General features: G+C 40.7%; 1 protein-coding gene and 1 non-coding gene across 8 annotated transcripts; both read left to right on the top strand.

Moving 5' to 3' along the window:
* The first annotated feature begins 41486 nt into the window (after positions 1–41486).
* On the top strand, positions 41487–139603 carry TASP1 (taspase 1). 7 transcript variants are annotated; one of them, XR_013543409.1, is made up of 15 exons: positions 41841–42253; positions 43463–43676; positions 46204–46271; positions 49180–49248; positions 58083–58203; positions 67249–67333; positions 68796–68875; positions 76820–76926; positions 80254–80373; positions 82036–82114; positions 105323–105433; positions 124534–124644; positions 127701–127749; positions 131970–132043; positions 138534–139603. XR_013543409.1 is itself a non-coding variant. In XM_020801256.3 (14 exons), exons 2-14 carry the CDS (start codon positions 43532–43534, stop codon positions 138624–138626), a joined length of 1263 nt encoding a protein of 420 aa, XP_020656915.1. In that variant the 5' UTR covers positions 41487–41621; positions 43463–43531; the 3' UTR covers positions 138627–139603. The 7 variants fall into 7 exon arrangements, 6 of the variants coding, with proteins under 6 accessions (XP_020656915.1, XP_072859455.1, XP_020656914.1 ...); XM_020801256.3 differs by lacking the exons at positions 41841–42253; positions 127701–127749 and adding an exon at positions 41487–41621; XM_073003354.2 differs by lacking the exon at positions 127701–127749 and having other exon boundaries at positions 131973–132043.
* Positions 100933–101103, top strand: LOC144586185 (U1 spliceosomal RNA). Its single transcript, XR_013540931.1, has one exon. It is a non-coding gene; the product is annotated as a U1 spliceosomal RNA (small nuclear RNA).
* Positions 139604–144179: the final 4576 nt, after the last annotated feature.

Genomic DNA, 144179 nt, shown 5'->3' with positions numbered 1-144179 from the left:
TCTCCCGACAACTTCAATGGTGGACCTACGCCCCTCATTTGCAAGTAGGTCGCCCCTTTCGGCCTCTCAAATTGACTGTTCAAGTCACCTCGGATGCGAGCCCCACAGGGTGGGGAGCCCATTGCGGCCGTCATTCTGTTCATGCTCTATGGTCGCACCAGGAGCGTCTGTTCCACATCAACCTACTAGAAGTACTAGCGATCATCAAAGCCTTGAGAGCCTTCTTTCCACTAGTACATGGCCGTGGTGTTCAGGTTGTCACAGACAACACGACGGCCATGTACTACCTCAACAAACAAGGGGGTACCCGCTCTCACTCCCTGCTGTTTCTAACAGTAACTCTCTGGGAATGGTGTTATCGTCACCACATTTTTCTTCGAGCCATTCATGTGTCCACAGAAGACAACTCGCGGGCGGACGAGCTCAGCCGTCGCAGCAGTCAGATGCACGAATGGGAACTCAACCCTTCAGTGTTCCTTCATCTATGCCATTGTTGGGGTACTCCGGTCTTGGATGTTTTTGCGACGGAGCGCAACAAGAAGTGCCCTCGTTACGCCTCCAAAGCGGGACGGGGTCTGCACTCGGAAGGGGATGCTTTCATGATCTCTTGGAGAATGGGCCTTCTTTACCTTTTCCCCCCATTCCCGTTGTTCACAGGACAATAGTGAAGCTTTCTCACGATCCTGTCCCTGCGATTCTCATAGCGCCCTTCTGGCCACGCCAGCCGTGGTTTCCCACTCTGCTCACACTCTCATCGGACTACATCAAGCTCCCCTCTCTTCCAGACCTCCTTTCTCAGGATGCGGGGAAGATTCTCCACCCCGATATCGACACAATTCATCTCACAGCGTGGAGAATATGCCCGAAATCAAAGAGATTTTAGATAAGTCAAGAAAGGACTCTACTTCCTTGTTATATGGCTACAAATGGAAGAGCTTCCTGAAATTCACTTCCGAAAGGGGTCTACCTTCATCGCCTACCTCCCTTTCGGCTCTGTTGCAATTTTTGCGTTACCTGTTCGACTTTCACTTATCTGTGTCCACTCTCAAAGTTTATGTTGCTGCCATCGTGTCCTTTCAACCCACGGGATCTTCGGCATCTCGTCTGTTTTCGCACCCCACTGTCAAAACTTTCCTTAAAGGGGTTGCACACGCCAGGCCTCCAGTCAAACGGCCAGTCCCACAATGGTCTCTCCACTTGGTCCTTCAAGCTCTGATGCGGCCACCTTTCGAGCCACTTGCTACCTGTGATCTGAAGATGTTATCCTTCAAAGTGTTGTTTTTGGTCGCGATTACTTCGGCTAGGAGGGCCAGTGAGCTTGCCGCACTTAGAGCTGATCAACCTTTTCTACAGTTCTATCATGACAAGGTCATCCTTCATACAGATGTCTCCTTTCTGCCTAAGGTGGTTTCTGACTTTCATGTAAATCAGCCACTCATTCTGCCAACTTTGTTCTCTTCACCATCTAATGACACTGAGCGCATGCTCCACTCTCTGGATGTCAGGCGTGCTCTTTCTTTCTATGTTTCTCGGACCGAGGACTTTCGTCTATCACCCAAACTCTTTTTGTGTTTCTACGGTCAAAAGAAGGGTCTTCCAGCTTCCTCCTCTTCGCTCTCTAGATGGTTGGTTTCGGTTATCTCCTTGGCCTACGACCTTCAACATCGAACACCTCCAGATGGTCTCCGGGCTCACTCCACGAGAGCTGTGTCTTCTTCAGCGGCTTTGCTTCGTGGTGTGGACTTGTCAGATATATGCAGGACTGCTACATGGTCCCGAGTATCCACGTTTATCTCACATTATCGTCTGGATCTCAGGGCCAAACAGGAAACGAGATTTGGGAGAGCTGTGCTGTCATCTGCCCTTCAGTGACGGCCCTCCCTCCGGTAAGATAGCTTGCTAGTCACCCTTTATGTGTGTATTCACAGAAGACCACGCTGAAGAAAGACGGGTTACTTACCTGTAACCATGGTTCTTCAAGTGGTCATTCTGTGAATTCACACAACCCACCCGACCTCCCCGCTATCCGTCACTGCTTTTGCGAGCATTGATTACTTATCTGTGGCGGATAAACGGAACTGAGGCTTGGGTGGGCGGAGCATGCGCAGTATAGGCAGCCCTAACTATGTTTCTTTTTCAGAGCTCTGGAACATTCCGAAGAGACCTACGCTGGCGCTGGTTAACCCTTTATGTGTGAATTCACAGAATGACCACTTGAAGAACCATGGTTACAGGTAAGTAACCCGTCTTTTTCTATGGAATAAGCCGCAACTTTAGATCTACAGGTAATGGTAAATATGAAAGCCAAAACCACCCTCTGCTGTTTAGACAAAAAGTGTCTCCAGTCTTTTCATACTTACTAACCAGCATTAAATGTTTATAAATAAATTTTAAATGTTTCTCTTTTTTGTACTGATTTAATAAGTATATGAAAAATCAGGGCAGATGCCAATTATTTAAAGTTGAATAAGTCAGACCATCTGTGATTTTTTTTTTTTGGCTTAAAATTCAGCACTATTCAGACTTTTTTCTAGCTTTTTGAATGTTAATACCGATTGGTAAAAGTACAGTGTGATAAAATAAATATACCTACTCATAGCCATGTTCCTGAATTGCTGCACAACTGTGCCCACAAAGAGAGTTCTTCTATATGCATAGACATAACAATCTCTGTGGCTCACTGACATACATATTACGTAGGTAGAGTATATTATAAGCATGCCATTCTGCAAGGATGGGTTAATGGCTCGTGATGCAATATGAAATCAGGTAGATGCAAAAGAAACTAAATACCTTCTCCAAATTTAGCCAGTTACGGTATTTTTCTCTTTGTGGGGATTTGCCAGGTGCTTGTCTCCACTGAAGGGACCTGATTGTTCTGCAACCTTTAATTGGCAATTGAATCCACCGAACAAGTTGGCAGCCAACCAAAAGATACAGGCCATACCATCCTTCTGCCTATTTGGTTTGCTCCTTCTACCTCCTCAGCTAATGGGAAGCAGGTATTATTTTCATATCCTAACAAAACAGGTATGGCTTACTGCTTGTAGTGATCTCTCTTCCCATACCACAAAGTCATAATCAAAGAAGGCACTTAGAACTGGGGTACACAAGGCTGAAATTTCTAGGGTGTTTTTGCTAGGTTTTTCATGTGTTATTCCTTCTCAAACCACACATGAGGGTTGAGTTTTCTGTGATTTAGGGCCAAATGTGGTGCATACCATATCTTCAAGAATCATATTGAGATTTTAAAACAGCTTACTAGTCCATGCAGGGGGGGCTTAATCTTCCTTGCCTGTAGGGAATAAAGATTTAGCCCTTTTCTCCTTTACCATGCTATTCCTTTTTGGGGTTGAGCGTATTGGGGGTAGGGAGCACAGCAGACAGGAAAGAAAGTCTAAATTTCCTTTTCTGTGCACTTACAACCCTGATGAAAATCTCCATTTTCTGGCAACAATTTATTTATTCATTCATTTTAACAAATACAGTGGTGCCCCGCATAGCAACGTTAATCCGTTTCAGGATTAATGTCGCTATTCGGAAACATCGCTATGCGGGGGGGGGGGAACCCCATAGGAACGCATTAAACTCTGTTTAATGTGTTCCTATGGGGACAAAACTCACCTTTATGCAAAAATCCTCCATATGGCCACCATTTTCGCTGCCCGGTAAGCGAGGAATCAGGGCAGAAACACAGCAGGCAGCCATTTTGCCGTCTTCTCCGCTCTAGCCCCTCCCTCTCCCTGCCTTACAGCTGATCCGCGCCGCTCTTAGAAGCTTGCCCAGCAGGTAAATAGGCAGTGGAAATGCACTGGGGAAGCCTCTGAAAGCGGCACTTTGCCTGGGTGGGGGTGTGGCAGGGGCAGGCCCGCCACCCCAAGTGCCCCCCTGCAGCAAAGCGGGGCTTTCAGAGGTGCATTTTCACTGCTGAAAAAGCCCCAGGAGGCTTCTGAAAGCGGCGCTTTGCCGGGGTGGGGGTGGGTGGCAGGCCCGCCCCCCAGAGCCCCCCTCACGCCGCTTTCAGACGTCTCCTGGGGCTTTTTCAGCAGTGAAAATGCACCTCTGAAAGCCCCACTTTGCCACGGGGGCGCGGGGGTGGCGGGCCTGCCCTTGCCACACCCCCACCCACCCCCACCCTAGCAAAGCGCTGCTTTCAGAGGCTTCCCCAGTGCATTTCCACTGCCTATTTACCTGCTGGGCAAGCTTCTAAGAGCAGCGCGGATCAGCTGTAAGGCGGGGAGGGGGAGGTGCTGGAGCGGAGAAGATGGCTCCTGGCTCTTTTCTGGGACGATCGCTTCCCCCCTCATCGCAAATGCCCCGTTTTCGCACAGCTGATGGGGGGCCTTTGCTAAGATCCCTGGCCCCGCCGATCAGCTGTGCAAAAATGGGGTGTTTGGGATGATGGGGGGGAAGCCATCATTGCAAAGCGATTTTTCCCTATAGGGAACATCGCTTTTGCGATCGCAAAATCCACATCGCTATGCAGATTCGTCGTTAAACGCGGCACCCGTTAAGCGAGGCACCACTGTATATTAAGATTGCTAAAAACATGCTTTGTACAACCATGCCCAAAATCTTGTTAGCATAGTAAATTGCATTAGAATAGGCTCATTGAATCGATGGGCAATGAACTCATCATAAGTTCCATTGATTCAAATGGACCCATGTTAGAGTGCCCTCCCCGAGGTTGCTAAGCCACATTGTTGTTGTAGTGAGGGCATACTCTCCTAGCAAGATGCGGCTGCTTCTGAAAGGCGTGGCTACACATTCTTCCTCTTTCTCATATTTTATTTTATTTATTTATTCTATTTATATCCCATCTAACTTCAAAGCCTTTATTTGAGCCAATCATAATGGCATGATGTAACCATTGTCCTATCTGACCTCTGTCAACTATCTGTGAGGTTGTAAGGTTAATAAAAGAGAGTCCTCCTGGGGGTGTGAAAGATCTACTCGCCCATCAGGAGCACTGCTTTCAGACATCCTTGTGTGCGTGTGGCTGACTTCTTTAACTTCTAAGACTATTTGCTATCCTAGTTATCTGTTGATCACCTAGCCTATCAGCCTTCTCATTTTGTGACCCTACAGACCCACTCTGTGACTTACTAAGCTAAAGTAAGTTGTAGTTAGAGAGGCCTAATGGGGAGTCACCACATCCCTGTTGATTCAGTGGGCCTACGCTAATGTGGTTTTTTACACTAAGCAGCAAGAATTTTGGCTATTGATTTGGCCTTTAATGACAGAACATGATAGCCTGGAGCCAGATATAGTTATTCTTAGAGTAGTCCGATTGAAGTTAAGGGAACAAAGTGGCTTGATTTTTATACGGCTGTGATTACATCTGAATCCAACCTACTGGGTTCTTCTGCTCTCAAAATTAATTTTTGTTGCTTGACAAATTACAGTACATTCCTTTTAGCATACCGTGTGCATTTAAGCAACGTCATGCCAGAACAGGCCAGATAAATGCCATCCACAAAGTTGCTAACTGGGTATACTTAACCCTCCTGTGCAGAACATTCTGCCTTTCTTGGGCTTTAACTAAATTCAGGGCTCTGTTAGGCTTCAGTATTTTGCCCAGCTTTTCCCAAATATCTGCTACATGCCAACTTCCTCAAAAGTGGGACCTGGATTTGATTACAGTGGTATCTCCCATTGTTGAATCCATTCCTTGGGTGCCCTTATTGTCTGGAATATATTTAATGAATATTGGTGGGCTAGCATACTTAAAGGTATTCAGTGTGGTGTAATGGATAGAGTGATGGACTAGTATTCTGGAGACCCGTGTTTGGATCCCCTACTCATCCATGGATACAGACTGGAGGAGTGGAATTGGTAAAACCACTCCTAAAATATCTCACTTTCCTTGAAACCCCCTATTAGGATCACTATAAATTAGTTCCAGCTTGATAGCACATAGCACACTAACTAGCGTACTCAAACACTTTTGCTCTAAGGAACACATTACTTTGAGATCAGAACATTTCAGATATGGTCAAAGAATCAAACTTAATCAGGTCTCTTGCAGAACAGTATCCTTAGGCAGGAAGGAAATCAAAGGGAAATAGGACGGAGCAGAGTTTTATGTGCTTCCAACCAGCTGTTTAACAGGAAAATAGCCCAAACTGAATATAAAAAATGGTAAAGGCACAGGTTCATTTTACAGTTTAACTATTGTATGAGCTCTTAATTGCCTTCCACTAGGGATACTTCCAGGAGAATAGCCCTCCCTAATTATATCCACACTTTCTAGCAGAGGGCCAAATTATATTTTGGATAATGCTGAGCCCTTATCACTGAATGATCGCCAAGTGGCTTCCACCCACAATTCCTTTGCTACCTAGTTTCATTTTCCACCATTGCTTGGTTGGGCATTTGAACAAGAGGAGTCTTCTGTCCATGGTGTATTTGTTTTGGCATACAGTGAGAAATAAGGAACAGGATAGATGGGGATATGGCAAGTGACTGTAGGATATAATTTGGTTTCAGGTGTGCTCTGAAATCGCACCTTTTATAGCACACAGCTGACTGCTCAAGATTCTGTTTTAAAAGCATTGGTTGATGGAAACTCCTGGGCAAGATTTAATCATTTCTATCTGAAATATGAGCTTGTTGGAACAACCACAGATATTTGGGCTTGGCTAACTCTGAATTCATTTGGAACATTTTCATGGCAGTGCTTCAGGAAGAAACTTCATTTTGAGGAAATGCATAAAACACACTTGATTTACATTCCATGTACCATTTAAAAAAGTCCTTGTGGGCATTTGAAGTTACCGTTCTCACAGACCTTATATTATTGGTTTCTGGTATTTCTGCCCACTTTCCTTGATCAAAAACATAACCAAAGTACTAAGCAGACAGCAATTAACAGTGAACAATCATTCAAATAATCGACAACTTTTTACAGCCAGGTTAAAAGCAGTAGCAGCTGTAAAACTCTTCAGGAGAATGTTCCTTAAAGACTTAATTAAACAAACTTATTGCTGCTTGTCTAAAGTCAAAGAGCCAGATATTCCTCTCAGGGAAAGTCATATCAGGCTCTGAATTGTGACTTAATAGGCACTATCTAGAGCCACTCGCAACCAATGAGAGGAAGGTACAGGCAGCAGCCCCAGAGACCCACGTAATTTTTCAGGAGGTAGCTTCTGAAATACTTTACTGTACTTCCGATCTGTTTGGGGCTTTAGGGGCAGGGTAGCCACATATGAATCTCCAATACAGAAAAATTCTGCTGGTATGAGGAGGTTAATTTTTCCATAATACGTGCATGGATGGGCATCTGTAATTATTCTATTGATTATAGAAATCAAGAGTACAGTGACTAGGATAACAAAGGCAGGAAACTGGGAGTAGATCTGGTTGAATGCAGGGAATAGCGCCTCATCCTGAGTCCCCCACTACTTCCAGTGCTGTGGTGGCTCTGGGAAGAAAGAAATCAGGCTTCTTTGCTAGCATTGTGTCTGCTCAGAGTTGTCAAGTGCGTTTTCCAACTGTTTCACAAGCTTTTAATGCCTTGGCTCGCAGGAGGAGAATTGAGACCACAGTCAACAATTTACACAGCACTTTGCAGATTTAAAAAAAAATCATTTAGAGCTCTTCTGACCTATATGCTGTAGTTGGCATAGTCCCCATGGATATAACTTTCCCGTGACAGGGGACAGGCTCCAGCTTGCGCAGCTTGCTGTTATGGAAAGGATCCTTGCAGAGATGAGAGCTGCCCACATCCACTGGCCTTCCTGGCTCATTGAAGCAACCTGGGGGAGTAGGCTGGTCAAGGGAGTAAGGGGAATGGTGGCTCCTCTTCAAGAAGGCAAGGTTCCAACATGCCTAAAAAGAGGCAGTGGTAAGAGTGCTGTTGAAGAACGTCTCCCTGAACCCCCACCATTCTGTACTGGATTGTTATTGGCCAGCCTCCAATATTCTGTTCTTCGGCAAAGCACGGCAAGTCTGATTACATCTCAGTCCTGAGCATTCTTGGATAAGACAGGAATTATCAGACAGCAGATGTCTCATGCTGGTACATATTCAGAATCCTTCATGCACTCTGCATGATGGCTTGCAAAATTAAAGTGCTGGTAAGCTACATGGCAGTAACAGTGTATGTTCACTTGTGTGCCAAATTCTGTATGGGCCCAATCCAGTGGTGGCTCCTCTAGCATTTGAATCCATAGATGGACCACCAAGGCAGACATCTGACTGTACCTGTGGATGTGACCAATAGGGCGTGCATTTTTGTGTTTTTGGACTGCAATTCCCAGAATTTCCCTAGCAAAATTCTGGGATCGTCAGCCCACAAGCACACATCTACAGATACCTACAATGCGCTGACTTGGAGTAGGACTTACTTCAGAGACTGGTCTTCTCTGGCCTTGCTTCCCGTTAATGTAAAAAAGAAAAGGGAAGTTGCCATGTTATTTAACAATTTAATTTATTGTGGTTATATTTTTGCAAGCAGATAAGGTGGGTTTCGCTGCTACTGGTTCCAAAATAACACAACTGATATAGGTATTGTGCTGGCTGGACAGTTCAGTGGTTTAGGTATCTGACTGTGGAGCCAAAGGTTGGGAGTTCAATTCCCCACTGTGTCTCCTGAGAGAAGAGCCCGTCTAAGTGGCCTTGGGCATGCTGCACAATCTCAGGGGGCCCCCAGAAGAAGGCAATGGCAAACAACTTCTACATGGAAAACCCTGAAAAGTCAGAATCGACTTGACGACACATGATTATAATTAAGAATACACCCTGACTGCAAAGTGGAAGAGGAATAGAGTTGCAATCTGCTATTTTACTTCTGGCTGCAAACCATTTCGCTCTGTTCCTAACCTGTTTTCTGGAATATATGTATTCAGAAATTTGAAACGAGTACACTGTTCGAATTGGTTGACCTTTTCCTCATCAGAGTCATACATTTGAATCAAGATAAATGAAGGAGACAATAGAACACTGCTGGCCCAGACCTCCTCTCTTTGTCAATTTTGACTGTCTCTCTTCGGCTAGATCAGGAGCCAGGCTCTCAGTTATGTTTGCATGTTCATTCGGGGTCCAGTTTCATTCACATGTAGGCCAAACGAGACGTTAGAGTCAGTTAGGTTTTATCACTTTGAGCTGCCTTTGGCCTTCTGGCTTCAGGTTTGGTTCAATTGCCTATTTTAAAGACTATCTGCATCATATAGTAAATACATTAGCTAGATTTGGAACAGAAATGTATTGCAGAAACAACCGGACACTTGGTTTCATGTTTGCCCTGATGTTATGTTAATCTGGTGTGCAGATGTTTCTCCTTATAGAAAGTTGATACAGGAAAGGGAATGGCTAGAGCTTTAAAATATCTAATGTTGGGAGGATAAAAGTTGGATGGTACACAATTTACTACCTTTCCTACCCCTTAAACCCCCCGCCCCATATTTCCAGTGGGGCTGATAATTCAACATGAAGACTTTTGTTAATAATTTTTGCATTAGCTGTTTTCCATACCAAATTTTGGCAAACTTTCTTGCTTCTGCTGAGCTTATTCTATATGGGCAGCTTATATGTGTCATTTCAGGTCCTACTTCTGGAGCTACATAACAACAAGCTTGCTCCATCTTCCATGTGACACCTTTTCAAACATTTGAAGATGGGTATTACCGTATTTTTCGCTCCATAAGACACACCTTTCCATAAGACGCACCAATTTTTTAGGAGAAGAAAACAGGAAAATATAATCCGTTTTCTTCGCTCCATAAGATGCGCAGACTTTCCGCCCCCCTGTTTTGTGGGGGGAAAGTGTGTCTTATGGTGCGAAAAATACGGTATATTGTTTCTTATCGATTCCTGTGATCGGGTTGTTTGTCAAAGTCTGACAGTTCCTTGTTTTTGGCGGGAAACGACAAGAGAGGAGATTCTTTGAACAAACTTTTATTAACAAAGTCATCAGGTTTTTCAATAACAACTTCTACAGGATCCGTAGGTTCATTATTAATTGGTAAGTCAGCCCACAACAAGGGCAACGTCTTTTCGTAAGTGTCTCTTTTTACCAGAAGGACTGACCAAAACGCTCCTGATCTGTCAGTCTTCTCAGACATCCACTCCTTACTGCACAGGTTGTCCCACAGCAAGGATGATGTGAACACTCTCCCTCGGGGGGTTTCTCGTGAGGTTGGACTGGCCCCGGACGAATCACCCTCTTCCAGGAACCTCGTCCTCATGGGTATACCAAGACTGTCCATTCTTCTGGTCCCAGTCCCTCAATTATCGGTTTCCCTTCTTTCAACTTCTTCTCAGTCTCTTTCAAGTCTCGACTTTCAGCACCTATCCCTTTCTGTGGGATTTGGAATACTCACAGTTCTTCTTCATGGTCTCTGTAAATGCACACTAATAGGTTTAATCTGCACTTGCGCAGAGGTCTCCGGAATGTTCTAAAGCTTCTATGCTACGTTCGTGAAGGACCGTCCCCCTAGCCCACGAGGTCCGCCTGCCCTCACATTTACCTCAGTTCCTTTTTGTCGCCACCACATGAGGTCTCTCTCCAATCGAGATGCTGCGTTCGTCTTAGCTTCTATAGAAGAACATTAGGACCATTTTATTTTTGTATTTCCTTTACATTTATCAAAGATAAGTACATTATTTGGACTCCCCCCCCTTTCCCCCTTTTTCTTTTACCTCCCGCCATTTATGGCAACCCATCCCACCTTCAAAAAGTGCACAAAACCCGTCCCACCTTCAAAAAGTGCACAAAATTCCGCTTACAGACGGACACAATATCTGCCTTTTCTGTTTAGGGGAATCTCACCAAACAGCATCTTGCCAGTTTTGTAAAAAATTTACAAAACAAGCTCTGAAACTCAGACAACAGAGACTCAAATCCTTTCTCTGGAAAAAAAAATCCCTCAAACCTCAGATTATGGCCTCGCCTCACGGAGGACAACCTACCATCCAATCACCAGCACCTTCGACAGTTTCTTCTAATACCAAATCTAAGACTACTCAAAAATCAAATTCAAAACCACTGAATCGAAACATCTCGGTACCTACACCTAAAACACCCTTGGTATCAAAAACCTCTGAATCAAAAAAGCACAAAAAAGCAGATAAGACCTTTCCTCAAGAGTCGTCTCTACAAGACCTGACTACTGTTTATTGTGTCCTCTGACAATGTTCTAATACCACCATCCTTTCCCAATTTTGAACCAATCAGTTGTTCCATTTCAAGTTCTAACTGTTGCTTCCTGTCCCACATATAGATTTCCCAGGAGATAGATAAGGTGGTCAGGCACTCCCATTTCTTTAAGAACTTGCCATAGTTTGTTGGGGTCCACACAGTTGTCAATGAAGCAGAAGTAGATGTTGTTCTGGAACTCTCAGGCTTTCTCCATAATCCAGTGCATGTTAGCAATTTGGTCTCTAGCTCCTCTGCCCCTTCAAAACCCAGCTTGTACTTCTGGGAGTTCTCGGTCCACATACTGCTGAAGCCTACCTTGTAGAATTTTGAGCATAACCTTGCTAGCGTGTGAAATGAGTGCAATTATACAGTAGGAGCATTCTTTGGCACTGCCCTTCTTTGGGATTGGGATATAGACTGATCTTTTCCAATCCTCTGGCCACTGCTGAGTTTTCCATTGATGATGATAAAAAAATAGCGCACTGGTCCTTTGATGTTGGGCTGTGGCACCCGGGTGGGTGACATGACTTTTAGCCTGGTTTGTTCATTTTTGCACACCACACACAGAATGATTAAAGTGGTAGGAAAAGCCCACCCCCCCAACTCTGCCTTGGCTGTCTCTAGCAAGCACGTCATTGCTAGCACCACATTGGCAGCCATTGATGATGATTAAATCCTCTGAGAGCTAGCAAAAATTTAATGCAACTTGTTAGGCACGTTGGACACCTTACTACTCCCTATACCACTCCATGGCTGGTGTGCAATGTGTTCCAGCAAAAATAGTGTACATCTTTATTAAATTTGGTGCGTCCTGCTAGTTCAGTATATAGCCTGGCAGCCATTGATACTGATGATATATCCTGCTAGTTCGGTACACAGCCTGTGTAGATTCAATAAGATTTTGAATTCAAATAATGTATGATTTCTTTCTTTTCAAATCAAGGGAGTAATGTTGGCATATATAAATTTTGGGGGGGGGGGGGGTAAAAGGTAAAAAAGTTCCCTGACCCCTGCACTAAACAGACATGGTTAAAACCATCCTCAGCATCACAAATGTCCAAAAGACTAGGCAATCTTTACAGGACACATGGCGACAATACCACGTTTCTATTTAAGCATCCACCTTCAAATTCACTAATTGACGCCGCTCAGAGCAAGACACGCAAGCAATCCAGCATGACACCAAATAACAAAGAAGGCAGGAAACTCGACATAGCAGGATGTACAATCTATTCCCTAGCTTCCTTTGTCCTCCGAGCTACAAATTATATCACAGCTATGGGAGCGTACCACCGCTACTTGTGGAACAATTCCATCTCTACAATCTGCCACGGGCGAATACAAAGCAAGAGGCCTTGCCTTTCACCAAGAAACAATGGCCCTCGCTCGTCAAGAGAGTCTTACAGCAAGACACATCATTGAAGCTTCTTCCAACAGTTGGTGTCTGCAGTGGCATTAAAAAGGTATGCATGGCTGAGATCTACCCACATTCCAGAGAACATCAAAATAAGAATAGAGGACTTACCCTTTGATGGCTCTGGTCTCTTTGACCAAAAGACAGACAGAATTCTGAAAAATCTACAAAAATTAAAGAAAACAGCCAAATCATTTAACTACCAACAGTCATATAAATTTAACAACCATTCCAGCAACCGCAGTGGCGTCGTCCATACAGTTACCAACAATACAAGGCATATTATGATACAAATACTCAAATCAACTAACTTTCCCACCTCAGTCTTGGCAAACATCACCAAGACCAGTGGTTCTTAACCTTTGTTACTTGGATGTTTTTGAACTGCAACTCCCAGAAACCCCAGCCAGCACAGTTGGTGGTGAAGGCTTCTGGGAGTTGCAGTCCAAAACTCCTGAGTAACCCAAGGTTAAGAACCAGTGACCAAGACCACATGCAAAACAGTCTTCCAGGTACAGTGGTGCCCCGCATGATGATGACCCCGCAGAACGATGAAACCACAGGACGATGCCTTTTTGTGATCGCTATAGCGATTCGCAAAACAGGCATTTCAATGGGGGAATTCCACTTGACGAGACTTGGTCCGTGCTTCGTGGGCCGTTTAATCGCAAAACGACGATCTTTACAGCTGATCGTCGGCTTCACAAAATGGCCTCCCGCTGTTTTCTGGACCCCTGCTTCGGAAGACAGCAATTAAAAACATCTGATCGGTGCTTGCAAAATGGCTGCCCTATGGAGGATCTTCACTGGATGACGAGGCAATTTCCCTATTGGAACGCATTAACGTGCTTTCAATGCATTTCAGTGGGGAAACTCTTTTCACATGACGACGATTTCGCTGTACAGCAATTTTAACAGAACAGATTATCATCATCATGCGGGGCACCACTATACTTGGAAACAAAGCAAAAACACAACAAATCCCTTGTACTCAACCATCTCCTCCTTCAATCAACACTGATATTCTACTTACCTTTCATTTCATCAATAATCATCATCAAATCACATATACCTAAAGAAAAGGAGAGAAGATTAATCCTGATTACATTATTCACATATGTATATTCTCTTTACCCCTCAAACAAGAACTACGTCTTTCATCCTAAACACAATATGATTCCTGGAGTACTTCCCAGTACACCGACTAAAGACACTAGACATATAACATTTAATGAATCTTACAAAAAAGGTCACTATACTACACTTTATTCAAAATTGAATAATTACTGTTCACTCCGCGATCTCAATTTTGTCAACTACTGAATGATCTTTCATCATTCCTCAAATTCCACTACGCTGACAGAATACATTATAATTCTATCACAACCGCTTATGCGGCTTATCTTCTACAGCGTATGCAAATCGCCTGGTACACCATTGCAACCTGATGAGATATGGATCCAGGAAAATTAAGACATCGCCTACGTTGTCTTAAGACACTGATGTCTTAAGACATCGCCTACGTAACTAACAATCAAGACATTTTAAGATCCAGGTCTATTACCATCACATCATTGCCTAAATCCTAATGAGTAGCACTTCTTCCCCTATGCTATCCATAATTGGGAAGAGCTTATTCCTTCTTAAGGAATTTTCAAACCGACAACCAAGCAAAACACAACTCCACTGTTCTATGCCGTCATCCAAAGATGACCCTTTCTATGAAACAGTTCCTGCCCACATTAAGCATAGCCCATCATGTCAACATGGATTGATGGTTCTACAAGAAATGTTATCATCAAGCCTCATCACACCATATGCCAGGTCCGGCTATTCTAGCTACTTCTATGCCTCATTACTTCAGTTTAACAAATTTGCAGAATTGAAAGAGGGAGAGAGAGAGAGAGAAATCCTTTCAATTGGCTCTTTGATGCAGCCTTCTTCTCTAACCTTCCCTACCAAACACTATACCATACCCCAAAGACATATGACGTCCAACCGGGTATGGTTTCAGAAACTATCAATCCCTCATTAGCAGCCACCACGAAGGCCAATATAAAGATGAAATTCCCATCTATTAACCTACATGCTTAATGTTCTTCCGCCATGCCCAACTATTAATTAATAAGATCATGCCACATTTTAAGAAGGACACATTTTATGGACTCGATTTACGATGAGGCATAACTCAATCTTCTAGTGGATTATTTACTGCTGTCATTTGGTATTCCGACATAACAGGCAACTCATCTTTTGGTACTGATTTCTGTTTGACAATGGACACAGCTTCATCAGCAGTGTACATACACAAACTCCTGTCCATGGCTATTTCAAACTGCCATTTGCCTAATACCTGATGTGTTATTCCAGGACACAAACCTAGGCTTTGAACCAAATATGATGATATCTCGCCTAGAGGTTTTAAGCCAGAGATGATGACACCTCTCTTATAGATTTTGAGCCGGAGATGATGACACCTCTCCTAGATGTTTTGAGCCAGGGATGATGATACCTCTGCTGGAGCTGGACTTTCTTCATTTCTTCCGTGACAGACCTCCACCTTTAAGGTAAGCTGGTCAATCACCCATTAGTGTGCATTCACAGAGACCACGAAGAAGAAAGAGAGGTTACCTGCAACTCTGGTTCTTTGAGTAGTCATCTGTGAATTCACACTTCCCGCCTGTCCTCCCCTCTGTCCATCACTCCTGTATCCTTTGATGCAGCAGCGGACAAACCTTGGAACTGAGGTAAATGTGAGGGTGGGTGGACCTTGTGGGCTAGGGGGGCGGTCTTTCACGAATGTAGCATAGAAGCTTTAGAACATTCCAGAGACCTCTGTGCAAGCACAGATTAAACCCACTAGTGTGAATTCACAGATGACCACTTGAATAACCAGAGTTACAGGTAAGTAGCTTCTCTTTCTCCTTCCCCTTCTATCCATTCTTCTTCCAATACCACTACGTTTCTTGTTTCCCCTGAGCCCTCTTCTTCCTCTGAGGTCAGGAAAACATCTACCTCCTTTTAAACTCACTTTTTTGGCTCCTCCTCCTCCTTTCCCAAACCCTTTCATCTTTGTTTTTTTAATTTTTTAAAAAAAAATTATCTAAAACATACACATAAAAAATAAAATACACAAATCAAAATACAATATAACTGTGTTCCCCACGACCGTAGGGGAATCTTCTTCTTCCATCTATATTCTTCCTCTTCTTTTATTGTTCTCTTCTCCAGAACTGCATTGATTCTTGATTTGGAGCTTTCCCCTTTCCTTTTGTTAATACATATTCCAAGAATCTGTCCCATATTTCATAAAAACTATTCTTTTTCAACTCTCCACCCTTTCATCTTTGTTATGATTTCTTCTATCTCTTCCAACTTCTCTATTTTTTCCCTCCTCTAAAGATATTTGAGGGGGGGGTCACTCTTACTCTTCCCATGTCTTACATCTTGCCCACAATTCCACATCTGCATTAAAATGAACAGAATAAAATAACTCTCTCTCTCTCTCTCTCTCTCTCTCTCTCTCTCTCTCTCTCTCTCTCTCTCTCTCTCTCTCTCTCTCTCACACACACACACACACACACACACACACACATATACTGATCCACTTCCAAATTAATCTACATGTGCACGTACCTTGTATAAATGCCCAAATTTAAATTGGTGCAAAACCATGCTAAACAGTTTAAATAGGGTTTTGTTTGTTTGTTTGTTTGTTTGTTTTTTGGTAGTGGGACAGGGCACTCTCAAGTCTTCTTTTCTCAAAGCAAAACATACAAATCCCCCCAGTTTTTCCTCATAGGACTTAGTCTTCAGATCTTTTACCAGCCTGGACTCTCCTCCCTGTAGGACAATCCTTGCATGGTATTGTGATGTAACCATATTGTGAGGTAAGAAACTCTTGTTTTACTGGCATTGAGAGCATGTAATAGTTCTGATAAAAAGTAGTCCTCCAGGCTATTTGGACCCAAGAATGGTTGTCTTTCACAGATGGGAGTTTTCCTGTTCCCCTGTAAGATCTGTTTACAGCCCTGCGACACCAAAATTCCACGAAAGCCTGTTTGGCTGAGTTGTGCTACTAGCTTGAGAAGATGTTCAGCAATGGTAGGTAACGTTTTGTAGAAAATAAAAAAAAATTGAAAGAACGACACAAACCTTAACTTTCAGTCTTGAGGAAGTGGATAAATTAAGGGGCGAAAGGAGGAGGTGGAGAAAAATAGCCACTATACAACCCTATTAATAAATGTTAAAAATTCAGTAGATGGTCAGCCTATGGGCAAGGGGAGGCGTGTGCACATGCACGGATCTAAAAGGCGATTTGGATCAGGCTGTTTCCCTTCAAAGCTGGCAGCCGCTGTGTCCATTACCAAATGTGTAAGTCAGGCACTTAAAGATCTTATGTTACAGGTTGGAACCACAAGAGGTTTTGATTTATTTAATAATACAAAGAAAAAGATCAGACGAGCAGAGATAAACAGGCATGCATGTTTTTGGTTATTTCTGCCCTCCAGAATTAAATTTATTATTTCCAATCAATGGCGACAGTTGGTTTTTATTCCCTTTCATACTTCTGCAGCCTCCAAAAATAACATAGCTAAGCCATGCTGACACATAGTTTAAATAAACAGTGCTATTGAAGAATATTTTTAAAGCATCCCCACACACGAGCTGCTAAAATTTTTACAGTACCCAGCAACCTGCCTTTTATATCAGTTATAATTTTTCTTCAAATTACTAGCATTGTCTTTTATTTCCTTTCCATGTTCACACTTCATTTTTAAAAACAATTCATATTTGTTATTGCTCATCTAACCATCATTATAAGGGTGGCTAGATAGAACAAGAGGATTGTATTTGAACCATTTGTTATTCTCAGAAGTTGCACTTACATTTCACCTACTCTATGGTTGTTGACAAAAACTATGTGCTCATGTTTTCCTGTGGACTATGATGGTCCGATGCCATAGAAGGCAGAGCTCCTCCAGCTTTAAGGGCCATGGAGAAAAGGGAATCTCCAGGATGTACCTGTAGGCAGGTAAAAGTCACACCTGCAGAAATGTACTTGTCTGCACAAATGTGAGAAACGCTCCTGGCCATCCCACTGGGGATCGCCTCCACCCACCAATTCACTCTTCCACTCCACTAGCAAAGGTACGGGAGCCTTGTCATCTTCTGCAACAGGCCACTGTACTGTTGAGCCATCAGGATGCAGGAGATGAATGTATTAACAGATAAATATCTTTTGCTTGGGTTGCTAGTTCTCAAGGTACCATCTTAGGGAATTGCTGGTATTTTCTGGAATTCCAGGCGAGGAGACAAATCTCAGGGCAAGCAGCACTGGAAGATGAAGAAGTTTAATATTTGTGTGTGTTGTGGGATGTCATACCCAGCAGGACCAATGACGCTCCAGTTGCTACAATTCCTGGGTACATGTTACCACCACCTGCTCAACCATGAAAACATATTTTTGCGATCTTGGTTCTGGGTTGCCATATTATTACCTCACCAGCTGATTCTAGGCACATTTCCTTGTGTTCCCTCCCATGCCTATTAGTGAGTGCAACCAGCTGGCCCAGAAACATTTCCACTCTTCCTCCCAATGCTTGCTTCTGACTTCACAAGGACCCTTCCCTTTGACATCACAAGTATCCACACCTCATCCTCTCAGGTGTTAGAGCTATCAGACTCAGGAAATGGGATGCCCCTCCATGTTTGCCATGTGCATTTTGAGCAAAAAAAGGGAGAATGTACCATTTATATAAAGGTTTTCCACACTCTGTGTTACCTAGAAGGCACAAAGCCTGTATTCCTTTGGCATATTTTTATTCTGTCTTTCTCAAACGGCCCCACCACAGAGGTATTACGTCATTTGCCTGCCCAGGATAATTGTTTGAGGTGGTTCCAAATATGCCATTTCTATTTTTCCTCAGTCATTCTCAAGGCAAAGAACTATCACTAGGAAGTGATAAGAATCTGAGAATAGCTAGCCGAACATGTATGTAAATGGACCTAAGCAGAAATCCTATGCTAGCTATGACTCTCATCAAGAGAAATGACTTTCCCAGGAGTGTTTTTCGCAAATGTGTCTGAAGAAGTGGACTTTAATCTACAAAAGCCCATACTGAAATAAATCTGCTGGTCTTTAAGGTGCTATCATGCTTTTGTTTTTCTTGAGAATCTTGAGAATGAACATAGTAGCAATGAAAACTGGGTACGGGATGTTGGACGGTCAGAAGTTCAGCTGCTAAAAGTTTTATGTTTCCAGCTATTCATGCAAATACCAGTGGGAGGAAATAAAGGAGAACTCCAGCCTCTAGCATTCTGATCTTTTAGGGGCTTGGCCCATGAACTAGAGCTAGAACTGTGAAAGCTAAGAGAGCATAAGGCCACATTTTACTTGAAACTCATTTCTGTGCTATGGTTCATGCACTGGAAAGAATAGCGAGTGGGTGTTAAACTATTGGGAGTTATAAAACATGCTGTTTAGGCTGATTCGGGGAAGCGTTTTGGTCATGTCAAGAAGGTGATTAGCTGACAAAAACATTTCGCACTGGCAGAATATCAGGAAAGGGGACTCTTTCATGTCGACCAGGAAGGAACAACTCGGAACAGACATGCCCTCTGGGCTTTTAAAAGCTGCTGGAAAAGATCAAGTTTTGCTTTTGGTAACCAGTGGGAGCCTCCAAACATCCCTCTCCCCCACGCACAACCACAATTTGTGTTCCTCTCTCTCTCCTTTTCATGGTATTTTTAGCCTGCCTCAATTCAGGTGAGCTTCAACTGGAAATAAACAAGCCGAAGCATCTCCAAATTAGACCAAAACCTCTGTTCAAAACCACTCACAATGTATCCTACTCTGGCCAGAGTACAGCCACACCAACACTCATTGCCGTTTTGTCTCATTGTTCGTTCTCTTAAAACTGTGGCTCCCAACTTTTTCAACTCATGGTTCCCTTGACTTACTGGTCATGGCTCCGCCAATATGATACTTTGGGTGGGTGAGGGGGGAGAAGGGAATGGGGAAGCCTGGCCTGGCCAACGCTTCAGGGGATTCCATGGTGCCTCTGGCTCGGTTTGGTGGTGCTCTGGGGGCACTGTGGTGCACAGTTTGTGAACCAATGTCTCAAAGCTCTTGCCTGCATCTCTCTTGCACTTGTGTAATGTTGTAGTTAACCCATATCTCGGCTATTGCATTTCAGAATGAAGGAATAGGGGTGCAGCTTACATAGCTCGATACTTCTCCGTACTCACCCATGCCCAAGATACTTTTATGGAGTCATACACAAAAACATTAGCATAGCTAGGAAAAAGGCAAGACTATATTTCTTCTCCTGTCATTAAAACATACATTTTTCTACGTAGGGACATATACATCTAGTCAAGTGCAATATTCCAGGATAGAACATGCAATATTTGAGAAGTAGAAGATCTTGTTAATCAGTCTTCCTTTGAGATGTTTTCCAATACACCACTGAGATTTGAAAACATATAGCTCTTTTCTCTGTGTGCTCTGGACTATAATAGTAGTCCCCAAGAGTTGAACTGCAGGGGCTGGATGTGAACCTAATATTCGCATCTTGAGGAAAGTGCATGCTTTCCAGTCCTTGGCAGACTGACGCTGGCCCCCAATGTACTTGGGTTACAGAAGTTACACTCTTCAGGTAACTCATTGGCCAAGGCGTCCAAAGCTGCTCCCCCAGGTTTGGGGTCAGACTGAAATGAGATAATTCATAATGATTCCCAAGCCAAATTCAGAATTACTGTGGATTTAAATAGAGATTTGGGGTCTAGTATATAATATTACCAGTCAAATGAGATATAGCTTACAAATGGGAGCAGTCAAGATGGTCTATAGGATATCCTCTTGTGCTCATTACTAGAGGGGCATGAACCCTGGTTCAGAGATTCTTTCCAGTTCATCGATGTTCCCTTCCACCACCACCACCACTATCTGGCTCCTCCACTCACCAGCTGGCTGCTCTTCTCCTTCTCTTTGTGCGATTGTCACAGCAGGAGCACGGACTTCCATTCTCCACCTCCTCCAGCAGCTGCCTACTCAAAGACAGTGCAGCAGGAATCCCTGCCTTGCCTCTTCATCTGAGTGGGCAGTTGCCAGAGAGTAGGGAAAGAAGGGAAGTCTGTGCTTCCGCTGTGACTGGACAATTGTGCGAAGAGGAGAAGAGCAGTGTGTGCTGGCTGGTGAGTGGGGGAAGAAAATGACAAACTGCCATGAACCTTCAAACTGAGATTCATGCCCAGCTCTACTTATTACCACTCACAAAGTGACACCACACAAGGGAAAACCACAGAGGCTAACTCCCTTTTTCATCAGTTAACCACTTCTCACTCAAACACAAAGCAATTGTCAGAGCTGTTTTTACAAGTGTGACTGGTAGCTCACTCATTCATGATCAGGGTCACCACTGCAGCGACATATTTCAGATTTCCAACTGCCCACATTAAGTCTCATCATCAGCCAGGGGTGACAACTCGCAAATAATTCTCTGCTTCTTGCTCTCCAGCTCATGCTAAGACAGTGTAGAGCTACAGGAACAGTATTGTGCATTGGGTCAGATTACTGTATATGCTGCATAAATAGGATGGGGGCCCCATTCAGACTTACAAGAGTCATCACCATCATCATATTTTTATTACAGTCCTTAGAGCAATTAAACAAAAACAATTACATTCTAGCATAAAAAACATTAAAAAATTACAACTTAGTTTAAAATCCATTTAAAATCTTACAATTTAAATCTATTTAAAACCCACAATTTAAAGCCATTTAAAATCTGCACCTCTGAAATTTATCTACACATTGATTTCTGGAATCTTAAGTATCACCATGCAGAAACTTGCAATAAGAGTTACTGTTTTTTTGTTTTTGTTTTTTGCTAGATCACCAAGGAATGAGATGGAAGGCTGTTTTACTGATGCTGCGCGGAGAAGTGGCCGGGTGGGGATTTCCCCATATTCTGATCGTTCACCTAGGATAGAACAACCTGGGTGAGAGGAAAGGCTTCAATATCTTGTATGCAGCAAAAGCAGTTTTTGCACAAGCTGAATAGACAGTTTCTCCAGATTGTAATCTCCTGGTTGGATTGGCTTGAAAGAGGCAATGGTGGTGGTGGTGGTGGTGGTGGTGGTGGTGGTGGTGGTGGGGTGTGTGTGTGTGTGTGTGTGTGTGTGTGTGTGTGTGTGTGTGTGTGTGTGTGTGTGTGTGTGTGTGTGTGTGTGTGTGTGTGTGTGTGTGTGTGTGGTGTGTGCGCTTAAGACCTTGGGAAGACATAGTCACGTTTTTCTGCCAGGATAGGATGAACGTATTGGTCTGGGTAGCTTGACATACATGCTGTGCTATGTGAGCAGTTGCAACTGTGTTAGTCTGGTGAGAGGTGTTGCCGCAGTGGTAGTTTTGGGCAGGAGGAGAGATCCCCAGGGAATAAGGTGGAGCTCCCATTAAGGTAGTAGGATGGAGTCCAGCTGCACAGTACACACCCAGCTTAATAGTATTGTGTATTTCTCCCTACCCCCCAACAATGGGGGTCCACACAGTGGTGCACACCTGTGAGATTGAATTGTGTTATCTGGTTTATTATCAGCTGGCAGGAGGGTTGACTGTCTGTCCTCCCTGCTTGCACTGGGCGTGTGTATTTGGCAGCTACAACCCATGAAGCTGTGGTCAGTTTTGTTCTAAATAATGTGGAGTCTGTATGATTTGTTACATTTGTCTCTTCTCCCTCCTTGACCAACAGGAGCCATTACGCTCAAATGACAAACACTATTAGCTCGCTTTGGGGGTTGTTGTAAAAGGCAACCACCTATTTACTCACTATGAAAAACTTAAACTCCTGTTTGCTTTCTAAAACTCAAACTAGACTTAGCTGTAACATACATGGCCACTCGCTTGAACATACTGATTTCTGGAAATACCCGGATATTCATTTTCATACACCTTGCAAGTGGGCAATACATAGAAAGTTCACGACAGCAAGAGCTGGATGCTGTGCAAAAGTAGTACCATGCTTTTTTCTGACCTTACAGGGTGGGTTTGTTCCTGCTGCAATTGAGTATTTAAAGCCAAATAAACCTCCCAGTTTTTAGATGGAGTAGCAGTATAGGTTGCCAACCTACGTCCCTCAATTGGAAGGGTTCATTGCTCATTTTTGAGATCTGTTCTGGGTAGTCCTAATTGTGTATCTGGCTCAGTTCTTAATCTGGAAGTGGGCTTATATTCACTAGTAAGTCAGGCCTGGAACCATGCCCTTTGTTAATGTAATTGCCTATTCCACTGGGAAGGCATGGGCTTCCATGTTTATTTGGCACTGAATGACCCAGTCATTTCCTCTTGGAAAATAACGTTTTGGTTAAAAAGATTTCTTAATTTTTCCTCTGTTCCAAAGAGCTATACAGACACACATGCCAGATATTTGATCAAGCAGAAGATCCAGGAAACTGATAGGCAGAATATGATAACCATGTCCAAACCAAACCTGCAGTATTAGATTAAGCACTACTCCTAGTGATAAATATGCTCTCTCACTATGTTAACAACAGGAAAACTTTTTTCCCTACCAAGGTCAAAATATTATGCCCTTTATGAAGATGAAAGGGTGCTTTCAAGGCATACTGTGAACCCAGAATATTTCAAGGTGGTACTTGAACTAATTTATCCACTCATATTGTACTTTCTGTGTATGTGCAAGAGACAGACATTGCACCCCATTCTGGAACCATTTCCTGGCAGATCTGATGAATGTTTAAATGGGAAATGTCTGAAGAAGTGGACTTGTCCACGAAAGCTCACATCAAAAGTATAGCAGTTAGTCTTTAAAGTGCCATGTTTTTGTCTTCTTTGTTTTTTATTTTTCTCTTGTTTTTGCCTGAATGGGAACAGTCCTTTTGTCAACAGTGCTGTAAAAATTCTAAACATTGTGACTGATACCAAAAGGATGGAAGGTTTTACTGCTTACAGAACATCTGGCCTTGTAATGGCAGTTTGGTCCACCACCACCCCATTAGAGTCAATGGATCATTAATACTGGATTTTTTTTTTTAAGGGATGAGGATTAAACTTTTCTTTCCCAAATAAGTTCCTGGGAAATTTTTGCCTGAAAATAATTTGGCAGTATGGTGCTTGAAAAGGCACGTTGCTGCATCTACTCATGAAACTGTGTCTGTAGTTAGACACAAAAGCTAGATGATTCAAGTAATACATTGCCATGCTCTTTGTGACTGACTGACTTGAGTTGGACATCACAGTGTGCTGCACAATGTCCGTCCAACATGCAGAAGATGACTGAGTAAAGTTTTTGTAACTTTAAAGGAATATTCTTGCTTAATTGTATTAAATATCCCATCCTTTCTGTAAAGAAACCCAGAAACTGCAGCACACCTCACAAGCGGATTGTATTGTTATGAAGAGGATGTTCCATCATCGGAACCTTTTTCTCTTTCACACACCTTAATTCTTACAACCACTTCCAGTCTCACAGAGTAACAGCTGCTGTAATTTATTTCAGAAAACGGAGTGGGTCCTCGTCATTTCCTTCCATGAGGACTACCACTTACCTGTGTAGCTCTTCAGAACAGAGGCCAAATAAAGAAATCTTTTCAACCAAAACCTATTTCCCAAAAGGAAATGACTGGGTCACTCAGTATCAAATAAACATGGAAGCCCATGCCTTTGAGAATAGGGGATTCCATGAACAAAGGGCATGGTTTGAAAGAAGACCATAGTGGGTGGCTTTAGACCCTGGGAAGACTGAGGGAAGATCACAGAGAAGCTGGGGCAGTTTGTTTTGGAGTTTGGTGGGCAGGTCAAGGTGCATCTTGGACTGTCTTTTTCCATTGTCACATTTTTCTGCCAAGATAGGATGAATGTATTGGTCTGGGCCCAGGATGTTTGGTTGTTTGACATACATGATATGCTGTGTGAGCAGTTGCGGCTGTGTTAGTCTGGGGAGAGGTGTTCCTCAGTGGCGGTTTTGGGCAGGAAGATAAATCCCCAGGGAATAAGGAAGGCCCCCAGGGGTGGGGCCTCATCTTCAGGTGGAGTTTTTCTGCCAGGGTGAGATGCATTTATTGGACTGGGGTAGAGTGGAGCCCAGCTGCACACTCAGCCGGGAAGTGTTGCCCGCTTCTCCTCTTCCTCGGTGACAAAGGTGTCTACACAGTGGTACACGCCCATGTGTTTTACTCCAGTTTATCATCACCTGGCTGGTGGGTTGACTGATGTGTAATCTGTCCTCCAAGCTAGCACCAGGGCTATTATTAGGAAAGAGTACAAAAAGATGGGTATGAAAACTGGAAAGTAAAGAAAGCTGACAGGAAAAGAACTGATTTGTTTCAGATGTTGTGCTATAGAGAGCGTTGTGGATACGTGGACTGCCAGAAAGACAAACAAGTGGGTCTTGGATCAAATCAAGCCTGAACTTTCTCTGGAGGCAAAAATGATGAACCTGAGGCTGTCCGACTTTGGGCATATCATGAGAAGGCAGGATTTTCTGGAAATGACAATGATGCTGGGAAAGATAGAAGGCAGCAGGAAAAGAGGAAGACCAAATATGAGATGGACTGACTCCCTAAGGAAATTACAGGCTTGGGTTTGAAAGAGCTGAGTAGGGCTGTTGACAACAGGACATTGTGGACATCACTCATTCACGGGTTGCCATAAGTTGGGGTGACTTGACAGCACATAACAACATGAATGAGTAACCTCCAAAACTTTCTATCATTAACAGCTCTGCTCAGCTACTGCAAACTGAAGACCATGGGTTCTTTTACTGAATACTATACATATTCTACAACTGACCTTTGAGAACAACATACTGGGTAGCTAAAAAATGGCAGAAGCCAAAATGTTCTGTTGTAATATATCTAGCTTTGTATTTTTTTTCTTCTGCAAAGATACAGGCTCTCCAAACTCAGACAGAAATAGTTCCCAGCAACCCTGAGATGACAGAAGTCAATCTGGGGTGATTCAACACAAATATTTGGGCCACCATACAACTAAGTAATAGTGGAGTATCACAAAGGTGGCCAGGCAGGGTTTGAGTTTTAGAGGAAAGTGTATATGAACTAGAAATCATTCAAATCAGTGTGACTTGCTCCTCAGGGCAGGAGGTGGACAGCATGTTTTTTTCTTCTTGATGATCACATTACTTTTCAGGTAATCTGTCAAGAGTTGGGAATGGGGCCAGAAGCAAACCTGTGCGTTCTGGTCAAAACCATTGTTCAGTGTAGTATGTCCTGCTTGGTTCTGTGTTGCGCTGGGAGACAAAGTGTGTGACCTCCACTTACATTTAGAAGTGCCACTTCTGGAACCAAAAACTTCAAAAAGTGTGTCTTGGACTCTCCTGTGGCTGTAGAGAGGCTGCAACAGCCGGTTCTCTTTTGGGAGAGAACCAGCTGTGCACAGCAACTATTTGGCCTTGAAGCAAAATGAAAAAGGTTCTCTTCCCTTAGAGCAAGTTGCCCTTGATGCTCAGCAGATGGTGCTGATAAGATGGAGCAGCTGGGTCTGTGGGTGCAAAGATCAAGCTGTGCTTTAGCTCACAGACACTAACCCCGTTACCTTGGTTCTCAACAGCTGCCACCTCAAACAACGGAATATTTCAGAAAAGTGGCGGTGAAGCTAGCTTGACAGTAATTGGCGTCACAGATTTATGACAGGTTTTTCTGATTAATTCTTTTTCTCCTCAGCCATCTTCCCTGATGTTCTCTCTCTGTCTTGCAGGCAGTTCGATAGTTTGATGGTTAAAATCTGGAGTTTTGCTGATCATCCTTTTCTCTATGGCTAAGGGGCTGACTTTGTTCTGTGACAGTACTGTGCATGAAATTCTTGATCCTCTTTAAAACTGAAAATCTCTGCTCTCCTTCCTTCTGCTGCTGACACCGAGGATTCTTAATATTGTCACCATGTGCTCTGAAGTTATTTCCAGGTCATTCTCTAGAAGGTAGTGCAGAAGTGTTTAAGCATTGTTGCAAGGACTGAATCCTATCATCTTGTACAGGACAGAAAGCTAAAACCAGCAGTCCTCTGAAAAATTCTCTGTCTTATCTGAGTGTCAGTTCAGAGGCTCGGCAAAAATGTATACAATTGATGATCTCTGAAAGGATATTATTAGTTGTTCCTCATTTCTTAATTATCTTTACTTACTGACACATGTTAACTTTCATCTACTTGCTATGTGAAATTTGCTTGGCCCAATACTGGTAACTCCAGACAGTTGTTGGTGTGATCCTTAGAGGCCTCATTTCTCTTGTACTTCTGCATGAGATACTTCAGGCCTCTGATTCCTGTCTCTTTCCATACCTTCTCAATGCTGAGAGGCAAGCAAGGGGGCGCATAACGGAGCATTGTTGATTCTGCAGCCACAAAGCCATTTCTTTATGCAGAACTAGGAGGTGCTGAGCTTCTGGGTGTATTCTTTGTAATCAGAAACTTGGTGGAAGACTAGATCAAGTCTGTCTGGTCCCATCTGTTTGATTGCAGCTTGTCTGCTATAGGTTCAGATCTTGTTTGTTTAACTTTACATGGTGGATGCTAATGCTGATGTCATCAGTCCCAGCTGCTAAAAATTACTTAAACTTAATGAAATACTTCCTGCCCTCCACCCCACTCCTGTTTAAAGTTCTGTGCTCTCTTGGGTTCCCTTTTGTGCTGGAGAAGTCTTTGGGAGCCTCAGGATTGGGGGCAAGCATTAGTTGCCAAAAATTGCTGCTGTCATCAGTTTCTATTGTGCAAAATTATGCAATCATCTTCTCTCAGTCCGCTACCTTCACAGGTGTGTCTGATGGGGACACAAGAGACAGCCTTCTCTCTTGCTGCTCCCAGACTTTGGAACTCCCTCCCACATGAGGTCAGACTGGCCCCATCTTTGCTATTCTTCCACAAGGAAGTAAAGAACTTTCTCTTCAGGCAAGCCATCCCTCCGTAACCAGCTACCATCTGTGATTTTTAGATAGATTGCTATGCATTACTGCTTTGACTGGATTTTTAGTACTACTTCTGTTTTCCTTACAGAGTGACATTTTAAAAATGGTATGCTTTTTGTTATATATTTTTATTGTATTTTTTCTACTTTTTAATCTGTTGCAACCAGAGTGATGTATTACAATATATTCCATTCGTTTAATCTTATCTTATACTCTCTAACATAGTATTGATCTAATCTGTTCTACTTAAGTTGATGTAGATTTCATCCAGGTGTAAAGAGGTTCCCATTTATTATTATCCTGTTTGTCATTTAATATATCTGTCAAAATATCCATTTCTGCTAGTTCAAAAAAATTTCATTAAATTCCTTCTTTGTTGGGATCTCTGTCATCTTCCACTTACTGGTACTGTATATACAATTCTAGCTGCCATTATCAGGTATAAGGTCAAATGTGTTTTGTTTTTTTCGAGCATAGGTGGCAATATATTCAGTAAGAAACTTTCTGGTGTCAAAGCAATTTTAACCCCTAAAATTTTCTCTATCATTTCATGAATCATTTTCCAAAATTCCTTGGACTTATTGCACATCCACCACATGTGATAGAAGCTCCCTACATTCTTTTCACATTTCCAGCACTTGTTAGAAACATTTTTATACATTTTTGTTAATTTCTCTGGTGTTACATACCATCTATAAAACATTTTGTAAATATTTTCTTTTAGATTTATAGATTTAGTCATTTTAATATTTCGTTCCCAAAGACCAGGCACTCAATTCTATATTATGTCCTATATTTTGAGCCTACTTTACCATGCAGTCCTTCACAATTTCATCTTCCATTTTTTGCTCCATTAAAGTATTATATAAGCCTTTAATCATTTTTTCCTCTGAATGCAGCAACCTCTTATCCAAAGGTATTTTGTCTTTCTGAAACCCTATAGCTTTATCTTCAAAATATCTTGATTTCAATAAGTTTATCGACCACCAGTCTAGGATAATACCTTGTTCTGCCAGTCCATCTTTGTTTTTTAGATTAAAACCTCTAATATCTCGACATATCTCCCGTTTATCCCTTGAGGTGTTCTTGCTGGATCAGAGAACGGTTCTAATGGAGCTACCCATAATGATATCTTTCTGTAATGTTGTACCTTAACTGTCTTCCAGACCCATAATAAAGCCCTCCTGATCAGATGTAAATTAAATGTTTTGCATTGCCTGTCATCTTGGTACCATAGGTATGCATGCCAGTCCAGTCTTAAATCATGCCCCTCAATTTTTAAGAGTCTCGGATTCTGTAGAATAATCCATTCTCTCACCCAGGACAAAGCTGCTGCTCTGTAATAATTCATCCAATCTTCTTTTTGGTATACTTTTTGATCTTTGCCTTAATATTGCTTGTTAATTGATATAAGATGCCTCCTTACTCATTGTTCTTGTGTGATTTTCAGATAGTTATTCATTACTGCTTTGACTTGTGTTTTCCTTTTATAGTGATATTTAAAAATTTTTGTACACTTATTGATCTTTGGCTTAATATTGCCTGTTAATTGATGTAACAAGCCTATTTATTCATTGTTCATAATGTTTAAATTATCACTTTTTAATTATGTTAACCACCATTATATAATTGTTTTCAACTTTAAATATTGTCTTTCATTGTTGTACGCCACCTTGAGTCCTTTTCAAGGAGAAAGGCGGGGTAAAAATATTTTAAATAAAAAATAGAATTTGGGCCACTGAGAGACGGGAGAAAGGGTTTTGCTGCGAAGTTGTCACAGTGTTTATGATGATTTCCAATGTAATGTGATTTAACCTGGAATGAGAATTTCCTAGTATCCACTTACCAGTGTGAAGATGGAGTTGGTCCCACGCTAAGAAATATACAAAATCAAAGGTCTGCAATACGAGACATTTGTTCTGGATTCTTGGGATCCTAGTGCCAAAGTGATTTGGGGAGGTGATGGGGATGGCGGTGGCACAAAATCAAACATTTGTAAGTGGAAGGAACCAGAAACCAGCTTCAGGATTCAGGGTAACATCACCCTTTAGCAAAAAGGTATCAGATCCCAGTACCAAAAGGTATCAGATCCCAGTGGATCAGGATGAAAAAGCAACCAGAAGAGAAACTCTGCAAGTGATTTAAACTCCATATTAAAGAGTTTCAGCAACATGGGGAAGGAGTGGAGATCAGGGAACCGAACCAAAAATGGTCTTCTTGCTTTTATTCAACCTCACACACAACATTCTCTCTTTCTTGGATGGTGAGAACAGATGAGGGCAGGAAGTCAAACGCTGAGTAAATATTCTGCTGCTACTGCTGCTCTCCCCCCATATTGTAGACGGGAACGTGTGTGGTTCGGGTGCGTCTTTATCTCTTCTTTGCAGAGTACAGCAGAGTACGGCGCAGATAAACGACCACAATGCTGCTTTTTCTCGGTGGTGTATTTACAAATAATTTACAGTATTTACAGGACATACATACAGCTTTGTATCATCAACAGCATCAGCATACAGTGTTCAAACCGACAGAGTGACACGCAGAAATTGAGTAATAGAGGAGAGAGTGAACAGTGTTCTCTGACTACTTTTATACATAAGTCCAGCCTGGTCTGTCCAATCATAAAGTGGTGATCTCATCTACTCAGGTGTGTTCATCAAGTATTGCAGTGCAGTTGCATCAGCCAGGTCTAGAGGAAGTGATGTCATCTGTCTTGTTCTGTGCACACACACACACATATATATCAATTTTCAGGCAATGAAAAATATACCTTAACACTCCCCCTATTTTGAATTGCATGAATCCGTTACTTATTAAACATTACACATTCCCATTGCATCTATGCACATTTCATGTTTCTGAGCACATAATGGTTTTGTTAAAATGTCTGCCACATTCTCTTCAGTGCTACAATACTGTAACTCAATTAACTTTTCTCTAATAGCTTCCCTCACATTATGATATTTTATATCAACATGCTTACTTCTGCTCTTTATTCTATCAGAATTAGCCATGTGTATGCATGTTGTATTATCCTCCATTACCTTTATCGTGTCATCAGTTTTGCATTGCAGATCTTTTATTAATTGTTTATACCACATCAATTCTGAACATAATTCAGACAAAGCTGCAAATTCTGCCTCTGAAGTTGAGGTAGCCACGGACCCTTGTTTCCTTGACTTCCAACCAATTATGCTGTTTCCAAGTCTGACGACAAACCCAGTCATTGATTTCCTGTCAGTTTCATCGTTGGCCCAATCGCTATCTACATAGGCTGACAACTTTAAACTCTTTGATGCCTTCAATATTAAGTGGTAATTACACGTTCCCTTTAAATATCTAAATATTCTTTTCACACCTTGCCAGTGTTTTTCTTTTGGATTTGCCACATATCTACTAAGGATGTTTACTGACGCTGCAATGTCGGGACGCGTCCAATTGGCCAAGTACATTAAACTGCCAATTGCAGAGTGGTATAACTCTTGGTCCTCAAATTCTTTGCTTATTTCATCTTCTTTCTGAAAATCTACTACCATAGGGGTATTTACACATTTGCACTCTTCCATGTTATACTTTTCTAGCATTTGTTTTATTTTTAGTTCTTGGCTTAACTCAAACCCCTTTTCTGTTTTCTTTATTTGTACGCCTAGGTAATTTTGTATGGGGCCCAGACTTTTAAATTCAAATTTCTTTTTTAATTGTCTTTCAAATAGCTCTACTTGACTGTGGTCTTTGGTTATGAAACATAGGTCATCTACATAAGCAAGCAGTACATTCAACTCATTACCTACTTTCTTGGTGTACATGCAAGGATCCGCCAGACTGTTTTTGTAACCTAAATTTACCAATACATGATGTAAACAGTCATTCCAGTTTCTGGCGGATTGTTTGAGGCCATAAATGGATTTATTTAATCTGTATACTAATTCTGGTTTGTCACCTTGGAAACCTGGTGCTTTCGCCATGTACAATTCTTCTTTTAAATCTGCATTCAAGTAAGCAGTAGTAATATCGTAATGGTGAATCACATAATTTTTGGCGGCAGCAAATGTGAGTGCAGCTCTTAGTGTTTCAGACCTAACTGCTGGCGAAAATACCTGGTCATAATGTTCAAATCTTTTCTGTGTGAAACCTTGTGCCACTAACCTTGCTTTATATCTGAAATTTCCATCATTTTGTAACTTCCTTTTAAACACCCACTTACATCCTATTACCTTGTTTTTTGCTGGCAGTTTGGTCTCAGAGAATACATTGTGTTTCTTCATGGACTTCATTTCCTCATCCATGGCCTCCATCCATTTCTTCTTTTCTAAATCAGGTAGCTTTAAGACATCTTTATAATTTTTAGGCTCAACATACACATTACATACTGTAACGCCACCCAAACCATATCTTTGTGGTGGAACCCCTTTGTTAGCCCTCTGAGACCTTCTGGGACTATGTGTCTGATTCTCTGACTGCCTACTTGTGTGAGCTTCATGTTCTTCATCTTCTTTTCCTTCATCATCTGTAGCAGGCCCTTCTTCTTCTGCAGTAGCTTCTTTTTCTTCATCGACATCTGCCTCGTTATCTGTGGCATCTTCATCATAGGGTTCCTCATCTCGCATCTGTGTTCCTGCCTTTCTAATTTGGTTTCTTCTTGAGTGCAGAGGAATGTATAATTGTGAATTGGCATGTACTTGGTCCCAGTTCTCACCCTCATTGAAACTAGCAGACCTTGATATGATCACGCCCCTGTTGCCATCAAAAAACCTGTAAGCTTTGCTGTTTGGTTCATAACCCACAAAAATTAATTTTCTCGTTTTACTTTTACCTTTTCTTCGTAGCTGTCTTGGTATGTGCACAAAAGCCGTGCACCCAAACACGCGTAAGTACTTCATACATGGCTTCTTACCGTATAATAGAAAGTATGGCGTTTCATCTATGGCAGAAGAATAGATTCTGTTAACAATAAAATTACTTGTGAGTATTGCTTCACTCCAAAGCCCATGTGGCAGTTTAGCATCTGCAAGCATTGAGTCTTTCATCTCCTGCAATACTCTGTTCCTTCTTTCTGCAACCCCATTTTGAAAGGGACTATAAGGGCTTGTCAACCTGTGTCTAATGCCTAGACTCTCCAACCACCTCTGAAACCTGTGGTTTGTAAACTCTGTGCCCCTGTCTGTTTGTAGCTGAGCTACCTTGAGGCCAAATTTTCTCTCTGTTGCAACCAACCATTTTCTGAATGTGTCAAAAACTTCTGTCTTAGACTTTAACGTATAACAAAAAGAATATCTCGAAAAATCATCAGTAATTACCATACAAAATCTCGCTCCCCCTAGCGATGGTGGGAATGGTCCCATTAAATCAGTATGCACTAATTCAAAAGGTCTAGTAGTAATTCTATCAGTTTTCTTTCCTTTTGGAGCTATACATGTTTTACTTGCTTTGCAAACTGCACAGTCCAGGTAATTATGACATTTCTTCAAACTTACATCCCTGGCTAAGTGCTCCATCTTTTGTATTGTTCTAAAATTTGCATGACCCAACCTCCTATGCAACAAGTGTATGCAATTATCATGTTGTGGTCTGTTCACTTGCAATGTGTTTGCACCTTCATGTGCCTGGCTCTGTAAGAAATACAATTTATTTTCTTGCCTCACTTTTGCAATTAAAGTGCCCTCTTTCTTTATCACACACTCCTGTTTTTCAAAACTTACAGCAAACTTCTGATCTACCAAAGACGCAATAGAAATAATGTTAAATTCTAAACCTGGAGTGTAATAGACTTCCCTTATCTCAGTTTTCAATGCAGAGACGTACACAGTTCCTTTGCCTTTGACCGCCACCTGCTGGCCGTTCGCCATCGTCACATGCCGTAGATCAGATTTACCTATAAAAGAAAACATTTCTAAAGAATTAGACAAATTTTCTGCAGCTCCAGAATCTAACAGCCATCTAATCATCTCTGTTTTGTTGCTGCTTCTTGTGTCATTCGTTACTGAAGAGATTTGTCCCACGTTGTCTCTTCTTTGAAATCTCCTGGAGCCCTTTTTTCTGTAGACTCTATGGTCCGGAGGACTTCCGGTCACATCTCTATGATTTGGAGGACTTCCTGTTGTACCTCTATGGTTTGGAGGACTTCTTGTTGCATCACAGTCTTTCCGGAGATGATTGGTGGAACCGCACAAGAAGCAAGCTTTTGTCATCAGGACTCGCCCCTTTTGTTCTTCCGCGGCACGTCTGCTGGCTTCCGGATATCCATCCCGTCCAGCCTCCACGTGGCTTTGGCGTTTATTCATTTTTCTTTCCTGTAAATGCTGTTCCTCCTGCAAAATTCTACTCGAAACATATTCCAAAGTTAGCTGAGCATCTGTTAACGATTCCAAGCTTGTTATCAGCATAGAATAAGAGTCATTTAACGAGCTAAGAAGTATATAAACCTGCTGCTCTTGGGGAAATACAACGTTCATGAGTTGAAGCTGATTGAACATGTCTTTCATATTTTTTAAGTGCTCCGATGCACTCTGCCCCGGCTGCATTCTGCACTGGAACAATTTTCTGGTAAGTGCTATTTTTGTTCCAGTTGTTTCTCGCTGATAAATCCCTTTTAGTCTATTCCAGACCTCCCGGGCTGTTGTTAGTCCCTGTATATGAACTAAAATGGTATCTTCAAGGGACAACACTAAAGTTGCTAGAGCTTTCTCACTCTGCTCCAATTCCTCATCATCGGGCTGCGCTGGGGGGTTAATAATGTAGCGCCATAATGACTCTTTTCTTAGCAGCATCTCGGATTTTACTGCCCACGTTTTATAGTTCTGCTCATTTAGCCTGTTTATAGCCAGAGCACCAACTCCTGAGCTGTATGTTGCCATTGTCCTGTCTCTCTGAAGCCTTTCTGTTCTCTGTACCTTCCCCACAGACGAACTAGCTTCTGTCTCGCTGTCACTGCTCTCCTCCTCCTTTTTCATTTATTTATTCTTCCCACGTTGCACAACGTTTACTCACCACCTTTTATCTTGCGCAGCGGGAGCGTGCTGGGCCCATAACCTCTGTAGACGGGAACGTGTGTGGTTCGGGTGCGTCTTTATCTCTTCTTTGCAGAGTACAGCAGAGTACGGCGCAGATAAACGACCACAATGCTGCTTTTTCTCGGTGGTGTATTTACAAATAATTTACAGTATTTACAGGACATACATACAGCTTTGTATCATCAACAGCATCAGCATACAGTGTTCAAACCGACAGAGTGACACGCAGAAATTGAGTAATAGAGGAGAGAGTGAACAGTGTTCTCTGACTACTTTTATACATAAGTCCAGCCTGGTCTGTCCAATCATAAAGTGGTGATCTCATCTACTCAGGTGTGTTCATCAAGTATTGCAGTGCAGTTGCATCAGCCAGGTCTAGAGGAAGTGATGTCATCTGTCTTGTTCTGTGCACACACACACACATATATATCAATTTTCAGGCAATGAAAAATATACCTTAACACTCCCCCTATTTTGAATTGCATGAATCCGTTACTTATTAAACATTACACATTCCCATTGCATCTATGCACATTTCATGTTTCTGAGCACATAATGGTTTTGTTAAAATGTCTGCCACATTCTCTTCAGTGCTACAATACTGTAACTCAATTAACTTTTCTCTAATAGCTTCCCTCACATTATGATATTTTATATCAACATGCTTACTTCTGCTCTTTATTCTATCAGAATTAGCCATGTGTATGCATGTTGTATTATCCTCCATTACCTTTATCGTGTCATCAGTTTTGCATTGCAGATCTTTTATTAATTGTTTATACCACATCAATTCTGAACATAATTCAGACAAAGCTGCAAATTCTGCCTCTGAAGTTGAGGTAGCCACGGACCCTTGTTTCCTTGACTTCCAACCAATTATGCTGTTTCCAAGTCTGACGACAAACCCAGTCATTGATTTCCTGTCAGTTTCATCGTTGGCCCAATCGCTATCTACATAGGCTGACAACTTTAAACTCTTTGATGCCTTCAATATTAAGTGGTAATTACACGTTCCCTTTAAATATCTAAATATTCTTTTCACACCTTGCCAGTGTTTTTCTTTTGGATTTGCCACATATCTACTAAGGATGTTTACTGACGCTGCAATGTCGGGACGCGTCCAATTGGCCAAGTACATTAAACTGCCAATTGCAGAGTGGTATAACTCTTGGTCCTCAAATTCTTTGCTTATTTCATCTTCTTTCTGAAAATCTACTACCATAGGGGTATTTACACATTTGCACTCTTCCATGTTATACTTTTCTAGCATTTGTTTTATTTTTAGTTCTTGGCTTAACTCAAACCCCTTTTCTGTTTTCTTTATTTGTACGCCTAGGTAATTTTGTATGGGGCCCAGACTTTTAAATTCAAATTTCTTTTTTAATTGTCTTTCAAATAGCTCTACTTGACTGTGGTCTTTGGTTATGAAACATAGGTCATCTACATAAGCAAGCAGTACATTCAACTCATTACCTACTTTCTTGGTGTACATGCAAGGATCCGCCAGACTGTTTTTGTAACCTAAATTTACCAATACATGATGTAAACAGTCATTCCAGTTTCTGGCGGATTGTTTGAGGCCATAAATGGATTTATTTAATCTGTATACTAATTCTGGTTTGTCACCTTGGAAACCTGGTGCTTTCGCCATGTACAATTCTTCTTTTAAATCTGCATTCAAGTAAGCAGTAGTAATATCGTAATGGTGAATCACATAATTTTTGGCGGCAGCAAATGTGAGTGCAGCTCTTAGTGTTTCAGACCTAACTGCTGGCGAAAATACCTGGTCATAATGTTCAAATCTTTTCTGTGTGAAACCTTGTGCCACTAACCTTGCTTTATATCTGAAATTTCCATCATTTTGTAACTTCCTTTTAAACACCCACTTACATCCTATTACCTTGTTTTTTGCTGGCAGTTTGGTCTCAGAGAATACATTGTGTTTCTTCATGGACTTCATTTCCTCATCCATGGCCTCCATCCATTTCTTCTTTTCTAAATCAGGTAGCTTTAAGACATCTTTATAATTTTTAGGCTCAACATACACATTACATACTGTAACGCCACCCAAACCATATCTTTGTGGTGGAACCCCTTTGTTAGCCCTCTGAGACCTTCTGGGACTATGTGTCTGATTCTCTGACTGCCTACTTGTGTGAGCTTCATGTTCTTCATCTTCTTTTCCTTCATCATCTGTAGCAGGCCCTTCTTCTTCTGCAGTAGCTTCTTTTTCTTCATCGACATCTGCCTCGTTATCTGTGGCATCTTCATCATAGGGTTCCTCATCTCGCATCTGTGTTCCTGCCTTTCTAATTTGGTTTCTTCTTGAGTGCAGAGGAATGTATAATTGTGAATTGGCATGTACTTGGTCCCAGTTCTCACCCTCATTGAAACTAGCAGACCTTGATATGATCACGCCCCTGTTGCCATCAAAAAACCTGTAAGCTTTGCTGTTTGGTTCATAACCCACAAAAATTAATTTTCTCGTTTTACTTTTACCTTTTCTTCGTAGCTGTCTTGGTATGTGCACAAAAGCCGTGCACCCAAACACGCGTAAGTACTTCATACATGGCTTCTTACCGTATAATAGAAAGTATGGCGTTTCATCTATGGCAGAAGAATAGATTCTGTTAACAATAAAATTACTTGTGAGTATTGCTTCACTCCAAAGCCCATGTGGCAGTTTAGCATCTGCAAGCATTGAGTCTTTCATCTCCTGCAATACTCTGTTCCTTCTTTCTGCAACCCCATTTTGAAAGGGACTATAAGGGCTTGTCAACCTGTGTCTAATGCCTAGACTCTCCAACCACCTCTGAAACCTGTGGTTTGTAAACTCTGTGCCCCTGTCTGTTTGTAGCTGAGCTACCTTGAGGCCAAATTTTCTCTCTGTTGCAACCAACCATTTTCTGAATGTGTCAAAAACTTCTGTCTTAGACTTTAACGTATAACAAAAAGAATATCTCGAAAAATCATCAGTAATTACCATACAAAATCTCGCTCCCCCTAGCGATGGTGGGAATGGTCCCATTAAATCAGTATGCACTAATTCAAAAGGTCTAGTAGTAATTCTATCAGTTTTCTTTCCTTTTGGAGCTATACATGTTTTACTTGCTTTGCAAACTGCACAGTCCAGGTAATTATGACATTTCTTCAAACTTACATCCCTGGCTAAGTGCTCCATCTTTTGTATTGTTCTAAAATTTGCATGACCCAACCTCCTATGCAACAAGTGTATGCAATTATCATGTTGTGGTCTGTTCACTTGCAATGTGTTTGCACCTTCATGTGCCTGGCTCTGTAAGAAATACAATTTATTTTCTTGCCTCACTTTTGCAATTAAAGTGCCCTCTTTCTTTATCACACACTCCTGTTTTTCAAAACTTACAGCAAACTTCTGATCTACCAAAGACGCAATAGAAATAATGTTAAATTCTAAACCTGGAGTGTAATAGACTTCCCTTATCTCAGTTTTCAATGCAGAGACGTACACAGTTCCTTTGCCTTTGACCGCCACCTGCTGGCCGTTCGCCATCGTCACATGCCGTAGATCAGATTTACCTATAAAAGAAAACATTTCTAAAGAATTAGACAAATTTTCTGCAGCTCCAGAATCTAACAGCCATCTAATCATCTCTGTTTTGTTGCTGCTTCTTGTGTCATTCGTTACTGAAGAGATTTGTCCCACGTTGTCTCTTCTTTGAAATCTCCTGGAGCCCTTTTTTCTGTAGACTCTATGGTCCGGAGGACTTCCGGTCACATCTCTATGATTTGGAGGACTTCCTGTTGTACCTCTATGGTTTGGAGGACTTCTTGTTGCATCACAGTCTTTCCGGAGATGATTGGTGGAACCGCACAAGAAGCAAGCTTTTGTCATCAGGACTCGCCCCTTTTGTTCTTCCGCGGCACGTCTGCTGGCTTCCGGATATCCATCCCGTCCAGCCTCCACGTGGCTTTGGCGTTTATTCATTTTTCTTTCCTGTAAATGCTGTTCCTCCTGCAAAATTCTACTCGAAACATATTCCAAAGTTAGCTGAGCATCTGTTAACGATTCCAAGCTTGTTATCAGCATAGAATAAGAGTCATTTAACGAGCTAAGAAGTATATAAACCTGCTGCTCTTGGGGAAATACAACGTTCATGAGTTGAAGCTGATTGAACATGTCTTTCATATTTTTTAAGTGCTCCGATGCACTCTGCCCCGGCTGCATTCTGCACTGGAACAATTTTCTGGTAAGTGCTATTTTTGTTCCAGTTGTTTCTCGCTGATAAATCCCTTTTAGTCTATTCCAGACCTCCCGGGCTGTTGTTAGTCCCTGTATATGAACTAAAATGGTATCTTCAAGGGACAACACTAAAGTTGCTAGAGCTTTCTCACTCTGCTCCAATTCCTCATCATCGGGCTGCGCTGGGGGGTTAATAATGTAGCGCCATAATGACTCTTTTCTTAGCAGCATCTCGGATTTTACTGCCCACGTTTTATAGTTCTGCTCATTTAGCCTGTTTATAGCCAGAGCACCAACTCCTGAGCTGTATGTTGCCATTGTCCTGTCTCTCTGAAGCCTTTCTGTTCTCTGTACCTTCCCCACAGACGAACTAGCTTCTGTCTCGCTGTCACTGCTCTCCTCCTCCTTTTTCATTTATTTATTCTTCCCACGTTGCACAACGTTTACTCACCACCTTTTATCTTGCGCAGCGGGAGCGTGCTGGGCCCATAACCTCTGTAGACGGGAACGTGTGTGGTTCGGGTGCGTCTTTATCTCTTCTTTGCAGAGTACAGCAGAGTACGGCGCAGATAAACGACCACAATGCTGCTTTTTCTCGGTGGTGTATTTACAAATAATTTACAGTATTTACAGGACATACATACAGCTTTGTATCATCAACAGCATCAGCATACAGTGTTCAAACCGACAGAGTGACACGCAGAAATTGAGTAATAGAGGAGAGAGTGAACAGTGTTCTCTGACTACTTTTATACATAAGTCCAGCCTGGTCTGTCCAATCATAAAGTGGTGATCTCATCTACTCAGGTGTGTTCATCAAGTATTGCAGTGCAGTTGCATCAGCCAGGTCTAGAGGAAGTGATGTCATCTGTCTTGTTCTGTGCACACACACACACATATATATCAATTTTCAGGCAATGAAAAATATACCTTAACACATATTATAAAGGGGAGAGACAAAGGAAAAGCAATTATGGAAACTAATTTAGTGATCAGGGAAGCTTTTTGTTTGAGTGGGAGATTTAAAAAAAAACCAGAACCCATTAGCTCCAGTAACTTGTATTTTGAATCAGTTATTAACTATGATCTCAGATCCCTAACAACTCATAATAGGCCACCAATGCATCTTTATTTCCTCATTTTCTTTTTGCCCCTCACTCACTCATATGCAATATGAAACTGAGAGTTCAGCAGAAGGGGAACACAGCCAGGACTCCGACCGTCTGTCTCTGATAAGCAGGTAGGTATGGAGGCATACACTGGATGGCTCTGAGCCTGTAGTGGGACAGTGATCACTCTCTGGGGTATGCAATTTGCCCTGTATACTCAATTTCATTCCCTCTAAGGTAAACCTTAAGAGGCTTTCCTGAGAAACCACAAATGACCAGTTATTTCCAGTTTTTAAAAAAACTTCTAAAGCCTAAACAGATCTTCAGATGTACTGTGTGCAAGACCAACATTTTTATTTTGTTTCTCGTGATACAACTGGCATTTTGGGGGCTAAGCTCATCTTTCATTTTGAGTGGGTGGGTGGGTGCGAGGAAGGTCCTGGAGAGGCTGAGTGGCCTATATGTCACATCAAGGTCCATGAGGGACCCAGCGTAGCCTACAGGTCTCACTTTATCCATTCTTGATCCATATGACACAGTTCAAACAGTATGCTAACACTAACTGCCAGGGCTACTCCACCATATGGACTGTTGGGATTTGTAGATCAGTGAAGAATTACTCTGCAAATTAAGAGGAATGTTTTAGATGATTCTAACCCCCCCCCAAAAAAAACCCCAAGGGTGGGTGACACTTTTATTAAAGCACAAAAATATCAGAGAAGCTAGCCTTTGACTCCTACAGAAATCTTCATTAGGCATAGTAATGTCTAAGTGCCTCTGGAAACTACAAATCCCAGGATGTATACTGTATATGCATTTCTTTTTGGTCATTCTCCTCCATATTCAATTACTGTATATATTTTTCTCATTTCATTCTCCTTAAGTACAGTAAGTGATATGATTCGTTACAGCAGTCTTCCGGAGAATGCCTCGGAAGAGGCAGGGGATGCTCATCGCAACCCCCTCCCCGCCCCTCCGCAAAGCACACGGTTTTCCTCGCAACTTTTTATTTAAAAATCAAGCAAACCGAGCGTGGGTTCCCCGTCGGTGCAACCCAACGCAGGTCAACTTGGAAGTAATTCCGGCTGTGTTTCAGGGTGTTTTGTTGTTGTTCAGTCGTGACCCCATGGACCACAGCACGCCAGGCTCTGTCTGTGTAAGCCCGTCAGGGTGTTTTACATTAATTGATCATTTTATTTTATCGCATTGAATTTTAATTGTTGTAAGCCGCCCAGAGACCTTTGGGTAGAGTGGGCGGCATATAAATTAAATAAATAAATAAATAAATAAATAAATAATTCAATGCAGAATTTCAACCTAAATATAAATTTTTCGATATCTGCTCTTTTGTTTTTCTTCAAACTTTACCGCCAGTCCTCCGACGATGCCCCCTTCAAGTACAAGCCACCCCCACCCTCTCCCCTCCGCCATTCCCGAGAGAGGAAGCGCCTCAACCCTCGTTCCCCCCCCCCGAAGAAATGCTTATTATGTCAAAGCAGTCAAAATTAAGAACTGCCACTGTCGCCGCCGCAGCCTATTAGTATTTTCCAAGTCGTTGAGGGAGCCCTGCGTTACTTCCGCCAGTCTCAGCTCCGCACATGCGGGAGACGTTCTCATAAGAACCGGAAGTGATGGTGGCGCGGGAGGTGGGGGGGCCCGACTGCGTTTTTCACCTCTTTATAGTTCCTTTCTCACTGGGGCGCCCCGCGGACGACAGCCATGTGGAGGCGCGCGCCCGCGCCGTGAATGGCGCAAGCGTGCTAACGCACCACCTGATCAGAGCCGGCGGGTGAGTGAGTGAGCGCGCGCAGGGGCGCGCGAGTAGCCCCCGGCCGCTGCTGAGGAGGACTGAAATGAATAAATAAAAACGAAAAACGCCCTCGTGTTTGCTTTCTCCCCCGCCTCGCTGCGTGAGCGTCCGGCTGCTGTGACGTCACGCCCCGAAGGCGAGGGGCGCGTTTGTGACGCCACGAGAAGGCGACTTTGTCACATTGGTCACCCCGGCGCTGTCCCTTTGGCCGGGCGGCAGCGAGAGATTGCTTGAGGCTCCGACCCGGCTGGCTGTGTGGGTGGAGCCTGGCGGGTCGGGTCGGGTCAAGGCAGGGGACTCTGCCTGGCTAGTCAGGGAGAAGTGCCTGGCTATGAGGGAAGAAGCTGGGTGGGAAAGGCGGGGAACCTGGTGGCATACCAAAAAGAGCGTTGCTTTAACTGGCTTCCCTCTGGCTCCACTCCCAGAGGAAGCCAAACCCCCGGTGAGGCCTCGGGTCGCCCCTTGATGTCTGGCAGTGGGGCGTAGTTGGGTCCCAAACCCCAGTCCACGGACTGGGGATTCTCTCGCCCCAGTTGTTGCTGCTTTCCTTAGGGATGGGCACGTGGGCCCTTCCTCGTCTCACTCAAAGCCCTCTCCCTTTCCCTGTGATGGTTGGTATTTTTTCTTTTCTCCACGTGCCTGAGATACCTTTATTTTATTACCTTTTTAAGATGGTGGTGACTAATATGGGGGGGGGGGGTATCCAATATCTTAGTCAGAGCTCTTTGATCAGAATTCTGCTTCACCTCCAAGTCTGACTTTTAAGAGGATTTACTGATCTGCATAATTATCTTGTTTGTTGTTGTGTTGCCCTAACTTAGTTGTTGGAAACTGACCACCTTTATTTGGTCTGTAGCGCAGAATTTTCTGTCAAGTAAAATTGCATGCAGTTTTAGCCTTAATTGGGCAGGTAATATTGCCACAGTAAGATAAAATAAGTTGTAGGTGATGTGCTGCTGCACTTCAGTTGTGATTGGGTTGCTCCAAATTCTCCAAGCTTGAAGATCTTAACAACAACAACAACAAAAATCTGTTGATCATTGGGTGTATCTAGATTGTCAACAAAACTAGCAGTTGAAAGGCATTTTGCAACAATTTGTTTTTTCTTAACTGATTTTATATGATAAGGGGGAAAAGTGCTGGGAAAACAAAGAAAGTTACAGATTATTACCATGGTGTTTTGTAAATGTCTGTGTTTTTGGAAATGTATCCACAGTAAAGTACTGTTACTGCAGTAGAAGTGAAAATAAAAAAGGACCTGCAAATAATTGTTGTATTATATCTACAGTCCCTGTTTAAGCTTCCAGCCTACTTTAAACAGCACCTTGCCAGGCCTTTTGTGAGATACATATTTCTGCAGCAGGAAGAGAAAAAGGAGTCTTTAAAAAATAATGACTTCATTTTATTTTCAAGCTAATTGATGTTCAGGCACCAGTGATATTAGAGAGAATAAGGATGCTTCAGCTGTGCATTCATACATTTCATAACAACTGTTGTAAGATATTCCTTGGGCTTTTTGGTGGAGAATTTTGAAAAATGAGCTGTTCTCTATTGCTTCTTAAAAATTTTAGCTCATTAAAGGCAGCAAAACGCCAGTTATATATTTTATGGGGGGTGCCCTACACTTGAAAGTTATGTGTATCTTCCTCCTGGTATTTTTGGTATTGTGAAAATAATGCTGCATCACAGTACTGTCATTAATAAATGATTTATTATAACATCTGAGTAGAGCAGTTATGCTGGTATTTTAATGAAATTATGTCTGAAATGTCACTTAGATTTTAGAAAAAAATAGTATATCCATTTGATTTTGCTTTCAGGAGGAGTCTTCTGAATTTTCTCTTGAATGGGGGCATGCTCCCTCCCACAGAAGATGGTCACCTTGAAGTATGATCATGGAAAAGGGAGTAAGCACAGGAGAAGTTCTTCCCTCCAAATCTTCTCATTCTACAGCAGTAAGAGTGATGGTGAAAGAACATGAAACAGAGCAAGCTCAGAAAGTGAGACAAGTAGGATTTGTACTTGTACATGCAGGTACAGATACAACATCTTTATTGAAAGGAGGTGGGATGGACCTTAGTAAATTAGTATATGATGCTCTGTGGGTGAGACATGAGATGTGGAATATATGTTAGTAAAGATGGATGAGCAAAGAATTGTGCATTTTATATGCAGTCCCTGTCCAGGCCTCCAGCCAATCAGGAACAGTAGCTTGTGCACAATTTGTGATATATAAAATGTTTAAAACAACATTGAGGTATATTTTCTCAGTAAAGTTGCAGTGGGCTGTGGATTTGAATTGTAACCTCCTTCATTGTTGATTGGAATAAACTCTACTGTAAATAAGATAATTGGAATGAAATGAGTTTATTCCAATCAACAATGAAGGAGGTTACAATTCAAATCCACAGCCTGCTGCAACTTTACTGAGAAAATATACCTTGACATTCTATTTACAGTAGAAAGGTATCTTTCAGCAAAAGATACCTGATTTTTCAGGCGAATATCCTTTTTCCCTGCTTTGAAAACTAATTTGAAAAATAAATTACTGCCTTTATCTTTATGTTGGTTTGATTGACTGTAATCTTAAGAATCAAGATATACTAAGTAAAATGTAAGCGACAAACCCCACTTCTGTCAAGACCCACATTCCCTTTAGGATATATAACGGAAGGGCCATTTGTGCATTTATAGGCATACAGTACTAAAGTCAAAAATAGTATTGCTTTTCTTTTTCCTGCTTTTTCTTACCTATTTCTTTTTCGTCTTTCTCCCTGCCTTGCAGGATTTGGGGGAGTGTCAGATTGTTCTTTCTAGAAGGCTTTTAAAAGTGTATGTAAAATGAGAGCCATAGGTTGCTCATCCTTGGATTTAGGCTTTGGCTAAGGTCTTCTTGGCATAAATGCAAGCTCAGTAAGCATGTTCAGCAAATTTTGGAGGTTGTTTTCATGTTCAATTAACTTCACTAAATCTAAGCATGTAGATTATTCAGGGCTAAGTTTTGTTTCATGATCTGCTTTAGGTTTTAGATCTAACTAGTTCTGATTTGATAGTTTCTTGATTTTTAATTAGGACTTTTGCCAGAAAGTTAACCATAGAGTCTACTTTAGTTGAAACTACCAACTGGATGTAGGTTCATACAGTTATGAAAATCCATTTGGCAATTTCAGTGCCATGAAAAGATAGTTTTTAATTGCTGCTTAGTGCTGATAATTGGAGTGTTCATGACTTACAGTTAGATTGAACTACAGTGGTGCCCCGCTAGACGATTACCCCGCTTGATGATGAATCTGCTTAATGTTGAAGTTTTTGTGATTGCAAAACGATGTTTAGATGGGGGAATTTCGCTTAACGTTGATCGGTTCCCTGCTTTGGGAACCGATTTTTCGCTTTACGACGATGAGCAAACAGCTGATCATTGGGTTTCAAAATGGCCACCGGCTGTAGAAATGGCTCCCCGCTGTGTTAGGGACATATTCCTCGCATTACAGGCACCAGAAAATGGCCACTGTATGGCGGCTCTTCGCTGAACGAGCAGGTATTTCGCCCATTGGAACGCATTGAACAGTTTTCAATGCGTTTCAATGGGTTTTAAAATTTCGCTTGACGACGATTTCGCTCTACAGCGATTTCGCTGGAACAAATTAACGTCGTCAAGAGAGGCACCACTGTATGTAATATGTTGCATGATTAGTAAAGAATGTATGTACACATAAGTGAAATTCCACCATTTTATAGAGCGTGTATTTTTCCCCCTAAAGAATAACACAGTGTGGAACACAAAAACAAATTTCAAATTCTACCTATGTTTTTCTTTTTTCTCTTTCTCCTCCTATGTAACAAAAATGAGCTCTTTGGGCAACTGGATAAAGAAAATAGATTAAAATTAAAATCCGGGAAGCGGAGATGGGATGAAACCACTTTCTTTGTTTAAAAAATATCTGATACAGATATCTGTCAGCTCTTTGATAGCTGCTTATCTGCAGTCATCGAAGAAGAAGAATATAGTGTGGACCCATGCCCCCCAAAAAGGACAGGGATGGTTTTCATAAAAGTTCTTTTCCTTCTTTTACAGTCAATGCTGCGTCAAGCCCCTTTTGTTTACTATATTTTTGTATCCCACCTTTCTCCAAAGGTGATTTGCAGAAAAGAGAAATAGGTACAAATATTGTAATATTCAAAAAGTAGTGAAACATATAATTATACTAAAGAAAAGACTGATAGCTGGAAGAAAATTAAAAACAAAGTTAAATCAAAGACTTTGCTGAAAAGAGTAGCATACCTCATTAAAATTGAGTGTGTATTGAGCAATATATAGAATTATTCCCATGCATATTCCTCCAGTGTAGAATTGTACCATATGCATCTTACACTAATGGTAGCAGTCAGTGCACATGGTGCTCCCACATTGATAAGCCAGTGAAGGGGATAGATTTTTTTAAAAAATGGAATGCAGTTGACTTGTATTTGGAGGAGAAATATTAATTGTATTAATTTTGTAAAAAGCTTGCTCTGTGTGCTTGACCAGCTTTCACCCCCATCTCAATCTGCCTGATATTAGGTGCAGGGTATCATTCTGAATCGAAAGCCAAAGAATACAAGCATGTGTGCAAAAGAGCCTGTCGGAAGGTAAGAGTTTATCTTTTAGCTGAAAATGTTTCAGATTTATTTGCAGCCCTCAGAAATTCTTAAAGTAAGCCTATTTGGTGTCTTTTTTTGTGGGCGGGGGAAGAGATGGTTTTTCTACTTTAAGAAGTGTTAAATATTTGATGATTTGAGACCTAGTTTTTAAAGGAAGTACAAATGTTGATATTCATAGCTGGATGAATATAAAATAGGAACAATCACTGTGTTCCTTGTGTAAAATGCAGAAACTTGTCATTGGTATGGCAACAGATCTGAACACATTTAAATTAAATTCTAAAATTTGATATTGGTGGCCATGTAAATCAGGAGATTGTTTCAGCAAAACTGGCAGAGAGCCATGTGGCAGGTTAAAGACTAACAGGTTTTAGTTAATTGTAGCCCAGCTATTCAAATGCACAGAACATTAGACAGATATTTATAGGCACATGAGGAGGTTGGGAATGTAAAATGTAGTACCAATACATAAGGTTCAGCATTGTGATGGTTAAGACATCCTACCTACTTGTGTGTAGATCTGTCTGCTGAGGCTATACAGTGGTGCCTCGCATAACGAGTGCACCGTTTAATGATGAATCCGCATAGCAATCTATTTTTTTTAGATCGCTAATGCGATCGCATTGCGATGTTTTAATGGGCAAAACATCGCATTGCGATGATCGGTAAGCGTTTTGCTTACCGATCTTTGCATTGCGATGTTCCTAAAACAGCTGATCGGCGGTTCCAAAATGGCCACTGGGTGCCCAAAATGGCCGCCGCAACCATTTTCGCGCGGTTTCCTCACTTACCGAGGGCGCAAAAATGGCGGCGCTATGGAGGAACTTCGCTGAACAATGAGTTTGGGCCTCATAGGAACGCATTAAACAAAGTTTAATGCGTTCCTATGGGTTTTTCCGTTCCGTTTAGCAATATTTCCACATAGCGACGATTAATCCGGAACGGATTAACGTCGCTATGCGGAGCACCACTGTATTTCATAAATCTGAAGAAGGTGGCTGCAGTCTATGAAAGCTTATGCCAAATGAAACTTATTGTTAAGCTCATGTTACTGTAAGTTTTGATGACATGTACTGAACAAATTTCTCGGGAAGCATTTTTATACCTGTTGAATAACTTGCTATGCCACTTGGTTCAGTTTGGTGGCATTCTAGAAAATGATTATGTTAAGTCTTTTAATCTAATTTCTTCAATACTTAGAAATGCATTGATATTTCTATTGTTTATTTTTCCATTTCTTATAAATATGGATAAATTGAATGTTTCCATAGTATTTATTTATATAGCTGTGCTTAAGCTGTAATCCTACATACTGTTACCCAGAGGTAAGTCCTGCTGAACCCTGGGTAGACTTACACTTAATTATATACACATAGGATTGCATGGTTAATCAAGTTCTTCCATATGTTTGAGCTAAATAGGAGCTTAGCTAGACTTCTTTTGTCTTGATGTTAGAGCTTCAGCTTATCAGTTGTCAAATCCCATTTTTGATGTGTTTATGATGCCTTGTTGCTGGTGTCTTTTTATATGCACAAGGCCTGTTGTTTTTAACAGGGCAATCTCTGGTTTGTATAATGGAAAGCCAGAGATTGTTAGAGCAGTCTTGGTGCATTGGTCCTCAATTGCTAATAGGATTCTGGCTATTATGTAATCTGTTTTAAATTTCTCATCAGCCCATATCTCAATGGTTAGGACGGGAGTAGGGATGTCCTAGGTCTCCCAGTGTTGCCGGATTCCAGTTCCAAGCGGCATAGCCTGTTAGGAAAAATGATGAGAATAGTCCAACAGCATCTGGAGGGCCGCAGGAGTCCGGTCCAAGATTAGAGCCCGCTTTAATCTAGCTGTAACAATGCTTCCTTAAACTGAGTAAACTTCGTACTTTGCTTCTGGTTTGATCTTTTATGAAGCTCTTAGAGAAAGGAGGTCAAGGCAGTTGTTAAGAACAGTGGTATAGAATGTTCCCACTGCCAGCTTCCATCTTGTGAGGCACCTCAGTTTTAGCTTCTTTGCTTGGAATTTCCCTCAGCTGCCTGTTCAAAGCATAGCACAAGCAAATGTTGAAACCATGGCCAAGCCATATAATACTTTTTCTGCTGGTTTGTGATGATAGGTTGGTTTTGTGTGTTTACTGAGGAAATGTATTTTGGGAACAGAAGTATACTTTCTTTAAAATATCCCTACTGTAGTGTGGTGTAGTGAATAGAGTGACAGACTGGGACTCAGGAAGCCTGAGTTCAAATTGCTGTTCAGCCATGGAAACTCACTGGGGGTGTGGAACGGGTAGACCTCTTACTTAAATATTTCACTTTAGAAGCCCTATTAGGGTTGCTATATGCCAGTTCTGACTTGCCAGTACATAACAACTTAATCAATGAGAAAATAATTTTCTACTTTGCTTCCTTTTTGATGTAATGAAGTGAAAATATTTTCAATTGTCTCTCTGTGTATGGTAATTTAGGTTCCTTTTTGTCTCTTGAGTTGTTTTATTATGTAAAGTATTAGATTGTGCCCATTTGTTAGATTATAAATAGTGAAATAGATTCACAGTTTCTTTATCAGTTTCTTAGTGTAGTCCCTACATATTTCTAGAAAGATCTTTGAATGCTATCTTGATTTAAGGATCAAGTTACTCATTGGACTTTATTGCATGGAAGATTTCTCTGTGTTGTTCTGCTCTAAAGTTGGAACTGACTTATAGCAACCCTAACAGGGCTTTCAAGGTAAGTGAGATACTGAAGAAGTGGTTTTACTAGTTCCAACCCCCCCCCATGAGTTTCCATGGCCAAGTTGGGATTTGAACCTCCACAGTACAAGTGAGTCACTATCCACTGCGCAGAAGATTTAGTATGCAAAAATTAAGAGACAAAACCTTATACCTAAACATTCTATCTTCTAGGCGATTGAAAAGCTACAGGCTGGGGCTCTTGTAACAGATGCAGTGACTGCAGCGCTAGTTGAACTAGAGGTACTTAACATTTATTCAGGCATTTATTCATTTTATTGTAGTTTGTTGACCACATTTTTCTTTTCCTATATTAAATGAATCTGCTGAGAAATATGCTGGGAATCTTTTACTATGTAAAAGGACATAGTTTAATAAAACTCCAGGGCTCTGTGTATTCTTTCCACTTTTTAGTGTTCCATATTTGTGCAGGCTTACTCCTTCCCCTGCAGGATTAGTCCATTATACTAGAGTCTTTCAGCTTTTTAATTTTCCTCTTTGGCAAGATATATGCCTTAATCCTAATTGGGGAGCCAGTGTTACTAGTGGTCTTGAGTGTGGTTTTTGGAAAGCCATACATTTATTTTAATGAGCTTGAGGGACCACAGTATAGCAAAACACAGTACTGACCTCTAAGGCAACACTTGCAAAAATTAACTGCTCTTGTTACTTTAGAAAAAGGTATAATGTTCAAGAAAGAGAAAAGGTGATATTAACAATGCAGTAGAATGTTGTTCCCATTCTTAGTCCCTTTCAAGTCATTCAGCAATACCTATAAATAACAGGAGTAAAACTGCTAGTATCAAATTGCTTAGTGTATTGCAATTGAAAGTGAAAATGAAGTATCCTTGTAGTATTTTGTCATTTAACTCTACAGGAATTGTAAGTATTTCTCACATTCTTAAATAAATATTGTGTTCGATATTAAATATAGAACATTTCATAGTTGGTCATTAACAAATTCTCATTAAGTGGTTGGCTGGAACGTGTATGAAAATAATATTGTGCATGAGGTAGACAGTTTTTAAATAGACTAGTGAGTGCCAGACACAGATTCCTTTCTGAGTCAGCCTTGCTTGCTGTTCTTTTCCTTGGCCCATCCTTACATCCTTGACCCCTCATGTCTAGGGAATTTAGCCTATTTCCTTATTTCTTCTGCTGTGTCTATTCACATATAGCTCATTTCCTTGTCTTTGTCTGTGGGGCAGAAGCAGCTACTGTTGATGACACAATCAGGTTGATTTTTGTACAGTATGGCATGCCTGTTGATTAGAAGACATAGAGAAGTAGGATTGCCCCACAATTATTTCCCTCAGTGATTCTGTTAAATTGGCCCCTTTTTAGTGAGGTAGGTCCTTTATGCGTCGTAGAGTGAAGTGTGAGGGCTGTAATCTCTTGAAATGTGCACCGTGGTCCAATTTATTGTTTCCCTAGTTTGAACTTTCAAGCAATTTAATATGGGAAAAGGTACAAGAAGAGGATTGGTTGTAGATCGCTAATTTCACCACTCTGTGCTTAATTATGTCTCTGGAACTCTCATGCAGTTCCTATGTGGCTCATTCCTATGTGGTAAGTTCCCAGAAGACTGCCTCTAGCTTTCGTGTACCTCTCAGGTTTTCTCAGTTTTCTTTTTGTTCTTGTGCAGTTCATACCTTCAGTGAAAAAGTCTTTTATTCTGTTCACTGCACTGTTCACTTACAGTAAAGTCATAGTAAACCCAGAGTGTAGTCTGAAGATATGTGGTGAGACAGTCTTGCTGAAATTCAGCTAAGAAGCTCTGAGTTTGGTTGATGGTTCGATGGGATATCAGTAGGGAGTTCTGTTTACTCTGTCTTCAGTTCCACCTCTGAAGGAAGATGGGATAGAATGAAAGATGATAAAAGTGATATAATAAACACTTCTGTTTTTCAGTCTGATTTAAAGAGGAAACGGAGGTAGTTGCTTAAGAAGCATACGAGACTGAAATCCTGTTGCTTAGTATAGTAAGTTGTAACTAGAGTAGCTTCTCTTAATCAATGGTGATTTGGTGACTTATCTCTCCCTTAAGTTCCATTGATTTAGAATACCTACTTAAGCTGAGATTTACTGCATTAAGCAACAGAATTTCAGCCATAGAATCATAGTCCAAAGGGTGTGTGTGTGGGGGGGGGGACATGGCCAAAATGAGGAGTTAAAAAGGGTGGGGTAGGATGAGGGATACCAAGTCCAATCTGAAGAGCCACATGTTTTTCATATCTTAATTAGGTATTGAGTTCTCTAAGCACTTAAGTATATAGTCTTTTTAGGTATAAATATAAATATAGACACGAAGGGGAAACAGCTATAGCACTTTGACATCACATTTTTTAAATCTTGGAGACAGACATTTTTGTTACATTAAAGGCATAGCACCTTTAATATACAACATGTTGCATCTGGCGAAATTGGGCCAATTTCTTTAAAGTACCTGGTGGAGATTTCTCAAACGAGAACAGTGGGAAACAAAAATCTGTTACTGAATCAAATGGATAAGAGAACTGTTAATATAATCAGGATCTGCTTCATATGTATGTCCATTTATTGTGACTGAAGCCGTAATTGGTTTGAAAATCCTTGTGTGATTGATAATCCCATACATTGACACGGCAGAGTAGAAGATTAATATTTTAGATTGCGAAAAGTAACAGATCACAGATATAATTCAAAGTATATTTCAGGCCAGAAAAAAGCATGTTCTGAAAATCTGGAAGGCTGCATAAAAAACTAGATACATAATATCAGGATCTGAAAGAAAAAGCTTTATGGCTGATGAATGGAAAGATTTCTTCTCATTTTGTCTGAAGCTATACTGGTTGACCTCTTTGAAGAATTGTTTCAGGAATAAACTTTCTCTGGGAAGAAGCGAGTCAAGGCCTTTCTCTCAGAGAAGGTATCTGTGACATTTACCACAAAACCCCTGATTGTTTCCCCAAACAAAGGGCTCACGCTATGTCTTCTCACCAGCATATAACAATTGGGACGTTCTCCTTTTTTCTCACTGCCACCAGTGGATTTCCTTTATCCACAATAAATAATGAACTTTAGTCAGACACTTGTCAGGTTGCTGCCAACAGAACTTATTTATTGAATTGTATTAACTTCAATGAGAATCACAGATGTTATATATTCATTGCATATAATCAAATCATTCAAATATCGTATATCTTGCCACATTCACCACTTGCTCTATTTATCTTGACCAGCTTATTTCTGTTATTATTTCTTCTCACTGTCTCCCTGACTATCTCTCTCTGCTTCTTTCTCTCTTCTGCCAAACCTCCTTATATCCGTTGACTCTGCCCCTCCACTCCTCTCATAGGCTCATGCAAATGAGAACCAGACTGTGGGTGACAGGAATGACGTGGGGCAACCATCACTTATCTCCCCCCTTGGAAAAGTTTGTTTCGTGGGGGAAACCTTATAGTTTACCCTTATGAACAGCGACTTTGCAGGGAACAATTCATCCAAACCATTATTACAATAATTCGTTAACTATTAAATCACATACCATATGTTACTCTTTGACACAATATATTTACCTTATACAGTACTTCTACATAAATTCTTTTGGATTTTCTCTCACTGTATTTAGCAGTTCAGACTTATTACTTTAAGCATTTAGAACACTCAATACAATTATAACCATTTGCATTAATTATATTATTACAACTCACATTACTTTTACATTTATACCTTTACTTACTATTTTTTTCCAACAAGACATTGCAGTTTAATTATTTCTCAAAACTAGTGTCCAAACGGAACATTTCTTACAACATTACGCTTTTCCCCATTCATCCGTTAGTCCTCTGGTCTTCGAGACAACGCGTCAGCCACCACGTTCTGGGTTCCCTTCACGTTGTGAATTTCAAAATTGAAGTCCTGCAAGAGTAGGGCCCACCTCATCAGTTTCTTGTTATTGGCCCGAATAGTCCTTAGCCATAAATGTGGGGAATAGTCAGTGCATAGTACAAAATGTCTTCCCCAGATATATGGTCTCAGTTTCTGCAATGCCCAGACTACGGCTAGGCACTCCCACTCAGTCGTAGATAAATGCCTGTCACCTGCCTGTGGTTTCTTGCTGAGGTAGGTTACAGGATGATGGTTTCCGTTGTCGTCAGCTTGGCTCAGCACGGCTCCCACCCTGACGTTAAATGCATCCATGAAGACTATAAACTCGCGCTAGAAATCTGGAGCTCTCAGGACTGGACTGGTAGTAAATGCTGTCTTCAATTTGTTAAAGGCTTCCTCACAGTCAGCCGTCATTGGGTTTTCTCAGCTTGTCGTTTGTGGGTTAGATTAGACAGAGGGGTGGCTATCTTGCTAAAGTTCGGCACAAAGCAACAATAGTAGCCGGCTAACCCTAGAAAAGCTCTTATTTTTTTCTTGGATGTTGGCTTGCGCCAATTGTTAATAGCCTCTATTTTTGATTCAAGGGGTTTGATTATGCCTCCCCCTACTACATGGGCTAAATATTTTAATTCTGAGCTCCCCAGTTGGCGTTTACTTGCTTTAACTGTTAACCTAGCCTCCTGTAGTCTGTGTAGCACTGTTTCAAGGTGGATTTTGTGCTCTTCCCAAGTTTGGCTATAAATCCCGATATCGTCCATGTACGCTACCATGAACTCTCTAAGCCCCTGTAAAGTTTTGTCCATGAGTCTTTGAAAGGTCACTGGAGCATTTCTTAATTAGAAACTCATGACCCGTAATTTGAAAAAGCCTAGGGGGCTACAAATGGGATCTCAGCAATATCATTCTTTCTTCCTCTTTCACATTAAAATCCCAGCATGCACGTTCAAAGGAAATGAGGAAGGATTCTGGGCAATCACCTTTTCTATATTGGGGAAATTTCTTTAGATCTATTTTTGAAAGATTTCCCTCAGCATTGTTGTTATTGTTATTTTGAGATGCCAATTCCAATTGTCTCATTTGTAATTGAAACTAACTTTTTACTTCTTTTAGGTGGCATACTTATGTGTTTTTCTTTAGATAAGAGCTGGTTTATATTGCAGAGAGATAGTCAGGCCTCTTTTTAAAATACAGTGGTGCCTCGCGTTACGATGTTAATTCGTTCCAGTGAAATCGCTGTAGAACGAAAACATCATAAAGCAAAATTTAAAAGCCCATAGAAACGCATTAAAACCTGTTTAATGTGTTCCTATGGGCTTGAAACTCACCGTCCATAGCACGGCCATTTTCGCTGCTCGTGCAGCGAGGAATCCGTCCCATAAAAAAGCGGGGGCCATTTTGTTTACCCGGCGGCCATTTTGAAACAGCCAATCAACTGTTTTAAAATCGTCGTTTTGCGAGAATCGGTTCCCGAAGCAGGGAACCGATCATCGCAAAGCGAAATTTCCCTATAGGAAACATCGCTTTTGCGATCGCAAAAAGATCGTCGTAATGCGGTTTCGTCGTTAAACAGGGCGCCCGTCTTGCGAGGCACCAGTGTACTTTTTCTTTCTAAGATACTATGTAGCTCTTCCTTGGCAGCTAAGGATGGCACCTCACCAGCCATGCTGTTCCTTGGTCTGAGACACCTCTTGCCTCCAGACACCAAACAAATTCTGATTTTTTTCAAGCCTCTGCTTGTTCCTGTCACCTCAGACCTGTTTTTGACCCTGGCTTCCACTTTTTCTCCATAAGTGCTCTCTTAACTCTTGGAGCCTTGGATTCTAAGTCAGCCCACTGGGTCTGTCCAAATCCTGAGGTAACCTTAAACAGATTGTTTTCTTTCAGAGTTGCTCCCTATCTTTAGTCCCCCCAAGATCTGCATTCAGGGGCCCCGCTACTAAGCTTTTCCACAAAAGCTCTAGCAAGTCAACCACTCCTTCATGACAGACCTCTGACTAACAGACACTCTTGACTCAGAAAAATTCTCTTTAAACTTTGGCTTTACTGGAATCTATTCATATCCCGCCGCTGGACACCACTTGTGACGTTTACCACAAAACCCCTGCTTGTTTCCCCAAAGAAAGGGCTCTCGCTATGTCTTCTCACCAGCAGATAAAAATTGGGATGTTCCCCTTTTTTCTTGACTGCCACCAGTGGATTTCCTTTATCCACAATAAATAATAAACTTTAGTCAGACACTTGTCAGGTTGCTGCCAACAGAACTTACTTATTGAATTGTATTAACTTTAATGAGAATCAAAGATGTTATATATTCATTGCATATAATCAAATCATTCATATATCGTATATCTTGCTATATTCACCACTGGCTCTATCTATTTATCCTGACCAGCTTAAGGGAAAAGAGAGCTAGACTGGGAGACTGAGGTATAAAAGCAGGAGGAGAAAAAGAAAGGAAAGTAGGTGAAGGAAGAAGATATTTCTCTAGGAAGGGGTTTCTTAGAAATGGAAGAACTCTGGACAGGAGAGCGTGTTAAAATGAAACTGCCCCTAGAGGAAATAGAAAGGAAACAGCAATATTGCAACGTGAGACCTGAGGGGAGTAAAATAGGAAAAGAGAGCTGAAAAAGCAAAGAAAGGAAGGTTTGGCAGTGCCACTGGGGGAAGCAGAGCCAGTGGAAATGGACAGTATATATCTATTCCAAAAACGAAGATCAGTGGAAGAAGGGGGGCAAACTGGTGGTGATGTTGCATCCAGAAATGCCCAGAGAAGGAGAGTGGGCTTTCACACCTGTTGCGGCACCTTATGTCCCAGTCTGAGGAAGCTCATGAGAAAACCCACAAATTTGGAGTGAACCCCCAATGGTGAACTCTTTCGATGCCCAAGTTAAGGCGCTGTTACGTTGAATGCAGGGAAACTGAGGGACCCGTTGGTCCAACTGAAGTTGTTGTTCATGGTTCTCTGGTGTTTGAAAATTAAATAACAATTTAATGGAGGCCTATCTCCACTTTTTGGGGAACAAAAAGGGGAATGATTTTTTTTCCAAAATTGAACCCACTCACAGGAAGACAGTCCTTTAGAAATTGTTTAAATTGTTTGATGGATGAGAGAAGGAGAAAGGGAAAAAGCTTTTCCAAGCAGTTGTCTGCTCCCCCATGCCCCAATTCTGCTGACTTTGCATATTGCCGATTACACAGGATTCTAGCCAGTCCAGCAAGCATCACTTCAAAGTGTTGTCAATGAGCAGGGCTTTCTCCTGATCTTTTATGAGCTAGCTGACAGTTTGCTTGTGATATGCTGAGTGTTTTTGTTCATTTTCTGTGTGGAAAGATCACACGTTCATTCTGACAGATGATGCAGATTCGCAGAATATTCACCAGTAACTCTTTCTCTGATGCTGCAAAAGCAATAAAGGTACAGAAGGTAGTCTGCTGCAGTTTCCTTTGAGTACCTACTATATATTTTAAGTTGAGGACAATTGATATTGATAGCAGGTGGTTGCAAAATGGGAGCCTGCTCTAAGTATTTTTCCTTCTGTGCAGATAGAAAGTGCGATGGATGTTATAAGCCCTTTGAACTCCATTGTTCTATGATTCTGACCACTTGGCTATCTTCCCCTTTCCTAGTGTGTGCCGTGTTGTCTTACTTGCTCCTTCTGTCCCACTCCATTACTGTCATTCCCTCCTTTGTTGTCATGCTTCCTGAGATTAGCATGCTGGCCTTATAAAACTGTTTTGGACATTAGTTGAGGGGCATTGGGTAACGTAGCAGTTGTCAGCCCAGATGGGTGTCTGCCATATTGTGGGGTTTTACAATTAGTAGGTCCTGAAAAGCATGTCTTTTGAAGGCTGCTGTTACTGTGTTAACTTCTATCTTCTGTCTGTTTTCTGACAATTTTCAGAAAATGGTGTAGATTATCGTACAAGGAAATCATTATATTACATTTTGTTACTTATTCTAAATATATTTAATAAAGTGGTACCTACTGACACTCTTGAGTTGGGAGAGAGATTCTATGTAATTGGGTACTGAATTCAAAGTGATGGTTCTAACGTATAAAGGTCTAAATAGCTTGGGCTCAAGCTATCTCATGGACTGTATCTCCCTTTGTGAACCTGCTCAAATGTTAAGATCATCAGGAGAGGTCCACCATCTTCATAGGTACATTTGGTGGGTGCAAAGGAGGGCCTCTCTGTTGCTGCTCCCAGACTTTGGAACTCTCTCCCACAGGAGGCTAGACTGGCCTCATCTTTGCTGTCCTTCTGCAAGCAGATGAAGACCTTTCTCTTCAGGCCAGCTTTCCCTGAGTGCCTGGGTGGGGTTTTTAAATACATTTTGGTGCCTTTCTACTTAGAATGTGTGTTTGGTCTTGCTTATGTTTTTTATGGTATTGGTTTGATCCTATTTAATATTTGTATACTCACTGTTTTTAGCTTTAATATTGTCCTTCAATGATTTAAGCCACCTTGTGTCCTTTTAAGGAGAAAGGCAGGGTATGTATGTATGTATGGATGGGCAGACGGATGGATGTATAAACAAACAAACAAACAGACAGACAGATAAATAAATAAATAAATGCATATATACATACTACAAGTAAATGAGGCATAGTGCTTAACCAAAGAAGATTTTTTTCAAATCAGTTCAGTAGTCTTGCAGGAAAGCAGAACTGTTTCACTATTAATTCTTCTTCATGATAGAGAGCACAGTTGCTGCTCCTTCCACTTGTCATTCCCTGTGTATCACTTTTGCACTTTTCCTGTTTACCCAACCTTTCATTCCCCAACATGTCTCCTTTCCTATAAGGAAATTTCAGTTGTATCTATCTAGTGGAATGAATAAAATAATGTTACAGTTTCCCCGAAAATAAGACCTAACCTGAAAATAAGCCCTAGTATCATTTTTCAGGATGCTTGAAATATAAGCCCTACCTCATAAATAAGCTCTAGTTAAGTGAAACCCTGCCCTCCACCATTGTGCAGCAAAGCAGCAACCAGAAGATGACATGACTGTAAAATAAATGATCTCCTGAAAATAAGCCCTAATGCATTTTTGGAGCAAAAATTAATATAAGACCCTGTCTTATTTTTGGGGAAACACGGTAAGTACCCAGTTGGTCTAGTAGCTGTTATTTGGTCCTCATGATACTATGCTTAATTACTATGCTTAATTAACTTTCATTATTTTTTTTCAAATTTGTTCATAGGATTCACCTTTTACAAATGCAGGAATGGGATCTAATTTGAACCTTTTGGGTGAAATAGAATGTGATGCCAGTATAATGGATGGAAAATCGCTAAATTTTGGAGCAGTTGGTGCGCTAAGTGGTATGTTGATGATAAGAGGTGAAATGAAAAAGATCTTTACATGGATATTTAAAGCATTCTTCTCCAGTTTTGGGCCCTGCAGATGTGTTGGACTACAACTACCATCTCTAGAAAACATAGCTAATCATGAACTGTCAGGGGAAGATGGGAATCATCTTGCCTATCTGGTTAGGTAAAGTCTAAGCCAGTTTCTTAATTAGATTTCACAGTCCCATAAAAGATGCATGTTCCTTCAGATTGCTTTAAGTGATCTGTCATTGAAGATTGCATGACAGCAAGTACAGTGACTTGGATCTAGTCTTCCAACTACAGATGAATTGTTGCCTTCCATCAGTGGAAAGCATCTGATCCAGTGGATAGTTCCTGCTGCCATGTTGAGTGTAGAAGGTACTTTTCACAAGAGACCTAAAAAGAAAAAAAATGAGATTGTGTTGACCCACAAGAGTAAAACACATTTCAAAATCCACAAGTAAGCAATGTCTTTATTAGAATCAACAGATAAACAATATATGCTTCCAAGCAATGTATAGAAGTCTCCAACAAGCAGCATCCATCTCAATTTAGCCTTCTTTCCAATGCGCTCTGGCAAAGGTCATGAAATAGCTCCATGATCCACTGACACATCAAGTTTCATTTTCTCTTGGAACATCTGGCCAAGTATATGGACTTGCATGCGGTCATCTCTGGTTGATTGCTGTTTAGCTTTGCAAAGTGTTATGTGGAACTCAAAAACATGTATACATTGTACACTAGTAGTTGATCTCTGTAAAAGGTACTGATCACTTGAATATTTGGGAGTTTGCATTTTGTTTCACATAGGATACAATGCTGGTGGCTGCAGGGGGAGGGAGAAAAATCTCATTTTATCATTAAAATCTCATTCCTTCTTATTACTCAGTGTCCAGAGTAAAACTCTGCTCCAGGAGTGATTTCACTGATGTTGGTGGGGGAGAACCTTAGAGCCAATACATTATTTTCTAATTACTGCTCAGACACAAACACAAAAAGCTTTTTGTGATTGCTTTGAGCTTTTTCACAACATTCCCTCAGATTCTTGGATTAGCTTGCTATCTTGTGTGTCCAGAATAGCACAGTGTGAAGCTAAGTACAGAATTGAGCATGTAGAAGCCAATTTTCTGGCTTCTTGGAAACTACCATTAAATATGTTTCAGCAAATCTGCAAGCAGTGGATAGTGCTGTCAAGTTTTTCCAGTAAGAGGCTGTATCTATTAGATTCATTGATCATATCTCCTATGTGCAGACTTAGTTATAGCTATTTGCAGCAGCATACTGATATCATTATGTAACATATTGCAGGCACTGGTTCATCTTTAAAAACAAGATGAGGAAATTTCTAAAATGCTTAGTGATGATCTGAACCACTGGTTCTTAACCTTGGGTTACTCAGGAGTTTTGGACTGCAACTCCCAGAAGCCTTCACCACCAACTGTGCTGGCTGGGGTTTCTTGGAGTTGCAGTTCAAAAACATCCGAGTAACAAAGGTTAAGAACCACTGATCTAAACAATGTAAGACTAACATATATTAGGTCTAGTACTGTCTCTTGCCCATGGTTGTGGTACTTCTTTATAGACTTGTAGTCTGTGCCTAGATATGTGCTTCTAGTAGCTTGCACTATTTTTTCAGTGCCTCAAACTCCATGTCTGGAGAACTGGGAAAACCTCTGGGGCATATTTTTAGGCACCACAAAGGGCTGCAGAAGGAGAATGAAGGCAAGAAAGTCCTTATTTCAGTGGTGCTGATTACTGAAGCATACTCTATTGGGTCTTGGTCTGTTTGTTGTTGTTTAGTCGTTTAATCATGTCTGACTCTTTGTGACCCCATAGACCAGAGCACGCCAGGCCCTCCTGTCTTCCACTGCCTCCCAGAGTTGGGTCAAATTGATGTTGGTAGCTTCGATGACACTGTCCACCCGTCGTCCTCTTCTCCTTTTGCCTTCACACTTTCCCAACATCAGGGTCTTTTCCAGGGAGTCTTCTCTTCTCATGAGATGGCCGAAGTATTGGAGCTTCAGCTTCAGGATCTGTCCTTTCAGTGAGCACTCAGGGTTGATTTCCTTTAGAATGGATACGTTTGTTCTCCTTGCAGTCCAGGGGACTCTCAAGAGCCTCCTCCAGCACCACAATTCAAAAGCATCAATTCTTTGGCGGTCAGCTTTCTTTATGGTCCAGCTCTCACTTCCATACATCACTACTGGAAAAACATAGCTTTGACTATGTGGACTTTTGTCAGCAAGGTGATGTCTCTGCTTTTTAAGATGCTGTTGAGGTTTGTCATCGCTTTCCTCCCCAGAAGGAGGCGTCTTTTAATTTCAGGGCTGCTGTCACCATCTGCAGCAATCATGGAGCCCAAGAAAGTAAAATCTGTCACTGCCTCCATATCTTCCTCTTCTGTTTGCCAGGAGGTAATGGGACCAGTGGGCCATGATCTTAGTTTTTTTGTTGTTGAGCTTCAGACCATTTTGGTGCTCCACTCTTTCACCCTCATTGAGAGGTTCTTTCATTCCTCCTCACTTTCTGCCATCAGAGTGGTCTCATCTGTGCATTTGAGGTTGTTGATATTTCTTCCGGCAATCTTAATTCCGGCTTGGGATTCATCGAGTCCTGCCTTTCGCATGATGTATTCCACATATAAGTTAAATGAGCAAGTAAACAATATGCAGCCTTGCTGTACTTGTTTCTCAATTTTAAACCAATCAGTTGTTCCGTATCCAGTTCTAACTGTTGCTTCCTGTCCCATGTATAGGTTTCTCAGGAGGTAGATAAAGTGTTCAGGCACTCCCATTTCTTTAAGGACTTGCCATAGTTTGCTGTGGTCAATGCGTAGTCAATGAAACAGATGTTTTTCTGGAACTCTCTGGCTTTCTCCATAATCCAGCGCATGTTAACAATTTGGTCTGTAGTTCTTCTGCCCCTTTGAAATCCAACTTGTTCTTTTTCGTGGCCTCTGTGAATGCACACATATGGGTATTGTCTGCGCCTGCGCTGACTCTCTCAGAAGATTCTAGAGCTAAAAGTAACAATTTTATGGTGTGATCCTCCACGAGGTATATGCTCCTCCCACCCACCATCTTCCCCAGTTCCTTTTTTCCGCCAAGCTGAACGGTTCTCAGGAAAGATTGAGCGTTTCACTACTTGCCTTTTGGCTATTTTTCTAGGCTCCTTGAGCTTTTGTTTGTTTATCTTTACTTTGAATTACCTACTTAGTGATCCTCCGCGTCTTTTGTTTGCCTAATTGGCTTCCCACGGTCTTTTTATTTCCTTCCTTTTCCCCTTCCCCCCCAAGTTCTTTGCTTATGGCCTCTCTGTCTCCTTTTAAAAGGTGTACAACCTGTGTGAATAAAATTGCACTTTCAGATGGGCATAGACAGTGTCTTTTTTGTTTGGGTGAGGAACATCCTACCCATTTGTGTCCTGCTTGTAAAAATTTAACCAAGCCGGCACTAAAACAGAGGCTCCAAAGACTTTGGTCTTACCTTTGGCAAACAGCCATGAATCCTCCTACTTCGTCTCCGGAAGCGGCTAGATCTTCTGCCCTTTCAGCCGATAGGCTTCCAGCGGGCCAGTCTACCTCAGATTCTACCTCTATGCTACCAGCTAAGGACACTGTTGAGAAAGCAAAATCGTCTGGTAAGCACAAGTTGCCCTCCTCTCAGAAGTCTCGAGTGCACGATGCAAGCTCGAAGAAAAAGTCCAAACCTGCCCCTAAGAGGCCTAGAAAGGACAGAGTTCCCCGGGTGGAGCCCCCTCAGCCTTCCCTGCCTTCCCCCATCCTCGAGGAATCATCCAGAGAAGCCCCTGACTTGGCCTCCGATGGAGATGAAGCCCATGATGTTGCGGCCCCCCCACAATGCCGCCCCAAACCCCGAGCATTGGCCTCAATGCGGCTGCGCCACAGTCCAGCCTGGCCTCAGCCGATTCAGACCCTGAATCAGGGCGGGCAGCTGAAAGCTCGGCATCCGATCTGGAGGTTCCCCCTTCACCTCCACGGAAGAGAGAAACGAAAGCACCTCTCCCCACCGAGGTCAGTGCCATCGCAAGGCGATTTTTGCCCTTTTCCAATGGTACCATTCCATTTTGACCTCTTCATCTGGCAGACCCTGTACGAAAGGTACCAGCCTGAACAGGCTAAATGGCCCCGAATGACGCCAGAACTTCCCCATGCCGTCCCTTTCGTGGACTCGAATCGCCTCTGTGTGACCACTTTGGCCCTGATGGCTTCAGCTCCGCCTCTATGCCCTCCTGTCCCATCTACGGCAATGCCTCTAACTTGAATGCGAGACAGAGCTCATGAAGCCATACCCCTACGTCCCGCACCACCGATGCCGGACCCGATGCCATCTCAAGGCCCCTTTGAAGGCATGCCGATCCAACGACACCAAGCTCCCCTGACAGAGGGCTTTGGTCCATCAGACTGCCCTTCATCTCCGGGCTCCCCTGCATCTTCAGAGGCACAACACTCTGAGTCCTCCCATGAGCCTGAGCTTCCTCCTCCAGTCCCAGATACGAGGGGCAGCCATGCTTCGTCCTCCTCAGATGACTTCTCTTCCTATTCTACGCTTGTTTTCCAAATGGCACAAGCCCTGAATCTCAACACCGAACAGCCCTCGTCCGCAGATGCCGACCCGGTGTTCGATGACATCCAGGAGTGTCCTGTTCCATTGAGTCTCCCCTTTAACAAGTCCATCCTTCAATTTATTAAGGATACTTGGGGAAAACCTCCTTCTACTATGCAGATTTCTCGCCGCACCGATGGCCTCTATAGCAGTGGTTTTTAACCTTTGTTACTCAGGTGTTTTTGAACTGCAACTCCCAGAAACTCCAGCCAGCAGAGCTGATGGTGAAGGCGTGCAGTCCAAAAACATTTGAATAACAAAGGTTAAGAACCAGTGCTCTATAGGACCCACGGTGTCAATTCCGAATTCCTTAATAAACATCCAGTGCCTAACTCTGTTATCGTTGAATCCAGTCAGGCCTGAATCCAGACTAGGTCCGAGCCTACCCTTGCCAACAAAGACGGCAGAAAAGTTGACACAATGGCAAAACGAATTTACTCTCTGCAAGCCTTTTTGCTCCGGAGTATCAGGTACCAGGCAACTATGGGTGCCTTTCAGCGTCATCTTTGGAATCAAGTCCTTCCTCTTATTGACTCATCTCCTGAACCCATGAGATCTGATCTCATCAACATCCATTCGCAAGCCATTTCTCTTGCCAAGTATCAGAGGACTGTGGCGCGACACTCCGCTGAGGCTGCTTCTAAAACTTTGGTCACCTCCATCTCTATTCGACGCCATGCCTGGCTCAAATCCTCCACGATCTCTGATGACACCAAGTCGAGAATCGAGGATTTACCCTTTGATGGTGCCGGACTGTTCAATTCCACAACCGATGATACCATGGAGGACTTTCATAAGAAGCACAAAACCGCGTGCTCCTATTCTGCTCAACCTTCTACCTCTTACCAATGTCTCTTCTACCACTCGGGCCAGTTTCATCCCAAACAATACCAGAATCAACAGTTCCAGCCTTATAGACAGTATCGTCCTCACCAAACTGACAGGTCCTTAACTGCACCTCAGCCTCTGATGGCATCATACCGGCCTCAAAGCTTACCTCGGCAGCGTCAATCCTTTTCGTAAAGGACAACGAAAGGGTAAGCAATATTGACAACTACCTATGCCTGCCTTTTCTGACATTCCTCTTTACCCACTGAACTGTACCAGGCTGGCTCCATTTCTCCACCGTTGGCAATCCATCACCTCAGATAAATGGGTTCTATCCATCATAGCATCTGACTACCTCATAGAATTCTCCGAATTACCCCCGTTGGGGTTTATCAGTTACACCCCCTACTCCTCTGCTCTGCAGGATGAGGTTACCAAACTTCTCCAGAAGCATGCCATTTTTCCAGTCCCTACTTCGGACTCCCTCAACGGTTTCTACTCAAAATACTTTACTGTTCCTAAAAAAGATGGAGGCCTCCGCCCCATTCTTGATCTCACTCACCTCAACCGTTTCATATCTCCCCGCAAGTTCCGCATGCTTACACTGGACTCTATTATCCCTTTGCTTTCGCAGGGAGACTGGTTCATAATTATCGACCTGCAGGATGCCTGTTTCCACATATCCATTCATCCAGACCATCAGAAATTCCTCCGGTTTCATTTCAAAGGCACCGCTTTCCAATTCTGTGCCCTCCCGTTCGGGCTCTCCACCGCCCCCCGGACTTTCACCAAGTGCATGGCACTGGTGGCTGCCTTCCTCCAGCTACAGGGAGTAAACATTTATCCCTACATCGACGACTGGTTGATAGTGGGGACATCGTACCACGACACCATAAAAGCATGAGACACAACGCTCCCTACGCTGCACAGTCTCGGCCTCAAGATGAACCTCGAGAAGTCGCACTTGATTCCAAAGCAGACAGCCAAGTTCATAGGCATGGAAATAGACTCCCTCCGTGCAAGAGCTTTCCTGCCTCCAGACAGGATCAGGAAAATCCAAAAGGCTGTCCGCCTTTTCCAAACACATCACTCTGTTTCGGCGCATCATGCCCAACACCTCCTGGGGCTCATGGCATTGACGACGGCTGTCGCCCAACATGCCAGACTCAAAATGAGATCCCTGCAGGCATGGTTCCTTTCCCTGTTCAATCCCAAAACATATCTCCCTTCCACCCTACTGCAGGTGACACCAGAACTAGCCTCCCAGCTCGACTGGTGGACTCGCCCCGACAACCTCCTCATTGGCAGGCTTTTCTCGCCTCTCACACCTTCCATACAGGTCACAACCGACGCCAGCCCCATGGGGTGGGGCGCACACTGCCTTCAACACACAGTCCACAGACTCTGGTCAAATCAAGAACTGCCACTTCACATAAACCACCTAGAACTGTTGGCAATCATCAAAGCATTCCATGCCTTTCTTCCCCTCATCTGAGGTCAGGTAGTGCAGTTGGCAACAGACAACACCACTGCACTCTTTTATGTCAACAAGCAAGGAGGTACCCACTCCTCTTCTCTGCTCTACCTAGCTGTCAACCTCTGGGAGTGGTGCTATTCCCATCATGTTTTCTCTATTGCCGTCCACATTTCCACTGATGACAACACCCTGGCAGATCGGTTCAGTCGACTACCGACGAGAACACACGAATGGACTCTTAATGATGTCATGTTCCAGCGGCTGTGCCGGCGATGGGGCACACCCTCAATAGACCTCTTTGCAGCCGATGCCAACATGAAATGTCCCCGATTCTGCTCCAGAGCAGGACGGGACAGCAACTCTCTGGGAGACGCATTCCTGATGGACTGGTCCCAAGATCTCCTTTACATATTTCCCCCTCTGCCTCTGCTCCAGAGGGTGATCCTCCATCTCCGCCCCGTACTGGCCCCGCCAGCCATGGTTCACTCACCTGGTCTCGATGTTGTCGGACATGCTCCGCCTTCCTCTCCGCCCAGATCTCCTCTCGCTCGACCACGGCCTCGTTCTTCACCCAGACGTCGCCTCTCTCAGTCTTGCGGATGGAGGATACTCCCGACGTGATGCAGGTTCTTCTTCGAGCCCGAAAACCTTCCACTACCCTTCTATACGAAAATAAATGGAAGTCTTTCTTAAAGTATACTCAGGACAATAACTTACCTGCTATACCTGTCTCTTTGAAGACTCTGCTCGCTTACCTCCTGCATCTCTTCAGTTTCGGCCTTTCCCAGTCCACGTTAAAGGTCTATCTTTCAGCCATTATGGCTCACCAGCCAGATGATTCCTTCTCCTCTAAGTTGTTTTCTCACCCAACTGTCAAGAAGTTCCTCAAAGGGCTCAACAACATTCGCCCTCCTCAACAACGCATCACCCCCCAGTGGTCACTGCAACTGGTTCTTAATACCCTGATGCGGCCTCCGTTTGAGCCCATGGCGTCCATCGACCTCAAAATCCTCACTCTTAAATCGGCCTTCCTTGTTGCTATCACATCAGCCAAATGAGCTAGTGAGCTCGCTGCTCTTCGAGTCAATCCTCCCTTTATCCAGTTTCACCCCGATAAAGTGACTCTTTACTTTGATGTTTTCTTTCTCCCGAAGGTGGTCTCCGATTTCCACCTCAACCAACCCATCATACTATCCTGCTTCTTCAAGTCTCCTTCATCACCCCTAGAACATATGCTCCATAATCTCAATGTCAGACGTGCCCTGGCTTTCTACGTCCAAAGGACAAAAACTTTTAGAAAGTCCAATAAACTTTTTCTGTGCTTTCATGGCCCAAACAAAGGGGCCCCAGCCTCCTCTCAATCCATAGCACGTTGGGTTGTACAGACTATCTCCCTTGCTTACAGCTTGTCAGAGAGATCCCCTCCAGAACATTTGACAGCTCATTCCACCAGGGCACTGTCCACCTCTACTGCCTTTCAATGTGGCACCGAGGTTCCTGACATCTGTCGTGCCGCTACGTGGTCCACACCGTCCACGTTTGTCAAGCACTACCGCCTGGACGTCAGAGCACGCCAAGATGCTGCATTTGGCAAAGCTGTCCTGTCATCCTTCTTACCATGACGACCCACCAACCGGTAAGTGCAGCTTGCTAGTCACCCATATGTGTGCATTCACAGAGGCCACGAAAAAGAAAAAGAGGTTACTTACCTGTAACCATAGTTCTTTGAGTGGTCCTCTGTGAATTCACACAACCCGCCCATCCTTCCCCTCTATCTGTCACGGGTTAATTATATAATTAATTAATTCTTTCCTTCATACCCGGTGGATAAAATTCAGGAACTGGGGAAGATGGTGGGTGGGAGGAGCATATACCTCATGGAGGATCACACCATAAAATTATTACTTTTAGCTCTAGAATCTTCCGAGAGAGTCAGCGCAGGCGCAGACAATACCCATATGTGTGAATTCACAGAGGACCACTCAAAGAACTATGGTTACAGGTAAGTAACCTCTTTTTCTTCTTGGCAGATATATATTTTGCAGGAATTGATTAGCAGAACTACAATTTAGAAAATCTTCTTAAGCCATCTTTGTTCTCTTTCAGGAATTAAAAATCCTGTTTCTGTGGCAAACAGACTATTGAAAGAAGGACAGAAGGGAAAACTCTCTGCCGGCAGAATTCCACCCTGGTAATTATTTTTCTTGTTTCTGCTTTTGAACTGTAATTCATGGAACATTTCTAAGTTATTCTGATTGAAAAAAGACTCAGACTGTTCAGTGTACATCAATACCAGTGTGCTTGTAAGAAGAGAACTGGCTTTGTTTATTGATGTAGGAGCATTGTGTTAAATGGTTAGAGCTGTAAATAGAACGGAACATTAAGAGTAAAAGCCAGCACTACATTAAGTTTTGACTTCTTTATTTGTAATTGTTTATACAAATGTTTACAGTGTTACCAAGCTTTGAAATATAAAAGGTCAGGAAATCAAGCCTCAAAGCAAAATGTAACTAGTTTTCAGAAATCTTTCATTTTACTTCCTGATTTTTAACATTTTAGCATGTACTCATATTACTGTTGTGGAAAAATATTTTCAAGTTGATTTAATTATTTGGATAAAGTTGAGGGCACGCTTTAATTTTATCCCTTCTTTACGGTTATAATAATTTTCAAATGTGGGAAAGATGAGATATTTACCAAATTACTCTCTGATCATCCATACAAATGGACATCATTGTAATACATGAACAAATGAATACATTTTCCAAGCCAATGATTATATTAAGTATACATCTTAAAATTGGAATGCTTCATCTTTCAGCATTCATATTTTGAAGGGTGGGGTTTACATAACTTTCCTGTGTTTTCAGAAAAATCTTTGATAAACTTAATTTTTTGAGGCTGTGTAAAAGCTGTGTCATTCAGATGCAATTGCTTATCTTGTCTGATCCTACTTGTACAGTAGGACTGCAGTATCTACTGGGGATTGGTTCCAAGCTCCATCATTGACATTGGCAAGGGTGTAGTATTTTTAAACTATTATTAACTCTTTTTTTACTTCAAATAAAACACTATTGACGTGTAAACTAAAGATCTGTGAATCTTAACTCATTAAAAGGTATGGCTTATTCTGTAGTCTTAAACATGGTTAAGAGAAAATAACTTCTAAAGAACTTATTTTTGAGTAAGTATGTTTAGGATTGTGCTGCATATATTTTCCATAGATTGGATTATTCATTTAACGCAAACCTGTAAAGTGTATATTTTTCTCTGTATAGTTTTTTTGCCATTTTGCATGGACAAAGCAAATACTGTATTAAAAGTTACGTTTATGTGACAGAAGTATAATTTGTTTTCATAACTGCATTAAATCAACAATATAGAAATATTTATTCATTTATTAATTTATTCATTCAGTTTTTATACCACCCATCTAGCAAATTGCTACTCTGGGCAATGTACAGAAAGTAAAACAAAAATCATGAAAACACATTCTAAAATATAAAGATTTTTTTAAAAATTAGAGAAGACAGGCAGCAAGAAACTGTTAAGACAGCAAAGAGGAACCCTAAATACATGATATATATATATATTTTAAAAACTAGTCATGCCTTTTTAATATGAAGTCTCTCTTAATCTTCCCTTTTTTCTAGTTTTTTAGTTGGTGAGGGAGCTTTCAAATGGGCAGTGGATCATGGGATACCTGCCTGTCCTCCAGGTGTCATGGCAACAAGTGAGTAAATGATTGCTAGGTATTGTTTTGAGACACATAGTCTGAGAAATGTGGAAATCAATGGGATTTAAGAAAGTCTTCAAACACTTAGGCATCAATGGAGCTTATCATTGTCCCACATATAACTATTTTGTTAAGGTTATATGTGAGACACCATAAATATAATCTTTGGTAATGATATGTTGTGATTAGATTTATGAATAGGTTTTAAATACAATAAGACTTTATATCCACAGGACTGGTATCCATGGTTCTACTTTCCCAGTGTTTGCCACAGCCCTAAATGCAACATACAAGAGTGCCCTTCTGCAGCTATGGTCCTACTGTCAGCTCACTGGTAGTGTAACATTCAAATGTAACATTTAAATAGATTTGACTGTTTGAACTTCAGCTCCATTTTTTATGAATGCATTTTGTAAGAGAATCTTTGACAGTGGACAACAAGCTTTTTCTGCTATTGCTGAAGAAGCGTTTTACAATAGCAGGTGGGCATCAGAGGAAAAAATAGTCAATAATTTCAGCTGCAGCAATCTTTTGATATGCTAAAAACAGAAATGGTTGAATAAAGCATCTTTTCAGTAGTCTCCTGCATGTCCTGTTTAATACTGATAAAAACAACATTGCTATCAATATTTAACAGGAGTCAACTTCAGAAAAATGTTAATGGAAGGCATGTGCTTTATTTTTAGAAGTCATGTGGTTTATGCCAGTCTTGAAAATTGATGCATATTTATCTGGAACTATTATGTAAAGTTTCGATCCTCTAATTTTTGTCCCTCCCATTTATAAATGTTTTCATCATTGCGTCCTCTTGATCTCACAATATTCTGTATTAACAATTACTAAATTTTCTCTATATCCAATACCTTCATTTTCTTTTTATCTTCTCATTCATTATTTTTATTTATTAAGTATTGTAACATATTTCTTCTTGGCATTACATAATTTAAAACAATAATACTTCCCAAAATCCATAAAAATCAAGCAATTTAAAGCTAATAAATGTTATCATAGCACAAAATATGAAAGCATAAAATATAAAAACAAAGCCAAACGTGAGGTTTTAAGAGTTAAAATTGTATCATTTGGACTAAAATAATACTATTATATTTGGTATTTTAGTACATTTAAAACACTAAAACTATCAAAATATTTTAAAAACCTGAAAGAACAAGAAAACCGGCATTGAAAAGAGACCAGTATTGGCTTATTTTGGGAGAGAACTCTAAAGCTGGAGGGCCATCACAAAAAACTTTCCCTTTTCTTGCCCTCCTCACAGTCTCAAAATGGCTATCAAACTTTATCATATTGTGCAGCTGAGAATTTTGCCTCATTGTCAACAGAACTGTATTTAAGACCATAAACTGCAGTAGTGGGAATGGGGAGAAAACGCTTTCTGAGTGGCACAGAGGGGCATCTGTAGTAAACTTTGGGGTTCAATTGTTTTCCTCAGTGTTCAGTTTAGATAGCCTCCAGCTTGCTATCAGCTAAAGTGTCCAGCAAGAAGTACTAATGTTTCCCCCATGATTCCTTATTGCTGAAGTTGCCTGTGAGCAGAAGGAGACCTTCTTTTATATTGAGGGTTTTAGCAGTTGTACTATCTGGGAAGAAGAGTTCATGTTCCATCTCCCCAGAAGCCTGCTGCTCACTTGAACATATTGGGGCAAAGAAGACAAAAGGCATAGGAGGCAAATGAAAATAAAGTGTGTCAAGTACAGTGTTCTTGTTGGGAGAAAGCTTTCCATGTACCCTTTTATCCACTCCGGCTTTCCATTTTAAATCTAATTATTGAATTTATTGTTTTGTTGTTATGTGCTGTCATGTTGCTTCTCCATTAATTGATATACTTAATATACTTATTTAATGCTTGTGTTATTAAAAGAATAGTTAGATATGCCATTTCTTCATGGTTTGTAGACTCTTAGGTTTATGTCAGCTGATACCAAAAAACTAAGGACATTCTAATTTCTCATACCGTAGGTGAGGCATGCTAATGAAAAGTTAGTGGTGCCAATGCAGTACTGTATACAGTCATGTGGAAAAAAAGGACACTCTCTTTGAAGTCTATGGTTTTACATATCAGAACATAATAAAAATTAGCTGAAAATTAGGTAACTACAACCTCAGATGAACAACAAAACATGACATATTATTTATTTATTTATTTAATAAAATTATTTAAATTTGATTTATTTAACAAAAATAAAGCCAAAATGGAGAAGCCATGTGTTAAAAACTAAGTACACCTCATGATTCAATAGCTTGTAGAACCACCTTTAGCAGCAATAACTTGAAGCAATTTTCTGTGTGATTTTATCAGTCTCTCATGTTGTGGAGGAATTTTGGCCCACTCTTCTTTACAACGTTGCTTCAGTTCATTAAGGTTTGTGGCCAATTGTTTATGCACAGCTTACTTATGAGGTGTTTGTGCTGATATGCTGTGTTTGGTTTCTGCCAAACGTGGCACTGTGGTCACACTTGCTGATGATCAATTATTCAAGGGCATCTGCTTAGGAGTACCTCGCTGCTAGTTAGCTTCTTTATGTAAGCAAGTAGGGTGTACTTAGTTTTTCACACATGGCTTCTCCATTTTGGCTTTATTTTTGTAAAATAAATCACAACACGGTGTAATACATCATGTGTTGTTGTTTATCTGAGGGTGTATTCACCTAATTTTCAAACCTGCTAAGGACCAGATGGTTTTTTTTATTATGCCCTGATAAGTAAAACCATAGCACTCAAAGAGGGTTACTTCCTTTTTCACATGACTGTATATTAAATAATGGCTAGAATCCATTTTCATAGATTCCGCATAACAAAGTGTAAATCTCATTGGTAAATTCCCACAAATTACTTTATAACTGTAAGCATCTGCTATTGCTTACCTAGTTATGCAACTCAGCATGCAGTAGCGAATGTCCAAGTTGAACTCCTAACTTGTAGCGGTTCAGCTAGAATTATTGTAATTGTATTACTTCAGCAGGCATTTCTAGTAGGTTTAGGCCACTTGTGTCTTTCTTTGTCTTGATCTGTATCTGTTTGTTTCATATTTATGCGGAGATGTATTGGTTACTGTCGATAATATTTTAAATAAGCTAATAATAGTGGTATAGGTTTGCTTGGTTCTCTGCCCTGTCAGAAACTCTGTGTGAAGTGTGATGTTGCTTGTACAAAATGTGCATCCAAAATAGTTAATGGAGTTGACTGGAAAAAATAGATTTATCATAATCCTCATTCTGTATCTCTTTTTCATGGGTTTGATTTTGTCTGATGCTGCTGATTCTATTTTTTTTTAAGGAACCAGAAAACTACGTTGTGTGTACTCTGGGTATGGATGCTTGCATTATAGTCTTATATTTCTTAAGCTGATCCTTTTAAAGAAACTGTTAAAAATGAGAAGTGTTTCGATTCAATGTGATTCTGTATTTATAATTACATATAGTTACTAAATGTAAGCATTGTGAATGATTAGCAGGAGAACTGTTGGTCTGAGATACATCTTCAACAGAATTTCATTTTCAAATATGTTTCCTTAATTATTTTCATCTGGCCTTGCCCTTGATTGTAAGCTATCTAGCTCTTCATTTTCTGCCCCATTTCAGTACACTCTATGAAATGACTGCCAGGGGGTGCTGTTAGATTGGCCACAGGTTCTTCACTTTCTTGAAGATATAGAAGTCCAGAGGCAATCGTGAAATGATGGTGATTAAATTGACATGGCGAATGATTTTGAAGCGGTTTGATTGCTAGTAAAGCCTATTTCAGTTTTTACTTTCAGATTTTAGGTTTTTTGAAGGCAAAGCAAAATGAATCTGAATTATATTTTTAAAAACATTTAAATTGCAGATTAAATTGAATAGGTAGTTGAAAGAGAGACATGAATGAGCTTAATAGAAAATACCGTTCAAAATAATGTTAAGTTTCGATAAAAGGAATGAATAATAATAATCTGATGTTTTATCTAAATAACCTGTAAACATTTGAGATAGAAGAGAGGCAATATATAGCAGTTCCGCTTGCTCCGTAATTTGTCCAAAATGCTGCAAATGAATTGCATGTAGTCTTGATTCTTGTAGCTAGCCCAGTTTAAGTCACAGGTGGGGAGGACCTTCCTGCATTCTGCTAGTGTCCTTTCTGCTTCTCCCAAAATTCCTCCCTCCTTTGCTGCTGCCACTCTTCTCTTATACATCTAATTTTTCATGTCCTAAAGCATAATTGTTTCTTGTACTCTATGGGGTTTTTCTCAACCCCCCCCCCTTGAGAGATAAACACCTATGGTAGTATGATGGTCTGGAGTGTGTTTTTCTTCTCTAGTCTTCAGTACTCCTTGGTTTCTCTTGCAAAAATAGTTATCTTGAGAAAGAGCCAACAGAATACAGAAAGCTTGTCATTTCTAATGCCCTCTGTAGAGTTGAATCTGGGGTAGTTTCACTTGACACTAAATGTCTGGTTCCAGATGATTAGTTATTAGTGCCAACTACCACAACCCCCTTAGATTTACCACTCTGATTCTATTAGATTTCATTCAGGCTGGCTGAAAATCACTGAAGTGAAACTGCAATATTAATAGTTCATCTCCCACCTCTGTTACACCTAGAGTTTCTCAGAGTAAAAGAAATAATTAAGCAACAGACTTTCATATAGCCACCTAACCTGACAGAGTGCGGGCCTGGTGTTTCTTGGTGCTTGGGAATCATGGTAAATCTTTACTATAGCAGATTATTTTGTAGGGATATGAATGATGATTTTTTGTTGTTGTTCCATTTTGGGTTCTTTCAGAATATGGCTGTTTTGTTTTTGGTTTTTTGTGTACTGGTCCTTTTATTTTACACATAGGAGATTGTTTCTTTCATGTCATTTCATTTCAAAAATGTTCAGTATTTTCTGGTACTAATTCAAAAAGAGGCCAGTGGAGGTGATGGCATTTCAGTGGAACTATTTAAAATATTTAAAGACGACACTGTTAAGGTGCTACACTCAATATGCCAGCAAGTTTGGAAAACTCAGCAGTGGCCAGAGGACTGGAAAAGATCAGTCTACATCCCAAGCCCAAAGGAGGGCAGTGGCAAAGAATGCTCCAACTAATGTACAATCGCACTCATTTCACATGCTAGCAAGGTTATGCTCAACAGTGCTTCAATTTGTTTTATTTAATAATCATAATAACTCATGAACTGCTAGGTAGCTCAGTGGTTTAGGTATCTGGCTGTAGAGTCAGAGGTTGGAAGTTTGATTCATTGTGCCTCTTTGACAGAGGCTTGACTCGATCCATTGGGTCCCTTCCAGCTCTGTAGTTCTATACTTCTGTTTTCTCATGTACTGGCAATATAGTCTGTCTTCCCTATGTTTTCAGTGGCTGATCTGTGGTTGTAACAAGAGATACATTGCTTGATCTGCTGTCCATTTTCAACCATAATACGCCTCTCTCACAGGCCCTAGGTGATATGGTCACGTTCATGTTTATAAATGATGTTATTGGCCTACAGTTCTGTATACTCTATAGGAGAAACAGCAGTTTCTGTACAAATGAACAGGTCTCTTCCAATTCCTTGGAAATTGGAGTCATGTCACATCACTCAGTGGTGACAGCAAGTAAGATCTACAGAATTATTCTGAATGTTTCACTGTTTTATAGGTGTTTACATTTTTAAAATTAATGCTGCAAACCTTTATAATTTGTAATTTATTTTCATTACCAGAAAGAAAGTTGAATTAAGGTGCTGTTTACTTTACAAAAGTTTAAAAATTGAGTTGTCCTATGTAGGGGCATGTGTAAGGGAGTAGGATAGCATCACGACAGTGTAGCTAGCCATGATTGCTGACCCAAATGGAGAAACCTGGAGCTCAAAATATTTTTTTATTTAATAAAACTAGAGAATCCTGTGTATGTTTCATTGAGTTCTTTTATGGGTGAAAGGAGACATACAGATGGAACAAATAAAAGGGATGTGAAGGTAATATAGATGTTATGCATGAAATAACATGAATCTAAATGTGTGTTCCTAGAAGTAAACACTATAGGCAGTATGACATATAGGTTGGCATAATCTGTATATAATTTTAAAAGGAGAGAAATAAGGATAGTTAAGTTTAATTCAGGTCACATTTTCTAATAGAGCAGATTTAACAAAATGCCATAAGAAAAGAAATACCAGGATCAATGCTGGAAGAAATGTTGTAGATCATCAAGCATAACTAGGGCACCTTCAGGAAGTATTAGACTTGAAATCAAGAGGAGAAGTTTCCATAGCCTTAGTGGTTATTTGATTGCTGAGCAGTTGCATTCAAAAGTCTCTCTATTTTATTACCTTTTGATATGAACTTCTTGTTGGAGGAGGCTCTTGAGAGTCCCCTGGAGTGCAAGGAGAAAAAACCTATCCATTCTAAAGGAAATCAACCCTGAGTGCTCACTGAAAGGACAGATCCTGAAGCTGAGGCTCCAATACTTTGGCCATTTCATGAGAAGAGAAGACTCCTTGGAAAAGACCTTGATGTTAGGAAAGTGTGAGGGCAAGAGGAGAAGGGGACGACAGAGGATGAGATGGTTGGACAGTGTCATCGAAGCAACCAACATGAATTTGACCCAACTCCGGGAGGCAGTGGAAGACAGGAGGGCCTGGCGTGCTCTGGTCCATGGGGTCACGAAGAGTTGGACACAACTAAACGACTAAACATCAACAACAATGAATTTCTTAGATTTTGTTTCTGCTTCATTGAATATGTTAGGCAATGGCTTGGTTACATAAATTAACATCAGCTTCATAGTGTCCCTCCTGTCAGATCCTTTCCCTGATTGCTTGTTTACAACAGAGCATACTTTATGATTAATTTCAGTTGGCAAACTAGGGCTTGCACTTGCTTTCTACACTAAAATTGGAAAGCAGCACATGTATATAATGCCTGTTCATTCTTCCCTTTTAGTTCCCTTTTGTCCTAGGGCCCTGGGTGACTTTAATCCTGTATTTTTTTGCAGTGATTAGAGTCCTCAACTGGAATTGGCAAGATCTGAGTTCTATTCTCCTCTGGACCATGAAACTGACTGGTTTCCTTAACCACTAATTTTCTTCCCACTTGACCTACTACCTTGTTGCTGTGAAGGATGAAATGTACAGAAAGACAGCCATGTATAATCTCTTCAACTCATTCGTGTTTAAATGTAGCCGATTCTTTTGTTCTTTTCCCTTTTAGCCTAAACTCTCTGTGGCACTGGCACTACTGCGCCACCATGATGGTACTTCTTCTCTTGCTGCCCTTGAAATGCGCTTAAACTAGGAGGTTCCCAGCCCTCCAAAACTAAATTTTGAGGGCAAAGGGGTTGCAGTGTAAAGGGGAGATATTATTCATTATTTCTAGTGGATTTTGCAGTTCCACCAGCGAAGTCTGTCGTTGGATTTTGCCCTGTATATTTATGGAGTACAGTATTGTTGAAAATCAATTTCTGTATATCAAATGCTATATCTCTACATACAGGATTGGAGCACAAATCTGTATGCACTTACTTAAGAGATGCCCCACTGAGCACAGAAGGAAATATTTCTGAATAAACATTCACAAGAATGCAATAGGACACAATCAGGGCTGTAAATGAGAGGACCTTGTGGAAGTTTCTTATTCATAGGGTTGTCATAAGTTGGAAGTGACTTGACAGTATATAACAACAACAAAAAGACTGCATTGCAAGTCAGGGAATACCTTGATTAGTAAACAATTATATGAGACAGTGTGAACTGCCCTGAGGGTATGTCTGGTGAATATTGTTCTGTTAGTATTTAATTACTTACTGATATACAGTACATGAATGCAATATAAAACATTAAGTAAAGCCACTACTAGATTTTAGTGGGAGATATTGCTGCTGCTTCCAAAGCATTTCATGAAACTGTTGCTTTTGTATGGATTTACCGTAATTGTATGGTAACTTAAACACTGTTAAATATTTTATAGGACTTAGCTTAGCAGCTTTTAAGAGAAACAAGAGGAAACTAGAACTGGCAGAAAAGGTGGAAACAGATCTTTTCCAGTTGAAGAAAAGAAGACAATCAAGTGAAAAGGTCAGCAGCTGTTCTCAGAGCTATTGATCACCCTTTAAATACCTGTTAGTCCATAGAATTCAGAGATTAAAATTTAAAATTTTTTTTGAGCTCTTGCTTCTTATTTGAATTGATGCTTGTTGAAGTATTCTTTGTCCTTACAGCAGTATTGAAACATGCATATATGTGTTTGTAGGGTAAACATATGTCTCTCTGTGTAGTCATGCATGCATGTGACTTTTTTTTTCTTACAGCAATAACCTCTTCCACTAATTGAATGCTGCTATAAGGAGTCCCTGACAGTTGGAAGCAGTTTGTCTAGTGTGTGAAAACTCTTCGTGTTTATAAAGAATAGATTGCATGCAGCCCTTCTGTATTGTATATATATATATATTACAATACTTTCACCCAAAAGGGACAAAAGTGGGAAGGAACTATCAAGGAAATAGAGTGATCTGATGGAGATGTAGCCATGCGTAGAGGAGAACCACTGAAATCAGTGGAACAAATTACTAATACCTAATTCAAATCCCATTGATTTCACTCTAAACTTAAGCTTGGGCTACTCTGCAAATGACTAAGGCTGGATGCAACCCACATTTTTGTTTACAAAGAAATTATTATGATTTATGAATTTTATTGTTCATTTTCACATTTTTACAAAGCACATGATGGCCCATCTTCTCTTGCTTACTTAAATTTGAGTTGGTGATGTAACTCAAAATGGTGTAACTTTTGAAGGTAAATTACTTTAAGTTAAAAAATTGTAATAGACATTATCTGTTGCATACTGCAGTGTGTGCATCAAAATACAGCTGATAATGTTTATGGTGGTTTCTTAATTTGGGGTAGTTTGCCTCCAGAAACACTGTTTGCATAGCTATAAGATTTGGCCAAAACCCATAAAAAGATAAACATGCATGAAAACATTTTGTGTAGTTTATAATATAAATTTAAGCGTTATGCCCAACTAAAATGGACCAACTGAATTAACAAGTCCCACTCATTCAGTAGGTCTGCTTTATTTGGGTTTAATCTCTCAGTACTGAGAACTGTTGTCATTGCAAAACTCATACATATGTCTCTGTGTATCCATGCATGTGATTTTTTCACTGGAAAAGGATGGAGTTTGAAATATCATGTATGTAAACACATCTGGCCACATATAGTATTGATGCAGCCCAGAAAAAAATCACTGAAAAATCATGACTGATTTGCTTACTAAGTATCATTTCAGCGCACAAGGTTTTGCTAATGCCAAGTATATTTTGGATACAGATTTTGGATATCAAGAATAAAAAATAAAATTAATGATGTTTTGTACATCTTCCTTTGTTTTTTACATTTGTGGAGAGGATCACTTTACAAAAAAAAATCTATATGTTATTCAAGTAATGGTTCCTCCCTGCTGTTCCTCTCCATTACAGCTTTTTGTGCCCTTCAAACGCAACTCACAAGCATCAAGAGAATCTTGCTTATGGGGCAGGCTGGAAGAGCAAGTTCTTGGAAGTAAAAACCTATTTATTTTTACTCTCCAATTGTGTAAAACACATTTCATGTCCACATTTGTCCTTTATTGTTGTGTTTTGGCATTCACTAGATTAGCTGTCTGTACAGCCAAAAATTCCTTCATTGGCGTTAATGCAGAGGCTGAATGATCATTAGTAAAAAGTATTGCTTTGGACATGTTCTGAAAGTGATGCATGTTCATTCACATAGAGTGATTAAAATTTTTTGAAAGGGAGATTCCCCCCCAATGAATGTAGGTGGCTCTGTTAATAATTATTGTAGCAGGTGACCAATGTTAATTTATTAATTAACCAATTAATTTTAAGTCATCTTTTTTGAATGAGAAAAGTTTAAATGCATTTGTGCACATAAAGAGTCTTCAGTCTCTGTTCCCAGTGGTTTTTGAATGTATGCACAATTTTTCTTCTTATTCGGACTGATATCAAACAGATCAAACAAACTGGTGAGCCTTGATTGTTTTCATAATCTTTTCTTCTAAGAAGCTTTAAGCCTTTCAAGTCAAGCAAATTGCTTCATTGCTACAGTACAACTAAACAGAAGGGAACGTATACTCTGCTCTTTTCAGTGTAGCTGGTTAGATAGAGAGCTCCCATCAGTTGTTGGTTTTCATTAAGAGTCTTTGTGAAGGTCTGGTTGAGTAGTAAAGGAAAAGAGGATGGATGACCCTTAGAAGTTGCTGCTAATTAATATCCACAACACTTTTCTACAGCCCTTGATCATATCAGATTTAAGAGTGTACAGCATAAACATGGAAAGCAAGAAACTGGCAGAGAAATGTTCAAAACAAATAAAATCTTGCCTAATTAACACTGCAGTTTTTTCTTTTATGTACTCAAATGTACAGTCAGCTGCTCCCAATGGAGCCTGCTGTGAGGAAAGTGCATACTGGTTTGCAAATCCAAAAGAATAAATGCTTTCTGCTGGGATCCTACACATGTCAGCTTACAATTAAGCAGCACTGGCTGAAATCTTGTTGCTTTGCATAAGCTAGATCATAAGTTTGGGTCCATTTCTCCCAGGTAAACAAACTGTCCCTGCTGCAATTCTTGGAGAGGGCACATGCCCCAAGAATTGCAGCAGGAGCACTTTGTTCACCAGGGAGGAATGGACCAAAGTTATGATTAGGAATTACACCCAGCAGGGGGATTTCAGCCATTGTGCTCATTAGAATTTTTTCCTAGGCTGTACAGGCATACAGCTGCAGTCTTGTGAAAGTGAAAGGGTAGCAAAAGGAAGATACTTGTTTCTGATTTGGCCTATATTACCGAATACCACCAAAGCTAAGCCAAAGAGTTTCACATGTTCCAATTTAGAAAAGTTTATTTCATAGGAGCTTGGAGTGTTTCCAGTCATTTCTTATTTTTCTGATGGAAAAAAAGTGAAGTCCTTTGGGAAAAAACAACAGGAGAGGTCTTTTCCAAATTGTTCCACTATTCAAATGCTTTGATTGAGAGATCTTTCTTACAGATTATGTCCATACTTTTGATAGAAAGTTAACATGGCAAATGGCTTGCTTCTCAATGAACGAGCATGGAAAGTGTAGAGCAGTGCTTCCCATCCTTGGGTCCCCAGAGGTTCTTGGACTACAAATCCCAGAAATTGTGGCACGATAGCTAGTGGTGAAGGCTTTGGGGAATTTTAGTCCAAGAACATCTGAGAACCCAAGGTTGGGAACCCTGGTGCAAAGGCTTATCAGATAAAAATAAACAGTCATATTCTGCATGTGTCTCAGTTCCAATGTAGCCTTTGTCTGTAGAAATACTGGCATGCTGTCAACCTTAAATGTGTTTTCAATGTCTTCGTTTCTCTGTTACGTAGGAGAATGACTCAGGAACACTGGATACTGTTGGAGCAGTTGTTGTCGACCAGGAAGGCAATGTTGCTGCTGCAGTCTCCAGTGGAGGCTTAGCTTTGAAACATCCAGGAAGAGTTGGTCAGGTAGGTTAGACCAGAGTGTACAAGTTCAGTGGCATGTTGTCATTTTTTGTATGACACTCATGATCAAAACAGGAACTAGTTGAATCATATAGTTTTCAGCCTACTAAAAGTCATGTATAGCAGTGTAATGTTGTGCACTACAGTAATGGGGTGGTATAGAAGTTAAATCAATCAACCAATCAATCATAAACAGGGTGAATGAATTTTGGAGATGGGATATTTAGAGGACCACCTGCTCCTGAGAATTTTGCTTGCCAGTTGAGATAACGGCCAATCAACCATGCTTCACATGTCACGCTTCCTAATGTTAGTGGCAATGCAAGATAAAATTTTGTAAACACTGTTGTTCAAACCTATTTCCTGGAGAAGACCACCCAGCTCCCCCTCCTCATTTTCAGAAGGTAGCAAAGACACCCTTATTTAGGCAGAGTTTCAATTCAGGATAATTAATACCCTCTCTCAAAACTTGAGTTTTTTTTTTCTTTTTGACTCCTCTCATGACATGTTTGTTGCTAAACACCTAAATGTGTATTAGTTTGTTCTAATACAAGTAAGCAGTACTACCCCTGAGAAAACTTTAAAAATCTATGCTCAGGCAACACTGTTATCAGGAATTATATGCTCAAAACTGTGGAGAGGCATTCAAGATCTCTGTATCCTTTTACAAAAATGTGTGTGTTTTTTTGGGGGTTTTAATCTTTACCTTATAACCATAGTGCAGTTTTTAAATGTAGTCATTTTTACTGCTGTGTAAGTGTTATATACAGCCTAGTTTGTAATGTCACTTGTTGGAGAGAGTTGAGATGGAAGGAAAAAGCCCTTCATAATGTTCAGTAATTTATTCTCATTGCTGCCTAGAAAAGCTCCCAGACAGTTTTGAGTACAGTTGATTATTGAGATGTTGTAACAGGCTACAAACTTTCCTCAGTTCTTTCTTTAAATTCTTAAATGCTGAAAGTGCCTTGATACCTTCATTGAAAAGAAAGCTGTTTCCAGTATACTAAGTGAATGGTTATCCCAGCATTGCAAGTGTAACGATGGAACTATAATTTCTGGTACTTTCAAAAACAGTTGTCCCCTCTCCCATTTATAATGCAGACCAATACTCAGTGTTCCCAGTATGACTTGTTTCTATTTTCATTGATCCAGAGGTTTCCCTCTCCTGGTTTATTAGACTAAGATCATTGTACTTGGTCCACCTTCTTCTGTTAATCATGTGGGTGAAAGGATTGATTGTACTAAAACCAAAGCATGAAAATGTACTGTATTTATTTATTTATTTATTTATTTATTTATTTATTTATTTATTTATTTATTTATTTATTTATTTATTTATTTATTTATTTATTTATTTATTTATTTATTTAATATCCCGCCTATCTAGTCGATTGACCACTCTAGGTGGCTCACAACACAAAGGCTCACTGTATCTTCTGCAGACAGTGGAAAAATGTAGAACTCTTCAGTTAATTCATTCAGTGCTTGAAAGAGTTTTACCATAATACTCCTGTACTGGTTTTTAATCCCTGAATTTACAAATTAAATCTTTCCCTCTTGCTTTTTTGAATGATATACCCTTCTTGCCCTGTATGTAGTAGATTGTATTTTCCTGTCACCTGCTCAAACGATTTTCTCTTTTTTATCACATTTTTTTCCTGTCAGGCAGCTCTTTATGGATGTGGCTGCTGGGCTGAAAATGTTGGAATTCAGAATTCTTACTCTACAGCTGTGAGTACCTCAGGTATTTACTAGTCTTATAAATATTTGGCTAGAATTTATCCCTTCCTGCATTGCACAGTTATTTAGAACACTTTATTGCTTTGTATTAATGTCTGTAAACTTCTACTTTCTTTCAGCTAGAGTCTGTCTTCCGTCCAACTAGTGTCGTGTTTCCCTGAAAATAAGACAGGGTCTTATATTAATTTTTGCTCCAAAAATGCATTAGGCCTTATTTTCAGAGGATTTTTTTTCATGTACAAGAATCTACATTTATTCAAATACAGTCATGTCATCATTTTCTGGTTGCTGCACAATGGTGGATAGCAGGGTTTCACTTATCTGGGCTTATTTTTGGAGTAGGGCTTATATTACAAGCATCCTGAAAAATCATACTAGGGCTTATTTTCAGGCTAGGTCTTATTTTCAGGGAAACAGGGTAGTAGTGCAGATTCTGCTCTTATTTATATCTAAAATGTGCAGGTGCACAGGAGTCTCTAGAATGCACTGGAAAAGCACTTCACATTAAAAAACATAATTATAAATGCATCTCTATATACATAATTACCGTATTTTTCGCACCATAAGACACACTTTTTCCCCACAAAACAAGGGGGTGGAAAGTCTGTGCGTCTTATGGAGCAAAGAAAACAGATTATATTTTCCTGTTTTCTTCTCCTAAAAAATTGGTGCGTCTTATGGAGAGGTGCGTCTTATGGAGCGAAAAATACGGTATGCATGAATGCATACTGATTTAATTCAGATCCAATGCTAATGCTAAACTGTATAAGCCTCTAGCTGCTGTATTGTTTTACTCCCTCGTTTCTTCTGGCATCACTGTGAGGAGATTGAAAACATTTTTCCCCATTGCCTGTGATTATTTTGTTTATCTGTGAACCTGAAATGATAGTTACTTTTGATTAGGTTTAAGGAAACAAGCCTGGGTTTAAATTGCAATTTGAAGTTGGCTTGTTTTCTAAGCTATTGTTAAGTCTAACCATAGTTTGTCCATGCTTGAACATAGTAACTGCATTATATTAAAATGAGTAGAGCAACTGTGGTGTTCCAGATGTTGCTCAACTGCAACTTCCTGCACTTTACTGGAATCCTCATTATAGGCTGTGTCAGCTAGGGCTGATATTTGAAGTCCAATAAAAACTGGAGGGCTATACATGCCCTACCCCTGTTTGGAAAGAAGAAAAAGCCTCCCTATCTCCTCCTTGCAGCCACACTTGAAGTGGAGAAGAGGAGGTAGCTTGTAAGGTCTAATTATGCTTACAAAACTGATGACTAAGCTGTAGCTTAGCATTACTCTTTTGAAAAACAAGTGTAGTGAATGTGCATTGTATTTGCAGTTGTCTTCCTGTCAGTTCTGTAGAAGAAGCCTGAAGTGCATCTTTCTGCTTATTGCAGAATATGATGTTATGTTTCTGAGATTTAATTAAGAAAGCATCATAAGTAGCTTTTTTTTTTTGCAACCATTACTGTTCTTGTAAAGAAAAAAAGACAAACCTTATAATATGTGCACAGCAATGCATGTGTTCTTTCTCTTGTTTAGGTGCATGTACTACTTTGGTGGAGCCTCAGAGTAATCAATATGTTGATAGATTTTTCATCTGATGTTTATTCCTGAGATAATTGTCTTGCAGCTCCCCTGTATTTCTGTCTCCCTTGTTCTCGGAAGGGAATGGGTGGCAGGGAAGGTATAGGGTGCACAAACTGTGAATACCCACTAGCCACAAACAAACAAACAAACAACAAGCCCTGCAACAATTTTCTGAGAGAAGGGTTGCATTTTCTGACAGAATTGCAAGGGTGCCAATATTTTTGGCCATGACTGTATATTAAAATTATGCTACTGCAACTTAACATCTATCACTGGTTGAGAAAATCCATCTAGCTGCCTCTGCTTCATTTAGGAATGTTAACTGAATATTTAGAAAAGCCCCACCTGTGTTCTTTTAAGTGCCATCTGAATAAATTTTGCTGCTTGTGGTGGAGACGAAATGTTGTTCCACCCATTGCTAGAGCCAGCAGCTTTTAAATGTCTCGCTGTACCATTCAAGCACTAATTCATGCTTTTATTTGTATGATCCACAGTCACAAGCACACACATGATGCATCCTTACACATGTTGCTTCATCCTGCTGTGTGACAGGACTGAGTGGTTAGTACTGTAGCTGCACACCTGCCAGGCGATTTTTGTAAAAAGTACATAAATGACATTGGTCTACATGGGTGGGGTAGAAATCAGTCAAACAAACAAACAAACAAACAAATTGGACCTAGTACACAATGCTGCTTCCAGATTGGGGTATTGGGAGGTTGGGGGAAGCATATTTTTGTCTTAAGGTGATATTTTCTATTTTTGCAGTGGCAATGCTTGAAATGTCCAAGAATTGTTCCTATGGTGCCTATTCCAGATGTTCATCCCATCGACCAGATGTTTGTGGTAGATGGGCTGTACATCTTGGCTATTGCTTTAGTGATGTTTAAGGCAGTCTGTCTCTAACCACAACAAAGCCCAGGTTTGCATAACTGCTTGCTCACATCCATCCTTTGATACCTCTCACTTCCTCTCCTCCCTTCTTCCTGCCCAGCTTCAGAATTTATAATCTTTAGTATAGTAGTCAGTCTTCTTCCTTGAATATATTATATTGCATAAATAATAAAGATGATTAAATCCTTCAGAAGTGGTTTCACACAGTTGAATAAAAGAAAAATTGAATATCTAAGCCATACTGTGCTACCCACAGAGTTTTTATCTAGGAAGATGGTTCTTCAGTGAATTGTACTTTAAAATATGCTTTTCATCAATAGAGGAAGAGTTCCAGAATTAAAGATTGTGAGTCTTTGTCCTAATTTTTTAGTTTTCAAAATGCAACCACAAAACCATTTAGTTCATTTATACTGCTGAGAATAGTTTTTTTTTCCCTTTCCAAAGGAAAAAGGAAAAAAAGGAGAGAGGGTACGATCAGACGGTTCTGTATCTCATGTTTTGGGCCACTTTGGGAACAGGCTAGTCCTTGTGTATTGATACAAGAATTATTCTGAATCTCAGACTGCACTTTGAAGCAAACCTTTTTTGTCCAGTACTGCTTTGATCACTGTCTAGTCACACCCTGAGTAAGGAGGTACTGTACATGTCTTTTAATTGACTTCATATACCAGTGGACAAAAACTTGTTGCTCAGTTAGGCAAACAATGTGACTTTTAGTGCCAGGTTGCCATAAATTAAAAAATCTCTGTAGGTCCTGACTGAGTGGCGTAATTCAACGTGCAACAGATAATGACTACAGGCATGTCTTAATTTATGACAATTTGCTGCTAAAAGCTACACCTTTTGGGTAATTGTGCAACAGGATTCTGGTCACTGTATACTACTGTGACTTAGACCACTGGTTCTTAACCTTGGGTTACTCAGGAGTTTTGGACTGCAACTCCCAGAAGCCTTCACCACCAACTGTGCTGGCTGGGGTTTCTGGGAGTTGCAGTTCAAAAACATCCGAGTAACAAAGGTTAAGAACCACTGACTTAGACGACTGACTGAGATGAAAAGTGCTTTTCAAAACAGTTGTTACAAACTAGTTTTGAAAATTCTGATCTTTGCTATCTAGGGACAAGGGATCAAACGTTTGTGTCTTAAATGAGATTTAACATTTATAATATTAGTGTATAAACTTTCTGCTCTTGTTTTGTCTCGCAAAACATTGCTATTGTGGCATAATCCTGCTTGACTTTCTCTCTCCAAACCTCCTGCATATGGCTTGCAGAAAAGAGGGCTGGATTTTCTTTTCTCTCCCCCCCCCCCCACATTCAATAGGACTTGCTTTCATGTTTGAAGAAAATTGGAAAGGCGTGTTTTTCAGTGTGGTGTATGAATGTGGATGCCCTCTGACACACCTGTTTCTAATTTCCTGACATGAAAGGAAAACCCATCAAAAGGAGCAGAAAACAATTTCTTTGACACACTGCTCTGAAACCTTGTGCTTCACAGAAGTTCTTTTGCTGTGCCATCTTGATTCCATTGATCGATGACTCCATGATGTAGGACATGAATAATAAGCAGTATTTTACTTTAACCTGTGCTGAGGTTTTTGGACGACTCTTGTTGTGGTTTTCTTTAAAGAAGACTCTGGTGTAGCTGCTGGGCTTTGTGACAAGCTCAAATGAAAAGTGATGCATATAGTAATAGAAGGTCATGTAAACTGATAAAAAGAGTTGCACTGATAACACATGAAGTTTGCATTTTTTAAAAAAATGTTCTGTTGTAAAATGTTGCCAGAAGAGTTCTGGACAGGAGTAGCCTGGCTACAGTGGTCGGTGCTGAGAGATAGGAAACTTAGAAAAGGAGTAACAGTTGGCTTAGCTGTTAGTGAACATGTTAGCTGTTTCTGGAAGAAGTTAAAATTAGCTATTACTGTAATTGTTTTTCTGCTAAAGGCTCATCCATACTCTAGTGCTATCCCCAGTTATTCTGAGTCATTTTGGTATTTCTACTGACCTATTTCTGAATAGACCACCCTGATACTAAATTTCTCCAGCCATGGGGAGGGTAATTGTTGCTGCATATCCCGTGAGGCATGGGATCCTCCCAGTATGGCTATTCACATGCATCCACAAATGGCAGCTATACTGGTCTATTTCATAGTCTCATTCCCAGTGCAGATGGCTGTCCCATGTTGCCTGCCTTCTTCACCTTCTCCCTGCCCACATCATGTCCTCCTCTGTTCCCCACTCTCCAACCTTCTGTGTTCTGCTCTGATGCTTTCTTGTGATAATGTTTTGAAATGTTTAGCTTTCAGCTTGGTGCTATTGTGCAAAAGTGATGGTATTTAAAAACAAAACAAACCCAGAATGCAGGAACAGGTCATATGTTCTCTGACCTCTACCCACCTGCTCCACTCTTTCCTCTGTTCTACCTTCGCACCTGTGATATAACATTAAAAAATAAAAACAAAAAAGCAAAACATAGCATCAGTTAGTATTTTCTCCACTCCTTCCTCCCATTCCTTCTTTTATTCAACAACAGTTTTTCGCTTTTGTGCTATGATTCAAAAGTGGTAAAAGAGTTTTGAAAGCAGACTTCAGTAACAGCTAATATCCCAAGGAAATGAAACAGGAGTGGCAATAAGGCATCAAGGGGATAGAGGCTGACCAGCAGAAAAATGATCCTAAGGAAATGTCATCAAATGGCACACATCCAGAAGGAGCTGAGATCAGCATGCATCAGTGCAATGCTGGGGTCCACACCAGCAAGTCCTACACTAGAGCAAATGAGAGTAAATCAAAACAAAAATACAGCACCACATGAGGGTGGTCTTAAAAATTTGGAAAGTGATGTTTTTGTCCCACTTGTGCTATGTTTATAAAAGTTTCAGCTTTGTTTCATGAGGACATTGGGATGCTATCTATTTAACATATTTTTACCCCACCTTTCTCTCCTTAAAAGGACCCAAGGTAGCTTATAGCAATTAAAAGAGAATATTTAGAAGTCAAACACAGTGAGTATATAAATATTTTTTAAAAATTAAACAGGTATTATATTTTAAATGGTCAATAAAATCAGTACTAAAAATACATTTAAAACAACAATGCAATATTCATGTCATGCATTAAAGGAAATTTGAATAAATAGTGCTGATGAACCTTAAATGACCTGTCTCTGCTTCCTGATAGTTTTAGTGTGAAGTGATCCCTTGAATGTAATGAAGTTTTAGCTTGTAGAGAATTTAGTACTAGAATTCTGTTTTTTTTAGTTGTGCAGAGACATAGTGTGTTATGTGCTGTCAGGATGGAACTAATAGGACTTTCAAAGTAAGTGAGATATTTAAGGAGTAGTTTTACCAGTTCCTTCCCCTAATGAGTTTCCATGGCTGTGTGGGTATTCAAACTCAGGTCTTCTGAGTCGATCAGTCTATCTACTATACCCCAACCCCCAGTCCTCAGCCCGGTGCCAGACCATGGCCATGGCAGGACTGGGCTGTGGAGACAGATCTCCCACTCTCCGCCTGCCCCTACCCACCCACACAGCCCACCACCCGCATGCACGGGTGCCCCTCCACGAGCACGCCCCGCCGATCCGTGCATGCGGATGAGCACGCCCCTCCCCTCCACAAGCACGCCCCTCTCTGTGCATCTGCACAAATGCATCCTGCCCCTCTGCAAGCATGCCCCTCCCCTCCGTGAGCACCCTCCACGAGCACCTCCTGTGAGCACAGGGGGTGCCCTGCCCCCCCCAACCAGTCCACAGTTCAGAAAAGGTTGGGGACCACTGTACCATACTACACTGGATATCACATTGAGTCATGTTATACCAATACTGAAATAAGCATAATGACTCTTTGCTTCTCAATCCAATTTAGATTGCTCCTTGTCACTTTAATACCCTAAGTGGCATAAGATGAGCCCTTTTGGATCAGAATAAAGACCTATCCTGTGTGATCCAATCTGATCTAACATTCTGTTCACTTGAGGGTCTACCCCCATAGCAGGCCATGAATACGATAGTATCAGCTCCCTTGTGTACCCTGTCAGGTTAGTGATTCTAATGCCTGATCATTGCCCCAAGAATTATCCAGACTTAGAGACAACTAGGGGGGAAAAATCAGAATCTTATGCTCATCACAACTGGCATTTATTCCAGTAAAGGATTAATCTTAGAATGAATAATCTCAGACAATCATGTAAAAATTCATGTGAATATCAAAGTATAAGTGCAAAAGCTTACAATTATAAATTCAGAAACTGCATCTCTGTAACATCTCATTTAAAAGTAAAAAGCAGTATAACTAAAATCCTTGAAATCCTTCTTGCATTAAAAAAATCAGAGTTCTTAAAATTTGAATATATAAAGTGAAAACCATTTCTTAGCCCTTGAACATGTAAAGAACACACACAAAGAAGTAATTGTAAAAGAGATCACCCAGCCAAGCAAGGTAAAAATGTATGTAAAATCCCTTGTTAATATTCTGGTGCTGCTTCTAGCAATGTTCACCTGGCACCACTTTCACTCTGTCTTGAAAGGAGTATCTCGCCAATTGTTCTCAACTGTTTTTTTATATCCTTAAGAATTACAAACATAGCTAATGTGGTCACCCAGGTGTTCTAGCAGTAGGAAATTGCTGTGTGTTCTATCCTTATACAAGTCTTTGTTCACTTTGATCCTGGCTACTTTCCTAGGTTAGGAACACTTTCGATTCCAGAATGTTACATTTTGACTAAATGTTGACATTTATGGGTCTAGTATCCATCTTTTTTGTTACTTAACAAAAACATAATGAAGAAAATCCTAGAGTTCATGAATTTATACATTCTCAAAAGGTGGTCTCATTCTAAATGCCATTGTCATTTAAACCACACATTAAATCACTTTGTTTACCTTACATGCAAAAACTGTCACACAACGAAGGAAATACTTCAAAGTGGTATTATCAGTAACTGTGTTCTCAGACTTGGCTGAGAAATGACAGATTGTTTTGACAACAACTCTTACTTACTGTAAAGCAATTGCTCCAAGAACCAATTTTTCAACCATACTTTTAATATACCTTCAAAGCACTTTTTCCTGCTTTCCCTATTATCATTCTAGCACCCCATAAACTCAGATTTCCAAATGTTGATTGTCCTAGCAACTAGTCGTGAAAGACACTGCCTCTGATATTAGAGGTAGTGTGTGGACATTTTGAGTAGTAATCTCATTCTCCGTTAATTTGAGACCCAAATACTGCAAAGAGCGCCCTTTCCCTATTTGCTTACCTGAGCATTAACATTTTAGATGAGGCCCTTCTTAACGATCATCTGTAGGACAAGTAAGGTATAAGCATATTCAGTTTTCGAAAAACCTCCTGGTTTATGAATGTGTGATATTCATGATTCAGAAAGCCAGGAAATGTCATGATATTGCTGCACAATATCATGCCTATGCTGCCAACAAGAAAAAGGGTGCCAAGCCTGTTAAATAGTAAATGGCATGTTGACAACACCAATGGCAGCAGTCAAGATGGTCTACAGCTGTGGTTCCCAACCATGCGTAACCCAGGTCAAGAACACCTGCCGTTCCCAGGCTACAGTTCCCAGAAGCCTTCACCATTGACTGTGCTAGCTGGGGTTTCTGGGAGTTGCAGTCCAAGAACATCTGAGTTACGCAAGGTTGGGAACCACTGGTTTACAGGATACCCACCTGTGCTCACTACCATTCACAAAGTGACACCATGCAAGGGAAAATCCCAGAAGTGGATTCCTTTTTAAAATCAATTAAGCACTTCTCATCCAAACACAAAGCAATTGTCATGGTTGTTTTTCAACAAGTGTAAATGGGAGTGAGCACAAAAGGTTGTCTTGTACACCATACTTATTCTCTATTATTTTAAATATTTTTAAATATTTCTACAACCAGAAACAATTTTTAAGCCTGTTTGACCAGGAAGGAGTTAAAATGTACTCTTCCGGAGAGACATTTAATTGGGTTCAGACTGATAGGATCAAAGATTTAGATCTCCATTCCTGGCTCACAAGCTGTTTCTAACTTTGAAACATTCACACTAGTAAGGCATTTAATTTAAAAAAATCACAGTTTTCCCATTTTGAAATGCCTTTTTAAGGATCAGTATTTCACCCACTGCAGCTTGGATTCCTTCCAAATGAAAAAAGCATCTGAGACCAACATAGGCAAGATAGTTCTTTTGAATTCATTTGATTGGTTTTAAATCCGCAGATAAAAAAGTATGCTTGTTTCTGAATGGGGGAGGGGAACAGTTTTGCTCTTAAAAATCATAACTAAAAAACCTCTTTGCCCACTTTCCCACCAAATTTGGCACAGAACAAGAGCAGACTTGTTTGTTACGTTTGTGCCAAATTTGGTGTTGATCCAAAGTCCAGTTTCAAAGTTATATATTTTTGTTTGGTGTACCCCCATTTTTAGAATTGTTTTGTAGAATGTTGATTTGCTATTGCTGCTCTTCCATGCAGCAATACCAAGGAGAAGAAGGTTTTTTCTGTGATGGCAGCATAACTCTGGAATGTTGTGCTTCAGGAGATTTGACTGCTGCCAAGATTATAAACTTTTCACCACTGGACTAGAATATTTTTCTTTAGTCAGGTATTTTAACTGACTGTATTGCTTTTGCTTGTGGTATTGTTTTACTGTCTCCTGACTCTCAGTTTTTATAGGTGGTATGGAGGTTATTTTTACTGCTTTATGTTATGAACAATGGGTGTATAGTAACTATAGTTGGACAAGGCAGTTAAGAACATTTAAAGAACAAAACAAATAGAAAACCTTCCATGCTAAAATTGTGTGAGGTTTTCAGAACGTGAGCTCTTGCGTGGTTTTCATTTTTCACAAGCTGTATAGAAACAACTTGAAGTCCAGAGATCTCTTAATCCCTTCAATTTGATTCTATCTCTTAGTTATTTTAGCTTACATTAGCCAAGTGGATAGTTCATCTCCTGCGGTGGTGGTTGTTTTTAAAAGAGCACATGTAACTTCACACACAAATTTAATTCTGTTTGTGCTGAATCTCCGGTCTTGAGTCAGTTCATGAGAAGGCCATTTGACATAATAGCTCCAGATCTATGACTCCTCTCTCTCCAGACTTCTAAGCAATCCCGACTGCTTTAACTTCAAGCAGAGGAGTTAGTTGTGCGCTCTGTGCTGATTCTCTGTATGAATAATGATAAGGTCTTTCATTGTCTGGATATTATCTTTCTTCCCCAAATCATTTCCAGCTTTACTGTTAATCAGGACATGATGCTTCTCACTTTTCTTCTCCTCTCCGTTGGAAGGAGAATGAACTCAAATGCAACAGTAGTTTTGTGGGTCCTTTCTAATTTATTTCTGTGTTACCAAAGACTTCATAAGAATTGAAGTCTAACTGAAGCAAAAGCAAAAGTGTCTACTGTATTAGGTTATGTACAGCTGTATTGGCCTACCTGTCCCGACTGACAGTCTTTTTCCACATGCAAGCAAGTTACTGAGTCAGATCTATGGCATTTACAAACTCCCTCTTGGAAATATGAGCAAGAGGTAATGCATCTTTTTGTGAAATGATTTTCTGCAGAAGGAGGGAATTTGGAATTGGTTTCAATTCTGGTTGTACAAGAGCACTCTGGGATCCAAACCAGACTGCTGGTACATTAAAGGTCTATTGTTTGTACAGTAGGACTGTGGGAGCCACAGGGGATTGATTCCAAGCCTCTCCGTGGATGCACAAAAAGAGAGAGAGAGAGAGAGAGAGAGAGAGAGAGAGAGAGAGAGAGAGAATAGCAAAACCTATACAGTATATTGGATTGTCTCTGGCTATCTCTAGTGGCCAATTGTGGTAATTATATATTTATTACATACATTGTGGAAATACATATTTCTGGATTTTTTATTTAAGATTTTTAATATTTTCAGACTGTAGATAAAGAGATACCAAACCTGAAGATGTGGGGGTCCTACTTTACATCTCTGTATGCCATGGTCTACTTAGCTGTATCATAAACTGTTCCTATAGTCCACAATTGTTGTACAATAATGCATGTGCAAGTCCTTATGGTGCTATCAGACTCCTTGTTTGTGGGGCAGAAATTGGTACCTGTTTATTACCTTTATCTCCATGGTTTCAGAAGTAAAGTATTTTATTGATGATTGTTAAACACCAACAACCTGTAGTTTTTAGAAGTAGTAATTCAAGTAAGAAACATGCTTGCATCTGTCATAGATCAATTATCTCTAGCACTGTTGTAGCAAACCATGACAGTTAAATGACTAGCTTTAATTCCTATGAATGCTTTTTTTTTTGGTTATTCTAAATGAAGGAAAAGTCATGAAAGGGGCTTGTTCATTTGGTATCAGATTCTATTGCTAGGTTCTGCAATAGAGCCTCTGAAATCCAATACTTTTGGTTTTCTGTGAGGATCCTGATATATATTCTGGCAGCAGATCTTTTGATTTGGTGATTATGCTGACAGTCTCATGGCTGCAGCCTCAGAGCACTCACCGGTTTTCATTTACTGAATATAAATAAAACATGGCCAAAATAAAACTGTAATTTGGGACATGAACCTGTCACTGTTGAATAGGTTGGCAAGTGAAATCAGAGAGCCACAGTAACCTTTGCCAAGCAGAGTAGTGAGCAGAGTGCATAAGCTAAAATAGTACAGAATTCATTGTGAATCTCAAATTAAATAATTGCTTTCTATATCAACTTTCCAGCTCTTTAAGGGATTTTAAATGTAATGTGTTTTAACATGTCTCCAGATATTATTTGCTCTCAGGTTGCTCTTAAGGGATAATTCATGTCATTGAAGTGTACCTTAAAACAAATAACTGATTCTACTTGTACTCACAGGATATCTGAATGTTGCAGTATTATTGAGGCCTTAAAATTAGATACTTAAGGTCCACATGCTGATTTTGGGTGGGGAATGTGTGTGTGGACTGGTACTGTTACCAGCCCTAGCTCCTGGTCAGTGTAGGCAATGATGAGGGCGAAGCTCGTATTAAAGTACCGTATTTTTCGCTCCATAAGACGCTCCGGAACTTAAGACGCACCTAATTTTTAGAGGAGGGAAACTGGAAAAAAATATTCTGAACCAAATATTGTAATAAAATATTTAATAAACTATAACAGAATAACATTTGAACCATGTAAAGTGAACAGCATTCAACAGTGGCATTAAGAACCATTACCACTGTCATTAATAAATGGAGAGACTTAAAACTTTGTGCACTCTAGTTTTCTGGAAACCCCAAGAACTCACCATCACTAGAGTCAGAATTTAGGAAGCTCATTTGCTCACAATCACTGACATCACTTTCTTTTCTGTGATATCGTCCTCAGTTCCATCTAAGGCATTGCTAATGCCACATTTTTTGAATGACTGTACAACAATCTCCTCCTTCACTGAGTCCCAAGATGTTTTCACCCATTCACAAACTTGAGTGATGGTGGGCCTCTTCATTCGTCCAGTAGGTGTCAGATCATGATTACCAGCAGTCATCCATTTGTTCCACTCTTCTCTCATTAAGACCTTAAATGGCTTGTTGATGGAAACATCAAGAGGTTGCAACTGGCTGGTAAGACCTCCGGGAATTACAGCTAGATGAGTCTTCACTTCTTTGAAACATTTTTTTATTGGTTCGCTAATATGTGCTCTAAAATGGTCAAGCACTAATAAGGCAGGTTTTTTCAGAAGTCCTCCAGGACTTTTGGACCAGACCTTTTCAATCCATATTCTCATTCCATTTTCATCCATCCATCCTTTCTCATGTACATGTACAACAACTCCTCGCGGAATCACTTCTTTTGGAAATGTTTTCCTTTTGAAAATCAACATGGGTGGCAATTTGGTGCCATCGGCACAGCAGGATAACACAGTTGTGTAATGGGTCTTCTCATGCCCTGAAGTTTTCACACTGATGGTTTTGGCACCCTTCAGATCTACAGTCCTATTAGATGGCACATCAAAGGTTAGCGGGACTTCATCCATATTCCCAATCTGGCCAATTTCAAAGCCATTTTTCTTCCTAGCATCAATAACAAATTTATGAAAGGATAGAATTTTAGATTCATATTCTTCTGGCATTTTTTGTGCAATTCTAGTTTTGGTCCGCATAGTAAGACCACATCGCCTCATAAATCTGTAGCACCATGATGGTGATCCTGTAAAATCCTGAATGCCTTTCTCTATAGAAATGCGTTTTGCTTCAAATATGATCATTTTTGTCGAGACAGAGAAGCCATTATTCCGCTGATGTATGATCCATTCTTTCATGTCCACCTCCAACTCTGGCCACTTTGCAGCATGTCCACGGAAAGTGTGCTTACTTTTATCAGCTTTTTGTAGCTGATCTTCTTGTTTCCTCCACTCTCTAATCATTTTTTCAGATGGCGGAGGCCCAAAATGTCTCTCTGCTGCTCTGTTTCCATGTTCTTTAGCATATTTTACTACCTCTAGTTTAAAAGGAATTTTATATGCTAGCCTTTTCTGCCTTATCATCCTTGCACTGGTAGAATGAGTTCCCGTAATCTGCAAGAAAAAATGTGCCACTTATTCATCACCACATCCACTGCCTGATTCCTTTTGCAAATATAACCTCAAAGCAGCACAGAATCATAGAATAATGGAATTGGAAGGGGCCTCTAAAGCCATCAATTCCAATCCCTGGTTCAATGCAGGAATCCAAATCAGAGCAGATCTGATAGATGGTTGTCCAATTTTAGAGACTCCAATAGGATAAAATACAGTAGCTGGGAATCACAATGAAAAGATAAAATCTACCAGCAATATTGTGGTGGTGCATTGAACCTTCTGGCAGCCCAAAAAGGCAGACACTTATTGACAGAATAACCTGATGGTTCTTGCAGTCACCATGACTAGCACTAATGGGTCTTCGTAAAGCTACTGGATTTAAGTAACCATTTGAGATCAAACAGCCTTACCCTCCTACATTTTGGGAAAATAGGTATTTCTTGCCTAGTTGGCAGTGAACTCAAAGGGAATATGGATGCATGAGGGGGTCAGGCAATATCACTGCCCTTGGTAATGGAAATGGTGGGACATTTCAACTCATGATCCCTGTTTAATAATTTATTTATTTATTTATTTATTTATTTAATTTATATGCCGCCCACACTACCCAAAGGTCTCTGGGCGGCTTACAGCATTTAAAATACAATAAAAAACATGTACAATTAAAATACAATTAAAATATATATAAAATTGCCATCAGACCCACAGTTAATATTATTTCAGTTAAAAGCCTTCTGGAACAGGAAGGTTTTGACCTGGCGCCGAAATGTCATCAGTGTCGGCGCCAGACGAATCTCAGTCGGGAGGGCATTCCATAGTCTGGGGGCAGCTGCCGAGAAGGCCCTTTGTCTACAAGCCATCCCTCTTACCTCCTTGAGGGATGGCTCTTTCAAAAGGGCCCCCTGGCTAGATCTTAACTGCCGGGTAGGCTCATATGGAAGGAGGCGGTCCTTCAGGTATCCAGGGCCCAAGCCGTTTAGGGCTTTATATGTCAAAACAAGCACTTTGAATTGGGCCCGGGCAGCAACTGGTAGCCAATGTAACTTGTACAGAATCGGCTTGATATGGTCCCTGGCGGCCACACCACTCACCAGCCGCGCCGCTCGATTCTGAACCAGTTGCAGTCGCCGGACCGTCTTCAAAGGCAGCCCCACGTAAAGCGCATTGCAGTAATCTATACGGGATGTTACCAGTGCATGTGTAACTGTCATGAGACTCCGCTCGTCCAGGTAGGGCCGTAGCTGGTATAGTTTCCGCAGCTGGAGGAAGGCGCCCCTGGCCACCGAGTCCACCTGGGCTTCCAGTGTTAGACTGGGGTCCAGGAGCACCCCCAAGCTGCGGACCCTGTCCCTTAGGGGGAGTGTAACCCCATTCAGGGCAGGGAGATGGCCCTCCAGCCTGTCTGGCGAAGCACCCACTAACAGCACTTCCGTCTTGTCTGGATTGAGTTTCAATTTATTGACCCTCATCCAGTCCATTATCAGGTCCAGACACGAGTTCAGCACAGAAACCGCCTCACCTGGATTGGTGGAAAACGAGAGGTAGAGCTGAGTGTCGTCAGCATATTGCTGACTCCTCAGCCCAAACCTCCTGATGACCTCTCCCAGCGGTTTCATGTAGATGTTAAACAGCATGGGGGACAGTATCGAGCCCTGAGGAACCCCATGACATGAATGCCATGGGGCAGAGCAACTGTCCCCCAGCACCACCTTCTGGACACGGTCAGCCAGGAAGGAGCGGAACCACCGTAAAACAGTGCCCCCAACTCCCAACCCAGCCAGCCTATCCAGAAGGACACCATGGTCGATGGTGTCGAAAGCCGCTGAGAGGTCCAGGAGTATCAACAGGGTCACACTCCCCCTGTCTCTCTCCCGGCAAAGGTCATCATACAGGGCGACCAAGGCAGTCTCTGTACCAAAACCCGGCCTGAAACCCGATTGAAATGGATCCAGAAAATCCGTTTCATCCAGCAGCGCCTGGAGTTGCCCAGCCACAACCCGCTCCAACACTTTGCCCAAATAAGGGAGGTTCGCTACTGGTCGGTAGTTAGCCACCAGCCTTGGGTCCAGGTTTGGCTTTTTAAGGAGTGGTCGAATTACTGCCTCTTTCAAGGTGGTAGGGACCACTCCCTCTCTCAAAGAGGCGTTCACGGCCTCCTGGACCCAGGTGCGAACCCCCCTGGCTGATCTTCTAATTAGCCAGGATGGGCAAGGGTCGAGCGGAGTTGTGGTAGAACGGACAGATCCAAGCACCCTGTCCACATCCTCAGGTCTCAACAATTGAAACTCATCCATTAATACCTGACCAAAGCACGGTGCGCTGGACACATCCTCTGATTCTGCAGTAACTGTGGAGTCCAACCCACTGCGAATCTGAGCGATTTTTTCCTCAAAATGGATGGCAAACTCATCACAGCGAGCTGATGAGCAGTCCAGGACCTCCACCGGATTTCCCGGTTGAAGAAGATCCTGGACCACCCGAAACAGCTCGGCTGGGCGACATTCTGAGGAAGCAATACGGCTGGAGAAATATTGCCGTTTCGCCAGCCGTATTGCCACGAAATAGGCCCGATAATGGGCTCTAAGTCGTGTTCGGTCGGACTCCCAGCGGGATTTCCTCCACCTGCGCTCCAGCCGTCTCCCCTCTCGCTTCATCGCCCGCAGTTCAGAAGTATACCAAGGGGCTGTCTGGGCTCGGCGAGCAGGGAGAGGGCGCTTAGGCGCAATCGTGTCAACGGCCCGGGTCATCTCCTTATTCCATAGGGTGACCTGAGCTTCGACAGGAGCGCCGACCATATCAGACGGATAATCCCCCAGAGCATTCAGGAATCCATCTGGATCCATTAGTCTCCGAGGGCGGATCATCTTAATAGATCCCCCACCCTTGCAGAGGGAAGAAGAAGCTAATAGACTAAACTTGACCAGGAAGTGGTCTGACCATGACAATGGGGTCACAACCAACCCCTCCACATCCAAACCACCATCTTCCAGTCCCGTTGAGAAAACCAGGTCCAAGGTATGGCCCTTCTCATGCGTTGGGCTGATGACACATTGAGACAGCCCCATGGTTGTCATGGTGGCCATGAAGTCCTGAGCTGCCCCAGTCAAGGGAGCCCCGGCGTGAATGTTGAGGTCCCCCAGCACCAACAGCCTGGGAGTCCTCAACACCAGGTCCGAGACTACCTCCGTCAGCTCAGGCAGGGAGACTGTTGGTACGCAGCAGGGTGGGCGGTACACCAACAGAATCCCTAACCTGTCTCGCGAGCCCAACACACAATACAGGCCCTCAAGACCTCCTCTCAAAGGGATAGGAAGCCTGGTCAAGGAGATAGAACTCCTATAGACTATAGCAACTCCCCCTCCCCGACCCTCCGAGCGACCTTGGTGCTGGACCGAGTACCCAGGTGGACACAGCTGGGAGAGGGAAACACCACCCTCCTCTCCCACCCAGGTCTCAGTAATGCACGCCAGGTCAGCCCCCTCATCCAGAATTACATCATGGATGAGGGCAGTTTTATTTTGTACTGACCTGGCGTTCATCAACAGCACCGTGTGGCTCGAGGGTTTGCTGATATGGTCACCTGATACCATCTGGTTGGGAGTAGGACTAGAAGAGAGGATAGATGTAAGATATCTAACTTCTCTTCTCCTACGCGGGCATGTTCTACCCCCACCGCCATTCCTTCCCCTACCCAGCACCACCTCAATGGCTGCCCCCTCCAACGCCCTCCCCCCTTCCTGTTCCATTAGATCCGCTGTGGGTCTCTTCTTAATTGATGGCAATTAAAAACAATTTAAAAAACATTTAAAACATATATAAAATAAAGCATTTCTAAAGCCCCTTCTCTCCCCCCCACCAAGTCATGTGGCTCATGTTGAGAGGGGATGAGGCAGCCTGGAGCAGCAGGACCTGGTCCTGCAGACACAGAGGGGGCCGAGCAGCTCTTCTGGAAAAGAGGGCTGGCGTCCAGCAGGGGCCCAACCACAGTCCACTGCCTCTCACCCAGTGGCTGTGGCTGGCCGATGGTCCCTGGCTTCCTCCTCACGCAGGCACGCTGGTCTGGTCAGGTCCCAAAAGCAGCTCTGGCTAAGAGCTCTCTCTCTCCCTCGGCCAGGTGGCTGGTGTTCAATGGGAATGAGGCAGCCGGAGCAGCAGGACCTGGTCCTGCAGACACAGAGGGGGCCGAGCAGCTCTTCTGGAAAAGAGGGCTGGCGTCCAGCAGGGGCCCAACCACAGTCCACTGCCTCTCACCCAGTGGCTGTGGCCGGCCGATGGTCCCTGGCTTCCTCCTCACGCAGGCACGCTGGTCTGGTCAGGTCCCAAAAGCAGCTCTGGCTAAGAGCTCTCTCTCTCCCTCGGCCAGGTGGCTGGTGTTCAAAGGGGATGAGGCAGCCGGAGCAGCAGGACCTGGTCCTGCAGACACAGAGGGGGCCGAGCAGCTCTTCTGGAAAAGAGGGCTGGCGTCCAGCAGGGGCCCAACCACAGTCCACTGCCTCTCACCCAGTGGCTGTGGCTGGCCGATGGTCCCTGGCTTCCTCCTCACGCAGGCACGCTGGTAATCCTTTATTACCACCTCTCCCCAGAATCCCTTGGGCCCCAAGACCTTTGGGATCAGGAGTTTGCACACAGCTGGCTAAGAGGTGCCAACATGATGGAGATGGCAGTGGCTGGGAGACACAGCTGGATCTTGCTACTGTCTACTTTCTTCCTCGGTCTGAATGTGGCATCACAGCAAAAGTGGGGTGGCAACAAGCAGCAGGGATGGCAGTGGGGCTTCTCTTTCTGACATCCAGTGGCAAGAGGACTTGCACCAAGGCTGGCCGAACAATGATTAAGAAAAACCAATAAAAACAGAGGGAGCAACACAATGCAGCTTTAGTTAACACAAAAAGACTACTAAAATTTTTTTGCAATTGTGTGTGTGTACGTGTGAAATCTCCTTGGGTTCTTAAACCAATTTTCAAGATTTCAAAGCTTTACTTGAACATATTCAGATCTGTGATTCAGATCTGCCCTCTGCAATTCAAATTGCCTTGTTTCTGATGAGTCCATAAAAACTGGACTCAGCTAATGTGGCAAGCTGATACACCAAATAAAACCTGTAGCCCCGGTGGTAATATATTAAGGAAAGGAGTGTTCGGTCCCTTTTTGGTTTCCCTTTTGAACTTTATTCTGCATGTGCTCAGTGCCTTTTTAATCATTCTGTGCTTCAGAATGAAATTTGGCTAACAATACACATTAGCCTCCCCCCCCCCCCGTCCCTTAATGTTTTAAATATCTGCAGAATTACTTCTATTTAGGCCTAATTTATGATGAAGTGATGCAGCTTCCTGCAAAGCTCTGAACTACAGAGAGCTATTCTAGCAGGCTCTCAGTAGTAACTTTATCTTCCCCTCAGGCCTATTTAACTTGCCAATTTTAGAAGCTTTTGTTTCTGTCCTCTCTCTCTCTCTCTCTCTCTCTTTCTCTTTCTCTCTCTCTCTCTGCTTCTCAAAATGTCTGGCTAGTCACATGGTCTAACTTCTCTGCAGAAGGTGAAGGGAAAGAGACTCCTCCTTCCTGCTTTGCTTCTCCAATAGAGAAGCCTACTGGGTGATGCAAGCAGGCAGATATGCTAATATCTGTGCACTGGAGGATTGTGGGAGGAACATCTAGCCCCTGATGGGGGTCCTGTGGGGCACCCCAAAACACTGAGTAGCTCTCCTGGCCTCTTTCAGGACTGGGGCTGTGCAGCCCTGTTCTGATCAGGAGGTACAGCCGGCGGTCACCATGCCTTTGGGGGATAGTGCACACAAAGGGCCAGGAGGCTTAGGGGCCATTCAAACTCAGACCTAGCAGGGGAGATACCATTGTTGTAAAAGTGGTTTTCCCAGGGTAAGGCTCATCTATTGCACTTCAGATGAGCTGACCCCTGTGATTTCCCAAATGTGGGAAAATCAACTGCTTAAGCTGGGGACTGTGTTTTTGGTTTTTTTAGAATCACTCTTTCCCCTTTGGTCTTTGGCTATTTGCATTGCTTGCTGCCATAGGCCTGTTTGCCTTGCTGGTTTTCTAGGTGGGCTGCAGGAAGCAGATCCTGGAAAGCTAGCAGTGCAGAATGCCGAGGTTTGAACAGCAAGCAGTCTCTGCTGCCAGTTCAGAGGCCTCTTGGCAGGGCAGTGGGAGGCTTTTGGGTGGTGGTGGCTGAACCCTGGGTTATTGTATTCACTCCATAAGATGCATGTACTTTCCCTCCCACCTTTTTGGAGAGAAAAAGTGCGTCTTATGGAGCGAAAAATACGGTATAACACTTTAAGATACCAACATCTTTTTCTCTCTCTATTTATTTTGTTTGTTTGTTTCTGTTTTTTTGCCTGAAAAAGAGCCATGGATTCCCCATTTCCTGCAATGTGCTGTGGCATTTCACAAAGTGCCTTGGCAGTGCAATTTAAATGACTGACTTGTGGTAATTTCCTGGTTTTTATGGACATATTGCTTGAAGATTCACCACAATGTACTTATATTCGGAGATTGGTTAACTCATCATTATTTGAATGGGTTGTAATAAATGGAATTAATTTGGAGCTGTGGATTAGTAAATTTAGGAGGACTCAAGCAACACTGGTGTTTTTAGCTTGATATGCTGTGATACAAAATCATTCTAATGCAAGCTTTTTTATTTGCTTGTTTGTTTCTTGCCAAATAAAAACATTTCTGTAAAATCCTGCTTTACTAACATATTGTAAATAGCGTGTTGAGTTCTGCAACCATTTCAAACTATATATGGGGGTCCCATATCAAAACTTTTAAAGAAGTTACTACCATATTAAAAAAACAAGTGTCAGGAAAATCTAAGCAAGAACCCTAGTTTGTGTGTCAAGGGACTTTTAAAAATAATTTCCCCCACAGCCTGTGTGGTCCTGCTCAGACACAGTGCCATCAGTGAGAATCAGCTAGTATTCAATTTTTGTGAAGTATAATACAAGCTGTCATGTATGCTTCACTTCTGTAAACCAGAAAACAAATAATTTGGAAGGGACTAACCCACAGCATACGTTTCTGTACCTTCCAGTTTTTAATGATCGGCCTTATGTTTATGGGTAGAACATAAAAAAATTAAAAGGGACTATAACTAACATAAACATTTTCTCACCCATCAATCAGCTGCTGGCAAAGGGCGTGTCTTTGATACCCATCTGTAGTCTTCCTAAGGCTTCCAGGAAACTTGGAAGTGAAAGCACAGAATGTGTCTCAGCTTGCAAACTCATACTTCTGAATTTATGAAGTTTACAGCTAGTTAAATTTCTGGGACAGAAGTGTTTCCATAGTCACCTAAGCTTTAGTGTGTCAGAGTCAGGGACACACACCTGAAGTAATCTTTTAGCGCTCTGAAAAGCTGAATGGGGAGCTCTTTGAAATAGGAAGAGCAACATTGACAGGGCAAGTGGCCAAATTTTCACTTATAGCAACTGCCACAGGCTATAGGAATCCTGGAAATGGTCCAAAATGGTGTATGGGGAGAAACTGCCTCCTCAAAAGTGACCACTTGTAGTTTGGTTTTGGGGAGGCTTCGTAGGGGACTGTGACTCCCCCTGTGCAAAAATTGTCACTTTAGGAATCTTCTGGGAGTCAGAGTTCCCATTTTTATATATCCATATATCCTGTTTTTAATGTAAATCCCAATGTATACCTGACCAATCATTGCAATATGCTAGGAATATCTTCCTCCATGTTCCACTAGTAGGAATGGTACTCTATGTGAAGATGTAGGAGAAGGAGTTTCATGGCTGAGGGATGCTTTCTCTTGGAAGCTTTATTGTTGTCAACGTTGATTTCGTATTGTGCCAGGTTAAAACATGACGGTTCACCAGAGTCTTTTGGGTTTAGGAATACTGTATAAACTATTTTATATTTTTATTGAGATTTCATGGTGTAGGGTGGGATGTAACTATTCTCATTAAACAAACTATTATATTCTGCCTGTTCCTTTCAGGAGAGCATCCTGGTCTTCAAAAATGTGCGTGGAGGGGTTGCATGGGACCCATGGGACACAGTTTCCCACCTTTGCTTTAAAAAGAGAACGGTTTCCAAGAATAAATATTGGCTAGCTGCCATCGTATTCACCACATATTAATAATCAGGAAGGCAGTCTTATTTAAAAGTTTAGAGTGTCTGACCATTGTTCTGAGGTTCTAATAATTAACATTGACGCTTCAACTCTTTGAAGACTCGTATAGCACTTAATGGAGGTATCCAACTGCATAGGTTATATTGGCTCCCCCAAAGCTCATTGAAAAAATTTGTGAATCCTGGGAAATTAGAACATAATATAAAGGTAGCATGCTAATTTTAAAAAAAGAAATACAGTGCTGTCTTGACTTACAAATTTAATCTGTATTGAAATGGTGTCCGTAAGTCAAAATGTTCGTAAGTCAGAGCACCATTTCCCATAGGAAAGTATTGAAAACGGATTAATCTGTTCTGGCCGAAGAAAAAAATACCCCCAAAGATAAAAAATAAGACACTGTAAGCCCCTGGGGCTGCCAAAAACAAAACAAATCCCAAAATAAACAGAAACATAACCCCATGAGCCCAATTCCACCCTGCAAAAGATTTTTAAAAAGTTTTTAAAAAGCGAAAAGCAGCACCTTACCTCTGCTGCCAAGAAGCCTCCCGGACTCCAGTTGCCGCTGCTGGGCCAGGGCTTCCCTGCCGCCATGGGAGACCATCTGGGGGTCCCCCGCTGCTGCCGATCGCCGCCTTCAGGCTTTCCCGGGGGGTAGACTGGGAAAGCCTGAAGGCGGTGATCGGCGGTGGCGGGGGACCCCCAGGAGGTCTTCCATGGTGACGGGGAAACCCTGGGGGGCCTCCAAAGGTGGCGATGGCAGCGGCGACGGAAGCCTGGGAGTCTGAGCCTCCCCTTTCCTAACCATTGGGGCAAAAGAGCTACAAAGAAGCAGCTTCTTCACCACCAATGGTTAATTTTTTTGAATTTCCCGCCCCTTTTCCTTGCCTTTTTTTTGTTCGTAGATCAAAACTCCGGCCGCAAGTCAAAGCAAAATTTTGCAGCCGGAGCTGTTCGTAAGTCAAATTGTAAGTCAAGTCACTTGATTAGCTGTTTCCTTTTCTCATGCTGCCTTTGGGCTCCCTGCCCTCATTAGTTGTTTAAGCTGTCACATAAAACAGAATTTATAAAATTGTGAGAAAACATATAATTAGATAGGGTGGTCTTCCATGTTACTTATCCATTTTGTTGTGAGCTCCTAGTGGTAAAAATGTTGCCTTAAATCTAGTGAGAACTGATATATCTGTGAAAATTAAGAAGCAAAACAAATTCATTAGGACCCCCGTATCTGTGGGGGATTGGTTCCAAGCCTCCCCACAGATGCTGAAAACCGCTGTAAATAGCATGGTAAAAGAAAAAAATCAGAAAGAAAGTATTTTCACATTTATTATCAGAACTGGGCACTAGAAGGAGCAAGAGACATGTTAGGTATTTTAAAGAAGAACATGCAACTTGGTCTCTGTCTCTGTCTAGTGGCCAGTTCTGGTAAATATATTGTGAAAATATGTATTTCCAGTTGTTTTCTTCTTCTAATACTTTTAAATTGCAGATAAGTGAAACCATAGATGCCAATCCCAGGGGTATAGGGATCCTACTGTAAATGATGATGAGGTATCCTTAAACTAATGTTCTGTTATATCATCACTGAGGGAGAAAGCCAATACTGTGCAAATAGTCCTCCATTTGTGGAACAGATCTTCTACTCTCCTTCCTTTGATATCCCCAAGATCTGCCCTAAATTGTCCACCAGCACTTCGGTTCACATGGAGGAAAATTTTCATTGGTTTCAGGCAGATGGATAACACTGGATTTTCGCTTTGAGCTATTTAAATAGGTTGTAACAATAGCATTACTAATAAAGAAATCAAAGTTCAGCTAAGTGTGAATGGGAAAAATATTAAGTATTAAACATATGCAAACATATTACTGAAAGTAAGACTAATAGGTTGTACTTGAAATAACAGCCTTCACTATACTGTATAATGTATCTTCCTGTTAAATGACCATTTTTTTTCCTTCTGCAGTCTTTTGCTGCCTTGTTCTTATGTCTGTCTCACTGTAACCTTTCTGGAATTTGTAAAGGAAAGAAAAAGCCAGTATTCTGTTAAGATACTGATTTTTCACTGGACACTTTGATGTTAACCCTACTTCCCAATTTGTTGTATATAGGTTGTGGAGAGCACCTTGTACGTACTTTGCTGGCCAGAGAATGCTCATGTGCTTTGCAAAACGAAGATGCTCATCAAGCTCTGCTGGAAACTATGCAAAACAAGTTTATTAGTAAGTATGGAATTTGTCAGCAAAATCTCTAATGCCTTCCTAGATGCTGTAAGCTAACTTCAATCTCCTCTTAGTGCACTTTCTCTGTCTGCCTTGCCACCCTCCCTTTCATTACACTCTATTTTGTTTCACACCTCTCTGATATTGCTTCATGCGGATATATTTAAAAATGTGCACACCTTTCACTTCAAGACTGTGTACTGAATTATATGTTAGTTATTAGTAATTAATGGAGAAAACCTAAATTCTTGTGTAACAGGAACACCTGTTCCACTCTCCTCTTTTAATGCTCATCTGTAAGAATGAAATTTTATTTAAATCTTAGCTATGTACATGCAATCTGAGTAAAGATTCTAGAAATAGCCTCTTAAATCCTTCCAAAGTGGTAGTTGTGTTAGTCTGTTGCAGCAAGACCAGCAGAATTGTGTGGCACCTTTTAAAGGTGTTATGGCCTAAGATTTCATTCAGCACAGTCTACTGGATGAATAGATTCCTAGTCCATAAAGATTTATGCCACAAATAAATTTGGTAGTTCTTGAGGTGCCATAAGATCTTTCCTTGTTTTTGCGTCCAAACATTGTTTTTCCATTGTGTACAAACAATAACACCTTCCCACACACAATCCCCCAGTAACTGGACCGGGGGGGGCATGTTGATTCTGCACATTGGTTGATTGTTTGGTTTTAGAAAACTCTGTAACAGCCAATGTGGTGTAATAGATAGCATGTCAGACTAGGATGTAGCAGACTTGTTCAGATGTTTCCTTGGCTGAGGAAGCTTACCGAGGGTGGCAGTAGTAAAGCATTCATTGAATATCTCACTTACCCAAAACCCTAAAAGGTCTCTGTTACTCAGAAGTGACTTGATGGCACATAACAACAACGACAAACCCTAAAGAGGCTACTGACCTTTTAATGGACCTGGTTTCAGCTCCAAAAGTTTTGCATGCAAATGAACATAGAAGTAGTATGAAAACAATATTTTGTTTTTAGTTTTGCTATAGGTATAAGGAATGATTTATTTATTTATTTATTTATTTATTTATTGGACTTATATACCGCCCCATAGTGCTACAAGCACTCTCCGGGCGGTTTACAATTTTAATTATAAAGGCTACACATTGCCCCCCCAGCAAGCTGGGTACTCATTTTACCGACCTCGGAAGGATGGAAGGCTGAGTCAACCTTGAGCCGGCTACCTGGGATTTGAACCCCAGGTCGTGAGCACAGTTTTAGCTGCAGTACAGCGTTTTAACCACTGCGCCACGAGGCTCTTAATGGCCTTAATATCTTAATGATAGCCACAAAACTAATCTTTAAGGGACAGAAGTATTAAGAACTGTTATGGGAAGTGACATCAGTATTAATATTTTTTTCTGATAAGTTGACAATACAAGGTATGAAAGAGAAATATAGGCTGAAATATTATTGCTTAGCAGTCAGTTGTACTAGAACAGACTCACCAAATCCCCAATAATTCAGAGGGCTGACTGTAGCACGACTACTGTGCTAAGCAACAGGATTTCAGCACTGAAGCATTTTTTAGAGAACTGGAGTGACAATGAGGCGGTGTTGAGGACCATATGCCTCTTTTCATTTATTTATTTTTCTTGACCTGCATATCTGCTTTTTGTTTTTTTGAACCCTGCCTGCTCATCACATCATTATGTGTTTCAAATTACATATGTGTGTACATAGTTGCTGTAATTAGTAAAAGGTCTATAGTAACTCCTTAACAAAGAGTTTTCAGAAAAAAACAGAATTGTATGGATAGTGTTCAAGTGTAGATTGAGAAATTATGGATTTAAAATATGCACATTGAATTACTTCAATTAAATTCTCAGCTTTACACCATGCAATAATGAAGAAGGTCTGGCTCTCCGACTTTGTTATATTCCTGTGAATATTAGATTCTAATTAGACTCTCATTCATTTTATGCTAACATTAGCAAGGGAGGTTGAAGACTTAGCACATTCCACCCTGAGAAATTTTATGTTCTGAATAGAGATGGGGGTATTCATATCCGTATACGAATACGAATATCCCCGCACAGGTGGCGTTAATGAGGGTCCAGCTCCATGGGGTTGGACGGTCCACTCTCCAATCCGCCACAGACGCAGATGGTTCGATTCTCCTAATAGCTCCACAGTGTGCAATCTGCTTGCCACTCTTCCACCTTGCAGCGAGGCTTGTTCTTCCGTCTCCTGCCAGGAGTGGCTAGCCGATCGCGCACTGCGGAGCCATTGGTAGAATTGCACTGTCTGCGTTGGATCAGTGAATGGACTCTCCGGCCCCATGGGGCGGGACCTTCGTTAACACCACCTGTGCGGGGATATTCGCATACGAATACCCGCATCTCTAGTTCTGAACTCTTCTGAAGAAATATACGGTAGCGCCTTTCAGATATTAGAGGTTGGTCTTGTGTTCTGAGTCTCCCAAAAGCTTTCTCAATATGAACCCCAGAGAGCCTTGGAACCTGATGTGGTGTGTGGTGATATGGAGCTTTAAACTAATTTGAATTAAATTATGTTCATTAAACAGGTTTGTGATATCATCATATTTGCATGATATAAGTTGTACGAAGAGGATTTCACCCTTTAATTATGTATGCAAATTAATACAATATAAATTGAAAGAAACTTGGGAGGATTTTTTTCTTTAGAAAGTTTGCTGTCAGATTTTCAGTCACAAAGGCACTGTTCAAGAGAGACAAAGTTAAAGGAGGATGTTACTCCTGTGATAGTGTTCGAATTTGAATTATTTTATCTAAATGTGTTTTTTGGTTGAATTCTCTGCTCCTTGAAATATTGTTGAACTTGTAATTAAAATGATACGTATTTATCATTTTTGGGGAGAGGGGTGGGTGCTATTTCTGAAGGCTGCTGTCTTTACAGAATTTAACTTCTAATCCTTGCGTTATCTTGAGAGACCTTGATCGTAGTGATTACAGTATTTGCAAATGGAAAAGCAGTTTTCAAATAAAATTACAACCCTGAGCTAACCTGAATGAATTCTTCTAATATCTATTTGACAAAATTTTACTGTTTTTTTTCACAGCACCATTTCTTAATAGGTCATTAGTAGCTTTATAGGTACCACACATACCTTTCTCTGCTGATAACTTGTAGGGAACAAATATTGTGTTTCACTCGAAATGTGGAGAGAGAAATTTTTACAGACAGTGTAGTTCCATATTAGTGCTTTTAGAATTATGCCATCAGATCCAAAGAAGCCTGAAACCCTAGCATGTGGTTTGCTAAAAGCTGTCGTTTCTCGGAATCAGAACAGCTAACTTTTTGCAAAAGTGTACCTAAGAGGTTATGCAAAAATACTGGGCATATGCTGAATAGTTCTTTTCTTAGGAACTTTCCTGCTGTTGATTTAAGTGATACAAAAGTTTGCTTCAGCTGTAATGTGTGATGCAGGTTTTCCCTCTCTTATGAAATAACTGTGGATAAAGTAGGTTAATAGCCTTCTCATGACAGTATGACTTGTTCATTTGATCTTTTTTATTTAAAAAGTAGTTATGTTTGTGGTTACATTAAAATGTCTAATATAATAGTACTGGATCCTTCCAGAAATAATAGGTTGGCAAAAAGGGAATTGAAAAGAAAAGTCAGAACAGAAAATGTGTCTTTGTTATATCAGTCTCATAGGCAGCTGAATTTATTCTTTACCACCAGGTTTTGTTTAGTTGTTATTTTGTAGAACCCAAGTTTCCACAGATGCTTAGTCATATATTTTCTTACTCAAAAAGCTGGATTTTTTTTAAAAATACCAGCTGTCAGCCCAATATAGTAGCAGCTGTGCTTTATTACATTTTTATTAGAAGACATTGTAGGTGTCACAAATGATGCTCAGGTAGCAGTAGAATACCTGAAGTCCGATATATAAGAAATTTGTTTTTAATAATAAAGTGGTAAGCACAATAATCTGGTGTGGGATAAAAACTATATTCTCTATTAATCAAGAAATTTTATAACCCAGTTTGGTCAGACTTTACATTATAGTCCCTATTAGCATGTGCTGTGTCTCAGTTCTGTATTAGGACCACACCATTCTGTCTAGGTTTATTGTTTCCAGGACAAAATGTCTTGTAATTTACCTGATTGAAAGGGTACTGTTCCTGGCCACTTCAGTTTTCAAGTCTATTGATGCTGAACAAGGAGGAGTTGAAAGTGTCTATGCAAGTGTTCAAGAGTAAGTTGATCACACATCGAAACAAGATGTGCCTGTAATAGTGTGTGCTGGGAATGCAAAGCTACGAAATAAAATAGAACCCAAGATCTTAGGAATCAGAAATGAAGTGGGAAATGACTGGCTGAATTTTGTGAGGCCAACAGTTGTGAAGTGGGGAGCAGAAATCAATACATGGAGAACTGGGGGGAAATTGTGGACTGCCAGAAAGATGAACAAGTGGCTTCTGGTTGAAGTCAAGTCTGAATTCCTGTGATAAACTAAGATGATTAAACTCAGGCAATTGTACTTCAGATTTTTTTAAAAAAAAGAGCAGTGTGTGCTGCTTATAAACCACCCCATACCACTCTCTAGGCAATTTACACGTTAACTATGCCAGCTATACTTTGCCCGCTCCTCTGCAAAGTGAGCTGGGTACTCATTTTACCAACCTCAGAAGGCTAGAAGGCTGAGCGAACCTTGAGCCAGCTACCTGGTTTTGAACCCCAGGTTGTGAGCACAGTTTTGGCTGCAGAACAGCAGTTTAACCACTGTGCCATGAGACTGATGTATCATGAAAAGCAAGGCTCACTGGAAAAGACTAATGGTTGGTGAAGACAACGACCTAACATGAGGTGGATTGAAGAAACATATTTAAAAGCTGTAGTCTTGAGTTTGGAAGAACTGAAAAGGATTGTTGACAATAAGACCGCTTTGAGATTTTTAATTTATAGGCTTGTCGTAAGTCAGAATCAGCTTTACAACAACATAAGAATGCTATCTGAACAGACTGTGCATAAGTTGGGTGTTTATGTTTCAGATCACTGGAAAGCACTGTAGTTATACAGCATCTCAGGTAAAGGTCTTTGTTCAAATAAAACAGTTACAAGTTGTTTTTCATATTTTTCATCCAGAACTGCTGCAAATACCAAATGAAATCAACCTCTTTCAAAAAGCCAAATAAATAAAAAATAAATAAAATTAAATAAATAAATAAATAAACAAACAAACAAATAAATAAATAAATAAAAATCCTGTTTAACCTGCCTGTTAGTCGATTTCCACAATATGATTTGAAGAGACCAGAATAATTCTTATGTGTATCTCTGAAAGGCCTAGCTGGGTGTAAGTGACAGACAAACCATTTCTAGGAAGAACTATACATGTGTTGATATAAGGAAATGTCCAGATTCACTAAGAATCTTTAGTCAACAATTAATAATAATTTTACAGTGGTGCCCCGCATGACGATGATAATGCATTCCGTTAAAATCGCTGTACAGCAAAATTGTCATGCGAAAATAAGAACCCCATTGGAATGCATTGAAAACCAGTTAATGTGTTCCAGTGGGGGAATACCTGCTTGTGCAGCGAAGATCCTCCATAAGGCGGCCATTTTGCAATCCCTGTCTTGCAGGAATAGGTCCGGAAAGCAGCAGGGAGCCATTTTGTGAACCGCCGATCAGCTGTTTTAAATTGTCGTCTTGCGAACAATCAGTTCGCGAAGCAGGGACCTAATCGTCATTAAATGAAAAAAAAAACCCATAGGAAACATTATTTTGCGTTGGCTGTAGTGATCGCAAAAAAGGCATCGTCAACCAATTTTGTCATTTAACGGGGCAAGCGTCTAGGGGGGCACCACTGTATATACCATAAGCTGAACACTTATTTTAGCTCATTTGAAACAAGCTAGCATATTGGAGAGGGAAGTACCATTGCTAGTCTATCTGAATTCATTCCAGTCTATTCCAGTTCCATTCTTTGCTGATGGCCCCCAACTGTTGCCAATGTAAGAGATCTGGGACAATCCCCCACAGGACTTGTAGAACATTCATATACCCACAACTAGTGCTCTGAAAAAAACACCCCAAAGAGTTTTCCCCCCGATCTATAAACACATTTCATATAGAATAAGGAATTTTAGGACTCTTATCTTTCTTTCAAATTCAGCCAAGTTTATGGGATGCAGGCTTCATAGTAAATGGTTTATCCTGCTTTGCAGGCAGGCAGATTGGTGGGGATGGGGACTAACAATAGAAATATATGTAGACACTTAGAATTGTAGATGAAATGCTTTTAACCTTGAAAGCCACATTCTAAAAATGTTTGCTTTATTTTTGAAGAGCATTCCATGTGATCTTCTATGTGTGTATGCTCACATTATAGGATGGAAGCTTTGTGGAAAGAGGTTGCTTGTCTTTCACCTGGTTTAGATACTTCACCATTTGCCCATGAGCCTGAAGTTGTAGAGCGCAATCTTATGATGAGGTTCTCCCTGCACGCCTGTGGAGTTTGAAAACAGAGAAATTCTTTTAATGATTGCTGTCCTTTTAATGATTGCTGTCCTGCGTTTGAGAGGCCTGTAACCTAGACATCTGTAAATGTGGATGAGGCTTTATTAAGACTTGCCAAAATAGTGCTTATAACTCAGGATGATAGCTGAAAGAGGGAATTTAACACCGCCAGTAAAGCTATAGTAGGCTGACCAAATGGACTTGGAAGAGCAAAAACTGGATCTGCTAGTCATTTCTGATGTCTTGACTCTGATCAACAGCAGAGTGCTGTTTTATCAGAAAACTTTGGATTGCTCCTACTGCCAACAATAGCTGAGCCCAGCAATTGGCATCTGGCTTGACCTGCAATGTTTTGCTATCTGAAGCAAAGGGCAGAAGAGTACACAAAGTATTCATACAGAAGTGGAACTGTGTCCTCCAACAGAATGAAATAACCAACAGCTTCTAATCTATCAGAAACAGTTAACTGTTGAAAATGCAACGGGAAGGCTGTCAGGAAACATCTCTGAGACCAGTTTCCAATGAAGTAGCAGTGTTAGTCTGTCTCAGTGTGTCAGCAAAACAAAGGATAAAAATGCAGCCCTTGAGAGACTAACAGTTTTATTTCAGTGAGAGGTTTCACAGATCAAAATCTATCATCTTAGACACTGACTCCAAATGCATGACCTTTATATTTATACATATCCCCTTGACTAGGTGAGGATACAGGTAATAGACAAAGTGATGATGGTTCATTAATATAGGAGTGAGACTATCAAGTTGTTAATTAAGCAAATTAGCATGTTCTGTTGGAGCAGTAGCTATAGGGCTGGAGATGTTTCTGGGGTAGTGACTTTTGTGTCCTAGCGTCCGTGGCAATTATTTGGATGTGAAATACAATGTTTCTTGTGCATAATTCAAGTGGCTTATTTGCTTATTTGTTTCTTTGCTAATGTTGCTGCTGATGAAGAAAAAACCTAGTCTTTTTTACTCTGATGCAGGAGAGAAAAATCTCCAAATGGTTGATATGTTTTTGGGGGTCTGGGGGTCTCATTCTGTCGAACACCTTTTTCCCCCCTTTTAGGATGAGTACATTTGGAAGTATTAATTACATCCTGAAGATAGATATCTGCCTTCAGACTATTACCTGTGCAATTACTGCATTACTTAAATCTGTATAAGGTGTTCATCTCTGTGGATAAACTAAACCTTTCTACTTGCGCTTACTTTGTAGATACCAGCCAACCAAGTAAGGTTTTTCAGGGGTCAGTTAGTTCCAGTCATACTATGTAGTAGAATTGAGAGCCGTGACTTGGCCATAGTGACACATGACCTAGTTACATCTTGGTTGGATTACTGTAACACACACTACATGGGACTGCCTATGGAAAGTGTTAAGAAAGGGTCCAAAGTGCCTCTGCCAGATTGTTGACTGGGGCTGGTACCAGGGACCATGTAATACCCTTGTTAAAATGGGTCCATTGGTTGCCAGGCCATTTCCGAGCACAATTCAAAGTGCTGGTTTTAACCTATAAAGCCCTAAATGTCTTGGGTGCAATCTATCTAAAAGACCACATCTCCCTCTGTGCGCCTGCCCAGGCCTTTCTCTTGGTCGCAACACCCTCACAGGTGTGTTTGGTGGGCACACAGGAGAGGACCTTCTCTGTTGCTCCCAGACTCTGGAACTCCCTCCCGCAGGAGGCCAGGCTGCCTCCATCTTTGCTATCCTTCCACAAGCATACAAAGACCTTTCTTTTCAGGCGGACTTTCCTTTAAATGACTGGTTGACCAAGGGGCATTTAAAAAAGGTTTATTTTATGTGTTGTTTTACTTGAACTTCTAATATTGCTCTTATTTGTGAGTTGTAATATATTTGTTTAATGCTTTTCCAATATTGTAATAATTTATTATTTAGCTTTTAATTTTTTTTCTTTTAATACTGTCGCTACCTTGGATCCTTTAGGAAAAAATATTTTAGATAAAAATAGAAGTTCCTTGTAGAATGTTCTGCTTTGTGTTGCAACATAATTTGCTTAGTTTTGGGTACTTGGATGGGTAGGTTAGCTTCTTTGTTTCAAACAACAAACATTTTGGGCCATGCTAGGGATCAGTGCTTCAATTATAGCCATATTCTAAGAAGTAATACCTTGACTCTTTCCTTTATGACTCATCTCCAGCTGAATATACTTGGCCTTAACAATGATGAGAAGTCAGCCAATCATTTTTCCTAAAATTGTCACTTGGTCTTCCAAATGTTTATGAATGAATGTTTATGAAACATTACATGATTCTTGAGGTATAAGACCCATCAAGTAATGTATTTTGTCAGCTTTCCATATTGGGACTGTGTAGACATCAGGAAACAGTAGTTCAGGCTGTTGACCTCTAACAATTGATCTCAGAATGTCTTTTATTTCCACAACTGGCTTTCTTCCCCTATCAACAGGGCTTGTTATTTAAAACTCTTCTCAGTGGCCCTGCTCAGTCTAATGGAAACCAAGTTGGGAATGATCCCCTTTTTTCTGAGTTGTTGAAGGAAATGTGAACCAGTTACAAATAAAGTTAAGTGGTTTTGGTTATTGCACAGAACACTTGAAAACCACATCCAAGAGGAAAACAGTTTTTTTTAAAAAAAGAATGCTTACATTTCTTTAATGTATCCTCAGAATAAAGAATACTTTAAAACTGTAAATATAGGACTTAGGGTGTATTTAAGCATGTATGCAAAACCAGGCATCCTTTCCAGCATTATCATGGATGCATAAGTGAATTTTTTAAGAGAGTGGAAAGTCCTTCATCATTTTTCTCCATGAAACTCATTAGGTAGTTTGAAGTCTTTTGATTATGGAATTTTAGAATCCTATAAAAGCCTAGTAAAAAGTACACTTTGTTTTGAGTTGTGACCTAGAAACATGAACACATGCGTTCACATCATTAATGCGGCAAGGAAAAATACTTTTTAGTGGAAGACCAAATTCTTCCAGTGCCTCGTTCCATGTATTGATATGTACAACTCAAAGTCTACATTGTTTTCTATATTCCATCCTTTGTTGCCATCAATTGAACAAGACGAAATTCTGTTGAATTTTTTGAATAATTGTTTTGAAATCCAGTTAGTAAACTGAAGTATATAATTAGTACTAAGGAAGGGTTAGCATGATCCTTCATTCCCCTTGGACATTTGCCATCAATGTAATGCGTTGTGCGAATAAACATATTAGTTGCATAAAAGCCTGGCCATGTGGAAACTTCTGTCTCTTTGATAGTAGATAACATTTAACCAACTCCCGCCCCCATTTTTAAATAAAACATTGTAGCTAGTTCTAATGAATGAAGAATTGCCCAACTTAATTTTTATGCAAATTGTCCAGCTTAATTTGTTGCAAATTTTACCTTAGACTGTGTTGCCATTATAGGTTGCCTTTTACATTAGGGATGGAAGTAGAAGTCATTTTAAAACATTTTCCAACGGAGTCTAGCACGATAGCACTGTTGCTGCAACCTAAACAAATCGGGAACTGTCTGTATTTGGGAGAATTTTGCTATTATCTCCATTGCTTCTTCTGCTCAGTCTAAAAATCTACCATTCCTGTTGACTTAATATAAAAGGAAGGGGTTGCCTGAGTGATCCCCTCTGTGCTGTGATGTGGAAAGTAAGATGCTGAACACGATCTTGACATTTCCCAGAATAATCTTGGTTTTTATCCTTTGACTAAACTACAGAGGCCTGATAAGGAAAAGTGTAGACCCCACCATAAAGTCGAGGGAATAATGTGTTTGATGCCTGCCTTTTGAATTGAAGTGTCATTTTGTACAGCAGGTGTAATGAAGAATGATTAAAATTGCAATGGAACTTGGCAGCTATCAAATGTAGTGTGTAGATATATTTCATATGCTTTGGCTAATTTCCTTTATTAAATAAGTAAAAGGCAGTAGCAATGCTCTTTGGTGGACATGGTTGACCAGTTTTTAAACTAAGCAGTGGATTGTCTCTTCGGCGGTGTTCATTGCCGTGACTGTAAAAAATATACAAAATGTGAAGTATCTTACCGGACATAGTTGTGGTGAGTATGGGGCAAAGTCTAAAACTGCTGCTTCCCTTTTGTGTATAATTTTCCAAATAATAGTGTAGGGTTTAATTTTAAAGTGAGTTGCCTGCATTTTCCCAGTACAGTGCCGAAAATTAATCTGGCTAACATTTTTATTTCTGTTGATACAAATCTATGTTGCAGTTTACTACACAGGATATGTGAGCTAGTTAAATTTATTTATTTATTTATTTATTTATTTAATTTATATGCCGCCCACTCTACCCAAAGGTCTCTGGGCGGCATATAGAAATAGCAGTCTGGCCCCTGTGTGAGGATATACTTTGAGTAAACCTTCATTTATGAAGGTATTACTTGGATGTACTGTACAACTTACAAATGTGTTAGAAATACTTATATTTCAAACTTCAAAGTTTCAAATGTCCTAGTAAAAACTGAGTGATTTTGAAAAATGGAGTGACATGCACTCTTGAGCTGCTGTTCAATTTCCTCATGGTACAGTTGATGTCATTGCTATATTACATTCCTCTCACAATTTATGCTAACAAAATATCTGAATTCAAGAACTTCTGTGCCATTTCACAAATGATGATTCTTCTACACTACTACTGTATTTGCCGGCGTATAAGACGACTGTGCGTATAAGACGATCCCCCAACATTTCCACTCAAAATATAGTTTGTTATATACTCGCTGTATAAGACTACCCCCTCTTCCGCACACCTTCCACACACCAAATAAAAGGTGCTATTGATTGTCACCATTGTACGGCTGCAGCACAACCGCAGTGCCTCCGGCCCACCCCTGCATCTCCCTGTGACCGGCACTGGTGCGCAAGTGCGCATGTGTGAGCTCTGCGTAGACAAGGGGCGGGCCAGAGCGCCGCTGCTTCCCGTTGAGCAGAACGGGCCGGTCACGTCGAAAAAGCTGGCACCCCTGTCCCGCTGCTGATGCTCGGCGCGGTCGCGCTGGATACCGCACGATACTGGGTGGTATGTAGAATGAGGTGGGCAGGCATCGGGAGGCTATTATGGGCACCAGGTGAGCATCGGAAGGCCACTATGGGCAGCTATGTCTATCCCAACTGAAGTGCACCCGGCGTATAAGATGACCCCCCCACTTGGAGGCATGTGTTTCAGGGCAAAAAAGTCTTATACGCCAGTAAATACAGTATTTCCTCTTTGTAGGAAAAAGTGTGTATGATGCATATTCACTATTAGCAAATAATGTTTGCATTTGACTTGTCTCATATATACACAAAATATATTTGCTTGTCACACATCATGTTGCATATATTTTTTCTTTTTGTTAGGAATAACACGTGAAGAGGAAAACATGTGTGACATTGCCTTAATTTGAAAAGCAGGAATGAAATTGAATCTGGGACTCAGAAATGGGCCCAGAAATTTTCTCATCAAATTTGAACTTAATAAAGTGCAGTACCTGCAATAGCCTTTGCATAGTTGAGGTCAAGCGGTGTTGGTTCAAAAAGAACTGGGAACAAAGTGTTCAAACCCAAGTACAACCTATAGCATAAATGAGCTAACAAGTTAGATAGCAGACATATGGTACTTCTGCTATCTTACAATGAATTCTATATGAGAATAATGCACTTTGCATTTGAAATACACAGCCGGAGGTGTCCTGTGCTGTGATGGGTCTTGGGGGCATTTGTTCTTTGGTTCCCCCCCATTTCCTATGGGTCTTGGGGGGTTGTTGCTTTTTGGAGTGTTTTTCCCATTTCCGATGGGTCTTGGGGGGTTGTATGTTTTTTTGTTGCCCCCATTTCCAGTGGGTCTTGGGGGGTTTGGTTGCTTTTGGGGGGGCTTCCCCATTTCCGATGGGTCTTGCATGCTTCTCTTGCTTTTTCCTTTGTTTTCTTTGCATTTGCAATCTGCTCCATTTGTTTTCTGTGCATTTCTAATGGGTCTTGCATGCTTGATTTCTTTTCTCCGCCTCCCTTCGGCCAGAAGGGATTAATCATGTTTCCAATGAGTCTTGCAGTGATGTGGGTTTTTTTGGTGATTTTTTTCCTTCGGCCGGAACGGATTAATTTCATTTCAGTGCATTCCTATGGGAAATGGTGCTTTGACTTACGGCCGTTTCGAGTTACGTCCATCTTCTGGAATGGATTATGGTTGTAAGTAGAGGCACCACTGTAACTCACTATGATCCAGGACAGTAGTAGAGCATCCTACTGCAGGACAGAGCTGTTAAATTAGCAATTTCAAGAACCAGCACATTGGAGCGTTCCACATTTTAAAAAGAGGACATCTGGTAGAACATACCATAGTTGTTAGCTAAGTAGTTAGTTTGAGGAAAGCTATTTCATGTTGCTGAAGGTTGTTACGCATGTAGGATTTTGAATGAGAGCAACTGATCTCTAATGGATGTTCCCTAAAATAAATTTTTAAAAAGTTTAAAAATGACACCAGGGAAATCTGAAAGCTGTGTTGAGAATAGAGTTTGTCTTATTCTCTGTGGGGAATTGATAAGGATACAATACTGGTATAAATTAAAAATGTTGGTATAAGCCTTTGAGAGCAGGAGGCTTTACTTGTATCTTACACAGACAGAATGGAAGAATATTTGGTACCTCTGAACCTTGTCAGTTAAAGTGAGGTGAGCTGATTAGCAATTAGTATAAAATTTGTACAGGTAGATCAGTAATAAAAATTATTCCTCTGTATGCTATGTAGTAATCTTAAAAGATAAAATTACTACTAATTAATGGTTCTCTTGAAATACTACATTTCTAGTGCCTTCAGCCTTTTAGAACAAAATGTATTGACATATCCCTGCTCTTTTCAGTTAAAATATATGCAACACATCAGAAACTGACAGTATCACAACTTAAAAACAGAAACTCAATAGAAACATTCAGAGTAGAGAAAACAACACTTGTACATAATATAACTGTCAATATCATATTAGCTCATATTAGGAAACTTGTGGCACAGTGGTTAAACTGCAGTACTGCAGTCAAGACTCTGCTTGTGACTCACGTTCAATCCAAGGTAGCTGGCTCGGGGTTGACTCAGCCTTCCATCCTTCCAAGGTTGGTAAATTGAGTACCCAGCTCACTTGAATGTGTACGTATGGAGTGTGTAGCCTACACAATTAAGTTGTAAACCACCCAGAGAGTGCTTTAAGCACTATGGGAAAGTAGATAAACACCCCCCCCCCTTTTTTTAGCTCAGTATATATATATATATATATATATATATATATATATATATATATTTTGTAAATCCACATGATTGGCTGTGGCACTGAATCTTGTGGCTATAGTGTGGCTTATCAAATAAAACCATTTCAATAAATTGTGAACACTAGTTCAGGGACCACACTGGCTCTGTCAGTTTCTGCATACATGCTAGCTGCCAGATGTTACCATATCATTGCACAAGTGGAAGGTTCCCAGGTGCTTTTCATGGAGAAGTGATCCTAGATCTTGATTTACTTTTTAAAATTGGTGCCATGATGAGTCAGAATGTAATAATGTGCCTGGTGCCTGCTATTAAGTTTATTTCCAGTTTCCCTGAGAATGCAACTTTGCTACATAAGTCTTTGTTATTATTAATGTATTGACACATCCCTGTAAGAAATAGGTCATGCACTTGTTGCAGTGGCTGTGCTGAGGTTGTGCTACTCTGTGACTGTACAGTGTTGTCCAACATGCAATTCACCTAGAAGTAAATTTCATCCTAGATAATCAATACATGGTGGTAGAGCTGTTGAGTAATGAGAATATCTTATCAAGTTGCATCACTTGCAGCAACAGCTGAGAATCTGAATAAACTTCCTGGATAAACAAGACAGTGGACAATAAAGATTATCGACTAATCTAATTAAATTAACTGTGGGCAGAATCTTGTTTATAATACAAGGCATTAAGCAGAAATTACACAAGTAATGTGTGCAGTCATGCCAGCTGTTCATCTCATGCCTAAGGTGTTCAACTGCTCGTGCACCTGTGAGCAAGGCAGATGGCCGGAAAATGTGAAAACACAATTGTCTTTATGCACATGGTGTTTCTCAATAGGATATTGGTCTGAAAATATATTTTAAACAGTTTTTCATATCAGAACTACTTTTTACATATTTGTAACATTTTAACTATATCATTTGCAGTGGCTATAAACATTGTCTTTGTGCAGAACAAAACACATGAGAAACACATCTGATCTGAGACTTTTTTTAAAAAAAGTCCTAGAAGACTCTCTCTCTCTCTCTCCCCTCTCTCTCAAATTAAAATTAAATTATTGTCTTCCTCAATAGTCTGATATATTGGGTAGTTAAATTTAGTAAATACGGGATCAAAGATGGTTTGGCCTTAACTGACTTGTTGCATTTGAATTTAATTCTGTGGTATAAGATGTTTAGGTCATGTTTAAACCATAAAATGCTTTCCACATTTTAAAATGTGTGATATTAATTTCAAGTCACACAAAAAGGAATGCTTAAATTTTATTTGGCTAATTTAAAAATAATTACAGCTTCTGCTGTAGCACCTTTAAAAAGTATGTTTTGAGTTTTAAAGGAAACATTTGTCAGGCTGTCATCGTCTGCTGCTTTGCCTATTTTTAAATTTTAAATTTTGGTTTTTGAGGGACTCCTCTGCACGAGAGAGACAGTTAACAGACAGCAGGCCATCTTTGTTCAGTAATGGATATAGTAACTCTAGAAATCCCAGTACTGTATGTTATGGCTCGCTGTTTAATTTCAAATAAAACATCATTTTCATATATTTTCTTTACATACATGAAATGAGTGTTTCAAGACTTTGAAAAACGATGGAAATGTTTTGATCCAAGGGTGTATATAGTTGTATGAGAGGGGATCCTCTAGTGCTTAATTAGACCCTTATGTCACTGGATCTACATACGGACATGTAGCTTGATCCACATATGGGAAGCCTGTGTGGTCCTCCCAGGGACAGTAGGGGCCACATGCATTGCCATGGGGCCTGGCACTGTGCATTCCTAACAATCATGCATTTACTCTGTAAGGAAACTTAACAGTGCTTGTGGACCAGTAGAGCAGAGCCACAACAAGTAAGGACGAGGCTTTGTCCTACTCCAGGACTCTTAATTGATACAGATGAATATTAATTGGGGGGGAGAGAGTAAAAAAACCTCATTCTCTGATTCTGACAAACCAGCACAACAGTCTCCTATAGAAGAGCGTGTTAGAAACTGTTCAAAATCATGATAAAAGGAAGAAGACATTCCCCTGTGTCTTTTGAAATAAGAGGAAGATGATGGTTTTTGGGAAGCTAACTTCATATTCTCAAGAAGGAGAATAATATATTTCCCAAACAGTATACGGTAGTAGGAGAATGGTCTCTATATAGTCGTCAAATTAGGAGCTTGTCAGATAGTTATCATACTACTACTGCTACTGATATTGATGCAGTATTTGGGGGGTGGATAATACAACATGAAGAAAAAGATTATTCAGTTAAAAGTCAGGGCTGCTGTGAGTGGCCCCCGCTGCTCCCTCCATGATGAGGCAGTAAATTGTGGTAGAATCAGGACTTCGTTAGGAACAAAGAAAGGTGGAAAGATGATGCATAAACACAAGTTCTTGCAGAGTCAGCACCTGTAGGGTGTCAGGGTGCTGGGGTTCCTTGCAGTACCATGCCCCTCTGGACAATAGCAGAATCTAGTCCAGGGCCACCCTCTGGAGGTTGGCTGCATCTCCAGTCCGTATGCCCCTCTGGCTTGCAGAAGGAAGAAACAGAAATGAATGCCTCTGCAGCCTCAGGCCACGTCAAACTCTCGTTTCCAATGTTGGCCAGGCTCCTCCCTCAAGCCTCTGGCCTTAGTCCCGGAAACAGAGTAGTTCCCGGGCCAGCCAAGAGTTCCTTCACTCCCTGGTTAGCTAACCAGATATGTCCACATGGAGAAAACTGTTCAATTAGGGCAGGCAGGAGCCCCTCCTGGCTTCCCTCCAGTCGAGGGAGTCAGCTGGTGGAAGCAACTGAGGAAGGATGGGAGCTAAGGCCATAATCTCTCCTTCCCAGACCCCTTGCTTAGCCTCTCAGGGTTCGGATGCCACATTATCACCCTTCCCGGGTTGGCAAGGACCTCCGGCTCCCTCCTAGCTCCTCTCCTGGTAACGAGGATTCATTCCTGTCAATGAGGAATTCCAAGGCATCCTGCCAGGTGTCAGCGTGTTCTTCCTCCCCTGAGCTCTCATCTCCCCCTCCTATTTCTAGCCTGGCCAGAGCACCTTCCCCCTCTGAGAGGTGTGCCTGGCCCCTCCTCTTCTCCGTGGGCCCAGGTGTTTGGAATGGGGAGAGCATTTCTCCTGCCGTAGGAGGCTGACCACTCTGCCAGCCAGCTGCAGCTGGCTCACAGCCACCTATACTGTCCCCATCCTCATTGATCAGTTCAGGGAGGAGGCAAGGGAGGCCGTTCTTAATAGTCCTTGCAGGCTCTCAATTATTTATTTTATTATATTGTATATGATATCCCTAATAATGTGGTACTGACAGATTATAGTTTTCCATTTATTGCCAGTACTGCTTAAACACAGGAAAGCAACCTGGGCAATTCACGGGGCTGAATTGTTTTTAAGTTTCATTAAATCCAAAATCACCAGCTGTTGAAACTGGTACAGTTTGCCTTTCAACAAGGGAGGTTTGTGGTACTATGGGGCTTTACACTCACAGGAGCAAACTTTTAGACATAATTTCAGAATACTCTTCTGGCTTTTGACTTCTCAGCTCCAGGGATTCCTGGATGAGATAGATGATCTAGATCCATTTCAGTCTGGCTTCAGGGCAGAGACTCCTTTGATCTCCTTGGTGGATGACCTATGCCGGGAACTGGAAGGGAGCATGTGTCCCTGTTAGTTCTGCTGGATCTCTTAGCAGCTTTCAGTACCATTGACTACTGTGGCATCTTTCTTTGACATCTCTCTGGGATGGGACTTAGAGGCACTGTTTTACAGTGAGTGGTGCTGGGGGACTCCTGTTCATCACTGTGACCTTTGGCCTGTGGTGTCCCTCGTGGATCTGTTTTGTCCCCTATGTTGTTTAATATCTACATGAAACCGATGGCAGAGGTCATCTATCTCACTTTTCCATCTAAACTCAAGGAAGCTGTCCATTTCTAAATCAGTGTCGTGTCAGTAATGGACTGGATAAATAATATTAGGATAAATAGACTGAAACAATCCAGATAAGACAGAGGTGCTCCTGATCAGTCAAAAACCAGAACGAGGAATAGGGTTGCAGCCTATGTTGGATGGGGTTATGCTCCCTCTGAAAACACAGGCATGCAGTTTACGGGCTCTCCTGGATTAATCTCTGAGCCTGGATGCTCGGGTTTCATTGTTTGCCAGTAGTGCCTTTTCATAGTTGAAACTAGTGTGCCAGCTTTGCCCATTTCTTGAGAGGTCTGATCTGGCTATGGTGACACATGTCCTAGTTGCATTTTGGTTGGATTGCTGTAACATACTCTACATGGAGCTGCCTTTAGAAAGTGTTTGGAAACTCCAAAGTGTCCAAAATTCCACAGCCAGGTTGTTAACTGGGGCTGGTACCAGAGAAAATGTAACACATCTGTTATAACATCTCCACTGTCTGCCAATCCATTTTCAGGCACAATTCAGTGTGCTGGTTTTGACTTAAAGAGCCCTAAACGGCTTGGGTCCAAGCTATTTAAAAGACTGCATCTCTGCCTGTGAGCCTGCCTGCGCATTAAGATCATCAGGGGAGGCCTTTCTGTCAGTCCCACCAACCTGGCAGGTGCGATTGGTGGGGATACAGGAGAGGACCTTCTCTGTTGCTCCTCCCAGACTCTGGAACTCCCTCTGACAGGAAGCTAGGCTGGCCCCATCTTTGCTGTCTTTCTGCAGGCAGGCAAAAACCTTTCTCTTCAGGAAGGCTTGTTTTAAATGACTGGTGGTCTGAGTGGGGTTTTAAAATGGACTGTTGTTGTGCTCTGTTTTAAATGTGGTGTAATATTGATCTTAGATACCATTTTAATATAGTACTTGTTTAATCCTTTTAAAATATTTGTATACTTACTGTTTTAGCTTTAAATACTAATTTAATAATGTAAGCTACCTTGGGTTCTTTTAGGGAGAAAGGAGGCATAGAAATTTTTTAAATAAATAAAGCAAATAGTACTTTGCTTTTAGAAGTACTTGTAATAACCAAGCAAGATATTCCATAGAATGTACAAAGTGATACCACAGTTAACTTGCTGTGTAATGCAAAGGTGTGTGTTAGGGACAAGGAAAACAAGAAATTTCCAGTTGTTTGGTTTCTGTATACACATGCAGTGCTATTTTTATGCAGAAAATAAGTACAGCTTCATTTTTTTATTGTAATGTTACTTTGTTCACCCTGTTGATTAAATCTCATTTACTGGATAACTACAACTGGCTATACTATCAAGTTGCATCAAGTTTGAGCTTTTGGTTGCCCTAATAGTTTATAACAACTAACTTGTGTACTGCATTTTCCAACTTTTTTTTTTTGCCAACCTGAACTTATTTCAAAAGAATATAGCAGCAAACTTTTTAAAAATCTGTTTGCTAATTCATTTCCCATATTTCTCATCCTCCTTCTCCTATTTCTACTCAGGTTCACCTTTTCTAGCTAATGAAGATGGTGTTCTTGGAGGAGTGATAGTGCTTCGATCTTGTAAGTGTTCTGCAGAGCCCAGCTCTTCGCAGGATAAGCAGCCCCTTCTAGGTAAGAATGTGAAAAGAAGCCATTGAGGAATAGTTAACCCAAAAGCTAACTGATGGAGATAGTTGCGTAAGCCACAGATTCCAAGTGATCCAAAAATAAAAATAAAAACAAAACCCAAGAAAGAGAATCAAGGAATTAAAACTCATGTCAGTTAATTGGTCCCTGTAAAATTATTCCTCTTTACTAAGTTTTAAATTTGTCACCAGAATTCTGAAACTTTTGAAATGTATGAAAAGGAAAACCTTAAGAACTGTACAGTAGAGAGTAAGACTTGTAAGTATGTCTCCTATTAGGAGATGAGTATTGCCATAACTTCCTCAGGAGAAGCCTAGACGAGTCTTGCTATCAGTCTCCAGCATACTGTAGTTAGATTTCACCTGTCAAGTAGACAGATAAAAACAATTACAGTGGTGCCCCACTTGACGATTACCTCGGTAGACGAGGAAATCGCTTAACGATGAGTATTTTGCGATCGCTATAGCGATCGCAAAATGTTTGTATGGGGTTTTTTCTTTTAACGACGATCGGTTCCCTGCTTCGGGAACCAATTTTTCGATTAACGATGATCAAAACAGCTGATTGTCGGGTTTTCAAAATGGCCGCCCACTGTGCAAAATGGCTCCCCACTGTGTTTTAGGACGGATTCCTTGCTATACAGGCCCCGAAAATGGCCGCCCCATGGAGGATCTTCGTGAAGGCTGAGGTATTTTGCCCATTGGAATGCACTGAACCGGTTTTCAATGCATTTTAATGGGTTTTTTACTTTCGCTTTACAGCGATTTTGCTGGAACAGATTATCCTCATAAAGCGAGGCACCACTGTATACATATTTATTCTCCACAAATGTCAAATTTGTTACTACAGGCAGAGTGCGCACGCACATTACACACACACAAATACCCAATTTATTATCTGGAATAATTCTGTAGAATGACAGAATTATTCCCAATTTTAATTGGAATAATTGAATTGGAGAAATGCCTTTGAGTGTTCAAATGCCCAATCCAATGAGAATAGTTTCTTCAGAAAGATAGAACAATTCTGTGATTACCTCTGTATTTGGCCAACATTTTGAAATCTAGGTTTTGATTCCTGAGGACTTCTCCTATTAAGGACTTTGATCATTGTGTTTGCTTTTACCTATTTCAGTGGAGAATTCAGAGTTCTCAAAGCACTTCCCCTTTTCTATATATAATGGTAATAAGGAAAATATTCAGTATTGCCTTCAGCTTTTCCTAGCATTATTGTCTTTTCTAGCAAGTCTTGCCTGCTCATGAAGTGCCCAAGGTATAACAGACTGAATTTTGTTATTTTGTTTCTAGAGAGAATTCAGGCTTGATTTGACGTAGGACCTACTTGTTTGTCTTTCTGGATGTCCCCAATATCCAAAAAGCTATCTTCCAACACCATATTTCAACAAACTTTTTTTTCCCTATTGACTTTCTTCATTGTCTAGCTTTCACATCTAAACATAGTAACTGGGAACACAGTCATGATCTTGGGTGTTTCCAGTGACACATCCTTACGTTTGATAATCTTTTTCTAGTTGCTTCATTGCTGCCCTTCTGAGTCTCAGTATTCTCCTGATTTCTTGGCTGCAGTTCCATTTGAATTTATGATTGAACCAAGATATATAACTTCAGTTTCTTCATTGTCAATATGAAAGTTATATAGTTTTTCTGTAGATATGATCTTTGTCTTCTTAATATTCAACTACATCCTTGCTTTCTTCCTTCACTTTCACCAGAAGTCATTGCTGCTTTCTGCCAATCATACAGTGTCATCGACATATCTTAAATCACTGATGTTTCTTCCATCAATGTTCACTCCTCTTTCATCAGTAGTTGATCTTGCTTTCTATATTATTACATATAAATTGAACAGGTAGGGAGATAAAATGCAACTATATAACTTCTACCTGACACCTTTGCTTCTAGGAAACCATTTTGTTTTTCTGTATCTCCTCTTACAGTTGCTTGTTGCCTTCAATATAGATTATGCATCAGGAGAGTCAAGTGTTGAAACACTCTTACTTCTTTTAGAACAATCTGTAGCTTTTTATGGTTCACACATTCAAAAGCTGTGACTGATCTTCATTGGAAATTATTTGGTAAGCTACAATAGCCAACATATGTTTGCAGTATGATCTCTAGTGTCTCCTTTTGAAATTCAACTTAAAATCGGGCATTTTTTTCAGTTCCTCTTCCTTTTTAAAATTCAGCTTAAACCTCAGGCATTTCTTGCAACATCCTGAGCATCACTTTGACTGCATGGGAAATTAATAATGTGGTCCTGTAGTTACTACATTCCTTGGTGTCTCCTTTCTTGAGTTTGGAACACATATTGAACATTTCCAATGTTGGCGGCATTGCTCTGTTTTCCAAATTTATTGGAACATTTTTACAGATTCAGTATCTGTAGCTTGAAATAGTTCAATTGGTATGTCATCTACATCTGGTGATTTATTTCTTCCACGTGCTTTAAGAGTAGCTTCAGCAGCTTTTACTTTCCTTTCTAAAACTGCAGGTTCTTCATCACAGGATTATTCTTCTAAGTAGTCCATTATCTCTTCTGTATAGTTCTTCAGTATATTGTTTCTGCCTTCTATTTTTTTCTTGTCAGGAGTGAAGAAAGTTTATTAGGGATGCTTCAGTTCCTAGGGCAGCAGGACCACTACATTGATTTACTGATCTGAAATTGGTAAATATTTTGCTGAATAAATAATATTCTGGACTGAAGACCTCTGCAGCAAAGATGGATTTTTTTTCATCATTTAGAGTGAGGACAAATTAATTAGTTCACCAGAAATGTAGTTATATAGACAGTTATATCATGCAACAACACCATATTCATCTAAGTAGCAGTAAGTCTGGGATCCGATTGTTGAAAGAAGGATATGCTGTGCAGAAAAGTAAAAGATAAGTATTTCAGGGATTCTTTTGACTGCTTTGGAAGAAAATTTTACAAAATATTTGAGCTGAGCGTTCTAAACAAGTCTAATACCATTAATGATTAGCATAAATTCTATTGTCATATGTGTATGTTTATTCTTACAGTAAAAGAGGCATACTAGTGAACATTTTTTGACTGAATCGAACTATTTTAGTAAGTTTCAGAATGTAAAATGGAATAAATGAGTTCATATATAAATTGGAACAAATAAGAGATGTTATTTAATTGTGATGAAGTAGAAAAATGGATAATTAAGAAAAATAAGTAAACAAAATTATTAATTACCTAGGTATAAACATTATTTAAATATTCGTAAGATTTGAAAAAAGAAAATTTTGATGTATGGAAATATGAAGTTTAAAATAAATTGAATGAATATAGACAGTTAAAATTACAGTGGTGCCTTGACTTAAGAACATCCCGACTTACGACCATTTCAAGTTATGACGAACTGCGGCTGCAAAATTTTGCTTCGACTTGTGGCCGGAGCTTTGAGTTATGAACAGAAGAAGGCATGGAAAAAAGGTGGGGAATTCACATTTGATAACCAGGCAATGAGGCTGCTTCTTTGTAGCTCTTTCGCCCCAGTGGTTAGAATGAGTGCAATCAGAGGAGGCTTTGGACTGCCTGGTAAGGTAAGGTGCTGCTTTCTGCTTTTTAAAAACTTTTCTGGGTGGGTTTTGCAGTGTGGTTTCGGGCTGGGGGTTATGTTTCTGTGCTGTGATGGGTCTTGGGTGTTTTTTTGTATCTTCCCCCCCCCATTTCCAATGGGTCTTGGGGGGTTTGCTTGCATTTTGGAGTCCCCCCCCACCATTTCCGATGGGTCTTGGGGGTTGTTTGTTTTTCTGTTTTTCCCACATTTCCGATGGGTTTTGGGGAGTTTGCTTGCTTTTTGGAGTTTTTCCCCCCATTTCCGATGAGTCTTGGGAGATTTGATTGTTTTTTGCCCCCCCCCCAATTTCCAATGAGTCTTGCACACTTGGCTTGCTTTCTGCTTTGCTTCTTTTGCATATCCAATAGCATGCTTGGCTTGTTTTCTTCCCCCCCCTCCCCTTCGGCCAGAACGGATTAATCGTGTTTCCGATCAGTCTCGGAGTGCTTGTTTTTTGTCCCCCCCCCCCCCTTTGGCCGGAATGGTTTAATTGCATTTCAGTGCATTTCAATGGGAAATGGTACTTTGACTTATGATCATTTGGAGTTACAACTATGCTTTGGAACGGATTAAGTTCGTAAGTCAAGACAGCACTGTATCATGGCTTGATAGAATTGCTTTGTGTAGAATAATAAAATAAATGTTGTGTTTATGATGTTGCACATGAAGATATCTGAACAAGATTTGAAAGAGTGGCAGAATATGATTAATACAAATTGTAATGACAATGAAAGAGCAAGGATAAATTCTAAAAATGTGGTATAACACCCCCAAATCAGGAGGATTTGGTCTTCCTAGTATAAAATTATATAGCTAATCAAATGAGGTCTGTGGTATATTTATATCTTATTCAAATAATTTAATATGGTCTAATTTGGAATTGCAAGAAGTAGATGGGTATATTGATAGTTTTTTAAAAATCAACAATAACGGTAAAGTGAACAAGATAGAAAATCCCCTTTTTAAAATATATTACAGATTTGGAATAATTATAGAAGCATATTTATTCCAATAATTTCTCCTGTATATCTGGTAGTGGGGTTACAGAATTTTCTAGTGAATTTGAAGGAGAATTTGAAGAAGCTATTGTTACATACAGCACTGATGTTACCTGTCTGTCATGGGTTTGGAGGGAAAGTTCCATCCTATGGGGAGTGGAAGGCGGGACATCAGGAGGAGGGGCTGTACTGTATATATATGTGAAGCCTGTGTGGTGAAGTTAGGAGACACTGGGATGTGACGAAGCAGCAGCTGGGAAGAAGAAGCTGGTGTGGGAGTCTGTGTGTCAGACAGGGTACTACTGTGTGTCAGAGTACCAACCTGATAGGTTCAGGTGTCTGTTGGTTAGCCAGAACTGATAGGTTCAGGGTCTGTGCTTCAAGTTAAGGGTTCTGTGTGAACCAAACTGTATGCATGTATGAATGAGAATAAGCCACGTTACTTTATCTTATTCACCTGATCATTTTATTTTCCCTGTGTGTTGTATTTAAATAAACCTGATTCTTTTATTTGTTTGAAAATCCATCCCTGGTCTGTGTGACTTATTATAGGGAATGGTTGGTGGCAGCTTAGTTAACGTGTGGCAGATCCCAGTAGGTCTGGGTTTGTCACAGCTATTAAAGGAGAAATGAATTAACAGATTAGAAGAATGGTTAGAGAAGACAAATAGTGGACAACAAATAAAAGTAGTTTTAAAAGTAGAAAGAATATTGTGGTTTAATTTAATTCAGTTGGATTTATGGACTAGAGAATGGGTAAAAAGAAATAGTAAATGCAGAGAGTTGACAAAATCTGAAGAAATTATAGTACAAAGGGAAAAATACGAAGGGTAATAGTAATGAAAGAGATGATCAGAGCAATTTATATAATATTTATAGATGAGGATCTTAAAGCAATATGGGAAGTAGATTTGGGAGAAGAAATACCGTATTTTTCATTCCATAAGACACACTTGACTATAAGACGCACCTTGCATTTGAGGCACCATTAGGGGTGAAGGAGTGTGTGCGTGGAGGGGCAGGGGGAAGTCATGCGGTGGCGATTTCCCCTCCTTTTCCGGCACTCTAAACACCTTTTCTTCCCCCGATCACTTTTCTCCAATATGTCTTTCCTTAACACCGCTCTTTACATTTCTTAGAAAAGGCCTCCCTCCTCTCTCGTGAGAATGATGATGCCGCTGCGGGGCCAGGGCTCCAGCAGTGAGGCGTGCCTTTGCTCTGCTTCCCTGGATGGCACGCGAGACCATGAGGCTGTCCCATGAGAGCAGCTTGAGAGGAGGGGTGAACCGGAGGGCATATAAGGTCGCTCACCCCTCCTGACTTCCTCCTTCATAGGGAAAGCTTTGCTGTTCGGTTGGCCATTGGGCTAGCGCGTGGGATGGACCTTGCAGCTTCCTTGGAAAAGGCAAGGGGGATGGAGCTTTGAGGACCCAGGCGGGCATTTTTAGCAGCTGTTTTTCCGGCACTCTAAAAACGTTTATCCCCCTCTTCTCCCCCTCTCATGACTCCTCCCTCTCTTTACCTACTTCCCCCTCCTCTATCCATTCCTCTGTCTCGTGCCGCTCCATCTCTCCTTCTTCTGTCACTTAAAACTTTTTTAAACACTATTCGCTCCATAAGACGCACACACTTCCCCCCCCCACTTTTTTGGGGGGGAAGTGCACCTTATGGAGCAAAAAATACAGTAAATACTGAGGTGTGGAAGAATATATGGGACAAAAGAATTTTAAAGAGTGTGTCTGTAAGAATAAAGAACAATTAATATTATACATTAATTTGGAGATGGTATTTAATATTGGTAAAACTTGATCATATAGATACTAAATATTCTAAATTATGCTGGAGATGCCATGAAGTTATAGGTATGCATTTTCATATGTGGTGGAAATGCAAAATGATCTTGAAATTTTAGAGGTTTGTTTTTAAGGAAATGAATGTAATACTAAACTTAAATATGAAAGTTTGTCCTGAAGTAGCACTTTTATCTATTTTAGATTGAGTTCAGTGTGGAGAGTTGAAGAAAGAATTAATTTCTATTTTACTAAGAGCAGCAAGATTAATAATAATAATAATAATAATAATAATAATAATAATAATAATAATAATAATAATAATAATAATAATAATAATAATAATAATAATAATAATAATAATAATAATAATAATAATAATAATAATAATAATAATAATAATAATAATAATGGAAAGTACATTATGATTTTCAGTTATGTAAATGGTATAATGTGATTTGGAATATAACTGTTAACAATAAGCTGACATATGATATTAAACATTAATTAAAAGGGTTGGTATATAAGAATATTTATAATGTTATATGGGGAGATGATTGAATTTTTATTAATAAAAAGGAAAGAACACTAACCTTCGCAAGAAACATTGTCATTTTGGAAGGAATAAGGGGCTCTGAGTTATTAAATGGAAAGCTGAATGCATCCTTATTACTTCCGGTGAAGAGGAGCAAAAAGTTTTAGTTAAATATATTTGATTAATTATGTTAACTAAGTGTGTTTATCTGTTGTTTTTAGATATGTTATGTGTTGTTTTAGTTATGTTTTTTGGATGTGTTTTGTTCAGTAAAGAAATTTTTTTAATGAGATGAATGAATAAGTAACTATTCAAATGAACTGTCTATGTATTTTGACGTAAGACATTCTTTCACATTCCATGTTGTAAAGAAAGGATTGTTCTGTTCAATTTCATAGTAGAGTTCCTGTGGAGTCATACGACAGAGAGCATGTGTGTGGGCTATATGTCAGCACAAGATGGCAAAGCTAAGGTAAGTTACAAAGAATAACTTGACTATTAAATGCCCCCCTCCAAAGGCTCCCAAAGACTTCCCTTGGGTAAAAAGGAGCCCTAGAGAGCCTCAGGACCTGAAAGGGGGATAGGAAGCATTCAGTATGTTTAAATTCATTATTTCTGGTGCTGAATCTGATTTATGCCAGTGTAACTTAATGCAACAGGATTCTGCTCATAGGAATCGGGTCGAATTGAAGTAAACGTTTTAATGAGCTTGAAGGGACAGGATTATGGATGGAAATATACACTTGCATTTTAAGAATCCAAGAAAGAGGCAGTTTGTTCACCAGATAATCTAGATACAGATGTGTTATCAAAGTGTTGTATATTAGGTGGAGTTGTTAGGGGCAGAAGGGAGTAATCTGACTTCACTTCCTTTGTCACCATTTCCTGTGCCCTTCTGTACATGGTGGGCAGCAGATCTGAATAAGAAGAGCCTCTGCTGTCTCTCCATATGGTATGGGATCCTCTAAAATCAAGATTCCAGGTTACATGGAAAGCCCCCTGTTCTCATCCTCTACATGTAGAAGAGTAATAAAACCATTGATGAAGGAAGAAGAGTTAAGGCATTTCCCTCTACCCAATGTGGGTTTAACCTAAAAGATAGAATAGGGCAAGAATCCAGCACTTATGTCAGGGTTTCTTAGGTGACCATTTTCGGAGGATGGGGCACTATTAAGAGTACAGATATTGGGGAAAACATTTGTTTAATTAAATAGAAAGCATTGCTAGCACAATTATTGTTCCTCATTATCCAACTTAGCTATCTTATTTGTTTTCTTATTATATTTGCTGTGCTATTAAATACAGTTAAAATGGTCCTCATCCACACAAGCACCAGATGCTTTTGTATTATAGGTTATTGTTACGCCATATGACATAAATCCAGAAAAAATGTCCGTTTCTTGTAATCCTTATGACTCTTATTTGTTTTCTATATCCAGGTGTATTCACATAGAAATAAGGTTGATTTCCCATTTTCCCAGGGAATTGATATACATGGAGATAGTTTGACTGTATCACTAGACAAACTAAATATTAAATTTACAGTTGGCTGGAGGGAATGGTACTACTACAGTGCTAGGCACATTGTATGTTAGATTGGCAATAATGTAATGCCACAATTTTTGTAGCCTTTGTATCCCAGTTTTTGGATCAATTTTTGTATCACAGCTAGCTTGATGGTGGCATGTGGGGCCTTGATACAAATTGCAGTTCAGTGTAATGATCTTTTCCCACTTGCAGAGCTTTCATTGGACATCTGGTGTGCATTGTTTTCATACCACTGGCAAGTTCTCCAGCTGGTACTTTTGATTGGACTGAGTGACACAGCTGCTTGCTCTTCTTTGTTCACTTTTAAATTAGGGTTGTGATCAGTCCTTTGGGAGTGTTGATCTTTCTGCCCATCTCTTTCCTTTGACCCCATGGCTGTAAATGTTTTCCTGAAATTATCCCCAAATTACCTGGCTGCTCCACAGGGACGTGGTGGCGCTGTGGGCTAAACCGCAGAAGCCTGTGCTGCAGGGTCAGAAGACCAAGCAGTCGTAAGATCGAATCCACGCGACAGAGTGAGCTCCCGTCGCTTGTCCCAGCTCCCGCCAACCTAGTGGTTCGAAAGCATGCAAATACAAGTAGATAAATAGGGACCACCACGGTGGGAAGGTAACAGCGTTCCGGGTCTAAGTCGCACTGGCCACGTGACCACGGAAGATTGTCTTTGGACAAAACGCTGGCTCTATGGCTTGGAAACGGGGATGAGCATCGCCCCCTAGAGTCGAACACAACTGGACAAAAATTGTCAAGGGGAACTTTTACCTTTACCTTTACCTGGCTGCTCATCAAGAAATAGACTGTTCTGATAACAGGCAGAAATTTGTTCTCATAAGAGGTAGAAGTTTCCATATTCCTAGACTGAGACTAATATTGCAGTGAGTCTCCAAATGGAAAATGGGAAAAGAGGAAATGGAGAACCTTGAAAATAGATAAGGGCAGATTAATTGCTCAAACAGCATAATAATTGGTTGTTGTGGGTTTTTCGGGCTCTTTGGCCGTGTTCTGAAGGTTGTTCTTCCTAACGTTTCGCCAGACTCTGTGGCCGGCATCTTCAGAGGACAGCTGAAGACGCCGGCCACAGAGACTGGCGAAACGTTAGGAAGAACAACCTTCAGAACACGGCCAAAGAGCCCGAAAAACCCACAACAACCATTAGATCCCGGCCGTGAAAGCCTTCGCGAATACAGCAGAATAATTGACATCTTGAAAAAAACAAATGAGATTATATTTCTGAACTTCCCAACATTTTTTTGGCCATATATATGACATTATGTGTCTCATTTTCTGTATTTTAGCTTGTCTCCTAGGCAGATTCATTGGCCTTTTAGCAAAGTTTCAGCCCGTGTGTGTTTGAAAATTAGAGGGGATATTTGTACTTGAAGTAATATTTTGTATTTGCCAAAAACTTTCTTCGTTGTACATATTAACTCTATAATGCATATTGATACTGGCTGTGTAGCACATCTGAAAACATTTAGACGTGTTTATTTATACAAGAAATAAATCACATTACATGATCCTGTTGGTAGAATTCCCCCATTCTTTGGATGCTTGCTTTCAAGGATAGCATTTTCCCTTGAGAGGCTAGTTTTCCATGGACATAGGCTTTGTATATTTGACTAACCACCCAACAACAGAAACACAAGAGCTGACCATATCTCCAATGGCAGTTGTTGCTCTCTGTGAAACTTCAGTCAAAGTAGATTGTGAAAGCTGCCTGGCTGTCAGTAGCTCACAATCAAGGTTTCAGTTTAGGAGCAGTGGCTCACTGAGCTTGTAACTGCTTTTTCTTTGCCATCAACTGTATTTAGTGTGTCTCAAAATATACTTTTGAGGAGGAAGATAGGAAATGGTTCACAGGAAGCAACCTATTTGCCTGTGAAAATGTTATTTTGGGCCACATTTCAATAAAACTCATTCGTGCCATTTCTGTCTTTCAGCATGATGCTTTCTAAAATTAGTACACTATTTGTTTGAAAACAGCACTCAAAGAGACATGTAGAAGAAGTCGAATACAGATCCTCTTTGAGATTATAGAGGAATTTAAGTGAGCACTTGAGGGAAGCATTTGTGGTACAATTTCGCTGTGGGTTCTTGTACGGGTGGTAGGAATGCAAGTACTTATTATTGTAGGTTTGCTTCTCTTTCTCTCTGTCTATATGATTGCCAGTAGTAAGGATGTTCTGTGTTCTGTGGTGGGCTTCACTCAGTTTCAGCTAAACTTTAACACTGTCAGTTTGGTCTTAACCTTGTTTAACTCAGCAATAAGTTTCACTGGTGCCAATGGTGCTTATTTGCAAGTCAGTATATATAGGACTTTAGCTCTCTGGTGTGCTTAAACTATAATCCGCTTGTTTGAAACTGAAATTCTGAAAGCCATTCTAAGAATAAATGATGACTTCTAATGTTCTTGTTTAGATTGTAATATTTGATTATCTGAAATATTTTTTCTTCTTTACTTCTTTCCTTTCTTCCCCAAAAAGAGTAGTAAGGATGCCATTATGCTATAGAAGAGAAAACTAGTCTAAATTCAGTTTTAGGTATATGTCTAACTGGCTAGTAGCCAGGGAATGCTTTTGCAAATACACCTACTTTAGGATGTTGCGTTCTAAAATGGGTTAAAATCCTAGTTAGGAGATAATTTGTTTAAAATGAATTTTTTATTTTATGTTGAGTGTGTACAGTCTCATTTTTGAATGCTTAATAACACTATTCGATAGCACTCCAAATTCAACTGGCAATTAAAAACCTATTCTTATATTTTGAATTCATGCCATGTGTCACATACAGCACTGATGGTACCTGTCTGTCATGGGTTTTCTTCCCCAAAAAGAGTAGTAAGGATGCCATTATGCTATAGAAGAGAAAACTAGTCTAAATTCAGTTTTAGGTATATGTCTAACTGGCTAGTAGCCAGGGAATGCTTTTGCAAATACACCTACTTTAGGATGTTGCGTTCTAAAATGGGTTAAAATCCTAGTTAGGAGATAATTTGTTTAAAATGAATTTTTTATTTTATGTTGAGTGTGTACAGTCTCATTTTTGAATGCTTAATAACACTATTCGATAGCACTCCAAATTCAACTGGCAATTAAAAACCTATTCTTATATTTTGAATTCATGCCATGAAACCTGACTCTTTCCCTAGGTCTGGTTTCAGTATTAAACTGCTAAATATACCTTTCTTTCCATTTTCTAATAGTGTTGTCTAAAGAAAAATAAAAGTGAAATACATAGAGGATAACTTTGTATGCCCCTGTGTTTGCAATGGATGCTGGTATGTTTATAAGGGATGCAGGTATGACCTCTTAGAGAGATCCTAGCCCAAGGTATTTATTTATCCATTCATTTAATTTATATACTGCCCATCTAACCAAAGGCCACTCTGCGTGGTTTACAACATAAAACAAAACAATAAGCAAACATTTAGCCATGTTTTTAAAGCAGGAGAGGTATAAGCATCAACATCTGTTAAAGTATGCCTCTCTACTATCCGTAACCATCTTTGTGGTTATGAATGAGAGAGAGCAGTGCAAGGGAAGCTGCAGAGCATTCATAACCCTTTCCAGTATCCAATGTCCATCCCAACCTCCCTCTGATCCCCCTTCCCAGTAGGTTGATGGTTGTGCTCAAATGGAGGTGAGGTTTATTCTTTTTCACCAGACCTGTCAGGATACTGTGTGGCACAGTACGTTTCATCACAAGCAACCTCTTCCTTTGAATCAAGGCACAAATTCTCCCAGTAAAGCTCTTCGTAGACTGGACTGCAACTGTGCCCAGAAAATTTGAATATACAGTGCCTGCAGCATTATGTCACAGTGTGAGGTTTCTCTTATAGTACCTCTCCTTCCTGCTGCTTGATACACCATTGGCTGTGGTGTATTCGGCAGGAGTGGGTGTAGTCGATTGAGGGCAACACATTCCCCACTTCCTTTTCATTTATATTCCATATACAGTATTCTAAAATGAAACAAACACAGTCTTTCAGACATTACTGTAGAAAAGACAAAATAATTTGGCTTTAGTACTTGGTTTCAAGTGAACCGAATGATCTGTTTATATGGAAAAGAGTTTTATTTTAAATCCACTAAGCTTTTTGCTATTCAGCTTGTCCAACAAGTAGCATTAAAGGAATTTTTTATTTTTATTATTCATTACATGTTTCTCCCTATTCCAACTTCGAAGTAGAATCCTTGGAAGTTGTGTGTCAGTAGTTAACTTGTAGTTCTGAATAATGACTAAGAAAATAGGAAGTATGGCTGACTTTATCTCTCAGGCTCCTCTGAACTTAAAAAATCCTAAGCAGAAACAGTGCTGAGCACTGTTGTGACTGGGCGTTGTTTGGTTCCATTTGTTTTGTGCTTGTAGGTCTTATTTATTTATTTATTTATTTATTTATTTATTTATTTATTTATTTATTTATTTATTTATTTATTTTTACCCTGCCTTTTTCCTTGAAAAGATCCAAGATGGACATAACAAGCTGTCTTTGTTATGTCACTGGTGAATTCATGACATTTGATGCTGAATCTTTATTTTTTTATTTATTTTCTTTATTTATTTGATTTATATCCCGCCCATCTGGTCTGGTCGATCTTGCATCTTACTACTCTCCCTCTGAGTCAAAGTGTGTCATAGCAATACCTCCTGCTGATATCCCATTTCCTGAATCTCAATATTTGCTGATTTACCAAAAAAAAAAAAAAAAAAAAAAAAAAAAAAAAAAAGTCTGGTGTGGGTTGGAGAAGAGGGATGAAATTGTTCAGGACTTCTCAAGCTGCAACACAGCATTGAAGATGTAAAGAAGATGCCATACTGGCAATACTGTGAAAACTGAAACTTAAAGTTATACCCTCAAAAGCAAAATAACTACAGTAAGCAACTGTTACCAGTTTTATTAATATGCCTGTTCCAGGTGTGGGTGTAAAATTTTTCCAATAAAATTTTAGTCTTTAACCCATTAAAATATTTAACATGGGTTACCCTGGCTTTAGATTTCATTAGTCGGTCCATTCTTCTCACATATTGGGTCACAACAATTTGGCCTTTCAGTTCAGTCCTTAATGAGATAGTGGAAGCCAATTCCAGTTTACCAAAATGGAAATCCAGTGGCATTTTGCAACAATGCTGTCATCAGACTCATCTCCATAATGCTAATTTAATCATCACTATTGCATGCTACATTGGACACCTTTTTCCCCACTTATACTTACACTGGCATTTGAGGGTTTGTGTTAATGAATGGAAGATTGAGAGTTAAGTTTACTTTGAAGGTAAGCCTCCCTGATATCAGTGCATTCCACTCCTGATATGTGTAGGTAGAATTCCAATCTCATCCTCTGCTTTTTTGTTGTTACCTGGTGCCTTTTTTCTTTACTTTCGTATTTCTTTAATGAACAAAACTTTCTCCACAGACCCACATTTCAAGGCTTCCCCCCGGTGCTGTGGCTGGACAGTCGGTGGCAATTGAAGGAGGTGTTTGTCGACTGGAGAGCCCGACAGGCTGAACTGCTCTTCTTCTTTGGCAAGGCCAGCATGGATGCCATTCTGTATAATAAGCTCCTTTGTGTTTTAACAGGTCTTGAGAATTTTACTTTTATTTTATTCTCCTTATTGCAACCATGTGCACTGTAACCTGGAACAAGTGCTGCTTTAGCTTTATATTCTTACACTTGGTTTGAATGTATGTGAAAATTGTCTCCATTGGAGTAGGAACTCTTTTTCCAATTGTGCAAATAAAGAAAATGTATAATGGATTTAATATTACAAAACATTTTTATTTTTAATTGATTTGCCTATAAAATGAGAATGCCCTGAAATTGCAAGGGGAAATGGTTAAAAAATGTGCAGTACACTATAATAGATGTGATTGTTTTATATTGAGAAAGTTCAGGCATAAGAGCTGGTTGGAATACAAAAGTGGCTGAATACATTTTGCAATAGTTCATGGTTTCAGTGAGTCTAGTGATAACTTAAACATATTATCTTCTCCCAAGTATGGGCATGTCTTTTCATTTCAGCAAAGTGTGGTTAGTTTCAATGAAGCTGTCTAAGATAGGGTTGTGGCCTGCCTCCCCCGCCCCCTTAACTGTTCAGTTGACGGTACTTTTTCTGGTTAAGTGTTACATAGCTTCAGCTGTTATGTATTATGAATGGCTCTGTAAAGATAACGTGCAGTCATGAAGTCTTTACTTTGTGTATAATGGAATATTGGAATGTAAATAAGAACAAAGTTTATTGGAAAGAGTCAATATTATTCTTTGGTTTAAATATATTTTTAAGAGAACGGTGTAGAAATAAACAAGCTATTAACTGGATAAATAATGCAAAGTGTGCTACATTGAAAATGATGAAGATTCTGATACTACTTTCTTCAGTTCCTTACATTCCAAATCTGCAGTGATGTATAAATGTTTGCAATTAAATTTACATGTTATGCATGTAGAATTGTAAGTGACCTTTAAAATAATTTTTACAGTGAAAACTCATGATAATATACTTGCTTTCTTTAAATGAGAGTCCATTTTCCTTATAACTTCTTTTAGGATCTTTAGCAATTTTATTGTTTTTATATTTACACAGATGTAATGGCTAATGGAACAATCATGTTGAGTAACTTGTGAACGGACCTCTTATTCTGTTTGGGAAAGTTAATTAGAGTTTATATTCCCCCATCTTTTGTCCAGACTGATTAAGGGAAGGTAACTCAGGCTTATTTTTCCCCATCTTGCACTGAAAGATAGTATATGCCTTTGTCAGAAATACTTACACAGTAACTTCCAATGTCTTTCTAGTATTCTGATTGATTTGTCTTCTGTATTTGATGTGCCACTTGGTTTAACATCCCAACTGAACGAAAAACATTACAAAAATGTTTTTAATCAGGTACAGTCTACTTGATATAAAGTACGCTGACTTATAATGGCAAACAGCTCTTGGGTCCTCCAGTAATTCATTTGCTGTGAACTCTTGTTTATTTGCTAAGTTTGAAGAGCAAAGGCTACAGGTTGATAACATTCTACTTGTGCTAAAGTGCATCATCCTATATAGCAGTGGTTCCCAACCTTGGGCCTCCAGATGTTCTTGGACTTCAACTCCCAGAAATCCTGGCCATTAGAGGTGGTGGTGAAGGCTTCTGGGAGTTGCAGTCCAAGAACATCTGGAGGCCCAAGGTTGGGGACCACTGTTATATAGAACACGTCAGCACTAAGCTAATTTCTAAGTGCACTTGATTCAGTTGTGCTATACATTAATTGTCTTGTGCAGACTGAGCTCTGAAAGAACCAGTACTTCTTGGCTTGAGAAGATACCAGTTTTCAGTGCAGCCATTTGCCAACCTTTGCATCAATCACAAAGGTAAATTCCTTTTTTTTAGTTCAAGATTTTTCTGGTGCTGTCAGTTATGAAGCCTGGCTTCCCTTCATTGTCAGTTTACTCCTTTCTTGTTTTTTAACTCGCTGCTATTACTCCTAAGAGGGCTAGTCTTCTTATACTTTGTCACAAGACTCACACATAACCTGTGGCACTTGTGACCAGCTGGCACGCCTTTTTTGTGGCATTTGACTTGGTCCAAGAAAGGTATTGTCCAATAGTGGATTTCCTTTTCATGGAACAGCATGACAATTTTTTGTGTTAATATCTATATGAAAAAGTTGTAATTGTATAAAAGATAAGCACACATGGGAAATAATGCATGTTCTTCACAGTTTTGTGTCATATTACTTCTTTAGCTTTTCCTGTGCTGTAGTTTTTTGTAATGTTTATGTTAAAACCAGAAACATGATCCATTCTTCACTTGTGTCGTGTCACTTTGATCAAATTTTAATTAGACGGATGTTATTTTTATGTAGTTCAATATCATTCTCATTTTTAGAAGTCTTGGCTGTGCATCATGCCTCTGATGATCATTTTGTACTGTACAAAAAAACTGCATTTTTGTACTTGGCTCCATGAAGAAATATTCAAAAAACTGTGTACTGATAATGGTCAGATAGGGAATCTATCCTGCCAGTAAAACACATTTGTTGGTGAGTTATCTGATGTGTTCCTAGTATCGTAAAAGATTATTCTCACTATCTAGATAGCTGTCTGGAAGTACCACAGAATTAACTGAGACTGAACAAAGTTTCACAGTGTTTCACAATCCATTGTGAAAAGTCAGAATCAGGGAATTAATGTAGTGGGTATTAAATATCTAACTCTGGCTTCCCACAATTGAAACATTTTAGCTTGGGATGGCCGAAGAATCTCACAGCTTCTGATTCCACTGCTGCTCTTTATGTCCCCTGAAGGTATGAGTGGAAATTTAATAAATGGGCTGAGGTTCCTTACTCACATTGTTCTAACTAGAGTACTGAGTAAATTGGTGTTGGCTTCATTTCTCTTGAGGCCCAGAGAGTGCCTTTCAACATTGGGAACAAGGAACAGTGATCAAAGATAGAAGTGTGGCACAAAGTCCCTAACACACTGTAATTTTTCATTCTTGGCAGTAGCTGATACAGTCTAAGGAGCAATAGTACACTTAGTTCATGTGATAGAGGGAGAGCAGTCGACCTAATGTATGTAAATGCTCATATTAAGTGTTGATTACCAAACCCAGGAGTTTGAGCAAGTTTGGGGAACAAATAGCTTTACCTCTTGTGTTGTCATTTTTTTTCACACAGTAATTGCCGAATTATTGCTCTTGTGTAGAGCCTGCAAGTTGCATACACATCTACTTTTCCGATTTGAAGATGACTGTGTGAGCAGCAAAGTTCCCTCTAAGCCATCTCTGCCTTCCTGTGTACAGCTCTGTTCCTCCTCCGCGCAGCGATCACATTAGGTTCCGGTCGTGACTGAACCCTGCAGAGAGGTGTAGTCCAGCCCAGTGGAGCTGAAAATTATAGGGTACATTGCTAGCAGTGTGACAACAGAGGAGCTAGAACTGGCTGTTCCCTTTAGGTGTGTTCAGACATCTAGAATCATTAACACCTGAAGATGGTCACACAGTTGCACTAGATGGGATGTAGCCATAGTTTCCAGTTGGTTTTTCTTAACAAGGTTGGCCATGTACTTGTGCCATAATAATGTAGCATATGAAGAAAAAATAATATAGATAGCTAAAAGCAATTAGAGGTTGTTTTTCATCTTTCTGTAGTGTGGATTATGGGAAGATAGTGCTTAAAATTTCCTTTGGGTTTATAATTCTGGTCTAAATCAACTCCTTGTTTCCACTTAGAGTAGACATAGTGGCTGAAATCAAGAGTGAGCTGCACCTAGAGCAGGCTCACTGAAATTTATGGAGGAATTGACTCACCCAGTCCCCACTAAATCGGTGGATCCACTCTAGTCAAAATTTACCACTGGGTTTCATCCCTTGAAGCAATTGCTGGATGTAAATCAACACTTAATAATTTTTATTTATTCAGTATGTCTACTGTAGTTGGGATTAGCAGTTGAACTTAGGCCAAGGAATATTATTTGTAGAAAAAAATCACATTTAAGAAGTTGGTGTATTGTATCCATAGTGAATTTTAATATTATATTTCCTTGAGAACATCTTTGAGAATATAGCTCTTAAGGTGTTCTGGAAATAAAGGTTACTGTTTTTCAATTCTGTATCTTTCGCAGCTCTTTTATGCCCTTGGTTCCAACTCTCTGGAACACTCTTCTGTTAGCCATCAGAAAGAGCTGAATTAGAATGGACAGGTGTGACGCGCCCCTCATGTGTCCCCAGGTTGTTTCACTAGCCTGAGGCCCATGGCACATTCTCTCCTTTACACTGCTACCAGTTGACCTGTGTCAACACCCTTTAATTAGAAAGGTTGAGGTCCCAGCTGAGTATAAAGTTGAACAACACAACACTGGTTTATTGATTATAATTTGCTTAAACAGGTTCTTCATAGACTTTAATGTATTCATTAGATTAATAACAACTTGTTTCACTCTTAACTCCTTTAGCTCTTTACAAGTTCCACACTCTTAACTGCCTATTTTAACTCCTAACTCTGCCACACTCTCTAACTACCACAGACTGACTTCTTCAGACTGTCATCTCTGACTCTCACTGACTGAACTTCTCTAGACTCTGACTCACCCCTCCCTTCTAGTTCCTGTGGCTCCGCCTCCCAACATCACCCACTGGTACATACAAATAGTCTACTACATGAGCCAAAGCAGGGTGATCGCCACAACAGGATCCCCCTAAACAACATACTACACCTTGATTCTGCACTGAAAAAAAATCAGCTATAGAACTGCAAATGAGTTATGTAACAATTAACAAAATCTGTATGGATTTGTAGTCCTGTTGCATTTCTGCTTCAACAACACTAGGCTTAGGGGTGTCAGACCCGTGTAGTTCCAAATTTGTGTATAACTCTTATGTCCCCCAAAATGTAGTATGCTGGGAGGATGACAGAGCTCAGGGGAGGTGTGTGTGTGAATGAATCAACTGGATTCACACACACCTCCCCTGAGCTCTGTCATCCTCCCAGAATGCCCCAGCACCCTTCCCAGCCACTACATGGATCCACCACGATCGGATAAGACCAGAGGCCATTGCACTGCCAACAACAGGGGTCCTAGGTAAGCCCAAGACCCACCTTTTCAGGCCATGTCCTGGTGATGAATAGCAGCACAGTATTTATTGAAATAGCTATTTATTGAGAAAAAAACTCACATATATAACCAAAACCATGTGGCTCAGATCTGTTCAATCCAAGGGAGTATAGAGTATAGTCTTGTGGTCTGTTATATGCCAATTTAGAGCATTTGGGTCGTCACAAATCCTGTGTAGATTTCTCTAATGGCTGATACGAGAAATAATTTTGAGACTTTGCTTCAACTTAATCTATGTCCCAAAGATGAATGCATCTATTTGCCTACCCATTCCCAAAAATCATTTTTGGTTTTCTAGAGAAGAGGCTGTTCACTTCCATCTTCGTAACAGAGCAGTTGAGTCCTTTAGAGAGTCTTCAGCCAGCCACCACCAGAGTTTGTTTCCCTCCCCTTTGCCCAGCTACACACTTGTTGAGCATGAAGCACCATTGGCTCTAAAGTCTACAAGGAGAGGAAGGATT

This window comes from Pogona vitticeps, chromosome 1, assembly GCF_051106095.1.
Source record: "Pogona vitticeps strain Pit_001003342236 chromosome 1, PviZW2.1, whole genome shotgun sequence".
NCBI lineage: Eukaryota > Metazoa > Chordata > Lepidosauria > Squamata > Agamidae > Pogona > Pogona vitticeps.
This window is presented reverse-complemented; position numbering and strand designations above follow the sequence as displayed.

Bases quoted from the DNA above. Each gene is read 5' to 3' on its own strand.
- TASP1 (XM_020801256.3), top strand. From the start codon at position 43,532: ATGATCATGGAAAAGGGAGTAAGCACAGGAGAAGTTCTTCCCTCCAAA. The intron at 58,204-67,248 runs GTATGTTGATGA...GTTCTCTTTCAG, and splicing joins AGCAGTTGGTGCGCTAAGTG to GAATTAAAAATCCTGTTTCT. The intron at 124,645-131,969 runs GTAAGAATGTGA...TCAATTTCATAG, and splicing joins GGATAAGCAGCCCCTTCTAG to TAGAGTTCCTGTGGAGTCAT.